Here is a 121,896-nt window from a genome sequence, read left to right on the forward strand (position 1 = left end):
AAGAATATGAACTTCAGAATCAGGCAAATTCAAACCTAGGTTTGAATTCCGGTTCTACCACTTCCTAGCTGTGTGCGCTTAACCAAGTTAATTCTCTAACTGAATATTAACTAGCTACATCTATAATGGGGGTGATGATATATGTCTTGAAAGGTGTGAGGACTTGAGAATCAAATGATATCCTACATGTATCAACTAACATCTTTAGATACAAACAACATAGACATACTCTGGCTAATTTAGGCAGAAGAGGAATTTATTCAAGGCTATTGTGTTGCTTACAAATTTTCTGAGAAGGTTGAAGAAGCAGACTTGGGAAAAGGAGGGACTGAGGATGGCTGGGCAGCAGCCAGGACCCCAGAAATTCATGGCACCAGAGAGCATGTGAAGACTTCCAGCAGGAACTGTTGACATCACACATCTATTGCTCCAAAGGCTTGGCCCACCTCTTTGGAGCAATAGATTCAGTTGTGAAGACTGAATGGGTTTATTGATTGGCTGAGCCTGGATCATATGCTCCCAACATATGTGCAAAAGAGGCTGGGAAAATGAGTTATTATTGGGATTTTTAAGTTTTAAAGTCAAAGCAAGCTCTCTCCCAGCAAGATGCATTAAGATGGAGAATTTACCAAAGGAAGGAACTTCAGATTCTGGGTCACCTAGAAAGTGCGTAAGTCCTTTACAAAAATGATCAAGGCTCCTGACATATTACAGGCATTCAGTAAATGGTGACTATGAATATTTCCCCAAACCAGTGGGAGAAAGGAACATTAGCTATTTGGGAGGGGGAAAAATCTGCAGTTTGCCAAAATAAATTCCAATTTTATCAAAGATTTTAAAAGAAATCAATCTGTGGAAAAGTATATGTCCCACTGTGCCCATCCCACCTGAAAGGGGGTGAATCTAAGGGCTGTAGGCTTTACAATGGCATTTCCTCCAGTTCTGGAAATACCAGAGAGGCTTACCTCCCTACCCCTTAGAACCATACCCATATGCCCCACACTTAATTTTTCATTTGACCCCCAACTGGAAACCCTTCTCTTTTATTTAATGAACATTAAATGTTAAATTAGCTTTTCATGTGCTTAACTTCCACAAGTCTTTCTTAGGGTCATTCAGCCAGCATCGCAGATGATATTACCAAGAGTGATCTGGTGGCTTAGATTCTATTTCCACTACATTATAGGGTCCCAGGCAAGGGCCCTATTTTATGTATCTTTCTGTCCTGCTAGGCCTGGCTGAATGATCTGGACATAGGAGGCTATCAATTTATGATTGAAGAAGAAACCTGAATTGCTGGTTAACTGTTTTTGAAATGTCTAGAAATGGTTTCAGCTTTGAGCACAAATCTCTCTGTTCTCAGTTTCCTTTTTTCTTAGAAGGGCAAGTGCACTTAGATTGCGTACTCCCTCGTAACTTCACATAGCAGCAAATATTGATCACTAGGGGCTTGATGACACAATTCATAGGTGACAGATCTTTTTTAAAATATATTTTTATTGATTTCAGAGAGGAAGGAAGAGGGAGAGAGAGATGGAAACATCCATGATGAAAGAGAATCATGGATCGGCTGCCTCCTGCAAGTCCCCCACTGAGGATCGAGCCCACAACCCGGGCATGTGCCCTTGACCCAGAATCGACCCTGGAACCTTTCAGTTCGCAGGCCGACGCTCTATCCACTCAGCCAAATTGGCTAGGGCAGGTGACAGCTCTTAAGTTTGCAGGTCAACAGCTTTCCAGAATGTGGACTACTCTTGCTCTCTTCTCTACCATCCTCCTGTTCTCAGTTTCCATCTGCCACTCTTCTATCCAGTGCTGAAAGGCTAATCAAAGATGAGTGGGGCTGCTCAGAATTTGTTCTTTTCTGGCTGTATTTCTTGTTGGTTACAATTGTCTCCTTCATTTAATACTTCTCACCATTGTTAGAATAGATATGTGATCTGAAATACTAATCTCCTCACGATTGAAGTGATTCTTGCTTTTGCTTTGGCTTTCTAAAAGATTCTGATGTTATTTATTTGAGGGAGCACTTTGAGACCCTTGGATGCAAATAACTGTAAATATTTATATTACTAATGTTGCATAAAAGGAGGGAAACTCCATTTCTTATATGTACAATATTTTCATCTTGAAATGTTAAGTGCAACAACACTATTAGCCATGGTGCATCCCTAAATAGCACATGAGTAAGGATTTGCTGTCTGAACAATTCTATTTGGCTCCAGCCCTGAGAAAGGCCATTTGCTACCCTGTTAGAGTCATCTCTGAGAACGAAAGGAACCAAAACAAGGTTCCCTTTAATACTGCAAAACTCTTTTTCATATTTTATTGGCTAATGTATCACTAATTTCTAAATTAAGACCATGCTTACAAGAAAAGTTATTCACTCCAATCCATTAGTATGTCTGGTTTTGATTGAAATTTTAAATAACTTCTGATAATTCCTTCGGCTTGGCTTTGGATTTCAAATAAGATGAAAGAATCTGCTTTCTTTTTTATTTTGAATTACCGTGGATTGGCCCAATCAGAAGATTTCAGGTGAAACACTTGGGAAATTCCTTAATTCTCAGAAGGAAAATATGTGCTGACTATAGGCACCTGTCACCAAATTTCAAATGATCAAAGTATTGAGCTGTATTTGTGATTAGGCCAGAGGTCAGCACACTTTTTCTGTAAAGCTCCAGATACTATATATTTTAAACGTTGTGACGATTGAAGGTGAGGCGGGAACAGCTGGCTGGATGCTGGAAGCCCGCAGGTCTGGCTCTGCACTGCTGTCTCCCCCCTCCTTAGACCAAGGGCGGGGGTAAGGAGGGAGGGGAGCTCACCAGGACATGCTCTTGTCATGGCAGGGACAGAGGCCAAAGGAGAGTGGGAAAGTGCGGTGGGCGCCTAGGGGCCTCGGCTTGGAACTAGCACATTGTCACGGACGTCCCCGCAGGCCACTGGTCGAAGCAAGCTGCGTGCCCCAGCCCAGGTACAGCAGCAGGAAGGATTCTCCTCCCTCAGAGGAGCCGCCTGCTCTGGCAGCCAGGATGTGAATGAGGGAGGGTGGAGAGCTGGGGTCAATAATGCAAGTGGAAATTCGATTCAGTGCTTACAGAGCAGGAACGTGTCCCAGGCACTCTTCCGGGCGCTGGGGATCTATCATAAAACAAGACTACCATCCCTGCTTCGGGAGCTTGATTCTAGTGGGAGGTGGAAAGGATTTGATATTCAGTGCCACCTCGTTCTTGTCCACGTTGTTTTGTTTCACTGGGGATGAGGCTGTTGGCATGTTTGCTCCTAGAAGGCGGGAATCATCTGGCCAGCTTTATGCCCCCCAGTACCCAGCTCTGGGCTTTGGGCAAGGCAAATGCTCAATAATAAGGGATGGGGGAGGGAGGGAGGGAATGTGGCATTTCCTGTCTCTCTTTTCTGGGAATCACTAAATCTCCATCAATTCATCTACAGACTGGAGGCAGTGAAATGACAGACATTCAGATCTCTGTATCTGCAGACAATGCAAAGCTGGGATGCAGAACAAATGACAAGTGACAGTGAAACTGGATTTAGGAGAATCTGAATCATTTGGGTGAGAGAGCCCGCAGATGGCACTTGCTGCTCGGTATAGAAAATGGGTCATTGCTCCCAGACCAATTACTGCACAGCCTGGGAGGCCTGGGAGAGCAGCAGAGCATCCGGGCCACAGGCGGGTTGGGGAGCCGTTGAGGGGGTCTGTGGAGACTCCAGCGCTGTTCCGGGTCTGTGCCCACGGCAGGATGGCCACAACAACCTGTAGAGGGAGGGCCGTGCTCAGGGAGTTTCTAAACTTCCGTCTGTCCCTGGGTAGACTGAGGATGACCCCATCACACAGGCGTGGGGAGGCTGGCCCTGGGCACCGTGCTGCTGCCACCAGCCTGCCGCTCAGCCCCGGGGCCACGCCTGCTCCAGCGGGGCAGCCAGAGGCCTACATTCCAGCCCAGCTCTGCTTCCTGAGAACGCGCCCGCCTTGGTCTCTTCATCCGTGACACAGGCTTTCCAGAATCGCCCTACTTACATCACAGGATTCGAGTGAGACTGGAAGAAAGAGCAAGTGTAAAAATAAAACCAAAATAAGGCCAGCTCAGGGACGAGGAGTAGGAGTGGGTCTCATCGTGAGCAAGCTGTGACGCTCTGTGTTGGGGAGGGGTGGAATGCAGGGGAGGAAAGAACATTTCAGATCCATGAAAGAGAGTGATTTCAAAGTGAAAAGGAAGACAGGCTTCACTCAGGAAAATGACTGTGAGGGATGGTTTTTTCAAAGCTTAAAACATGCAAGTTTCAGAGGCCCCACTCCTCTCAGGAGGGTAATAAACATGGGAAATAAGTTAGTGTTGAAGGTAATTGAAGCAGAGTGTGAATGAGTCCAACCTATACCTACATCCCTTTCCAATGAAAGGGAACAGGAGGATTAAGAAAAAGGGCGGGGTGGGGGTGGGAAGAGGCCAACGATCAATGCTAAAACGCATGTTCTCTTTCTCAGATGGTTGTGAGCTCAGGCATGGGTTAGCACAGACTGGTGTGTCCCCTCCCCACGTATTCCCTTTCCATTCTAACTCAGCAGTGGTATTTTCCCAGGCACCAGCCATCGGGCACGCTCCGCCAGCTTTCCTCCGATTGTGCCTCGGCTCTCCATGAGCCATCACTGTCACCACTTTTATCTCCGGTCTGCCTCTTCCTCTCCCTGATCCTGTGGGACACTCAGGAGCAGGGACAGGGTACCGTAGTGATGTGGAAACAACTTTATAGACATCCACTGGGCTGAAGGCAACAACACAATTTATGGACTCCATGAAAGCCCAGAATTGGGTAGTAAAACTGGATAAATCATCTCTCTTTTATAAAGCAAGTTCTCACCAACTACCACCCAGATCATAACATATGAGGAACATTGCTCTTCACCCAGATGCACCTGCCCCCCCTAAAAACAAAGTGTCCGGATTCCTCGGAGAATTATGCAAATGTAGGCAGTATTTATACATCTGGGTGCTGCAACAAGGATCAGAAGGTGTCTCCCTGCATGAGTTACAAGGCCTCTAAAAGCAATGACTCTTTTATAGGGTTTTAGATTATGGCGATTTACCGTAAATCCTGGCTGAGCCATACAATAGGCCAAGAGCAATTAACATTAATTAAACAATCTCCATAAAAGGTTGTTGTGCTGACACATTCATGACCTCTAAATGCACTGAGCCTGCTAACATCCTTGAGGGGATTCCTTCAGCTGAAACCACAGGTGCTGAGCTGACTCCTATGGGGCCAGGGTATCTGCACACATAGGGGTAACCCCACTCAGTTCCTCATACTGAACCACCTGGAGCTCTTGTTACAGTGGGATTTTGATTCAGTAGGTTTGGGGTGAGGCCTGAGAGTCTGTGTTTCTAACAGGCCCCCTCATGATGCCAAGGGTGCCCATCCCCAGACCACTGTGAGAAGCAATGCTGAACAGAAGCCCTAGAAATATACCCAAGGTGGGGTGGTCCGTGTGCGGGACAGTGAGAGCCACGCAAACTATCCAGTGCTTTCCTAATAGGCTGGCCTCCTACCTGCTTTTCTAAACCCCAGGGAACCAGAGATGAGAAGACATAAGCAAGTAGTAGATTATGCAGACCCGGAACAAAGTTAACCTCAAAGTCATGGCAGATTCTGGAAGCCTAATCTATTGAAAGGAGTGGAAAGAAAAACCAGCTTCTGAGAAAGATGAGTCCAGGAATATCTCCACGCTCAGGTCCTCTGTATTTTGCACCTGCTGGGAGGGAAAATCCTCTAGTGAAATCCATGGCCCCTCAACATGAGGGACTTCGAGGTGCAGCTTTTTCAGAAAGGGAAGGCTCAGGAACCGAAATGTGAACCTCTCTGTGCAGCTGAGAACCCCTGTCCCCAGGCACAGCCTCACTTCTCTGTCTTCACACCATGGGGCACAAGGGAGGAACTGGACCTGAAGTCTGGCAAGTGGCCAGGAATGAGGGCCAGGGAGTGGACTGACTATAGAGGGCAGGAATTGTGTGTGTGTGTGTGTGTGTGTGCACACCATGAGGAGGAGACCCAAGTGGGATGGCCAATGGGAGGAAAGAGCACACAGTCAGGGCTAGAACAGAAAAGCAGGAGACAACAGTACAGAGAACAGGAGACAGAAATTGGGAAGCTCTCAGGGCCCTTCTCTGGGAGCAAATGTGATGCTTATAGCAGCCCTATAAAAGTGTAGGCCAATCGGTCCTAAAATAATATGATGATATTACAACGATGTGGCTGCAGAAAGCATCAGTAACAATGTGTTGCCTATGAACAGTGTCCATTTTAATTCAGTAACAATATGATTGAAATTAGAGTGTGCCATGAGGCCACAGAAAAGGGCCTGTGTATTTTTCTTAAAGCAACCTCATAGCAATTTCCTGATAAATTCAAATATAAAAAAATAATTGGGGAAAGAAAAGGGAAATGTTCACTTTGGTGGATGGGAGCTTAGGATAGGAGGTCACAAGGGAGTGGGGGAGAGGCCCAGGATGCCTCCTTTACACAGAGAATTCTTGGGCTTCCTCAGAGACTGGAGTCATCTGACTAAGAAATTTGCCCTTGAGTCTGTGGCCTTCCTTTTTCTTCTCTCTGACACCCTTCCTCTGTAACATTTTCAGTGCAACTCTAGCCAAGTCCGCTATTTATAGAGCAGCAGCAATTTTGCCACAGGGTGTGGTGTTTAATTTGAAGGGACGTCAAAGAGCGAGGGGCAGATGGCTAGGCAGGCAGTGCCTCTCGGTGACCTTGATGGGGCTCCCAAGCCCACAGACTCCTCCTGAATGTCGCAGATCCAGAAATGTGATCTGATGAATGAATCCCGAATAGATCCAGCTGTAGGGGGAAAGGGTAAATTGATAAGCCAGGTGCCTGCGTATTCATTTCTAATGGCTCTATGGGTGGCGAGGGAAATGAGACCAGTTCAGATGATTCTTTCTGGAAAGCTGGTGTGTTACAAAGAGTCAGTCATTTCTCACAAAATCTCTTGGATTTGAAATATCCCAAACATTAAAGCTTGGGGGCGCAGCAGGTGAGGGGGAGAAAGAAAGAAAAAAAAGAAAGCAATTCTCAAAACACTCCTTAACCCATCCTGCAATACCAATTCTTGTCTACTCCCCTCCACCCTTCCATAAATGTAATGCAGACCGTTCTCCTAACACCTGTTCTTCAACTGGTTATTGCATGGGTTTCCGAGGTCTGCCATAATAAGGACGCACAAGTGGAGTGACTTAAAAACAGAAATGTGTTATCTCACACGCTGGAGGCCAGAAGTCAGAAACCAAGGTGTCGGCAGAACAGTGCTTCCTCTGAGACCTGCAGGGGCATTCTGCCTTGCCGCCGCCTCGCTTCTTTCTGCGGCTTTGCTGGCGGTCCTCGGCGGTCCCTGGCCTGTAGCTGCATCACTCCCGGCTCTGCCTGTCTTCATGTGGCCTCTTCTCTGTGTGTCTGTCTCTGTGTCCATCTCTCTAAGGACCCCAGTTGGATTGAATTAGGAGCCCACCCTAATCCACTGCACCTCACTTTAACTAATTACATCTGCAAGGACCCTAAAACCAAAGGCGGTCTCCAAGTTGCATTCTCAGGTACAGGAGGTTAAGGCTTCAATATATCTTGTTGTGGGGACAATGGAACAAACGAGAGAATTCCTCCTGCCTGACTGCCTTCATTGGGGTTTGCCTGCTATCTTTAAACTTAAACTGACATATCAGCTCTTTCTGAGTCTCCAGCCCGCTAAACCCACCTTGCAGATCGTGGGCCTTGTCAGGCTCCATAATCGTGTGAGCCAATTCCTTATTGTATGTATGTAAATATATACGTTATCTGGTATATATTTTTGGTTCTGTATCTCTGGGGAGCCCTGCAATACACCAGGTGATTCTAATACGCAACAAGGGTTAAGAACCAGTGACCTATAATTCCCAGACAAGGATACAATTAGTTCTGCCTGGGGAGAAGACTTCATAGGAGCCATCAGTTTTGAGCCAGGCCAGAAAGAATGAGCAGCATTTGCTTTGCGGAGCAGATGGGGGCAGAGGAAAGAATATTATTAGCAAGGGAGGCGAAGGAGAGAGGGGGAGAAGAAGTAAGGAATAATTGGAGATGGAGCTAAAATGGAAGGGCTGGGCCCCCGTTCTGACCTGGTGAAAATGCCATGGCTCACTCAGTATGACAGGGACCTATTGAAAAGTTTTACGGACTCATGCTCCCAAATGCCATCCCCCACCAACCTTTCCTTGTGTGCCCTAAATTCTAAGTAGTAACACCTTTGACTTTAAGCTGAAAAGTCCCTGTTAAAATGCAGATAAATGAGCTAGAATGGCTAACACCTGAAACCATTAGCAGCATTAACAACTTAGCTCAAATGAGCTGGAGTCACCTACCGGAAAGGAAATGAGACCAGAGTATGTGACATTATGCAGGAGCCCAAGTCAGCACAGGTTGGGGAGCAAAGAAATGTCCTGGATGATCAAAGAACAGAAGGGCAGCTCTGGTGGCAAAAAGGACAACATAGGGTGTTTTTGAGGACCCAGAGGTGAGAGGCTTTCCACCTTGTTCAGTGGGGTGCAGACAATGAATTGACTTGTTGGACTGAAACTAGAGTCCCATTCCCTGCCGGCCTCTTAACCACACTGGTTCAGAGCAGAGAACACATGGGCAGCCTCTATTCCCTGCCACCAAAAGAACTCCCAGCAAACAAATTATTCTGGGTGGCCGCACCTCTTCCCTCTTCCTCCCTCAGGTGTGTAGCCCGTATCTGAGGCGGACCCTGACTTCCCCTGGATGCATCCATTAATAAGGTACTGGTTATATCAACGGCAACCCTGAGGAGATTTCCCTGTACTGATAAAGTAAGGCGCTAAATATAATAGCCTCTTAACTGGCACATTGTTATCAGTATTATGGCCTTCTCTTCATGCCTGTCACTGGATTATGGTAATTTGTGTAGTCATGGGTTTTAATCAGAGTGGAAGTCTCTGAGTTCCTGACAGCTCAGGAGGACGGTAAGTGCTCTAAGACTGACTTCACACTGTCACCAAATCATAACACAAGCGGAACGCTGGAGGCTCCCACAAGCCTCCTCCCACCAATTAAAAACAGAGCAACTTTCTAAACAGCAAACTCCTTTTCCAGGCTTCCCACAAATGGGAGGGAAGCAGAGGGCACCTGCCTCTCCCTCCTCCTTCCCCTGAAGTTCAAAGCGAGAAACAGTGATTCTGGCAAAAGAGGTACTAAAAGCAGAGATTGCAATTTAGCTAATGGTATCTACAGGAAGCTAGAAATCACTCCTCTGACACACTGTGGTACTTAGACAGCATCTTCCTCGTTGTGTTCTTCTGACCTTGGGTACCTCCTTCTGGACGTTGTCTGCGATCACTCATTTGAATAACCGGACGGACCTGGGCACGTTAGCCGTCCCCTTTGGAGGCTATAAGAGGAGGCAGGCATACCTCTGGCCTTGCCTTCTTGTCATCACGTGTAAGGGAAGTTTTCTCCTGACCACCTGGACCCCAGCTGCAAGGAAACTAGCATTAGGCTGTGTGTTGCTGGGCAGAAATCCACTAAATCATTTTCTGTTGCCACGGAGAAGCCATAGAGACCATGGTATCAACCTTAGACGAGCCTGAGATTTTTCTCCCTTTTGCCTGCAGGGTTCTTCTAGTCCTCTACCTGCAACCTTGTTCCCCTTTCTGGAGCCAGCATCCTTCGGAACTCCATGGCCAGCATAGGCCACCTGGCACCTAACCTAGGCTTGCCCTTGGCATTCATCCAAACCTTCCTTTGCCTGAGGTATTGTTCTCAAGTAACTATCGAAGAGAGATGACCTGAATATATCAGGCAGGATAGACTAGGTTCTGCTGCAGTAAAAAAAAAAAAAAAAAAAAAAAAAAAAAAAATCCTCAAATTTCAGTGACCAAAATGAAGATTTCTCCCTGGTGTTACGTATCCATCATAAATTGTCAAGGGGCTCTGCTCCTCAGAGTCATTCAGTGACCCAGGCTGACATCTCAGGAGTTGCAATCATCATCCCTAAGGGAAAGAAGGTTCCAGTGTTTTCCTGGCAATTAAATGCATTGCCTCAGAAATTATGACTATTACTTCCACTCTCTAGTCATTGGCCAGAGTTAGTCACACTGTGCTATTTGACCAAAAAGGAGGCCAGGAAGTACAATCCTCTTTTGTGCATCAGAACAATAGAATTATTTAGTGGACTACATAAATGACTAACACACCAATTAATTAATTTACACTAAGAAGAAAAACAAAGATCCACTGAGAAAAGAGTTACTCCTCCCAGGGGTATTCACTAGAGCACTGAAACTTACTGTGGTCAGTTCTGTAGAGTTGAGCAGGGATGTGCAGACAATAAAAACAAAGAAAACCTCTCCCCGGTCCAGACCTTGTAGTTTGCTTTATTTGCTCAAAGTCCTCAAAGTGGTTTGCCAGAGTGAACCCAAAATTATATAACTATGTGCTGAAGATGAAAAGGATGTGGTAAGAATGTTTCCCAAAGAATATATTAGCGATTTAAATTGGGGAGGGGAAATTGGAGGTGAGGGAGAATTGGAAGCCAAGACAGGAATCTGAAAGGAACTGTGGAATGATGGGAATGAAGCTGGACAAGGACCATTTTTGTTGCCAGGGTGAAAATTATTGCATCAGCCTAACACAAAGCAGCTAAGGCTTGGAGCAGAGTCTGAAGGAAAGAGACATCTGAGATTCTGGCAGAGGAATGATTGGCACAAGGAGATGATGGTATGGGGAAGACGGAGATCCTTGTTTGTCTTGGATCCAGGAGAATTGCTGCTAGCAGGAAGTCCTTGCAATGGCAACAAGAAGCTGAGTTTCAGAAATCAGAGGACAGCAGAATAATGTTCTTGTGCACTAGCAAATGCTATATATGTGATCAGGGCAAAAAGCATCGGAGGAAGCAATATGAACGGATGATGTAATGTTGAGAACTCATCATCAGAGCCAAAGCAGGAGGGAGGAGGAATCTCAAAGATCTCTGTGGCACCTTTGCAGCAGTTCCAGTGGAATGGGCCTGTGGGGTGACACCACACCCAATCTGTCAGCAAATTCTGCTGGCTCTAAACTTCAACCTATAACCAGAGGTAGAATACACCTTACCACCTCCACCGGCTGTGTCTCCAAACCACTCCAATCACTTGCCTGGATTTTTGCAGCAGTCTCCTAACTGCTCCTATCTAAACCCTTGCCTCCTGATCATCTATTTTCTATGAAGTACCCAGAATGATCCTCTTGAAACGTAATCATTTCTCTGACCAAAACTCTCCAGTGGTTTCCCATTCTACTCAAAGACTCTCAAGGCCTTCCCTTGATCTAGAAAGCTTTGGAGGATCCAGCCCTCTGAATCTGCTGGGGCCTCATCCCCCATTGCTCCCTTCCTCACCCACTTGGCTGTGGTCACACTAACATCACTCCCTCTGCCATGCCTTCCACCTCAGGGCCTTTGCACTGACTATCCTCCCTGTCTGGAAGGCTCCTCCCCAGACATCAGCATCAGGCCTTGCTCCCATGCCTCCTTCAGCTCTCTGTTCAAATACCATGATATCAGGGAGGTCTTTCTTATCCATTCTGTTTTCAGAGCAATCCTTGTCCCCAGCCCTGAAGCCCTATCCTCCTTCAACTATTTTTCCTTAACTGATTTTGTGTTAAGTGGATTGACACCTGTAACAGGTCTCACATTCTGCTTGTTTAGTTGTAGTATATGTAAACTCCATGAGGGCAGGAGGGTTTCTCACCTGATTTCTTCCCTGCTGTAACCCCAGCATTAGAACAAGACCCACCATATAAATATGTGTTAACTAAATAAACTAAAATTTTCCCCAACCTAACCACCACATGGATTCAGTGTCAAAGAGATATTCCAGGGACAAGGCATTCTTTTTTTTTTTTCCTTGAAATGCCCTGTGACGTTTCAGGGTCTCTTCTTCCTCCTACCTGCTATCAGCTGTTGTGAGGACAGGTTTCTTAAAGGGTCAAGAATGTGATAGATGCTTTACATTAGCTTTTATGTCCTCATAAAATTAGCAACAAGCAAACCTTGAATACAACAGAGCTATAATTCTGTCTTGCAATTCTAATCCAATGGAGTGTAAGAGCTTGCCTCTTGAGGCTAAAAACTGTTTCCAGTAGCAGTACCCTCAATGGAATCATACCTCTGTAATTCAGTTACTTTATTCATTTTGGATATGTTTACAGATAGAGCCCCCAAGTCACCCAGCTAGTAAAACCAAAGCAAAGAAGAAAAGATACCTAGTGGTGTTTCAGTTTTTAAATTACAATCATTATGTAAGATACACTATTTTGCCACACTACAGCACTTCCAGGCTAAATAAGAAATACACTTAACAGCAAGGTAAACATAATAAGATAGCTTTTGTAAAAAATGAATATTACCTTGCTCTGTCTTCAGGGATGTTATTTTCAATAACAATATCAATTCACAAAGAAAAGTCAAGAGAATAATTATGGCTTTTAGCCAATAGGACTGATAATATGTAAACAAGATCAGCAAAGGTATTGGATAACATCTTTGAAAGGCTTCTAAAGTTATTGTCCCACCCCAGCTGTTTCAACTACACAAACCAAATACAATCTAGTAAGCCTTTATTATTTATGTCCAAATTTCTAATGAAACAAACCTCATGAAAAATAAACAAGTATACAGATGGACTTGGAGATCTCTAGCATCAACTTTACCTTTTGTGTTTCTTTATTTTATTTTAAAACCATTTAAGGTAATCAAAAGTGGTTTGTGAGAAAGAAACACGGGGGTGGGGGAATGGCATTTTCCATACACCAGACACAACCTAGATAAAGATATCATATACCCTCTCTGCAGCCAATGAGCTACAACTTCATTTGAAAAGGAACACAGAGGATCTAGCAGGTTCTCTTGGTGCTGATTTCTATTCACAGGACATTTGGCTGCCACTTACAACCTATTTCATATACAGGCTGCAGAACAGCCTTCAGGTGATGGGTGTAAGATGTTACAAATGCTTTTCTTGTTCCATTCAGACATGACCTTTCAAATGTATAAAACTGTACACAAGAAAACTGCCCACAAGACTTCTAGAAAAATTCAGTAAATTCAACTCACAGATATTTTTGAGCACCTACGATGGGTGAAATACCATTCTAGGCACTGAGGATACAGTTGTGAACAAAATAGATTTAAAAATCCTGCTTTCATGAAGCTTCTATTCTTGAGGTGTCTGTGGGGGAGGCATGGGGGTGGAATGACAGTAAGCAAAATTAATCAATTATATTTTAAGGTGATAACTACTGTGCACTATAATGACAAAATCAAGTGGGGGAAGCGCCAGGGAAGATGGGGATACAATTCTACATAGAATTAGGGTAGAGTTCACTGGGAAGGAGACATTTAAGTAAAGACTTGATGGACACCAATATCAAGAAGAGTCTTCCAAGCAGAGAAGACGACAAGTGCAGAGATCCCGAGGTGGAAGCATGTGCCTGGAGCAGTGAATGAGGGGAGCAGGGAATGAGGTCATGGAAGTGGGGGCCATATTCTGCAATGATGCTGGGTTTCCCCCCGTGCAGAGAACTATGGAGATAAGACATATGGAGCAGAGTTGTGATATGATATGATGAATGTTTTCAAAGCATCACTCTGGTTGCTTGGTCGAGGATACCTGTTGGAGGTGGGGGCATAGGTGGTGAGGGCAAAAGTAGAAGCAGAGAGACCTATCAGAAAGCTATAGCATGGGTGCAGTTAGGAGAGGCTGGCTTCCACCCTTGGGCCAAAGTAGTAGCCATGTGGATGATACCATGTGGTCAGATTCCAAACATATTTTGAAGATATATAAACTAGGATGGGGACAACAGATTGGGCCACTCCCATAGATTCATGTGGCCACTTGAAGTATGTACTTGTGATCCTCTCCCAACTAGGTCCATGGCAGTGTTATTCAAATTTGAAGGCTAGCTCAGAAATTAAGAACCATGTTAGAGTTAAAGGGTTTCTGGGCCAATTGAAGGTGTCATGTCTCTGCTGCTTGGTATGTTCATGTTGGGGGGTGGGGATCACTCTGTCTTTCTCATCTAGTCACCACCCCATCCATTCTCTCACCAACCCATCACCATGCTGGGGGCTGTGGACAATCGAGCCATGGGGTACAATTCCCAGTCTAGTTGGGGTGGCATAGGAAGCCACCTCCTCCTGTCTTCTGCTCTTCCTCCTCTCTGTCTTTTCCCTCCCCCTCTGCCTCTGTCAGGTATCTCTGTTGTTTTGTATTGTTATCTGCTGTCTGACGCCTACTTATGTATAGCTTTCCTCTCTGGAGTGATGTGGTCTTGTCTGACTTTCTTCTATTGGCTCCCAGTTAAGACAAAGCCCTAAACCAAACAGGACCCAGCCCTATAAACTCCAGGATCAACCTAAGATTATTAACAGTGTGTGACCTTCTTTGGGGCCTTTAACTTAGATACTCACAGATCTGCTCCCACCAGGGAGAAGGGAGAGCAGCTCATTCCCTTCTCAACAGCTGGGTACCATCTTCCAGGTTACCTGGACCTTTTGGTAAATGTGCTCTCCCAGTGCCAGAGACCTACAGGAGGTCATTATTGTTTTGGTTCCTGATGCCTTTGAAAACATAGCTAAGGTTTTGTAGTAGAGATCATGTGAGTCTAGGAAGCCTGAGTGTTACTGTCTGTTTAATCTGTAAATCATGTTTTTTAAGCATACACTGTGGCAGATGGTAGGTGACACCATGTTGTATTTGGCTAGATGAGTTCCTTGCTAAAGTTCACCTGTTCTGCCAGAACTTCTAGTACTAGTGCTAAGAAATCCATCAAAACCAAGAAGACGTTTTAAAATGGTAAGTAACTGCCCAGACAGTGTTGTTCAGTGGTTGAGCATCAACCTGTGAACCAGGAGGTCACAGTTGGATTCCTGATCAGGGCACATGCTTGGGTTGCGTGCTTGATCCCCAGTAGGGGACATGCAGGAGGCAGCCAATCAATGACTCTCTCTCATCATTGATGTCTCTATCTTTCCCTCTCCCTTCCTCTCTGAAATCAATAACAATATATATATATATATTATAAATATATATATATATATATATTTTAAAAGTAAAATGGTGAGTAACAGTAATGGCTCTGTGCCAATGAAAATGTAGAGCTTCTCCACCCAGAGTGGAAAAAGCCAGGCTGACCCCAGTATCAGCAATTTTCCAGCGAGGCTGTCACTGTGATCTGTGATGTGCTATCAAGATGAAACTGGAACCCAGTGTACTTTATTCAGGACATCTGTGAGATAAAAAAAATATAGCTCTCCTTTTCTATCTTTGTGACATTGTTCACAAAGATGTGATTTGGCTGTTAAAACCACTTGTGATATATCTCAAGGCTAAGGCTGACATTTCAAATAGAAGCCTCTCTCTCTCTTTGGTTAGTTATCTGAACCAGGGTTAGCTGTCATGGCCACTCCTTATTCTGGGGCACATGGAGAGGGCGGAGCCGTGGACTGACCTACTGGGGCTTCCCATCCAACTGTGCTGCCCATCGCCATTTCAGTGCCGGGGATGAGGGGAAGTTTGCTTTTTTCCTTTTAAATGACCTCAAAACCAGATGCAGACATACAATGATGTTTAATTTTTAATAATTCTATTGTATGCACTTTGTAGAAAATTTAGAATATACCTATTAGTATGAAAAAAGATGCTGCCATTTTAGGTTAGCATTATGAACATTTCAATGCATTTTCTTCAGATCTCTCTCTCTCTCTCTCTCTCTCTCTCTCTCTCTCTCTCTCTCTCTCTGTGTGTGTGTGTGTGTGTGTGTGTGTCTTATGTGTGTTGCTGGTTTGCTTTTGTTTTTAAAAAGGGGGGGTGTCGCCCTAACCGGTTTGGCTCAGGGGATAGAGTGTCGGCCTGCGGACTGAAGGGTCCCGGGTTCGATTCTGGTCAAGGGCATGTACCTTGGTTGCGGGCACATCCCCAGTAGGGGGTGTGCAGGAAGCAGCTGATCGATGTTTCTCTCTCATCGATGTTTCTAACTCTCTATGCCTCTCCCTTCCTCCCTGTAAAAAATCAATAAAATATATTTTTTTTAAAAAGGGGGGGTGTCTGAATGAATACTTTTGTGAAATCCTCTTTAATGCTTTATGACAAATATTTTCCAAACAAACTTTAATTCTCAAAAGATCTGGGCACACCATTTTATGCCATCAGCATTAATCTGCAAAGAACACCCTTCCAGATGAATGTCTCTCTGAATTGTCATAAATCACATTCGAGTATTCATCAAAAGATAAATACTCTAATGCACACTGTGAAATCTCTCTACAGAATTGCAACATTGCCAACGCTGACTCTTATCTAAAATACTAAAACTTGCTCTAGCTCAGGCAAGCACTGTGTTCTTGTTTGCTCAGCCTCAAACCCCCTCAGTACCTTGAGTCTGCATGGCAAGGAGGGGCCATCTGACCTGCAAAGGGGTCCCCCCCCAAGATGTCCTATTTACTGCCCTTTCTTCCCCAAGAGTGTCTCTGGCTTTCTGCAGAGTAAGTCATTTTTAAGTGAAATCTGAGGGGACTAGTCTTCCTATAAGAAGACAACTTTGAGACAACACATTTGTCCATTTGCACTGAAAACACTAGGTTATTGGATTAGTATTGAATGTCCTTTAAAGGCTTGTAGTGCCAAGGAGGAGAAAGATGCAGACTTTAAATCTGAGAAAAGGAATACTATGAAGCCCCTCACTGGGATGTAGAGTTGGGTGATGGCTACTCAGTCAGCCCCAGTTTTTGGTATGCATTGATCTGTGGCATTGTCTTGTAACTATGGCGCACTCCCATTAAAGACCCTCAGGGGAAAGTGTAGTGGTTGGGGAAAGAGCAGTGTGGTTTCCTTGAAATGCACTCATTTGTCTTTTGTCCTCTAAGCTGACCTTGCATCAAATTCAGGTCAACCAGAATTTGGCCCAGATTTCCATCTGGAAAGCAGAGTGGTTAGGACTCACCAGGGGCCACCAGGTCAACTACAGGTGCCTGAGACCAATGTTCACATTGGCCTTTATGCCGTGTTACAGACTTATTTTCTTTCTTCTACGGTCAAGGTATATATCTATTCTCAATGGCATACCGGCTGCTGGTAGATAGAAAATTTCTATACTTAGTATAGAAAAACTAAATGTTGAAGAAAGGAAACGTAGCCATAGTATACTATGGGCCAGTATACTTTGAGTTCAAAGTCTAATTTCTTTCCAAAAAAAAAAAAAATAGGAAACTTAGAACCACTGTGATACCAGGCTTCTAAGCAATAAGAGTTAATATTTAAATTAGGACTGTGAGCTGAAGCAACTCATTGATTTTATAGATAAAAATCCATAGGCACTAGTGGCAATCTCCTAGCTAATTGATTGTACTTTGTTATGCTAGTTTCACACTAAAGTAAACTGAAGATCCAAGTGCAACTGTCAATATAAGTCAGAGCGGCGGGAGTGGGGGGGGGGCGCGTTGGAGGAGCTAGAAAACATAGCTTTCAACTAAAAATATTGGTTCCAAGACCTGGCACAAAATGAGAGAAAATAAAACAAAATTTCATTTTTACAGAACAGATCAGGGTCAAGGGCACTCCCACTAAAAATAATATTCTATAAACATGGAAATCAGCTCACTATCTTCAGGAAATGTGAGAGCAAAGAAGAAACTTACAGATGTTGACATTTTCACTAGAAACAGTTTCCTGCTGACCGCCAGGGAACACATCAACCATTGCCCAGCACAGAAAAGGAGAAAAGGGAACCCGGGAAGGAAAGACTCATCTCCACACAGAAACCTGCACAGTCCTTGAAACTGAGGAAGGGGAGGTGATTGGGAAGTTTGAGGTGAGAAGGAAATCTCAGGCTGTCCACACCCACCTTTGGTGTGAGGGTCAAAGGAGCTGAGGAGAACAGGAAACTATGTGAAATGGACAAGCTCTGGAGACAGAAATCCCAAGTACTACATATGACCGAGGGTGCTTAAAGGACAATTCACTGAGACATTAACGCAATGCCTCTGCCATCACCTTGAGCAGAAGGCAGATTTTACACTGTGGATTGGAACCATCATTTCCATTTCATAAAGCCTACATCCCAGGAAAATTGGGTCCGTAAATCGAGATTTTTGTTACATTAAGCTTTACTACTAACTCTCCAGTAGTTTTTAGTGGCGTAATATATTTGAACCATTCGAAGGTATAGAACAAGCTTATAAGATTCAAAGGTTTGAAAATTAATTGAATAAATCAATTAGAGTAGGGCTCCAACAACACTGATTTTTTTTTCAGAAAAAAATAAATTGAATATCGATTAATAAATTTAAAATTAAATGCAGTCAATTTTTAATTTTCAATGCTAATAGAGAGAAGGCAGAAATGAGAAACAAGATCCACAGAGAACTCTGAAATCTCATTTCCATTTCAATCTCCCCCCCCCCATTTCCATTTCAATCTTTTTATTACACTAATTTTAGTTTTTAAAAGCTTCTCTGTTTCCTTTCTAGTCATTAAATAAACATTTATGAAGGGCCTCTATATGCCAGGCCCTCCACAGGGCATCCAGGACAAAGAGACCAGGGCCAAGGGCTGGCCGCAACCCTAATAACACCACAGTACCTTTCAGTCCTTTCCTTTCATCTCCTCAGCAAAGTGCACAGCCTCAGTTAGAATTAATAAAAAGGAAAAAATGCCCTTAGTAAATATGGACATCCTTGTCACAATTCTTCTCTAAAATCAAGTTTTCCACTAGCTCTCATTCTTAATCCTATCTATGTATGAACAAGAAAATAGCAGCTGGCAAAAATGGAGCAAGGACAGACACTAGGCCAAAAGCAAAAGGAAAGTACATAGAAAATGAAGACACAAATAGAAAAGCAGAATATAATTCATTTATGAACAATATTGAAATTAAGCCCAATTTTTCCTAGTAGATTAAAAGATATAGAAATAGACTTACAAATGTGAATGTCACGCTAGACTTATGTGGAGAGGATGTAGAAATAAGACAGAAATGATGTCCATTCCTACAAATATCCAAGGAGAAAAGGTGGCTGGAGAAATCAGTAAGCAGGAGCATTTGACCCACATTCATTACAGAAGTGACCAGTCAGGAAGTCTACAGCACAAGTTACAGGTCGGGGCCATTCACAACGAGATCCTTCTACAAATCATTATCTTAGTTATTCATTCCACAAACATTCAAGGTGGACCTACTCCATAAGCCAGGCACTCACAGAGCCTATCCAACTCAATAGTGTACAGTAAATGTTTTCTAGACGTAAATAAAACAAGAAAATAATGAATGGTCAAGCCAATGCTTCAGCAAGTCCACACGTCCTTTAGCACCACAGCTGGGTGCTTCCTTATCCCTTGGGCTCCTTGGCTTGTGCGGACTTCTTCTCACCTACCCGTTAATAAAGACAGCTAAATCCCAGTTGCCATAACTTCAGACTTTCATGGTGAAGTTGGTTTCAAGCGAAACCAAGTGAATCTGGTCTATTAATTTTGAGGGATCTGAATAAAGGCAGGCTGTAGAATTTCTACAAATAAGATTAATGATCTTATTCTTCATTCTGTTTCTCAAGGACAAAATGGAAATATGAGCATTATGTTGTCAAATACCACAGAGACAGTGGATATCTTCATTGGGTAGCTTTAGTCTCTCATAAAGAGAAGTGCCCCTGACTTGAGTCACTCAGCACCACACCTTTTTGCTGTAATAAGATACGCACTGTGCATTGATGTGATCACTTAGGCATCTGTGACACTGGGTGGGGTGACATTGCAGGTCTTGACACAGCTGTCCCAGCTGTCCAAGGGTATAGCACAGGCTCATGCTAAAGTCAAATATGTGATGTGAAGGGCTGAGAAGAGAGGCTCGGGAGTACCACAGCCTTAAGAATATCACTCACACACAGGCCAGCGCCAACACCTGGAAAAGAAGGAGCATGGACCCAACTTCACTATGGAAATCCAAAAGGCATTCTTCCAGAATGCACTGCCTAATCAGCGCTGTCCTAGAAGCCAGGGCTTAAGTAATAATAATAAACTCTTGTATACTAATATGTATACATTTTTTAAAACTCCCCAGGTGCTTCATGAAAAGCCAAGCAACAAAAGCTTCTAGTTCTTCCTTCTCCCTTCCCTAGACTCCATCATGAAAGTAACAGGTTCTCAATACATTTTTAAAAAGTCATTAGATAAGCATATCTGAGAGTATCACAAGTATCACAATTTTCCTCTGCACTTTCCCCCATTTAGTCTTGCCCAAGACTAAATGCTTAGGAACATGCTTATTGATCTGAAATAAATGGGGGAAAGTGCAGAGGAAAATTAAGTGGTTGGCTAGTTAAGGCAATGGTGAGATGCGTCCCATGTCCTAATAAGGAGAACAATATGATCTCTTTGGGGCTCTTCCCCTAAGTATTTTTCCCCTGTAGGGGAGGAAGAAAATTTTCCCGTCATCCATCTTAAAGTCATTGGCTGAGTCCTGCAAATTAGACTGACAAAAATAACAGATTTTTAACAAGAAGAAACCAAACAGAAGTTTATTAACACATGCATTGCACACACACACAGGAGTTACTCAACAGTAACTAACCCAAAGCAGTGGTTAGAACTTGGGCTTATATAGCATCTCAACAAAGAACAGTAAATTTTATAGAGAAGTGACAAGACAAAAGAAAGGGGCTTTAGACTTTTAGGGGTGGCAGACTGTGGGAAGGTAAACATACGGGGGATACTAATGGAAGATAAGGATTACTCTGACAAGGTGTGTAATGCAGATTCCTCTGGTGCTGTCATCTCCAGGTTGATAAGAGTCTACAGTTATCTCCAGTGTTTAACGCTCATTTTGGCCTTCCTGATTGGGGGGTGGGGGAGGGAAGAGGGTTTTTCTTGTGTCTGTTTATTAAATTGCATTCAGCTCTAAATAATCTTTATGCCAGAGTGGTATATTTTGGGGTGGCATACGCTGAACTCTCACACTGCTTCAAGGCTGTTTGATGAGTTGGAAAGCCCTCTGTGATCTCCCCACCAAGTTCCTCTATCTCATCACCCTGTTGATTTCCTCTTATCACTGAGTAGCTTGTAATTAGTGTATCATAAGTGATCTTTTTTAAATGATTTAATTAGCTTTTCCTGTTTGCTTTTGTGCTAGCAGGCCCAAGGTGGCTGCCTGCCATGGGGAGATTAGTTGTAAAAGTAACAAAGAAAAGGATGAGTGTGGTATTCACTTTGGACATACAAAACAAGATTATGCAGCAAAACAATACTTTTACTAGCTAGACATTTGTATCGAGGATTCTCTAAAGTCCTCTGCATTCACTTTAGTAAGGGGCAAGTCACAGAGCTTTCTCTTCTGTGCTGAGAAGTTATCCCTTTGCCCCTCACACAGGAAGCTGATGAGGCTTGTTGCCCTATGGGAGGGGGGTATAATGCAAGAAAGGTTAAAGAACAAATACAGAAATACAAAAGCCAGGCACTGTTGGTGGAGTGGAGAGAAAGAAGAGCGTTGGTAGACCAGCTTTGAACCAGAGGAAGGCAGTTGCTGTAGACAAATGAAGTCAGTGAGAGTAACATCAGGGGCAAATGTGGGCCCTTGCTTCCCCCTTCTGTTTAGGGTTTTGAAAGAGACCACCCAATTTAGAACTTAGCTCCTGAAAATTAGCCCTGAAATGTCACGGGGCTCTGAGCTCTGGCTTTTCTGAGCCACTCTCAGTTCCTATTTAATAAAATTCTGAGTTGAGAGCAAAGAAACTTGACATTTTGGTTAGCCTGTGTAGCCTTTATGTGGATATATGCACCATTTCTGTTGGGCTTATTGAAATATTGGAACTAGTTTTGCAAAGTAAAACTGTAGTGTTTATACCCACTCCTGTCAATATTCTGAAAGATAATAAATTCTAGACACCCAAGCAGGAATTGGGGATCCTTTTCTATCAGGTAGCAACATTTCCCAAATTCCCAACCCAGTAATTATAAATATACATAAGTTTGCTTATTAATTAATCAGTCATTACTTATTGAGCACTGTGATGGACAGAACTGTCCTCAAGGAGGTCACAATGCAGTAGGAAATGGTGACAACATAAATAAAGATTATGACTGTGATGGATGAAAAAGGGGCCGCACACTAAACCTGACAAACTCAGGAGTGGCCTGCCTGGAGGGCCTTACAAACTGAGACCTAAGGTAACCACATAGGATGCTCTGAAATTAAGTTTCTAGCTAAAAACGAGTCATGGCGGGTAGTCATGTCCTAGGCTAGTATCTTCCTTAACAAAGGTTGATCTTTACCTTGACTGAGCCTGTCTATTGTTCTCGTGCATCTATGAGAGCATGCCTTTGGAATTTTGGTAGACAGTTAGACAGATATGGGCAGAACAAGGACAATGAGGCAGAAAGTGCCAGCAATGGGAAGAATTGGAAAAACAACCCCAATGACACCTTGATTTGGGGACTTCTAGTCTCCAGAACTATTCAAGAATAAATTTCGGTTGTTTTAAACCACCCCATTTGTGGTGATTTTTTACAGCAGCCCAGGGAAACTAGCATAAGTACCATGTGAGGAGTGAGTGCTTCAATAGAGCATTCACAGTACTGAGAAGTACAGTGAAGGAAGCAAAGACCCCCATGCAGAAAGCAGGAGGCTCTGGCTGGCAGAGTGAGGCAGAAGTGGTTGGAGGCAGCAGCTGCATGGAAGATGTTAGCTCATCCAGAATAATGTAGGAGACTGAGAAAAGTCACTCCCCCGTCCTCAGAAACTGTTCAATGGCTCTAAGAGGAAACCAAGTGGATCAATATGGAACCTAATCTTAAAGAGTAGGGCAAGAAGCTTTCCAATTGTATAGATAGAGGAAGTGAGGAATCCATGACAAAGCTTGAAACAGGAGACAGAACGATGATTCTCCAAGTGTGTCTGAGTTGCTTTGGGCCCTAAGTAAAGGGTCCCTAGGAAATGAGGCATCAGGGAGCAATGAAAATTCACAATCTGTAGATGCAGTACTGCTGGTCACTGATGTTGTGGAACAAAAGGGAGTGAAATGTTGCTCAGTCTGTTTCTCAATGAGATATGATCATCTTTATTATTACTTCTTCCAAGTTGACACTTTATCTTCCAAGCTAATATTTCATGAGAAGCTTTCTTAGTTGAAATGGGTTCCTATCTTCTTCTACCAGATTCCATAAATATATGGATACCTCAGAGAATGTGTGTTTGGAATTCCAAGGGGTTTTCTAGGTAAAATCTACTCTGCCATCTTTCAAAACAAATGAGTTTGGTTGCACAAATACGTTCATGCCACACCATTTCTAAAAGAAATGCATTTTAAGCTCCATAGATCATATTTGAGTTTGCATTCCAATATTCTATGTCATTGTAAATCACATAAGCAGGAGAGGTGAAAAAGCTTGAGCTATTGTTTCACATTGCAGGAAATGTTATTTTGTTCTAATTCTGGTTTAATTGAAATTATTTACAAAGGTAAATATATTTACCTTGAAGGAAAATGTTTTAAGATTTAGGTAGGAAGAAACACATATCAGACTAGTATTGAGCAAGATCTTTGGCAAGTCTTGCAGAAAAAAAAAAATGTTAATGTTCTATTTTTCAGAGATTGGTTATCCAAGCCTGTTTTCTTTCTCCTACATTGACTGATCAAAGTCAGGGAGAGAAGCTGAGTGAGTATGGAGCTTCCCATGTCCTAACCAGTCTTCACTTTTAGTATATTTTCATTCCCAGGTCCTATCCAGTCCTCACTTCTGGTATATTTGCATTTTAAGCTTTACCTCTATTTCTTTCAGAAAGAGCTATTTTATGCGACATAATGTAAAATCTCAGCACCCAGTTAGCAACATTCTCCTCTTCAGAGGGGTAAGGCCAGCTCTGCAAATCCAGGAATAAGTGATACAAAAAGAAAGAGGCAAAACAGAAATTTTACATGCAATTAAGGACCCAATGTTCAAATGCCTGGTTTTGATTAACATGTACCCTTTTCCTAATGCTAATTCATTTGTTCATTTATTGGATTTCAAAACTGCACCCTATGCCCTCCAGCCTCGGCAAACAAAGACATAATTTAAAATACGATGACACAAATGTGCTATTTATTACTGTGTAAAAGAGCCATTATTACAGTGACTTATTTTTTTTTCTTCAGGAAACCAGTTCTTTTCAAGTTATTTACCATGCTGTCAATTATTACCATCATTAATAATGATAATGATAATCACTGAGAAGTAGCAATGTGTTGAGGGCTAAATGGAGCACAAGAGCTAGGCATGGACCCAACCTAGTGGAACAATGGCGATTTTGTTTCACCCCAGATTTCACAGAGTGAGGATGGCAGATAGCAGAAAAGTCTTCACACACTGTGCCCTCCTCATATTTCTAGTTTCAAAGCTTCCCTTTTGCAATTCCCTATGGATATAGACAATGTGGATTCACTGTTGCCCTTCTATGCATGACCTGGCACATGTGCACCCCAATTCTTGCAGCTCTTCAGGCTGGCACCAATTGCCAGGTTCCCCCCAGCGGAGAGGGACTGGATGTTACAGTAAAACTGGATGTACTACTAGTGGAATTTGTTATCAAGTCACAAGACAACATGCCAGCCTGGCACTGTTCTGCAAACTGGAAGTGCATCGGGGAAACACAGACACCCTGTCTGACGATGAATAGCTAAGCTGTGAAACCAAATGACTGGGCACCCACTAGAAATTAGCCTGTCAAAAACAACTGCACCATGGGAGATGAAGCATCATGTATTCGTGTGTCTGTCTGTCTATCTTATTCGTATCCATATGCTTCCTTTGCCTTCAAAAATGCATGTGGACGTATATAAGGAGAGTAAATAATAACCCACATTCTTGGTAAGTATCTTGCTTGGTTTAATGTGTTCTGATAACATTATGAATATAAATCTAAGTGAAACATTAAGGGCAAGAGTAGAAATTGGATAATAGCTCTTTTCTACAGAGTAATCTCTTTGGAATAATTTATTCTCGCTATTTTCAGGGATGCCTCAAATGAAATATGTAATTTATTTTTATCATATTATAGAATTTGACTTAATACAAACTTAAAGGTACACCCATCCGCACAAATGTCAGTGCTTTTCATTCTAAGATGCCGCAGCTTAATTTTAACCATGACGGATATAGCTGTGGAAGAAAAATAGCGGCCCTTCTTATTTTCCTTCTGCCCCCTCCTCGGCTCAGCCATCTGCCGAGCAAGGATCAGAAAGGAAACCAGGGGATGCTGGGGAGAGAGGCACTGGCGGAATGTACCCTGGTTGGTGGCATTTCTGTTTTATGGCCCCATTTTCTACTTACCCCGTTTCTTGGCCACCTGGGGGCTAATCACAGAGGGTCAGACAGAAGTGGATCTCCATGAAAACACACACACTCCTACAACCTAAGCTTTTCTGAAAGTGACAAGTGAAGATATTTGAACAAGAGGAAAAGTGAATACTCATCCTCTTGGCACTAATTTCTACCCAGTCATTCAACACCTTTCTTTTCAAGGTAGTGGATAGAGACGCTAAAACTCTGCACATATATACAAACACTGCCTATGCATGTGTACACCCTAAAGGTTAACTTTTGCCCTTGGGAAACACACATTATTCTGAGACCCAAATACAGGCCTGGCTTTTGTAGAATTATCTTGGCAGGAGTTACCTGTGTGTGTCAAAGGGTGAAATTTGGTCTAGGCTAATTGAATTTGTTTTCCTTTTATCATTTAGACAGTAGAGTAGTATTTCCCAATACCTTTATCCTGTTTTTAAGAAAGAATTCTTCTTACATACACTTATAAGTTAAAAGTGCTGTGGGGTAAGGGCTTCATTGTGAATAGCTGCCAATTTCTGCTTCACTGGGAGCGATAGACCAATAGCAGATTATTTCTGACAGAAATGTTTTCCTTCAATCTTTAGAAGAGGGAGAAGGTAGAAGGAATATTTAGCTTTTTTATTTAAGTGACCTGAGATTTGTGCTTTTAAACTTCCAATTACAGAGCACGGATTTGCTGCTGAACCTTCGGTGAGTCTATCAGTCAAAAGCCTGCGTGGTTTCGTGGCATGTCACCTCCAGCCTCTGATTAGCCAATTGCAGGCCACACTAAAACACTTGAGCAAGGCTGCTGCTTGTCTCATTTTGGAGGACTATATCATTACAGTTTAGTAACCTAGATAAATCTTTTCAGTCTATACTTCTTCCCTCTGCACAAATCTGTTGCACAGAGAAGGCACTCAGGGCCAAATCACACTCTACATTTTCCTTGTGGGAAAATGCAAAAGAAATAAATAATTGAACTGATGGAATTTAAGAAGGGTTATTGCATCCACTTTCTGAAATTACCTTGTTCATTCTCATTCATAGATTGTCTCCTCCTCTAAAATGTAAGCTCCATGAGAGATCACAGACCTCCTCTGCCTTGAAAACTGCTGTATCTCCAGATCATTGCTCAAAGCTCAACAAGTATTGGTTGAATGGATAATTCATTCATTCATCCATGCCTCAATTATTACAGGTAAGAAAAATAAGTCCCCTTCCTGGGAGAGGTTCATAGTCTTTTAGAGGAGACACAAACATTAAACCACTACAGGGTAAGACATAAGACTAAGGGAGCATAGAAACACTAGATATTACCATTACAAATATAAGTTACATATTATCTTCATGTATCATAAATACGGGATGATGCACACACAGACATATTTGCTATATTATCCCACACACTAGTTAGTTATTCATTTAACAAATATTCATTGAGCACTTGGGCAATGCTGCCATGCTTATATTTGGGAACCATGCCAGAGTCTGAAGCTGGCAGTCCCAGGGTAGAGGCAACTCAGAGTCAAAGGCAAGCTGGGGTAAAGTCAGGGCTGATGAATGTCTTGGGAGGTCTCTACAGTCAATCTAGTCATTGGTTCAGGTAGGCAACGCGTACTGGAATATTTGAAGTCAGGTGGGTAAAGTTCAATAAGTTCTCAGATCTTGCATTAAATGGAAAGGCCATGATGTTTGAGCTTTTCAGGGATGCTCATGAATCAGGTAGGAGAGAATTCAACCTTCTTCCCTTGTTGTTTCCCAATTTAGGGCTTCTACTTTTCAGGATAGTATCAGGACTTGGCCCAGAGCCCTTACATGAGGATTTCTTCAAATGTTATCACCCCTGGCTTAAGGACATAGGGGACCTGGGACACAAGGCTGGAGGCCCTTTAGATAATTAGCCACCTGGTACCAGGACAAGTTGTCTCTATTTATTTATTATGCGCAAATTTATTAGCACAGAAATTAAATTACATCTGTGACTTCGGACTCTGAATGATGACCCAATGCATGATTGAAACAGTTGCTTTGTTACTTGGTAGTTAATAACAATAATAACAGCAGCTAATATTTATTGAGCAGTGATATGTGCCAGGGCTTCATTGTATACATTTTCTATTGACTAACCTATTTATTATTCATAAACACCCTATATCTAGCATGTCAAACTCCAAGGCTAACATGGACCAAATAAACAAGGTTTAAGTTTATGTGGGCCACAAAAAAACAAAAGCTTCAATTTTCATAGAAACGTAGGTTTATTTCGATAGAGACATACTGAACACAGAGGGCTGAAATAAATGAGTAATCATTAACATAAAATAACAGAATATTTTAATAAAAATTAATATTTTTTTCTTGAACATTAACTTACCAGACACTGAATAACTGCACAAATTAATAAGCGTAATGCAAATAAACCTATTTTTCTTGTTCTCCAAAAGCAAAATATTTCCTGTTGTGCACACCAAACAAGTCAGTCCAAGACTAATGACATGTCAATCGACTGCTAAAATATTCACTGCTAGTATTAGTGGAGAGAAATGGTGCACCTGCACGTAAGGCGCATAAGGGAAATGAATGCAACACTATTATAGTAATCAGTCATTAGTGAATGTTGTAGTTTGTTATTAATAACTAGAGGCCCGGTGCATGAATTCATGCATGGGTGGGGTCCCTCTGGGTGGCCTGCAGGGATCGGGCCGAAACCCTCAGTCCAACTCCGCCTGCAGCTCCTACCTGCCACTCCTGCTCATCCCGGCCCCACTGTGCCTGCTGTGGGCTTGTGCCCAATCAGTCCCAATCAGTAGAGGCTTGCGCTGCCACAGCAGTGCTCACCAGCCATGAGCCCTGCATTTGGCGCCCTCCCAAGGGGAATGGCCTGCGGGATTGGGCTGAAACCAGCTCTCCAACATCCCCTGAGGAGTCCCGGATTGAGAGAGGGTGCAGGCCAGGCTGAGGGACCCCACCAGTGCACGATCAGGGCCAGTGAGGGACCGCAGGAGGTCTTTAGGGGTGTCCAGCCCATCTCGCTCAGTCCCAATCAATTGGCCGGACCCCAGCAGCAAGCTAACCTACTGGTTGGAACATCTGCCCCCTGGTGATCAGTGCACGTCATAGCAAGTGGTTGAGCGGCCTTAGCATATCATTAGCATATTACACTTTGATTGGTTGTCTAATTGTTGTGCCATTAGGTCAATTTGCATATTACCCTTTTATTATATAGGATTATGTATAATGGGATATTGTAAAAATTAAGTTACAAAATTTTTATTAAAACACTAGAGGCCCAGTGCATGATTGAATCATGCACGTGTAGGGTCCCCTACATGCTTTTGCTTTTCGCGGTGGAGCTGGGTGCCTGTCTGCTGGTGCACCAGGCCTTTCAGAAGCCTCCGGCTCAGCGGAGGCTTCTGAAAGGCCTGGTGCCAGAGCAGACAGGCACCCAGCTCCCCCACTTTTGATGGTCCGCGGCCGCTGAGGGGGGCTACCCTGCTGTTGAGAGGCACAGCTGGGTGTCCGCGGCAGGCCCCCTCAGCGGCCGCGGATCTGGCCGTTGAGAGGCACAGGGGGCGGGAGTCCCGCCCCCTGTGCCTCTCAACAGCAGGGTAGCCCCCCTCAGTGGCAGCGGATCCGTGCCTCTCAATGGCCGGATAGGCCACCCCGAGTCCCGCCCCCCAGCCTCCTGCTGCCCAATTGTGGGCGTAGCGGAGGGATGGTAATTTACATGTTACTCTATTATTAGATAGGATTTCTTACATACTGTTATATTGGCTGGGCCGCAAAAATATTCGTTGTGGGCTGCATGCAGCATGCAGGCCGAGAGTTTGACATGCTTGCCCTATATAGTAGCTACTGTTACCATCCCATTACAGATGAGGAAACAGGCCCAGAGAGGTTGAATAATTTGTCCCAAATCACAAAACTCATACTAGTAAATCACAAAACTCGTACTAGTAAATGGTTGAATAATTTGTCCCAAATCACAAAACTCATACTAGTAAATGGTAGATAACCTGGCCCCAGAGGCAGCAAACCCCTAACCACTGTTAATTGCTGTCATTTATTGAATACCAGCTATGTTCCAGGGGCTTTATTTTTATTTCTGTGAGTCTGTGTCTCACAGCAACACTACAAGGTAGGCATTTTCCACATTTTGAATGGCCCAATAAGTTCTGAAATCAGGGTGTGATTATAATTCTGTCTGTCTGTCTCAGAGGCCTCTGCTCCGTCCACTGCCCAGAGCTTTCTCCATGACCTTCCTTTCTGCTCAACTTGAGCAGTATCTTACCTCGTTCTTGCTTTTTCTATTCTTGCTTTATTTCATTTTTCCTTGTCAAAAATAGCAACAAGTTCTAGCTGAGGGTTTATTAGGACATTCTGTGTTCCTTTCTGAGAGTTATAATCTTTCACATTCACATACTACTATATATCTTTCCAATAGTGTTCCTTTACATGCCCTCATTTGATCATCACAACAACCATGAGCTATAAAAGATATTATTATCCTTTATTTCTGGAGTGAAATGAAGGAGAATAATATAGGAGAGAGTGAATAACATGCCCAAGGGGCTTGCACCCGGTCCTGCTCTGCTTTTGTTGACTTACTTTTGTTTCTACTTTGTGTAAACAACATCCTGAAACAAAGGTCGAGAAGTAGGAGAATCAGACCAAAAAAGTGAAATCTGGTTTTCATCTTAGAGAATATTGTTTTTCTTAGGAGCTATGACAGAAATGGCATTACCTACCATTTTCCCCTTTTCTCTTGGTAATAGAATCCCAATTTAGAAGAGCATATGCCTTTTAAGATTAAGAACAAAGAAAAATGTACATTCTCATGACTTCTATTCGAACTTGTCCCAGAAGTTCTAGTTAGTAAATAATGCAAGAAAAAAATGCATTTGGATTTAAAAGTAAAACTGATTTTATTTGCATACAACATAATTATTGATGTAGAAAATCTATTGAAATCTACAAAAAAGCTAATAAGTGATTTTCAGTAAGATTGTTTTCTGAATATAAAGGTGAATGCTAGAGGAAACAGATAAAAGAGTGGAAAATAATAAGCAAAAAATCAGTTGTTTTTCTATATACTAGTGACAATCAGAAATTAAAAATTTAAAATAATACTATTTATAATAGCATCAAAAATCTAATGTACTTAGGCATAAATCTGACAAAATTATGCCATACATGTACACTGAAAACTAACATTGCTGAGAGAAATTAAAGAAGAGCTAAATAAGACTCAATATTGTTAACATATCAGCTTTCCTCAAATTAATCTATAGATTCAATGAAATTTCAATCAAAATACCAGCAATTATTTTTGTAGAAACTGACAAACTGATTCTAAAATTTATATGAAATCAGATAGAACCTCGAATAGCCAAACAACTTTGAAAAAGAAGAACAAAATTGGACAACACTAACCAATTTCGAGATTTATTATAAAGCTATAATAATCAACACAGTGTTGTACTGGAGTAAACACAGACATAGAAATAAACAGAACAAAGTGGAGAGTCCAGTAATAGAAATACATATACATGAACAACTGATTGTTTTTATAATGTTGCAAAGGCAACACAGTAGAGAAATGGTAGTCTTTTCCATCAATGGTGCTGGAATAATTGAATATCCACTTTTAAAAAGAGGAATTTTATCCATAACTTGAACCATTAAAAAAATAACTTAGAATGTATCATAAACCTAAGTGTAAAGCCTAAAACAATAACATGTCCAGAGGAAAATATTTGAGAAAATGTTTGTGACAGGTTTCAGATTCATAATTCTGGAGTTCCTCTGCTATAATCCAAAAACCCTTTTGCACACAGAGGGTGACAGTTGGCTTTCATTACATCATCCTGAAAGGGCAGGGTTGTGAGCAACCCATGCAGTTATAATATCTCTGCCTCTGATCCAGGAACCTCATGTGTGCTCTCAGGAATAAAAGATCAGAGGCCAAGTTCTACCCCAATCTGGTAGCTCCATCACTCTCAGATGTCTGACATCTCAAACTCAATGTGTCCCAAGCTGCACTTAATATCCTGTCCCACACACCAGCTTATTCTTCTATGGAGGCAACATCTCTGCTTAGTCACCAAGGCCAGAAACCTGGCAATCACCAAACATGTGTGACAGTACAGGGGAGGCAAGATTCATGTGTAATTTCAATTGTCGGTAGCCGGAATCACTGAGAGTGGTTTATTATTAACAGAAAAACGTTCAGGAAAGGAACACTGCATTCAGGAAGGAAGATGCTGAGCTTGTGGACATGTTGATTTCAAGGTGTTGGCAGGGCATCCAGGTGGAGATTTCCAACAGTCAGTTGGAAATGACACTGTACATGACAGATTGCTGGTCTCGGTTACAGAAATGAAAGCTCAAGAGCTTTTCTGAAAAGTTGAAGCTGTGGTTTGACAGGAATCATACTGTTTCTAAGAGTGGAAACACTCAGGAGCATTCAGCTGTGGAGAACAGACCATAGGGAGGAAGAGAGAGAGGAGAACATTGAGGAGGCGTGGCATTTGGAGTGTGCTTTCTGGCCAGTTAAAGGACTGGCAGCACAAGTCGAAATTTATGTGCTACAGAGTTCTTGGATATATGACTTATTTCCTCTCCTCTGCCTGGCAAAACCTTTTCCCTCTCTTTCCTGCTCCCTCTCTTACCCTGTTTGTTCTAGTCTGGGAGTGGCTGCATGGGGAAGGCAACATGCAGAACGGGGGCCCGGCTCCCCTGCATTAGGACAGTAAGGAACAGGTTAGCAGGACTAGTTCTAAGGCTCTGGCTGCCCTTGGTGATTTGTGCTGTGGAGTTAGCTGACAGCCTGCCTGAGACAGAAGCTGAAGGGATGTGTGTCCTGCATGTCTGGAATGGATTCCTCTGGCTCTGTAAGATGTGACACTGCATAATGGCCATGAAGAAGTAATTTTGATCCTGTGACTATCTTGGCAAAAGTTCCAGAAAGACATATGGACCTAATCTTCGGGACATTTGTAGAAGACCTTCCCTTAGGGATTGTCTCCGTAGACTTTCTTTCCCTTCTAAGTCATATGGCTCTCACCTTAGCTTTATTCTGTTTTTACTTAGGAGATAAAAAGCTAAATTTTATTCAATTTGAAGAACTAAAAATATTAATGTAAGAGCAAGTCATCATTATGACACATATCAATTTCTCACCTCTGAGGCAGGGCACAGCCCGAGTTAGGGAAAAAGAGGTCTTGGTGGATCTCGGTACACACTGTGAAGATATGAGTTTTCACCATCCTGGGATCTAGCATCTTCATCTATAAACTTACAAAGAGGTGACCTAAACAAAAGAGTCTTCCTAGGAATGATAATTTGCTTAAATATTATTCTGTGACAAACTTTTTTGGTTTTTTTTTTTCATGAATTTGAGGCATTGCTTATTTCTCATTGGGACAGATTCTAATCTATATACATTTTTTATTTAAATATAGTTGAGATAGCACAATAAATCCAGCTAAGTTTCCCCTAAATTTCTGTGTATATTTAGGAAGTAACTACTTATTTAATTTAAACTTCAGTTATGACCTTTATTTAATCCTGATCCTTGTTTCTTCCCTTGAAGAGTCTGACTAATGTGATAATTAAAAACAAAACAAAAAAAAACTCAGAAAATACCAAAGCCCAGGCCCCAGTCCATGGAAATTGACTGTGCTTTGCCCCTAAAGTTATGCTTTAAAACTAGCTCCCAGGAGAATGCCAGTTAAGAGGTCTGCCAGGAGCCAATCTCTATTCATTTACCAGTGTTTTCTGAATCCTCTTTGAGACAATTGTTTGGAGTTGTACTATGGGAAACGGAGAAAGTGACTGAAACTATGGAGATAGATGGAGGTTTCCTGGAGTATGAGGTCTTCTTTGCTTAGACCTAAATTTTCCCCTTAAGGAAGCTCTCAGAATCATCTTGCTAAAAAATTGCTTGGCTGATGGCCACCTTAAAGAAACAGGTTTTTTAAATTTCAGTGGTCACTACACGATCAAGGACTAAGCAAATGACTGTTCTTTACACCTTGACTAATTGAAATAAGTAATTACACACTCTTCTGTGTTCCTACACATTACGGTTATAGATGAAGTCTGTCTTACAGAACCTGATTATATACTCAGAGAATTACAGATCCTGAAAATGCTCACAAGGTCATCTGATCCAGCCTCTAGGCTATTGGAGGGTAACTGGAGGGTAACTTGCAAGGGTGCAGGAACACTAGCAGGCTATCAGGACCTTAGATTATATTGGGGGCATGAGCAAAACTCCTTGCACATGTCTGAGATTCAGTGGAGGGATTGTTGAGCACGTTGATTGCTTTCTTCACATGGCTGGAAACAAGATTGCTGATAGGTCCTAGTTTTACCCAGTTGGAAAAGCTTCTTTTCTTAGTTCTGGTACAAATACATAAACCAAAAAAGCGTTCTAATTGATCTTATGTGGGTCAAATAGTCCCCTCCCCCCCCCCCCCACCAGGACCCAATAAGCCATGGCTCTCTCTGTGTGTGTGTGTGTGTGTGTGTGTGTGTGTGTGTGTGTGTGTGTGTGTGTAGAGCAGGCCCAACTCCATGGGCATACAACCTGTGCTGTCACACAGAGACCAATGCTTCGAAGGATGGCATACTTGGCTTAATGCTCTGCTGTGGCCATCTAGAAGTTCTTAAAACATTTTGAACAAGGGATTCTGCATTTTAATTTTGCACCGGATCCCCTAAACTATGGAGCCAGCTCTGGCATGGAGTCCTAACTCCACTTGGCAGTCACGTGGATGGAGTGGATGGGAAGGGTAAATAATTCCCAGAAGCAGTGGGTAGATGGTGGCCAGTATGGTTAGCCTACTTTTGAGAATGGAAGGGACATGATACATAAAAGATATGGTTCTTATCCTCAAAAATCTCAGTCTAATAGGACAGAATCTCTTTCCAAACGTTTGTCGCAATACCCTCATATCCAAATGAATATATTTATCTTGAATGCAAATGGGGACATCCAAAAACTATAGGGAAATGGAAGTTCCTCAAGAAATTAAAAATAGCATATGATCCAGCCATCTTACTTCTGGGTATATCTGACAAAGAAGAACAACCCCAAGATCATTACCTTGAAAATATCTGTACTCACATGTGCATTGCAGCATTATTCACAATAGCTATGGCATGGAATCAACCAAGTGCCCACTGATGGATTAATGGATAAAGAAAATGTAGTGTATATATATATATAAATGGAATATTATTCAGCCTTTAAAACAAGAAAATTCTGTGATCTATGACAATACAGATGAATCTTGAGGGCATTATGCTAAGTAAAATAAGCCACTCAGAGAAAGACAAGCACTGCATGGTACCACTTAACCCTTTGCACTCGCTTGCTTTTTTCTTGATTCCTTTATTCTACTCGGGATTTAATTTTTTAAATACCCCAGATTTTACAAAGCGCGGCAGTAGAATAAAAAACGAGTTTCTTTTCATACAAACTTATTTATTTGGATTTTTTTATATTTCAAATTATTGATACATTCAAAGAGTAATTTTAATCTCGACATCCGAGTGCAAAAGGTTAAATGTGGAATCTAAATTATTTTTTTTAAAAAAGCAAAACTCATAAAAACAGAGAGTAAAAAAGTGATTGCCAGGGGCTAGGGAGTGGGGGAAGGAGGGAGAGGTTGGTAAAAGTGTACAAACTTTCAGTTATAAAATAAATAAATCTGAGCATCTAATGTAGAAACATAGGTGATAACACCCTATTGTATTATTGAAATTGGCTACGAGAATAGAACTTAAATGTTCTTCCCTGCCCTCCCCAAAAGAGGTAATGGGTGTGTTAATTAAAGTGATGGTGTGATTTTTTACAATGCATACATATATCAAATCGTCATGTTGTACACTTTAAATATCTTACAATCTACTCGTTAATTACACATCGATGAAGCTGAAAATGTTTTTTAAAAAGAAAAGAAAAATATAGTAAGAACATCCACCTTTGCTTCAACATCACAATAACTAGTTTTCATAAAATGATTAGCTAGTCTATGATCACAAATGGACTTAAGAGTCTCCTGTCCATTCTAGCGGCAGTGACTTATTCTTTCCACGAGTACCCATAAAGAACAGGATAAAGTAAGCCCTGGAATGGTGTCTGAAGCCTAGTAAGGACTGGTGAATGGATGGAGAACGAACAGAAGGAAGCTGAGCAAAGGAGAAAGGGAAGGAACAACTGGGCAGGAGGGAGGGGAGTTGGCAATGCTCGGTTTCTCAAGCTAGTCAGGTTCTCCGGGAAGATGGTGGGCGGAAACCATAAAAATAAAGGGTAAGCCATATCTAGAGCAATGAATTTTATGAAATGTTAATTGGGTTTACTCTCAGAACTCTTCTTTTTATTATTATGTTTAACACCAAACACTAAAAAATTAATCAGGAAATTCCATCTGGCCAACCATTTTAATTTATGAAATTCCTTTTGCTTCGGACGATTAAAAGCAGTCCTCTGAGTAAACTGAGCATTCTAAAAGAGCCCCAAACAGCCCTGAACAAAGACTCTAGAGTATCATTTTCTTTTATATTGTAACATCTTTGAGTCACTTGCAATCTATAACTAAACTCACATTTTATAGAAATGATTCTACAAAAAGCAGCATCACACTAGAATTCAATAGAGAAGGCTATTTTTTAAGTGTTTTGATTTTTTAAAATTAATTATAGACCCCAGATAACTCAGGAGTTAGTTATATCTTGGCTTACTGTAAGTTTTATGTTGCTCAATAACTCTTTAAACCAATTCTTCTACATCTGTGCTTTATTTTGAATGTAAGTCAATGTTAATTGAAGATTTTTTTATTATGGTCGCCCTGTTCCGTCGTAGGGAAAATAAAATCACTAATATTCTGAAATCAGCAAAAAATGTTGTTTACCTTTAAAATACACACTTGAGCCTGGCTAGCATGGCTCAGTGGTTGAGTGTCAACCTATGAACCAGGAGGTCACGATTCAATTCCCAGTCAGGGTTGCTCAGGTTGCGGGCTCAATCCCCAGTGTGGGGCATGCAGGAGGCAGCCGATCACAGATTCTCTCTCACCATTGATGTTTCTATCTCTCTCTCCCTCTTCCTCTCTGAAATCAATTTTTTAAAAGCTTTAAAAAATAAAAGTAAATAAAATAAAAATACACATTTGGTCTTTGGATTTTTGTGGTTTCTCTAGGTGTAATGTAAGAAGTTATCTGACACCAAAATGAATCTTTGAAACAAAAGCCCTCCATTTAAAAGCATATAAAAAAGAAAAGCAAGGGAATTTGGGGGCAGATGTTTACCTTGAAAGAAAAGCATGTTCAACTATAAATCTATGAAAAAAAATAAAATTATGAAAATGTCAGGCCTATATATATTTGTTCAATTGAACTTATTAGTTGATTTTATACCAGGGGATAACAGAAAAGAGATCTTGATGTAGATAAGACTTATGTGAGACCACATACCTGGGGAATATTATAGTTTTCATCTTATATCAAAAGGCACAGGTAGTATAATGTAGAAGTACTATCGGGCAATGTGAGGCCTCAGAAAGTAAATGTTAACTGCTCTTTCAAGAGTATGTGGTTTAAAAATATAGGAAGTGAAGTGATCCTTTCTGCCTCTATCTTAATTAACAAAGATTACATTCTATGTCTTACCTGGCTTTTGCTATGGAAAATAATCTTTGGGTGGCTGTCTCCTAAGCATCCCCTTGAAAAGGAGCAGACTTTAGCTACAGACAGAACTGGAGGCAGAGCAGGACCTCAGGCACGTGAGCCTTATAACAGAAATGAATTAATTTCCCATGATTTGGCCTGTCCCGCCACATTCCATTCCAGAGAGAGTAAAAATGACCACTTCCAAGCCTGCTGTTTCTTGACAACTGAAAATAAGTAATAGCGTTTTTTGAAAAAAGAAAGAGTAAACACAATATTTGAGTCATAGAAATCCAACAAAACACACACCTACTCAGTTATATTTTTCAACTCCATGGACAACAACTATTCACTTACACAGTGAGAGCACAGTTCATATGATCCATTGCCCCACAGAACCAATGCAAAGGGATATTATCACTTTGAAGTAAGTAACACCTTAGATCTCTGTTGGGTAAAGAGAACACAAGGGCATAAGGATAAGTCTAGTTGACATTTCCAGAAGGAGATAATAAACAATGTAGACCGATGGCAAAATATTTTTGGTCTTCCTTGGGGAAGTGAGCTACAGTAAACAGAATTTCTATAAGGGAGGTTGTTACACAGCAGCTAATGTCCTCTTGTCATAGATCCCAAGAGAAAGGCCCCAGGCATCTAAATTGGTTGCTGGTCTAGAAAACTAAGCAAGACAAATATTTTCTTTCCTAAACTCAAGATTCTTCATGTTGACATCTACTAAGGACACTAAACTGAGAGATTGTGAAATGTCAAACTGACCCTCATAAATTGTGAGAACATTTCATCAGATGATGTGAATTTTGGTGTGGCAAACAAAACATATTGCATTTACTTAATGAATCTATACAAAATTTTAAGAGTCATGGGTTCTGAATCACTGCAAAATGTTTCCCACTGATACCAATGTACTGTGGCAAAAAATGGTAACAGCTTTACAGAATGAACACAGATAGGATATTAGGCTAGATGGGCTCTGATTTGCTAGGGTGGCATTTTATGTAATTTTGCTTTTGTCTTGAAAAACACGGTATTCAGTCCCACTCTTAACATCATTTCTTTTCATTTTTATTACATGAGAGAAGTGAAAATGCCTTTTAGTAGCAAAGCTGGTCTAAGTGTAAAATCAACATCAACTTGAAATCACTGTTGGGTCAAGTTTCAAATCTTATTGAATTAGAATCTAGAGTCAGACTCCAAGGAGACATGAATAATGTCTGTGCTGGTCTTTCCCTCTAACATGAGTATTCATGAGTCACTGGGAACTTTTTTCTGTCTCTCTCTTTGCATTTATCTTAGGAGTTGTAACGTTTAATTGCTAATGTGTTTGAATTGAGTTGCTTGATTTTTAATGCAACCTGGCACCTCTTTATGGAAAAATTTCCTCTCAATAGCCATACGTTAAATGGTAGTGAGCCCTGAAGGCTCTGCCACCCATGAGATTTCAGCCTTTATTGCTTTGTGCAGCCCATCCATTCTTGGTTCAAGGGCAGATCCCAGTTCAGAAATTCACAGGTAAGGACACGGATTACCTGGCACGATGTGTAAGATACACCTTTCTGTTCTCTCTGGACCACCTGGTAGATTCTGGTATACTGTCCCCTCACTTATCAAGTAGGAGTTCATTTTTCATTCAGAGTGGGAAAGGTGTCATCAAAGCCCATGGTTCTTGGTGGCCTAGTTCTTTAATATCAGACTTTATTCTCCTCAAAATCTTTAAACTTAAAACCAACAGAACCATCTGACATACAAAAACAGCATCTAAAAGCTCTCGATCATTATTTGTGTACTATTCTGAAATAAGATCCTGCTTAGAAGTGTGTGTGTGTGTGTGTGTGTGAGAGAGAAAAGCTCCTTAACTTTCAAAGCCAAATCCCCAATTCCCTAACACAAATGTTAGAGCTTCTTAGTGCATAGCAAGGATCTGACCACATGCTAAACATAGCTTACAGAGACACAAAGCTTAACATGTTCTGGGACTCACTTCTTTTGACTGAGGAGTACCTTCTTTCAAATAAGTGGTGAGTCACAGGGATGTGTAGAAGTAGAACTTATTTCTTACTCATAATTCTGGTTTGCTTCCAGGACTATGCATATTTCTAGAAAAGAAAGGATCCGGGAAAACAGCAAACCATTCCTTGAGACCAGACCGAAGAAGCTAAGACGTGGAGAGATTACAGTTTATGGGCTGGGCAAACCGAATGGCAGCAATGCACTGGCCTATCTCCCCCAGATGGCACTTCATCTCTACAAAGACTTTGGACAGGGCTGTCCTATTCCTTGCCCTGGGAAGGAAGAAAAAGTTATAGATTTCTTTGCCTCAAAGCAATCTTCTAGAGAAAGGAATTGTTCCCTCCACATCAGTATTTTATCAGAATCAAGACTTAATGGTTAAATAAAAGGAAATGAATCCTGTTCTCTCGGCTGCCCGGCATGCACCTATTCCCTGTCTTTCTTCTTCCCATAATGGCACTTAACTTGGTCTTAAAATGTGGCTTTTCTAAGAAGGAACTTTATGTTTTCAGAAAACAGGACTTTTTCAAAAATAGGACTTCCTCTAGTACCACTTCTTCCTATGTGAAAATTTTTGCTGTCACTTTTTCTCGTATGTACATCACCTTAGGTGAGGTTTTTCCCCTCCTTTTTTAAAGAGAATTTATACTGACCCAGCTACCCTCCCTCCCTCCCTACATGTCATAAAATGTCAAGACAGCAGGCTGGGTGCTACAGCTATAAAACAGAAAGAAACTACCAGTCCCACAGAAGGACCAAACTTACAATTGTGTTAAGAAATACTACGATGGCCCTAGCTGGTTTGGCTCAATGGATAGAGTGTCGGCCTGTGGACTGATGGGTCCCGGGTTTGATTCCGGTCAAGGGCACATGCCCGGGTTGTGCTCGATCTCCAGTAGGGGGCGTGCAGGAGGCAGTCGATCAATGACTCCCTCTCATCATTGATGTTTCTGTCTATCCTTCCCTCTCCCTTTCTCTCTGAAGTCAATAAAAATATTTTTTTAAAAAAAGAAGTACTATGACAAGCGTTCACATACAGCTCTGTTAGACTGCAAGGGGCATTCTGTTTATTAGTCTGCTAACCATCTTTAAAGCCTTTGTTGTCACAGGACAAAAATAGTTTATTAAAGAATAGGTTAATTTTGAGATTCAAAGTTGTATATAAATAGATTTTTAGACACACTGCCATGTCATATTATTAAAATAAATAATAGGAATGATCTTTTAATTTTACTTGAAATTTTAATGTTTGTATTAAAATTGTTTACTTCATTAAAAAAAAGGGGGGGTGGACTTAGAACCACTTATATCATTCCTTCACATTGTACTCAGGTTACTGAGGATGTTATAAGCCCTAGAATCCCATGTTTTCTCACCATACCCCCATTCCCAAACCAGTGAAAGGATGAGAAAGAAAGTGACGACAATTAAACACAACGTAGATTTGGGGGCAAATGATTTGTGTTCAGAAATCAATGTGTTCCTTTAGATACCTGGGGATTTTAAGTCAAACACAGAGAGGCAAGCCAATGCGTTCCAACTCTAATATTCAAAGGCTCTCTGAAGAATACTAAATAAAACCAAGCATAGTGTTTTAGATATACTTTCTTACTACTTTAGGTATATTTTATAAGTAACAACTTGAAATTCAGCTCTGGTTTACATCTCTTTTTTAAAAAAAAAACTTGTTCTAAATTTATTTGTACGATGTCGATTACATGAATAAAATAAAAGCTGAGAAACTCTCCCTAAGAAAATGTTTTTTGCTCGAAACCCTGTCCTGCTACCTCTTCGAGCTTCTTGAAAATGAAAATCTCTGTGTCTTCCAGATGACAGCTACCTTTTTGGTGGAACCAAAATAGCTCTCTCAGGTAGAAAGCTGTCTGTCAGTAAGAGTTCTGACAGGTATCTGATTTGGCATGCAGGAGGAAGGCAAGAAATGATCCCATGGTAGGAGGTTCAGTGGCAGCACCTGATGAGCTAAGGAGCAAGGGAGGAGGGATGCTTAGAAAACAGTGCACTCCTAGACACTAGATCAAGCACGAGGAGACCAGTGGGCATTTCGGGAAATGACAGGTAATCTAGAGGGGAGAATAGAGCCATTAGCTCTCCTGGGATTTTGAAAAGGCTGTGCAATATGCAATGAACGGGAAGGTTTCCATTTGTAAAAGGAATCAAATCCACTTTCATGCATAGAATTTTCTCTCCCTCTAGTGGTGGGGTGGTAGTCTTTGAAGTGATATGCTATCACTGCATAAGATGTTTTTCCATTATAGCGCATTTTGCCCATAAAATTAGGACTTTCATCAGGTGTGCTGCTATCTCTTACAGGGTTTTTCAAAAACATCCCCAGCTCTTCTTGTTAGGGAGTGAATTGCCTCCTAAGCATGCTGATCAGTAATGGTAAGGTAGCAAGGTGCTCCCTTTCCTTTTGGCTGAAGGATGCCCGTGCTCACTTCTGAGATACAGGGTTCCCTCTCCTCTGCAGGCCTATCAGAGGTGGAACTCTCCTGACCCCAAGTCAGGGCCAGAAAGACCTGAGGTGCTACATGAGAAAGAGAAATCAAGCTATCCTAGAGTAAAGGTGGGAAATATAGAAACTCAGAGGAGAGAAACTATTGAAGTGTATAAAGAGTGATCTGAACACGATAGAAGAACAATAATTAGAGATAAACTTCGGAACAAATCTCTAACTGTACTCTGCAGTCTCTGTCATTTCTCTCGTTTTCTTTTTTGATCATGTGAAAATACTTCTGGTGTAGCAATTTGGATCAATAATAGATTAAAAGTAAATAATAAAATGGATAGAAAAAGTAAATAATGACAATTTTAAGGAGAGTAACTGAAATTGGCTACATAAATGAATTAAATTGCATATCATATTTGTATCGGAGTATTAATGGGAATAGTTGTAGGTAATAGCTGTCTAATTAATAGATTACTTATTGATCAATAGCTGAAAATCTATCAGTGTGAAGTGAAGTATGCAGACTATGTGGCTTTTCCCCTTTTCCATATTCAGTTAGGCATCAAAGATGCCTACTTCACTTCTCCTCCTGTAAGTCTCTAAGGCAACCAAACTCATATTTTTCTGCAAACCCTCTTCTCTTCTAGTTCCCTTATGTCAGTGACTAGCTCTATCACTCATCCAGTTGTACAAGCCAGAAATCTAGGAGTTAGCCTTCCACCATCATATCCAACCCATCACCAAATCCTTCACTCATACTTTCTAAAGCTGTCTCACATAGGTCAATTTCTCTTTGCCTCCACCACAACACTATTTCATCACCTCCCTCCTAAAAAGAGGACATCCATGCCATCCTTTGTCAAATGCATTATCCACACTGCCCTCCTTCATTCAACAAATATTTGTGAGGGGCCTATTTTGTACTCTGGTAATACTGTGTTGAATAAGACAAATTCTCCATAAACATCAGATCTTCATAAGTACTATGTGGAGAATTAAAATAGGGAGACATAATAGAGAATGGCCGAATGACTAATCTAAGTTGTGTGTACAAATGCAGGAAATCAATGATAGTTTCAACAAGGGGTATGAGTTTCCAAGCAGGAAAAATAAAGGAAGTCTGCTGGAATGATGGCATCTGCTATCAAGGCTTCCTCTCATATAAGAAGACTGTTTTGAATACTGGCCAAGAACATAAAGGGGAATACAGGCATACCCCGGAGACATTGCAGGTTTAGTTCCAGACTACCATAATAAAGCAAGTATAGGCACACCTCAGAAATATTTTGGGTTTGGGTTCCAGACCACCATAATAAAGTACAGTATTTCAGTGAGCCATCATCTTTTTGCTCTTGGAGGGTCTTGAGTTCCATTTTATAAAAAAAAAAAAAAAAAAATGCAACACCTGTGAAGTGCAGTGGAGCAAAGTGCAATAAAACGAGTTATGCCTGTAAGTTAAAATGCTCTAGAAGGCTCAACCTAGGTCTGTTTGTCTCCAAGCAACTCTGCTTAAATATTAACACTTTTCACCTGCATGAAAGTATCCACTTTTTGTTAACTTTTCTGTATGTCTTCCCTCCCAAGTATGTAAGCTCCATGAGCATACTGTCTTGTTCACTGCTGCATCCCTAGTGCCTAAGGAGTGTGCCTGGTATTGAGTAGACTCGCAAATAAGTATTTGTTGCATTAATGCACAAATTGGTGTGTGAAGTGGGACAGTAGACAGAGAAAATAATAGAGCGGGTTTGGGGGTTCAGGAAGTCTTCGAGATAGGTCAAGGTCATTGACTTCAATTCGAAACGTTAACTGTGGTATAAAATCCCAGCCACTTTTCTCAGCCTTGGATCCTCCTCACCACCTGCTCTCACTCAAACTCTTAACACAGGCTTCCAGTCACAAACCTCTCCAACTCCCCGCTAGGAGGAGTCGCCCCTTCTGACCCGGAAACCCTCACTCGCTCTCCTTGATTTCTCTTTCCCTCCCCTCCCCGCCAGGGTGCCGGCAGCCTTCGATTCGCAGTGCTCGCCGGGAATAGAAGTCTTCCCGTTGGAGCCTGTAGAGTTTTACACGTTTCCCAGAACTACACTTCCCAGAGACCCTCGCGGCAGAGGGCGGCTGCGTCAACCGACGGACGGCTGAGGGGCAATGGCGGCGCCCGTGCTGCGCTGGTGCCGTCCTGCAAGGCGTTGGATTTTAGCCAACATTGACCGCGGTCCTCGCCACGGGAGAGGGGCTCCGACTGGGTCCAGGTCCAGCGGGAAAAGGGGACAGAGCTCAGTGGCTCAGCAGCCCCTCGTCACGGCCCAGAAGCCGAGGAAAGGGTATACGATTTCATCCCATACTGCCCAGTCCTGTGTGAGGTGCAACTGCGGGACTGGGAAGATGGTGGCCACTCAGCTCAGCAGTCAGTTTGGACATTCCGTTGAGTGGGTGGGCGTTGGGCTGTAACTTGCAGCCTTGAAAGCACAAAATTTGTCCTCTGTGAGCCCCGCCTCCGCACAGAAACCGCTCTCCTCAAATAGATATACGGTGTATTGGGGGGGAATTCGCAAGTGTAAAGTCGCAGGTGTTTTCAAGTCGAAAGCTACACAGACAGAAGAGTGGATTCAGTCACCTTACTAATCGTCCCAGCAGTGGGGTCTGTGACGCTAGAAGCGGGATCTTACTTAGCTGACATTTAGCATTACTATGGGCCAGCGGAGTTCTCAAGGTGGAAAGGGAGCCTTTACCTATAAGCGCTGGATAGTGGTGGCTTCATGTCCCTAGTCAGGAAGCACCACCTTCTGCGGAGGCCTTTCATGGTGAACATGTTTGTCTAGACACAAGAGGATGCAGCCAATACGAGAAAGCTTCGCTCTGGTTGTGTAGAGAGCTTTGCTTATTTTGCTAGCTATCCCCTGAACAGCTGTTAATTCTTTACTACATAAGACTTAAAACAGTTTCTTTTTAAATACGTAAATATAAGGCACATGTCTAATATTCGGTTAACCCTATGAGATAGTTAGGTTGGCATTACTTGTGCTTCTCAGTTAGAGGAACAGAGGGGGAAAGTGTCTAGAAGATTGATTTCTGTACTTTTCATAAGTTAGATCACCTCACTGCGAATGGAAAGTATTTTTTCTCTCTCTCACATAACGAAACTGAAAAAGTACTTTGAATAATGTTTTAGGGAAATGCAGAATTTCTAACGAAGTCTTCATTTAATTCCTCTCAATTATAGGCGATGCTTCCAAACTGTAAAAAGAAGGAATTAATCTCACGATATTGTAGATATAGAACTTCATATGTTGGAATGATTGAAACAAAATCTAAAACATGTAAACAAAAATCTAGATAATATAGAAAATTGCTTGGGAAAAAAGCAGGATAGGAACAGACAAAGTATGAGAAGAGTATGGTGAATAGACTATCTGCAAATCGGGTTTCAGAGGGACACTTATAAGAACCTGGAGAGACCTGTATATGGGACATTCAAAGATCCAACAGAGGGGTGGTCAGATAAGAGAAATTATAGCTTTTAACAGCTTCTCAGATTTTATAGCCATCAAACATAAGCAACTAAGCAAAAGAACTTGAACCTACATCTGAGTAACTGAAAGTGATTTGGGGACAAAAAAAAAAAAAAAAAAAAAAGCCAAATCTGATGGTTTATTGTTTTCCTGTGCACAAAATTTCCAGGAGTATTATTTAGTTGTGATCGATTACATCCATGTCACTGATAATTTTACTTGTGAGCCATTGTTATAAAAAGGAATTGAAAACATAAACAGAATTTCTCTTTTTAAATAATGAGATGTGCAGCTATTTATTTACCATTATTTCTCTAGTAGAATCCTGACGTTAACTCTAAAAATGTGTACAAGGTCAGCTTTCTTCATTTGCTGAGTGATTAATTCATAAAGGACAGTGAATTTAGAAAAGGCTGCTTTTCACTGAAGTCAGCCAAGCAGACACTACCTGATACCCATTTCTAAATTAAGATGTCAAATTGTTCCTTTCTCTGTGGCCTACTGTTTGTACAGTGAACTCTCTGCCACGTTGTAAATGAATTTTATTTTGCTGGTCTTGTAGGTGTTTATCATGAATTGCTTTTGATTTAATCACTAATACAAGATGACACATTTTTAAATGTAAGGAAATAAAATGTTAATAAGTTAAAAACAAATAGGAAATTAACATTTGTGGCTTAGGCTCATAGAAATTTATGTATGGTGACAGATCTAACTATTGCTTAACCATTGTATCTTTCTCTTTAGTGAACACCAGTGGGCAGCCGTGGTGGGTTTGGAAATTCATGCCCAGATTTCCTCCAACTCGAAACTCTTCTCTGGATCTCAAGTCCACTTTGCAGCACCTCCAAATTCTTTAGTATCTTTTTTTGATGCATCTCTGCCTGGAACTTTGCCGGTAAGATTTTTATTTAATCCTCTTTACATTAGAAAGTGTTTATGTTTTATTGAACATAGATCATGATTTCTTTGTTTTAATATCTTGGCACAGCTCTTAGGAAATATTTGCTTAGGGAACTTTGGATGAAATAGGATGGACTAAATATTTTCTAAAGACCCATCTCTATAAATTTTTTTAAGTCTAAATAGCATGTTTATTCATCCATTTATTCACTCATTTCACATGCATTTTAGAATGTCTACTAAATACCAGACACTGCTATAAACTGGAAAATAAAGATGAGCAATGATCCTTGCTTTTGAGTTCAAAGACTATTTGGGGAAGTGTGTTTTATAAACAAGTAGAGTACTGTGTGATTACTCCTGGGAGGGTAATAGGCAGAGCATGGGACAGGTAATCAGTAAGAGAAGGACTATTATGAGAAATTGGAGTAGGGTATAGTTGGTTAAGAAAGGGTATTGGAAGAGGTGGTATCTGAGAGGCCAGGTAAGAGTTAGGCAGATAAATGAAGGAAGAGGACTTCATGCCAGGGGTCTTGATCCAGCATCTAGAAGGGTTTTAGGAATCTGGAGAAGGTGCTGTGTGTAAATTAATCAAGAGTCCAGAGACGAAACATAATTTTGGAAGGCTGTGGGGGGCCAGAGAAGACTTAGCTAAAGGAACCAAGTTCTTCTGTCTCTCTGGACCCCTTGCTTTTTATTAACACAAATTGTCCTAAAGCAAGGTAGATATATCAAAGGTCAGGGTTTAGTACACAGAATCCATTGTCAGATTTGGGGAACTACCTAAGGCTGTTCAGGTGTTTGGCCAGCAGGAGGCAATAACATGTAGATTGAAATGCCCTCAGCTGTCTGGCAGCAAGCAATCATTTATGCCTCCTTTTCAGGTTTGGGGAAATGCCCTCAGCCATTTCCAGATGATTCAGCCCTGCTGACATGCTGGAATTGGCTTTTGGCAACTCCAGTTAAAGGAAACAACAGCATATATATCACATGATATTATAGTATGAGGTCAGTAATGATTGTGGTTGTTGAAAATTAAGAAGTGGTCAAAATGGGAAAAAAATTCAACCACAATATACATTAAATACTCATTTATCTACTTATTTCACTTAAGCCCAAGGAATGACTGGGTCTAGCGTACTCATCAGCAAAATTTTAGCATATACTTTCATAGAATTGGCTGAATTTCAACCAACTCTAGGATGGAAGGAACAGTGTGACTATTGGTGCTAATAAATGGCTCAAAGTCTGTCTAGAACATATAGTTTTGGAGGTGGCGTTTCCTTTCATCCTTAGAGAATATGTATATATGGTGGTGAAGAGGGGTGGGAGGATTATCGTAGGTGAATTCCATACATTTAAATCCAAATGAAAGCTGGTTGAACTGAGCGCTGGAAGGCGTGTCAGGACAGAGGTTTACTTTTCTTAGGGTCACTGCCCATAGTGGCAGGTTGTGAGCAGTGCCTCCAATGTGCCTGCTCTTCCAGGGATTTGGTTGTATTGGGACAGTTTATCTCAGAACATTCCCTTACTTGTGCTTTTTTTCCCTGCAAACAGTATCTAAGGTCATCTTCATTTGATATTGGGTCACTCTGGGGGAAGACAGTTAATTTAGAAAAGGCTGCTTTTTCATAAAGGACAGTTATAGGGTGTCTGTCTGCTCCTCCCTCCAGCTTAGAGTATTTGTCTATGGAGAGATTGTTTTTGTCTGAAAACATGCAGTTTTTCAGCTACAAATGCATGAGTTCAGAAGGTAGTGGCAATAGATTGGAAAATTGGCGAGTGCTGAAGAAGAGGTGAGAGAATGAAAGAAGAGGTGAGACAACTCTTTAAAGAAGTTTGGCTATGAAGGAAAAGAGAATGCAGTAGGTACAAGAAGACATGGCATCAAGGGAAATTTTTTATTAGTCCTGATTTCCTTAATATGGAAGAGGCTTGAGAATATTTAAATGTTTAAGTGAGTTATAGTCTGCACTACTGTATTATATACTTAAAAATGTGTTTTAAGAGGGAAGATTTTATGTTACATGTTCTTACTGCAGTAAAATAATTTTCTTAAAATGCTGATGAGCCAATGAAGAAAGGGCAGTTAAAAAGGCATTTGATTAATATGGCATATTGAACATATACATTTAATCTGCCTCTCTGTCCACCCCAAAGAAATTCTACTGAAATAATGGTAAAATAATTTAAAGGTTACAAACGTCCAAGAGAATAGTAGAGAAGACCAAAGTGCGTGAGAGATGGTAGATGGAGAAGGATCTGACTAGCAGAGCAGGCTTCACTCTTCCAGAAGAAAGGGACAGAAAGCCTGCAGAAAGAGACACTAGTGAGAAATGAGATGGTGTGTCCTATGCAGCTTCAGAAAGGGTCAGGATGGAAAGTGCAGAGGGAGGTAAAAACAAAGGGGTCAGTTCAGTCTGCAAACAGAGCAGTTAGACCTAAGGTCCTCTCCCTGACCCTCTGCAGCTATACACTTCCACAGAAATGTATAGTTTAGGGAGAAAGTCAGCTGGCGACACACTCCTCCTGAAGACCCCAGGTAGGCAAAAGGCACTGGGGTCAGACACTTACTGAACTCTGGGGGCTACTCAGTCCTTTTACCTACCCTGTTTGAGGACCTCAAGTGACCTGGAACTGCTATCTCTTCTCTCCCAAGCAGGAATCTGCAGAAACTTGTTCAGAAAGGACATGTCCCTAGGGAAGAATTGGAGGTCAGGGGCAGAGGTTTCTCAGTAAAAAAGTATAACACACATACAAGGAATTAGACAATGGTGGGAGGGGGGGGAGAAAATGAGAGGATCAATCTCATTTTGTCCAACATTTGATTAATAAGAGTTCCAGAAGAGAGAAAATAGACAAGAGGAAACTATCAAACAAATAACACGGATTAATTTCCCAGAACTGATGGACATGTCTCCAAACGGAAAGGGCCTGCCAACAACCCAGAGCAAGGAGTAAAAATAGTCTCTCAGGCCAGGTACATCATCCCAGAGTGCAGGAATGCCAGGGGTAAAGATTAGATACTAAAACTTACGAGAAGAAATGAAAGGTTCAACTGTGTCCAGTATGGCCAGGGGTGAACCTGAGGAGGGGCAGTGAAGGATTAAAGAAGACAGATACATTTAATCTAGGTAGGATCACTGTGCCTGGATGAGGAAACAGTGACACAGCCTGTAAGCTGAAGCTTTATTTTATAGTCAGATCACACAAAGCAAAACAAGGGGAGTGGTCAACCTGTTTACAATGTTCTTGCGAGTTTCAAATCTATTTAGTTATTCAAGCCTTGTTTTGGCAGCACTTGTTGCATCTCCCATAGCCCATTAGCTACCTGGGAACAAGGGTGGACTATAAGGTCAAGCTTAATTGTGCTAGGAGGGCTTTGCCCTTCAAGCTGGGACTTGTATGTGGCTCTGCCACAGGTCAATCCAAGGCTTGACCCTATCGCCGCTCCCTACAAAAGGTCACGTGCAAAGGATGAGGAATCAGAAAGGCATCGGACTTTTTAAAAGCAACACTGAAAGTTCGAAGAGAAGGGAACAGTGCCTTAAAAAAAACCTTAGGGGAAAAAAATAAGTCATTCTAACCTAGGTACCCAGCACTATAAATCAAGTGTGACAGTAAAATAATGGTATTTTCAGACAGGCAGATTCTCCAAAAATTTCCATTATCATGGGGAACTGCTGGAGTAATGGAGAGGTTCCAGACTGGCAGCTCTGCAGCAGGCACAGAGGGCCCAATGGAAGGGGAGGATGGAGGACTCCAGAACAGAGAGGTTTTAAGAAAAAAGAGAGGTGGACTGGGAACAGAAGATAGCTAATGTTTGTGTGGAAAAGAGATTTTACATATAAACTAGAGTCTTTTAGAAGAATAGCAATAGGTAATAAAAAGTGAAGCATATGAAAGAGACCTGTTAACTCCAAGAAAAACTAAATGTTTAAGAAAGGAAACATAGCCATAGTATACTCAACAGTTCAGCAGAGAAACATACTTACATAAACTAATAATAATAATAATAATAATAATAATAATAATAAAGGCACCAACTACTGATTTAACAAAAACTGATATAACTGGGATATTGAAAAATAAGAGAACTAAATTCTTTTCTACCATAACTGGAAGTCATGGTCTAAATCAGTGATGGGCAACCTTTGAGCTTGGTGTGTCAAACTTCACCAAAAAACTGAGCATAACTTGGGTAGTGTGTCACTTTGAGGAAAAAACATTATTTCGCAAATGTTTCATCTTCAGGAGCAGCAAATGTTGCATCCTCGGCATGCGGCCGCCTCAGTGGCCGCGTGTCATCAGAAATGGCTACGCGTGTCAGTGCTGACACGCGTGTCATAGGTTCGCCATCACTGGTCTAAATTGATAAAGCAAGAAAAAAGGATTATAAGACTATACTTTGGAACATTTTTGGCCATATGAGGGGAGGCCTCTTCTTTTTAAATCCTAAATTGGTCGGATGGTTTTTGTTTTCTTTTTTTGGCTATTATTTCTTTCTGCGTTTTCCTTTTTTTTTAAACAAAGTAATGCGTGAAAGGTTTAGAACTCTCAAGAGTCAAAGGTGTTTTCAACCAAGTTTTAAAAAACTTTATCCACACTAATAAAAGAGTAAGATGCAAATTGATTGTACCTTCGTGATGCCCACCAGCCAATCAAGAGTGAGTAGGAAAATTAACCCAACAAAGATGGTGGGTTAATTTGCAAACTCAGGCGCCAAACAGCCAGGGGCAGTGCGGTATACTGGTGTCATCACAATGGCGGCGACGCAGGCGTTCCGTACCGCCCCAGCCACTGGGCAGCATGGGAAGGCGGAAAGGCAGCTCTGGGCTGGAGCGAAAAGGCAGCTCCGGCCGGAGTGAAGGCAGTGCTGGCAGCCAGGGGAAGGAAGGCCCATTCTTGCACAAATCTTCGTGCATCGGGCCTCTAGTATGAAGATAATATTAATAATCAAATATTACCTCAACTGGTTCCTCAGCCTTCTGCAGGTGAAACTTTTCTTTTTTCTTCCCAGAGTCCAAACAGTGATAGATGTACCCATCTGCTCACCCTACCCTGTTCTTAGGAGGAATAAGTTCATCCACATTCTAGATCATTCACACCCAAGCTCATGCATGTCTTGCGTTTCCCTTTTCACCTGAGGGTGAAGTTTCCCATTTCCCCTGAGGGTGAAGTGACCCAACTTTTTGGACTTAAAGTGTAATTCAGCTTATCTTGGAGATGCACTGAGGGACAGCGTATTTCTTTCTTAAATAGAAATATTGTAAAGTAGCAAGCATGAGTAAATCCTTATGAGACAGAGTAAGATATAAAAGTATTGTAAAATATTTCACCTTGTAACTTATACAAATGATCTCTTGTGTAAGTTACAAGGGGAAGAGGAGAGGAGGGGAGGGGAGGGAAGGAGAGGGGAAGAGGAAGAGAGGGAGTGTCTCCAGAGCACAGACAGCTCTCCTACTGTAACTTGAGGGAAGGTGTTCCCCTCTGCCCACTGGTAAAGGCAACTTTTTAGGTTAGGTTGTGGAGGGTTGAGGAAGCTCTCATCTGATTTCTTCCTTTTCTAGCAAACACTATTTCTTACATCTCCCTCTCCTTTTTGGCACTCTTTCCTGCCTATATTAGTATCTCTTGCTTCTGGGTCTTTGGGTGATGCCCTTGCTTCGTTTTCTTGTGCCCCCAAACGTTTCTGTTTCTCCCTAGCTCTTGAGTGATGGTGTAGAATTCTAAATTGACAGTATTTCCCCTCAGCACTTCGAAGACATGATTCCATTGTCCTCAGGCATCTATTACTGCTGATGAGAAGTCTGCATCCTTTGTAGATAATCTGTTTTTTTTTTCCTCTGATAGTTTTACCCAGGATATGTCCAGGTGTGGATTTGTTTTTATTTATTTGGCTCAGAGCTCAGTGTGATTTTTCCACTTGAAGACTCTCCCCTGGACTGTGGAGGTGTCTCTGTGGCATGAATACATGGTGGCCGCTGCCAGGGCCCACTAGGCTTTCTTGAACAAAAGGTTCTATGTTAATTTCTTCATCCCCGGCTGTCACACAGATTGGATAGTGCCAACATCCAAGCCCCACACCCAAGCCAAGTGCAGGGCCAGGGACTCTGATTTTTCAAGTCTCCTTTCACCCATGCTTGAGGTGGGCGGCCTTCTCCATGTTGGCTCCTGCAGCTGGTGGGAGCTATTCTGACTGTCCCGGGAGTTTGTGGTTCCCACCTGCCTACCCCAATGGGCTCACAGCCTTGACTTCTTTTCCTAAGGTGCTTTAAATTAACATCATCTGGTGTCCCTTCAGCCTGATTAACAATAATGATAGCAGCAAAATCAACTAATATTTACTGAGAGCTTGTTATGTGCCAGGCACTGTTCAGGTGCTTTCCTTTTATGTATTCACTTATTTTAACCTCATAACAACTCTGTGAGGCACAGTTCCTGTCATCCCAATTAGAAAGTAAGTGGTGAGGCTGGACAAACCCAGTACAGGCATACCTCGTTTTATTGTGCTTCACTTTATTAAGCTTCACAGATGTTGCAGGGTTGTTGTTGTTTTTTACAAATTGAAGGCAAGATCCTCCACCAGCAAAAATATTACTCGCTTTGTTGCGGTGATGTGGAACCGAACCTACAGTGTCTCTGAGGTGTGTGTGGTCTGGCTTCCAAGTTCACAGTCTTAACCTTTTTGCAGGTCCTCCCTCCTGCAGCCGACTGCTGTGAGCTTCAGAGATTTCCTCTTTTGCTTTTGAGCTTGGCTATGTGTGTTTATTTGTAAATTTATATGTATAAAACCCTAATATGCAAATAGACCGAATGGTGGAACAACTGGTCGCTATGACATACGCTGACCACCAGGGGGCCCGTGCAGAACATGGCGGGCATTGGCAGTAGGTGGCAGAGTATGGAACATGGCGGCCAGCGGCCGCAGTGGGATGGTGGAGCAGGTAAGCAGGGGTGCCAGACCAAGGCAGGGCTCTGGTCACGGTCATCGGGGCGAGCCTCTGGTGGTTACTGAAAATTCTTTGTTCCCACGCGCTGCCATTCTGCCCGGCGCTTGCACCTGCTGCCAGCACCGGCCCCACTTGCACTCACTGCTGGCACCGGAGCCACTGCTCGTACCTGCTGCCGGTGCCTGGCGCCAGCCCCAATTGGTTGGTGCCGTCAGCGGGTGCGAGTGGCAGCTGCCGGTCCCAGTCACCCCTCAGGGCTTCTCCACCTCCCCCTGCTCCTAAGGGGCAATTGGGGCTGGCAGCTGCCTCTCGCACCAGCTGATGGTGCTGGCCCCTCTCGCACCCGCTGCTGGTGCCAGTCCCAGTCACTCCACGCCAGCAGCAGGTGTGAGCGGGGCCGGCACCATCAGCGGCGGCGGGAGCGGGGCTGCTGGCAGATAGGGGACCGGGGGCTGTGGCGGGAGGGGCTGTGTGGGGTCACAGAGGATGGACCTAAACCCGCCTCTGTGCCCACCGCAGCCCACCTTTCCTTTCAAGGTGCACAAATTCGTGCACTGGGCCCCTAGTGCATATATAAATGTCTGTGTTTCTAGATATAATACTCATTTTTATCCCCCATCTCCACCCCCCATTCTGATTTGTGGCACTTCTTCTGAATATTTCTTAGGACCACAGGCATTTTATCTTCTTATTTTACCTTTGGTTTTAGAATTATATGGAATCCCATCATAAATCTTCAGACTGAAAAGGTCATTCAGCCCATTTCCCTGCTTATAGGCAGGATTACAGCTAAACTAAGGACAGCATTCTTTGTTTTTATGGCAGGGATTCAGCCTCACTCATTATTTTGCCCTAGTTTAAAACAAAACAAAAACCTCTTACTCTGATACACAGTTTTCTTTAATTTATTAAACAATTAGTTGTCTATACAGCTATAGACAAGATCCTCGGCTATATGCTTAGACTTAGTTATTTCCTATTTGTCATGTCATTTTAATTTCTCTACTTACAATACTTGGTATATGGATGTGAAATAGGGAGAAAATATATCTGTTTGATAAAATGTCATGGGATTTACAAGTCTATTTGTTTCATAATTTGCCAATGTTTCCAGTAATGGTGCAGTTTTAGTAAGGCATCCAGTTTGTTTGAAATTTATGCATTGCACACACACACATGCTTTGTTATTTGAAATCCTTGCCCCTTGTTGGTGCCAATCCCTGTGCAGGAGAATGCAAAGAGAACATTGTTGCCGATGCCCACTGATAGGTGGTTCACCTGTGGTCAGTAGGTAACTTCTGATCATGTCAGGCTGTGCCACAATGCGATTAATTAGAAACTAGTGACTCTGCCCTTGTTTTGCTTGTCTGGTAGCTCTTATCTACATGTAACACAGAACCCCCTACTAATTATGAATGCTGCTTATTTCCTGGGAAAAGAGCTCTAAAAGCTGTTTTCCACATACATAAACTAGAGTATTCTCTTGTCTTAGGATCAGCCTGTCTTAAAAAGTATTCCGGGCTTTCCATATCAAAGGTGTTTGGAATTGGCCCTGGCAGCTGTGGAATGGAAACTGAAACATTGTTTACCGCATTGTAGAAAACTTTCTTTTATTCACAAGAGTATATAGCACTATTAGCAAGAAGAAGGGGAATAAACAGGGAAACATGCGATGTGAATAAATCTGATGTGATGCCTGCCCTCTGGGAACTAACAAACAACGTGCTTCATGCGGGAGATGTGTTCTGCGGATTGTACCATCAGGGATCTTGTCCCTTAAAGAAATGATAATGTGAATGCTTTTGTAAAGTACTTTGCGATTAATTTATTTTTAAAATTTCTTTTGACAGATTTATTTAAAGCTAGGTAAATCTGCAATATTCTAGCTCTGAACAGAGAAGATATTGTTAATAACTTTTGTTTTGAAGGACCTAATAGATTTAGAAATACTTGACTTGGTTCTAGAGAACATCAGGCTGAAATGCTTTCCTGACCCTTAATTCTAAATTTATTATAAAAGTTATTTTTAACTCAAAGTTTCTACGCAGAATAGAAATTCAAGAAAACAGCAATAGGAAAAAGTATTTAATGCATACATTATGATAAAATCTATATTTACCTCTCTGTCTGTTCACATTTAGATGATGTTTCGTTATTTAAGAAGACAAATATGACAGTTTTCTATTAATTTTTTTTCCATTTCAATGATTTGCTTTAATGTAATCTGTAGAACTTATAATTACATTGTGTTCTCAGACTTTAGTCTTGCCAGTTACTCTCCAAGGTGCTTTTATGTTGTTGTTCTTCTTTATTCATTTGTAGAATGTCCAGGGGTGATGGGTTTTGCCTCTTTAAAAGAGCTGAGTCTGTGAGCTCATACACACAAATGTGGGAAGGTTCCCTCTCAGCTCTTAAACTCTCTGATGATCCAGACTTGCCTTATGATGTCATTAACTGGATGTTTCCCATGAACTCAATGACTCATGACAGTGATGGACTTTCACATTCAGTAGGCAGCATGGCTTCCCCTCCCCTCATGTGGGAAGTGTCTGACTCCTTCCCTGTCACAATCTTTTTCCAGCTTTCAGTGAATTCTTGAAGGCCTCCCTTTTCACAGCCATCTTCACTTCCCCCACCTCTCTGCCAGACTTACATACAAAATTTCCCACATGAAAACTAGCTATATATTTTTTAAATTTTATTTATTGATTAAAGTATTACATATGTGTCCTTATCTCCCCAAAACTAACTATATTAATTATAACACTTCAGGGTATCCCAAAAAAATGTATACACACTTTAATAGCTTATAGCTCAATTTTGAAAATGAACTGTATTTTAATAAACACTGCCTTTGTAATAATTCAAAGTGTGTGTATACATTTTGGGGGCACCCTATATGTTTGTTTTATATAGTTGATGGACCATCCTTCATGTATGATGTTTATAGCAATTTCACAATTTCTGTGTTTGATTATAAGGTTCTAAAAAGCAATTCGTGGATCTTTTCTGGGCCACTTGACAGTACTTAGCATAAAACAATGTATGTAACACCCTTAATAAATATCTATATATATAAAAGGCTAAGCGACCATTGCATCCAAAACAACTGAACCGGTGACCGAACAGGCTGCATGGGGCAACCAGGCCAACGGGGGGGTTAGTGAGGGGTGACCAAACGACCAAGCAGCAGGCAGTGTGGGGCGACCAGGCCTACAGGGGGGTTAGTGAGGGGTGACCAAATGACTGAGCAGCAGGTTGCATGGGGCTACCAGGCCCGCAGGGTGAGTAGTTGGGGGCGACCAGACTAGCAGGGGGGGTGGGGGCAGTGAGGGGCTACCAGGCCAGCAGAGGGGGGCAGTGAGGGGCAACCAGGTTGGTGGGGGGAGCAGTTGGGGGTGACCACGCCAGCAGGGGGTGCAGTAAGGGGCGACCAGGCTGGCAGGGGGCACTAAGGGGTGACCAGGCTGGTGGGTGGGGGGAAGTTGGGGGCGATCAGGCCAAGGGGGCAGTTGGGGGCAACTACACCTGCAAGGGGGACAGTTGGGGGCCACCAGGCCAGCAGGGGGGGCAGTTAGGTGTGATCAGGCAGGCAAGCAGGTAAGCAGTTGGGGGCCAGTAGTCCCGGATTGTGCAGGGTCCTGGATTGGAGAGGGTGCAGGCTGGGCTGAAGGGACCCCCCCCCCATGCACAAATTTTGTGCACCAGGACTCTAGTTTCTCTATATAATTGCACATACTTACATATGCATACATGGGGAGTCCATCTGAAAGAATTTTCCAGGAGTCTAAAACACTTTTGATATTTTTAATCTCTTTACAGGAATCTTTCTAAAATGCATTTTATACTTGCCTGCTTTTTAAATAGAGCATATTGAACATAAGCTAATCTTTTCTTAATTACTCAAGATTATCAGCAACATCAGTGTGGCTTAGTGTTGTAATATAATGGTGTCTTCAAGGGTGATTGAGGTGTGGAAAGCTATCTGATCCTACAGTAAATGGCTAATGAGGGCCATTCTTTTAAGGTTTCCTCATCTACCTCTCTCCTCCTTTTTAAAGATATTGTCAGTATATTTGATTCTAGGAATCCCTTGCTCATTTTTCACTACTCAATTATTATTTCTATCTGCTCTAGCCCAGAAAGTCAGATTATCACATTTGTTAATGTAAATAAGAACAAGGCTCTTAGTAGAGACCTGTCCTACAAAATAAAGTACATGGACGGTATGAAAGCTGGTTAGCTTCTTGATACAGTAGGAAGAGATCCTGGAAATAATTTAGTTTAGTCCTTATAAATTATAGATGAGAGGATAGTTGTTGTAATTTGCCAACGGTCACACAACTACTTATTGTCCCAGTTAGATTGAGAATTTGGGTTCCTCACTCTCAGTTTAATGCTCAGACTCCAGTCTATGTTTTCACCATAGTTGCATGTATATGTGTCTGTATATATTTCAGAACATTAACACCTAAATGTATATATAATACAGGGGTGGGCAAAATTAAGTTTACAGTTGTAATACAAATAAATAATACAGTAATTAATAGTAATAAAAGAATGAACTCTGTGTTTCATGTGCTCACAACTGTAATTCTACTTTTGCCCACCCCTGTTTGTTTATAGGTGTACATTCACATGCTTATATATACACAGAGGCATTGGCTATTCAGTATTGACACTGATTGTATGTGCCGTTTATTACAATACTAGAGGCCTGGTGCACGAAATTCCTGCATGAGGGCGGGGATGTCCCTCAGCCCAGCCTGCACCCTCTCCAATCTGGGACCCCTTGGGGGATGTCCGACTGCACCCTCCCCAATCTGGGACCCCTTGGGGGATGTCCGACTGCCTACAGGATTTGCCTTTAACCGGCAGTCAGACATCCCTCTTACAATCCAGGACTGTTGGCTCCTAATTGCTCGCCTGCCTGCCTGCCTGATTGCCCCTAACTGCTTCTTCCTACCAGCCTGATTGCCCCCTAACTGCTCCTCTGCTGGCCTGATTGATGCCTAACTGCTCCCTTGCTGGCCCGATCGCTCCCAACTGCCCTCCCCTGCCGGCCCAATCACCCCCAACTGCTCTCCCCTGCCGGCCTGATCACCCCCAACTGCTCTCCCCTGCCGGCCTGATCACCCCCAACTGCCCTCCCCTGCTGGCTGATCTCACCCCCAACTGCCCTCCCCTGCTGGCCTGATCTCATCCCCAACTGCCCTCCCCAGCCAGCCTGATGGCCCCCAACTACCCTCCCCTGCCAGCCTGGTCGCCCCTAACTGCCCTCCCCTGCCGGCCTGGTCACACCCAATTGCCCTCCCCTGCTGGCTTGTTCACCCCCAACTGCCCTCCCTTGCCGGCCTAATCATCCACAACTGCCCTCCCCTGCCAGCCATCTTGCGGTGGTCATCTTGTGTTGGCCATTTGTGGTGGCCATCTTGTGACTACATGAGGGTGGCCATCTTGTGGCGAAGTAGCGCGAGGGTGTGATGCCACATAGGCTTTAATTATATAGGATCTACTAGGTGAGAGAACTAAACTTGGGGAGAGGGGAAAGTGCTAATTCAGAAAAAGAGATGGACAAAAGGAGATCTAACCTAATTAGCCTCCAGTTCAGAGCACCAGGCACTGGATTTCCCCAGACCCACTATTAAGAGAGTAGCTCTGCCTATGGGCATTTCTTAGTTAATGGAAAATTCTTTTAAGATTTTTTTTTTCTCTATGCTTCATTCTGAAAAGTCTTCTCTGTACTTTCTTCCAGTTCACTAATTTTCTCTTCATTAAGTCTACTCTGCTCTTTACCCACTGATTTTTTTTTTATTTCACTGAGAGTACCTTTCATTTATAGAAATTCTATTTTTCTCTTTTAAATCTTTTCTGTATTTTTAAAAATATCTTCTTCCTTTTTTATGTATTTAGTTCTTTATTTCCTTAACAATTTTGAATCTACTTATTTTATAGTCTGTGTTTAATAATTCTATTGCCTGAAGTTCTTGGGCTCTCTGTTCTGCTTTTTTGTGTGTCTGCTGATTCTGGCTAATGATATGCGATCTTCTTTTTATTTTGTAATTTGGATTATGAAGCCATGTTTGACAGGGATTCATTAGTGGGAATCTTGTGGCTGGGTTGAAAGGAAGTCTCTCCAAAGAGCTTTTACATTGGCTTTTGGTAGATGCCCTAGGTCCGTGGTCGGCAAACTGTGGTGCGCGAGCCACATGCGGCTCTTTGGCCCCTTGAGTGTGGCTCTTCCACAAAATACCACGGCCTGGGCGAGTCTATTTTGAAGAAGTGGCATTAGAAGAAGTTTAAGTTTAAAAAATTTGGCTCTCAAAAGAAATTCAATTGTTGTACTGTTGATATTTGGCTCTGTTGACTAATGAGTTTGCTGACCACTGCCCTAGGTCAAAGCCAGGGCCATTTTTTCATGTTTATCTCTTAGCTTTGGGGTTCTTGGACCAAAGAGTTAATACAATTGAACCCCAGTCCCTCCTGAGAGTAAACTTAAGACAGTCAATTCTAGACAGTCAACCTAAAGTCTGGGCTGAGACTTTATTAAGATTGAAATGTTATAAAAAGGAACAGAGAATGTGACAACATAGTTGGGACTGTGGCCAAGGTTATGAATGGTCATGACCCAGAGATTCAGAGTGGGCCAGGAGAGGCATGTTTACATCTCTATGACTTCCTTTCCTTTGCCACCAGGATATCCCTCTCTTCTGATTGCAGTTCTTCTATGGTGATTTTTTGTGTATTGCACTTCTGCACACTGATTGAGGCTGAGATCTGTACGGTTCATCTTACCTCTCGTGATTGAGCTCTTTCCAAGTTCCCCTAACTTGTGCAGAGTTGCACACTCTCACCCATGGCCTTGAAAGGTTATCATTTCCCCCCAAATTTCATCCTTCATGAATCATTCCCTTTACCTTTGTGTGGAAATGATGATACCATCTCGGTCCTGTCAAGGAACAACAAAAAACAATAGTGTTGAACTGAGAGGAGCACCTGTGGTGGAAGAACCTATGGAGAACTGAGGGACCTCGTCTGCCTTCTTCCCAGTGACTCCCATAGGCCTGCAGAGCATCTCTCTCACCTGGCCCTGTGCTCCTTCCTGGTGAGGGAACATCTCAAGGCAGCATTTCCTCTCCCTAGAGATTCATTTTTGAGCAAGAAACCTTCAGTGTTGTGTTTGGAAAGGGCTTTTCTCACATTTCCACATCCCCTCATGCAGGTTTGTTTTCCCCTCAGAATATGTGCTTGGATGCGATTGAGCACAACAACGAGCCATTGTTAGAGGAGACAGTGCTATACTTAGAACTCGCAACTCTTTAAAATAGATGTGGTACACTACTGCTCCCAAAAGTCTGAAATGCTAGAAAGTGAGGTGGGAATGTGTAGAAAATAAAATGTAAACACATGGCCAAAGATACCTAGGAGGACGAAAGCTTAGGGATCTTTTGTTGATATAAATATGTAGTAGTTAAAAAAATTGCCTAACAGTGTTCTGTGACACTGTGTTTGTCACTGACATTCAGGCAGCTCATACAGGCTTTGTTCTGGTGATTTATACTAGAAGCCTATAATAAAAATGCAGCCTCAAATCATGCAGCTGGGCACCATTCATTTTTCTTCCACAGACAGTTTCAGAACATACAAAACTGCAGCAGACCTGTAAAAGCTGTACCCTCACAGGAAATGCATGCCCGGCCATGGCAGCTGACCCTCTTGGGTTTCTTCTTTTTTGTGAAGTCATTGGTGATGCTGTGGGGTTTCTAGATTTGGTTTATGAGTGCTAGAAAGGAAGTATAAAAATAATACTTCCTTCCCCTTTTGAGTCGGAACTAATTGAGAAATTAGACAGATGGAGATGAACCTATCAATTTTATTATCAGTAATGGCTTGATTTAAAACTGCAACTTGATATATAGCAAATAGCTTCTAGTGCTTTCTACCTGAGTTGAACTCAGCTACCCCAAACTGTAAGCCTTCCACTTGGAAAAAGCTTATCATATGGCCAGAGTAGACCAGCATATACCATCTCTGTGGGCATGCTGATCAGAAGGCGCTCATGCAGACTTTGTTCTGATGATTTGTACTAGAGGCTATAATAAAAATGCTCAGCCAGAAGATACTGGCCCACATGTTCCTTTTCTCAAAGTCACTAGTCAGAAAAGCCACTTCTCATTGGGAGACAAAGCAATATGGAGTCGAGAGCAAAATCCAGCCACATGGAAACATGGGGGCAGGAGGATGGAGAATGCCCAGTTGTGCCCTTGAATACCAGTTTTATTGTGTCTGTGAGTAGAGGTGAGACACTTTTTTTATTAATGGATTCTGGGGGATTCTTTCTCCACACCACAAGTATATACTTGTCCTCTGAGGCAATTGGTATAGGCCTTTCTTACTTGGTCACTTTGATATGTATTTTCAGCTTCACATTTAGTAGGGGGGGAGGAATTGGCTGTTCTCTCCATTGCAGCATCTTGGAGAAGTTTTTTTCCTTAGCTCTTTAAAATCTTGGCAAAGTTAAGAAGTCATTTTGCCATTGGCATCCCAGAAATGACAAGCGTAGGCTTGGTGATATTGGCATAGTTAGTGTAATCAGGCTGGGCCCCTCTGCAGAGCATTCTGTTACTTGCAGCACTTCTTGCTACTGAGCTTTCATGTTTCCCAGCTTTCCACCACCGGTTGCATCCTTATTATAGGCCTGGAGTTGGGGCAAGGAGCATAAGTGAGAATCAAAAGACATTAGTTTTCCCCTGGAGCCTTTAAAGTATTGTATTCCAGATTTTGATGCATGAATATCCTTTCACAAGTATAAAAGCAAGAAGCATAATCAATCAATCAATCAGTCAATCAATCAATTTGTCATGCTCTGCAGCTTTCTTAGGAGATGCAGACAGGCAGTAATATGTGATTATCAATAGTGTCTTGAATTTTCAGTGATGTTTGCCAACTCATCGGCCACCCCAGTGAGCAAGGTCAGGGGCTCCAACCCCAATTGATAGAAGAAACTGTTGGCCTACTGATTTGCCCAAGAACACAGGGAGCTCAGGGCCTAGTTAAAAAAAGAAGTAAGACTTGTCTGGTTCCAGTTGTTAGCTTAAAGCACCAGACTACATTTCCTTCTGCAATATGTGCTAATTGTTCATTTCCAACAAAACACAACAGGGAATTTTTTCTTTATAGCTGGTTGTAAATGTTCAAGATGCCTGTAGTCACTCATAACCTTTGTTTCCTTAATCACGCTAGTAAGCTCTCTTATCTGTCTTCTTGCTTGTTCTCTTCCATTGCTCCATCTATGCAAAGAAGTGAAATATATATTCAAGCACTTCATAAACTCTCAAATGGTGCATAAATGGTATTTATTAGTATGATGAAAGTCATATTCTTGACTTTGCATCATTAAAAGATAAATCAAGCTATTTTCATTTCATAGTGACCAGTAGGGTTGGGCAGGGAGTGTTACTTGTGTAACACTCACCTGAAATAACTTAAAATGACACATATCACAACAGCATGAGTATCAATAATATGAAGTTCTCAGTCATAGAAGTCTTTCAAAGAAGCACATATTGAGAAATTACATGTACAAGGTAAGACAACAGAATGAAAGCATTAACAGAAAACAAAATAGACAACTTTAGGGGGAAATAAAAGTATTTTTAATAGAAAAGATATCATTGGGGAAAATTATTTTTCTACCAGGTAAAAGAACAAATCTTCCTTTCATGTTCTTGATTTTATGTATATATTGTCTATATGCAGGATATATATGACAGTACAGAATTCGCTAATGGATTTTTCACATGTTACTAAGAGGGTTGCACCATAGTTCAGCCCCTACACAAGGGCCTTAATATGTCTCATCACTTAATGATGGCATAGGAAAGTTTAGATGGATTAGTATATACAATGTTTTCTTTTCTACAGCTGATTTTCAGCAACAGTGAACGAAAACTTCTGATTCACATGTGGTTTGTGAGCTGCATTAGTTTAAATAGCTCCAGTCTCCTCTTACCACCTTAAGGCTTGTAACATCTCACCATCCATTCATGTGGAGAATTATCTTCTCCTTTCTCCCTTCCCCATACTTTCCATTAAAAAAAAAAATCAAACTTATAGAAAAGTTGAAAGACTAGTACAGTGAACATCCACCCTGCACCAAGAATCTTTTTCCCCTGGATGTGTCATTTGAGAGTAAGTTGCACACTCATGGCACTTCATTCCTAAATATAACATGAATATAGTACTGTTATCCAAGACCCAGTTCACATTCAAATTTGCACAGTTGTCTCAGCATTAACGTTTATTTTCTTCTCCCCAATCCAGGATCCAGTCAAAGATCATACACAGTATACACTGTTTATTGTCATGACTCTTTAGTCTCGTTTTTCCTTTTTCTTTCCTTTCCCTTCTCTCCCCGACCCCCCTTTTCTGTTTCCCTCTCTTCTTTTCTTTCAGGACATTGACATTTTTTTAAAAAGTCCAGACCAGTTTTTAAAATTTTACCTACTTTTCAAGAAAACATAATTAAGGGACCAGGGGCTTTTGCCCTGTGACCGTTTGGCTTGGCTTTTTTATTTTTCCTTTTAACTTCCATGATTTCGTGGCTTGCTGTGAAGCTTCTTACTAGATATACTAGAGCAGTGGTTCTCAACCTTTCTAGTGCCACGACCCTTTAATACAGTTCCTCATGTTGTGGTGACCCCCAACCTTAAAATTATTTTCGTTGCTACTTCATAACTGTAATTTTGCTACAGTTAATGAATCATAATCTAAATATCTGTTTTCCGATGGTCTTAGGCTCTACAGCAACGGTTCTCAACCTGTGGGTTGCGACCCACAGGTTGAAAACCACTAGCAGGGTCGCCTAAGACCATCGGAAAACACAGATATTTAGATTATGATTCATTAACAGTAGCAAAATTACAGTTATGAAGTAGCAACGAAAATAATTTTAAGGTTGGGGGTCAACACAACATGAGGAACTGTATTAAAGGGTCGCAGCAGCCGAAACCGGTTTGGCTCAGTGGATAGAGCGTCGGCCTGTGGACTGAAAGGTCCCAGGTTCGATTCCGGTCAAGGGCATGTACCTTGGTTGCGGGCACATCCCCAGTAGTGGGTGTGCAAGAGGCAGCTGATCGATGTTTCTCTCTCATCGATGTTTCTAACTCTCTATCCCTCTCTCTTCCTCTCTGTAAAAAATCAATAAAATATATTTTTAAATAAAGGGTCGCGGCATTAGAAAGGTTGAGAACCACTGTACTAGAGGCCCAGTGCACGAAATTCGTGCACAGGTAGGGTCTCTAGCAGCTGCCAGCTGCTGTCCAGGGCCTCCCTTTCCCCGGCTGCCTGTCACTGCTGCCAGCCAGGGAGAGGCTATGGGTGTTTGGCCGGCCAGCCCTGCCCTCTGGTCGAACTCCTGGTCAGACTCCTGGTCGACAGGACAATTTGCATAATAGGCTGTTACTATATAGGATTCCTATATGTAAAATTCAAGATAGGTTTTTCTGAAGAAATTCTGCCTCAAAATCTCAAGAGCAGCTTCTGTCCTAGTTTCCAGCTTGCCACATAGACTTCAGACTTGCCAGACTCCACAATCATGTAAGCTGATTCCTTGAAATAAATTATATGTGTTTGTGGGGGAAAAAAAAGGTAGGTTTTTCTTCCTAAATATCTGTGTCCTGATAGACTCTTTTAAAGGCTGTCCTCGGGACATTCCTGGGACTGATGAACATAGTAGGAGTCCTTTAGACAGAATGGCATGTGTCTCTAGGAATTTGCTTTTGACATTCGCAGGCCTTGTCCCACCAAATTCGCTATCTATATCAATAGTGAGTACCTAGCTAGCATTTCTTAGAGGTCCTCTGGTTCAAGTCAATTGCTTCTGATCTTTTATATAAAGATGAAAGCTCTTATTTGGATCATTAGAGCTTTTCACTCATGAAATCAATGTTTCTTACCTCTTTCATTGATTATTCTTGAGGTTTCAGTAACATGAAATAGTTTGTCATTTCCTTAAATCTCTCCAAGTATAGAACCCTATTAGTGAATTTTAGGATTGGTTAGGAAAGACTTGGCAATCTAAAATGAATTTTAGATTTGTATGGCTTAGCTTTTTTAATATTAATATACTTTTCTTAAAAACTGTAAACAAGAGAAAAACAAATGTTCCAAGTTAACAATCCTGATCCCATCCCAAAGTTTTATTCAAAAAGTATTCAAAAGAACTGATTTTTCTAAAAACTTGATCCCTATGTCTATTTCATGCTTTCATACATCTCTTCTCCACAGACGCTAGTTGAATTTCAAAAGTAACTGCTGTCTTAGAAAGCAAGGAAGTCATAGATATGTGGGGGCAACAGTGAGATGGGGGTGAACATTGCCTCAAGTTAACTATTTTATAACTGTCAACTTGTTAGAAGGTCATTTCTTTCACTTGAGAATGGGGGCTTTTGTCAGCCACAGGCAAGCATACAATGTTATCCAGGAAAATTTTGCTTCACTATAAAATGGAAAATGCAATAATATAAACTTCCGGAGACATTAAGAAATATGATCCCTATTCCACTGGAGATATCACAAAAGGTGTTAGTTATTATTTAATGGGGAAATATTATGTTGACATAGTGCATAATTTTAGCATCTGTTGTGCCTTACTTTGGATTGTAAATCCAGACTGATGGACCTTTCCACATTAGATTCCCTTGTCTACTAGAAAAGCTTACTTATGTAAGATTCAATTGAGATGGGCATCTTGCATTTAATAACACTTCCATTCTGCAACTAGTATTTACTAAATACTAGTCTGTTGAGTAATTTTATTTAATTCACAGAACAATCCTGAAAAATAAGTTGGGTTTTTTTTTACCTAACAGATAAAGAAAGTGAGGCCAAGAGAGGTTAGATAAATTGTGCAAGGTCATGCAGCTAACAAGTAATAGAGATGAGATTTCAACTCAGGTCTTTCTGATTCAATTTTGACCCAATTTGTCAATCAGTAGAGGTCTTCTTGGAGATCAGGTTAATTGCCAATGAGTAATGCCAAATTAGTAACTGTTGGGAATGTTGTGAGAAAAAGGAATAGAGACCAGTTAACCTGCACACCCAATCTTGTTTTTTACTGGCTGCCAGCAACTCAAACTTTCTTATCTAACATGGCTAACTGGCTGAGTGTGAGGCTCCTCAAATGAACACTATAGTAGTTGGGCCATTGGCCTCCAACCCCAAAGTGAAGTCTAAGCAAATCAGGCAGTGTCATGTGAGAACTCTTTTCACCTAGCACAGAGGCAGGCCTAGCGCTGCCAAGGTCAAGGGCTTTTCCTTTTTCCTTCAAGCCCAGAGATGAATGCTAGATCTCAGTATTCCAGTGGTCCCTGGAAAAACAAGAGAGATTGTTCCAGTGCCATAGGCCAAACTGGTCTAGGCTGCCCTCCCCAGGAGGAGACGCAGGAGGAGAATGGGATCCCAAATGAGAAGAATGAGTCTCTGATACTTAGGAGCAAGAAAATATCCTTGCCCTTGATCCTGATTAGCCTGGGTAGTGGAAATGGTGCAAGAGGACTGGGAATGGAGAGGAGCATTGGAGCTCAAGGACAACAGGAATGACACTCCTCTTCTTCTGAACACAAATTGTTTCCTATGAAATGTATATTTATGTTTTTCTCCATTGTGAAAAAGGGATTTAAACAAGAGAACATAAAACATTCTCTTTCTCCTTTTCCCTAGGCAATGCCCATGTTTAGGCATAAAGAGCATACATATTTATGTGGGTATATTTATGTAAATATTTAATATTTCCATAAAACTAGTAACTTTTGATGGTAAAATTCCACTTTAGAAAAATTAACTGACCAGTTTTAGCAAGCTTAATTATCATAGCTCAAGAGTATTTGTATTTGTTTTGGCTGATGAATAAAGAGCTCAGTGGTGAAAAGGGATGTGTGGGGTGAGGAAATGGGGGAACACTTTTCTCTACCATAATGAAAATTTATCTGTGTGGCAACTTTTGCTTTGAATATGAATCAGAGGGAGTGCATGCTTTGAGACATATTTATGGTTAACAGTAAGATAAAGGCCCATTTTACTGCCTTATTTTCACTTAGTAAATCTTAATTACCTCCTCTTCATAAATTAAGGCATTTATCATGTTATATCTCAGTCATCAGATTTGTCATATGTAGCATTAGTTTCACAGAATAATTCCTTTTGGGCTTTTTGTAAAACATCAACTTATAGTCTTTGTTTTAATGCTCCAGAGGAATTGCTGACTGGATTTTCAGTGAGCACAGTAGTCTTGTCATATTGTCAGTTTTTAAAGGAGGTACTGATACCAGTTAGACTAACTCTGGTGTCATAGCATCATAAGCTCACCAGTAGAGGGTAAAATAGGAAGAGGAGAGAAATGGTGTGAATTACAGACTATTTTGAGAGACATGTAGTTTTATTCCTTTGAAGCACATCACAAACTATTTCCTGTTATAGGTCCCAGAGACTGGCTTTAGTGAATAGATTTATTTGTAATTAGAATTTGACATATTGTATTTTTCTGTGTATAAGATGCCCCCCACTTTTCCACCCCAAAATTAAGAAATCAATATTTTAAACATAAAACAGAACATATTTTTATTTAGTAATTACTGCAGGTAATGTTTATATACCAGTACTATGATTTATGCAGCATATCACTTTATTAAGCCTCTGTTGCATCCCTGCTCTCTTCTTCATCACTATTAGTTCCAGACATATCGATTTCTTCAACTTCTATTGTATCACTGCTGTTTTCTGAGTCACTGTCTTTATATGTGAGATCATCCTCATAAACTGGCATTTTCTGAGCTAACTTTGTTCATGTTTTTATGGCCAACCCTTTTCTCCTCATGAAATTGAAGCACCATTTTGCCTTTCCTATAAAATCAACAGTGTTCATTTCGTTGCATACATTCTTGCCTGGCATTGAGTAAGCTTGGTTGACACACATAAGCCACTCTGGCGCTGCTCCATAATCCAAGTCTTAAGCCTCTGCTCCAAGTTTGCCCATTTTGCTGGTTTTCCTCTTAAGGCCTTCTTCTTTGGCACCTTAAGAAGTTGTTCTTTCTTTTTTCTCCACTGTCTGACCATACACTCAGTGGGAGGAGGCCCAAATTGTCTCTCTGCAGCTCTATTTCCATGCTCTTTTGCATAGCTGATTACATTCAGTTTGAATTTTACAGAGTAAGACAATCGCTTACTGGTATTTATCTTTTTATTTTTTGACATCTTTATGGGCTCAGAATGCTCTGGTCCCTGTTGCATCTGTGCATTCTCCACCTCCACCTCCAGTTTCTAGTTCCCAGGTTACCTGGCTTCTGACTGGTGAGGTGGTGAGGCCAAGAGCAGGATCTGATGAAAGACTGGAGCGGGGAGGAAAGCAGCTACAGGGTCTTACTCCTTCCCTTTTCTCTGACAACATCTCTGGTAGTGGGTGGGCCTCTACCAGGGCTCCAGCTAGTAGGAGTCAAATCTACCATGTGTCCAGTGTTCTCCGAGTGCCTCGTCCTCAGCCCTGAGGTAGGACTGGCTTCCTGCTGTTGAGAATCTCCTAAGTGGCCCCCCTGTGCCCTCTGATGTCTCAGCTCTTCTATCACCAGTGTAAAGTCTCTGCATTAAATATGTCCTATTTTACATACTAAGTGATTTCTTTTTCCTGACACATATATTTTATAGAACAATTTTGCTTTCATTTCATAGCTTATGAATGTTGATAAAGGGAATGTTAAATTATCCATTACCTCAGTTAATCAGATGTAGATAATGGGGCAAAGAATAATAAGATAAAATGACTGCCCTCAGGGAGCTCAGTCTGGCTGGGGAGACAGTGCTTAGCAGAGTAAGTGGGAGTGGAGGAGGACTAGACTAGGGTAGTGATGGGACATCCACCCTCATATCCTTTTCCTGACCATGATCTGCACAGTCTGTCTCTGTAGTCATGAAATTTATTGACTGTCTCATCTCCTGCCTCTACCTATCATACCTTCCTTATCTTTTGATTAAATAAAAGAACTGGCCTCTTTCTGTATCCTTGAAGCCATTTACTTACTTGATAAGGCATTTCATGAGTGTTTGTGTCTAGGGATTTTAGAGTCTAGCAATAAAACATTCCCCTGCTAATGGAGAAAGCCTGTAGGTCCACTCATTATCAAACCTCCACATGCCAGAGACTGTATGTTGAGTGTTCTGCAAAGTTAAAAGAACATAGTGTTTGCCCTCTAGGTGCTCACCATCTGAAAACAAACCTATAGAGATAGAAACTGGCAAGAAAAAAATGTTAGAAACAATATCTACCTTAACTTTTCTCCAATAGGGTTTGGTTTGTGTTGCTGCTCCTGAGTTATGGCCAGGTGTTAGTAGACTTGAAAGCTTACACTAGCACTCTTTATTCTTTGAAGATTTAAGATGGAATGTACTAGCCTGGGTTCTGGGGCTCTTACTTCCAAGCTCTGCCTCTTATTGTAAGTGTCACCTTGGCCAAATGACTTAATCTCTCTAATTCCCGTCACTATCTATAAAATGAGGATCATAATAGTGTCTGCCCTAGGATTGCTCCGAGGATTAAATGGCAAAAGGTATGTGATGTGCATAGCACACCTGCTGACACAGTGCAGTGCATGAGCATGATAAATACGTGTTCCTACAGCCAGAACAAAGTCTCCTTAGGCTCAGTTGAGAAAGGTGTGTTGTGTGAGTTACAAGGTTCATTGCTTTCCTTCCACATGAAGGCTGTTGTGGCTAATCCCGAGATCCTTTGTAGTCACCTTATTTCAATTGCAAAGACAATTCTGGACCATGCTTTCTTCAGGACGAGTTAGTCTTTTGAGTTTTCAAGTCACCTCTTTAATCACATCATACATGATTGGTTGTTGCTTCAGGGCACTTCCAGAAACAAGTTTGAGGCAGTTAAGACCTTTGTGGCAGGTAATACCTTAGAGGAGATTCAGGTATCGCTGCCTCTCCAAAAACTTCCGTCAATATCCATCACCTCCCTCCTCATTTGAGTTTCACACCTATTAATTGAGCACCACTATTTTTTAGTTCTGTATTGGGCTTCAGGGATACAGGATGAACAGACAATTGCCATTCTCATGAAACTTAGTGTAATGGAAATATATGTAAACAAATTCAATGGACCGTGATGCAAACACAAATGGAAGGGTGTGGAAGGTCAGAGCAGTACCTGGGAAGAATATAAGGAAAGTTTCAGATATTTGGTGACATCTCAGTAGATCTTAAATGGATTAAGAATAGGGAGGGTCACCAGGTCAGCATGGTTTGTATAAAGGAACTGGACCATATGTGTGGGTGTGTAGGGGTGTGATTGGAGATGAAAGTGAAGATGCAGGCAGGATCATGTAAGAGCTTGGCCTTTATCATGTAGACATTGGGGGCTGTTGAGTGATTTTAGGCAACAGAATGCTATAAGATTTGCATTTTAGCAGAATCATCCTTGTTTGGATGGTGAACTTGAGAAGGATGTTAGAGATGCTGGCAGGTTCCTGTTCCCACTGCAGATTTATTAAGGCCAGTGACAGAGCCCTCTTTACTTCTGTATCCTTGAAGCCTAATACTTTTTAGACTCTTAAGAAATGTTGTAGAATAAAAACAGCCCAAGTTGAATTTCCCAATTCTGCATCTATCCTCAGAACATGCTGACCTAGACCTCCATCTGTCATAAGCAGCTTGACTAAGATCATAATAAATTATTTTTGGTTGGCATTCTTTTAACTGGCACTCTCTATTTACTAGTCCCTCTGTGCAACTGTAGTGTGGTGATGATTGATGCTTATAATTCTGACCCTGAAGTACTTCAAGCCTTCTAAATCATCAAAAGCAGATTAAAGTATATTCAATATCACTGCCGTGTTTGTGTGTTTTACTGCATTCTTATTCTTTGGAAATTAATGGTTTATCATGTGTCTGTGTACTCAGTTGCACGTAGGCACAAGAGTCCATGATCACCCTCAACTCTGCTCTCTTCCTAGTGCCTGCCAGGCACAGAGTGTTTATTGGCAATGTATGCCTAGAAATAGGCAAGCAAAATAAACCCAGTTTTCTTCTTTCCTGGGAGGAAGCAGGTTGGCCCCAAAGGGGCAGATTGGACAGAGATGAGAGAGGAGGCAGTAGTTGGAAATAGAGTGGCAGTGCTAAGGCAAGAACTGGTACAGACTAGCGAGACAGGCAGTTTACAAGCGAGCCCATGCTAGGGCCTGAGGCAGGGACACCAGCTTCGCAGTCTTGTGTGCCTTGACCAGAATCATCAGGCCTGAACTTGGCAGCAGTGTCTACCAGTTATATTTGTATTACAGTAACAACTGTTCAGTAAAATGCCAAACAGCAAGTGAAAACATCAATAATTAGAGCACCCTGTTCCCCACACTCACACATCTTCTCGTGAAAGCCATTATCAGTGAGAGCTGGCAATATGATTTGGCCCAGAGTGCAGAACTCCAAATAGAGGCTATGAGATGGCTGACTCCATTCTGTTACCTGGCTTCCGGGAGAAAAGGCAGGTGGTGGTGTTCCCAGGAGGGAGATTGGCTGTTGGGATTATCTTTTGGGGATTGTGTGTTGCAGTAAGTAGAGATGTCTCTTAGTTTTATTGTACAGATTTGTTTTTCAAATCTGTGTTTGGTCAACAAGTTATGCCTGTGTCGGGGAGCCTCACTCATTGTCCAAGCCTGGAGAGGCAGTCCCCAAAACACAGGGATTGTTTGTCACCCTCTAGGCAAGGGCACAGGTGGATTTTAGAGCTAGCTTTACCATTTGCCAACTCTGTGATTTTGGGTGAGTCTCTTAGTTTTTCTGGGTCTTAGTTTTTCTTTTTCTGAAATATTGGAATAATATAAGTTCGTTCTTTACAAGGATTGCTGTGAGGCTGGAATACAATGCTGGATGTGAAAATGCTGAACTGGGAAGCCCTATATGCATAAGAGTACACTACAGATACTAAAGCACATGATAAATATTCTAATAAAAATAGAAATGTTTCATCAGCAAGCACAGTGTCCTCAAAATTTTCCCCAAAGTACAGTGGGGAAAACGAACTAAAATTGAATTTCTGCTGTAGAGTAGATGTTCTGGCTGTTACTCTAGCCCAGTGGTCGGCAAACTCATTAGTCAACAGAGCCAAATATCAACAGTACAACGATTGAAATTTCTTTTGAGAGCCAAATTTTTTAAACTTAAACTTCTTCTAACGCCACTTCTTCAAAATTGACTCGCCCAGGCCATGGTATTTTATGGAAAAGCCACACTCAAGGGGCCAAAGAGCCACATGTGGCTTGCGAGCCGCAGTTTGCCGACCACTGCTCTAGCCACTCCACAAGCTCACATGAAATCTCTGTTTCAGAGATGAGGAAATAGCTTCTGGTCTCGGCAGTATATCCACATAGCACAGGTGGGTTGTGGGCCTGGCTCCAGAACTTAGTGCTCCTTCTCCTCTCTAGTTGTCTGTCTTATTCCATCCCTCCCTCCTCCAAAGTTCTTAAAAGCTGTTCATGTCCTTTGGGGCTAGGGAATTGCCATTTCTTGGCCATCCACACCTGTAGGTGGGGCAGGGCGGATCCAGAGGCCCTGAGCTTTAAGAGACCCTGGGGGACCAGCAGTTCGGGGAGAGTCAGGGTATCGGGCACACTCAGAGTTGGCCAGACCTGGACTGAAAGCAGGTATGCCCCTTTCCCAGCCCTTGAGGAAATAGCTGTAGCCCTGTAATTTCCAGAGTTCATCTGTCAAAGTGTGTTTCAACCTCATGCAGGTTGTTTGGTGGGCTGCTTCTTGGGTCCTTTTCCCAGGAATCAGTGCTTCTCATGCATTCTGACTGGCTCCTTGCTCTGCTTGCAGAGGGAGTGAGGTTAAATTTATTCCATGTAGTAACCACTCTGCTGAGCTTTTCTGGGACCCTCCTGTTAACTTTGATGCCAGGGATAGAGGAAAGGATCCCTAAGGTGCCAGTTCATTACCTGCCCAGTGGAACCCACTGCCGCATGCATTATCTTTTATATATATTAAGTTTTCACTGTTCCAGAATAACAGAGCCAGCTTATGAACTGGAGCTGCCCACACAGAGAACCAGAGAGAATGCCTGTTGAAGGGCCAAATTGAATATTCAGGGAGGATGTCAGTGTGTGGGAGAAGCATTTGTTCAGACTGGAGCTGTGTGTCGTGTTTCCATAGGTTCTCAACAGGAGGTGCGTCGAGGCGGCAGTGATGACAGGCCTGGCACTGAACTGCCACATAAACAAGAAGTCCTTGTTTGACAGGAAGCACTACTTCTATGCAGACCTCCCTGTAAGTATGCTTTGTAATCGCCCTCTGTAAGTTCTCAGAGCTGGGGGGGTTGGAGCTGGGGAGGAGGGCTGTGCCTCACATGTTTCCCATCAGAGGTCTGTCCATCGCAGCAGGAAGTTCTGCCGACCTGATGAAGGCAGGTGCCCCCCGATGTTTACTAGATTGGATGCAATTGTCCTGATTGCTGACTCCTTGCTTACCCTCATGCTTCTGGTGGCTCGCTCATAATTGAATGGGGAGTAGAAGAAGCCAGTGTTCCCAGGCTCAGCCCAGCCGTGGTGTTTGGCGCTAATTGCCTGTTAGGACAAAAGCTAACTCTGGGGCTGATGTAACGGTAAATGCGGTAAATGCGTACTGTAGCTCTGTAGACACAGCGAGAGCTTCCCTCTTTCAAGTTGAAGTTCCCAATAATAGGACCGTCACCTTTGGAGACATTTCTGTCATCTCACAAGGAGCAAGTAAGTGGACGGCAGTAAGCAGAACCATGCGCCTGAAGCCTAGACTCACAACAGGAATCGGCTGAGCAGTAAAGCCAATGTTAACCTGCTTTTTCCTTAAAATTAGGAAGTGTTTTTCTTTTAGAGAAGCCAGTGTGAACTGGAGCCAGTTTTTTTTTTTTTTTATAACATTGAACAGAACCAAAACTGCAGTGTTGAATGAGTTTCCCCAAATCATGTTTCATTTGATCGGAGCCTCTGATACTAAGTATGGCCCTTCTTCAGATTAAAAAAAAAAAAAAATGGGGGTGAGGATATTGCTTCCCATTCTCCTTGAACTGGAGACTGGGGTGAGCTGGTTTTTAGTGGGTGAGAGCGGGGGGGAGAATTAAATAAAAAATACAACTAGAACCTGAATTGTCCAGCTGCTGCTTGGACCCTCTGGTTGCAGCCTTTTAGCAGATCCTCCTTTTTCAGAGGATGGAGAGCACGAACTGGCATTTTTACATCTTTTAAGAGTGATAACCAGTTTGGTAAAGGTGGGGGACTTAGTACTATGGGACTAAAATGGGAAGTTTTGATTACGTGTGTCTTTCTATTCTTTCTGGCCCAGGCAGCTCAGATGATCCAGAGTTAGTGTTGTCAAATATTACATGGGACATACACTAAAAAAATTCATTATTTATCCGAATAAGCAGTTTATTTAAATTATTCTAATTTGAATTTAAGCATCCTGTATTTTATTTGGCAGCCCTACTCAGAGTTAAACTTTTATAAATTGAGACTTCCTTTTTGCACAGAGAATGAGTTGGCCTAAAGCAGTGATTCTGAAAGTGTGGTTCCCCAGACCACTAGCATCAGCATTTCCTAGGAACTTGTTAGAAATATAAATTCTCAGGTACCATCCCAAACCTGCAGTCAGAAACTCTTCAGCTGGAGCTAGTCTGTGTTTTGACCAGCCTGCCAGGTGATTCCGAAGCAGCTAAAGTTTGGAAAACGCTGGCTGGGTGGCTAGGAGCACAGACTGTGGAGCCAGACCATCCAAGTTCAAATCCTGACGTTGATGCTTACTAGCTCAATGACTTGGGGCAAGGCCCTTAATCCCTTCCGTGCCCTGTACCTCTTGCTAGGATAGTTGTGAGGATCAAGAGGTGTACCGAACTGAGAACACAGTATCAGGGACCCCAGAAGCTGAAGCAGATGCTTCATCTGTTACTCTCCGTTCTTCTCCAGTTCTCCCTATTGACCTGCTGTCTCTTTAGCGTGTGTCAATGCATGTGTGTATTTGAAAGCAGTTCTTCCTCTCCACTTGGAGGGAGGTGAGGGAGTCCTTGTGATATCCATCAGCATTTTAGTACCGAGTGCTTTCCATTAACTGCATATGAGCATTTTCTGGCTAGAAGAATAAGGAAAGTTGGGTCAAAGGGGGCAGCTGGCACAATTGGTTAGCTTAAAGAACAGGAACAAAACAAGCTTATGCGTACTAGCAACTGCTGTCAGCCGTGCTGAAAGTAGATAGCAAAAAACTTACGCTGCACTTCCCAGTAAGGAGGGTCTGTCAGGAGCAGTAATCAGATGTAGGGTTAGGCTAATGAATTAAGTGGATACAATACATTCCCTTAGAGCAGTGGTCGGCAAACTCATTAGTCAACAGAGCCAAATATCAACAAAACAACGATTGAAATTTCTTTTGAGAGCCGAATTTTTTAAACTTAAACTATATAGGTAGATACATTGTTATTAACTTAATTAGGGTACGTAGTATTTTGTGGAAGAGCCACACTCAAGGGGCCAAAGAGCCGCATGTGGCTCGAGAGCCGCAGTTTGCCGACCACTGCCTTAGAGGCCTCTGACAACGAGATTATTGTTATTCCCCCAAATGGTACTTCAGTAGGGAAGATAGGATTCGGGTTGTTTATTGCACCATTATTTGGGGCAGGAGATATCCAGGGAGGGTAAAGGGGGATAGGAAAAGCCAGAAGAGGCCAGGCTAAATTATGGCTGAAAGGCATAAAATAATTTTTCTTCTCCTTTTTATTTTGCTTTTTTTTTGTTTTGTTTTTTTATGTTGTATTTTTAGTTAAGTCTTTAGTTTTGTGACCTTAAAAGGAATAGGGAACTGGACCCAGCTTTTATTTGTGGACTGGTGACTATGTAATTCCTGTTTGTGTGCAGGCAGGCTACCAAATTACCCAGCAGAGGCTCCCGATCGCTGTGAAGGGCAGCTTGGCGTACAGTGTCTGTGTGGGGAAGACTCGGAGTCAGGTGATCAACAAGACAGTGAGGATCAAGCAGATCCAGCTGGAGCAAGACAGTGGCAAGAGCCTTCACGATGACCTGCGGTCCCAGACGCTCATTGACTTGAACAGGGCGGGTAGGCTTAGAGATTCTCCATTAGTTTTCCTCTCAGCCTTCCCTCTCCCCTCCAGTTTCCGCAAACAAATTGAGGACACAGGCCCAGAAGCCTGACAGTGGAGATCAGAATATCTGCATTGGTACTGGCACAGCTGATCAGAGAACTGTGATTATTATTGGGCTTGCTAACAACCCACCCCTAACACGAGACAAATGTAGCCGCCTCGTGAGACCCAACAGCTTGATATCTTAAGCCGAAGAAATGACCCAAAGTTAAAGATTAAAAAGTGAGGGAAAAGAGAGAAGCAATTCCGAGGCTAGGACCTACTTTGAGAGTCCTTCAGTGATGCATGGTTTTCCAAAGATTTCAGCCTAATTTATCTGCTGGTCAGATTGGATAGCTCAGTCAGGCTGACTCTGCCTCTCGTTTGGTAGGAGTTGGCCTTCTGGAAGTGGTCCTGGAGCCTGATATGTCCTGTGGAGAAGAGGCAGCAACAGCTGTCAGGGAGCTGCAGCTGATACTTCAAGCCCTGGGGACCAGCCAGGCAAACATGGCAGGTACAAGCTCACAAGCAGTGTCCCTCCTTCTATACCTCCTCCCTTTCTGCTTCTCGGGTCTCTTTGCACTTAAGTTTTATTCTCTGCATCAGCTGCTTTGAGGTAGTTTACATCCTTTTTTCAGCTTTTTACATTCCTTATTGTTTTGTGTTGGGTTTTTTTTAGAATTTTCCTTGCATTCTTTTCTGAGCCCTTAACCAAAATAATCACACTAACAACAAGGGTACAGAGGCCCTGGGCCCAGGCTTGTGAGATTAGGAGTTGCAAGAGTAGATGCTCTGTCTGGCTTCATGCATCAGAATGTTGTAAGGGTTGATGAAATAATGTGTTTGAATGGTTTCACCTTTCTCAGTGAGAAGACACTGTTTATCCAGAATAACTCAGTTTGTGAGAGCTGTGTGGGTGGCACTTCGTTGTTAGTTGATGCCTTTCCTTTTGGTCTTTCTTTTTCTTCTTTTGGAGAATTTTCATCCATGTGCAGCTGAAGCCAAATTATATAAACTATAAGCCAAGGTTATGATTTCACTAAACTTTAACTTTGAGATAAAATCTTAAATTCAATAGAAATATAGTAGGAAATTAAGGTAAATAAGAAAACCCACTTGTATCCTTGGGACCAAACAAACTATGCATTTTAAGTATTTGTACATTTGACATAAGATTACAAGTACCTGTCAAGTTCAGTTTCTTCATGGCTCGCTCCCTTGGCCCCTTTCTAGTGGTGCTTTGCTGGCCCGGAAGTCCCTGAAAGCTAGTCTCTCCCATGGTTTTCTCCCTATTTTCTGTTCCCAGTGGTTTTTTAAAAATTTTTTGCCGCCCACAGAGCACTCCCTGACAGAGTGGAGAGAGGATACAGATTCTGCACGTACAGTTGTTCATCTGAGATCACTGTAGTGGTGTAGTACGGTTCTCCAGAGAAACAGGACCAGTGGAATGTGTGTATGTTATGCATGTATGTTTGCATCTAATGACATTTATTGTAAGGAACTGGCTCATATGATCATGGAGGCTGAAAAGTTCCAAGATCTAGTCAGGAAGTGGCAGGAGAGCTCTTGCAAGAGCACAAGCTCCAGGGGAGCGGATAGTGCAATCCAGTTCAGGTCCACAGGCCTGAGGACCGGAGAGCTGATGGTGTAAGTTCCAGTCTGAGCCCAGGTCCAAAGGCAGGAGACCAATATCCCAGCTCAAAGGCAGTCAGGTAGAGAGACTGAATCCCCCCACTCTGCCTTTTGTTCTGTTTAGACCTCCCATGAATGGAATGGCGCCCATTCACAGTGGGGAAGCAGTCTACTTTACTCAGTCTGTGGATTCAAATGGTAATCTCATCCAGAAGCACCCTCGCAGACACACCCAGAATAATGTTTAACCAAATATCTGGGCACCCCATGACCCAGTCAAGTTGACATGTAACATCAGCCAACACGAGTGGTCACAGTGGGTGCCCGTAAATACCTCTGATAGTGATGATTCGTCTCCCTGCCAGTTTGTGATGCTGTTTACCAATCTTTTCATGTCGTGTAATATAGTTGTATTCTACAAAAAGACTTCTTAATTTGTAATGCCACATTTGTCACATAGGACATCTTACAAGCAAAAAATTGTTACATCAGAGCCCTGGTACAAGTTGAACCTGAAGACAGAACTTGCCTATTTGCTATCTTCCTTAGGCTAATGATTGGAAAAACACTAGCCACATGAGTGAGTGGCTTAAAGGTTAGCTGCCTGCAAGTTTGCTTTAGAGAAACAAGGCTTTGTTTTAGAATAATAAAATTCTCCGTTTTAGATTTATGGCTCATGCTGCTTTTACCCACAGAACATAAGTGAAATACGGGCAGGTTGGATGGTTATTCATTCATGCACTAAGTGTTGATTCTCTGTTGCTTTAAAAAAAGATTTTATTATTCCATTCTTCTTCAAATAACTGATTTCTACCAAACTTATGGAATAATAAACAGGCCACCTGTTGGCTGAGAAGTAACCCCATCTGGGTCCTTGCCAAGAGATAAACCATATCGCAAGAACACATCAATTTAGTGACAGTGACAGCTGAGAGGATTCATTAAATGGCATTTGGTGTGATATTTTTTGTTGCTTTTAAAAACAAACCCAAAGTTTTGCCCGTAGCACAGCAGCAGAGTGGCTGTGATGGTCCCAAAGTGCTGTGGGGAGGGTCTCAAAATCTGTAGTGTCTGCAGGGGTCAGCCCCGACCCTTTTACTCCCACCCCCATGGGACCACTGTGTTGGCACTGGAGACTGCAGCCTAGGAACTGAGGGCCACTCTGGGGAGGACCAGTGGATCCCCAGGGTGCTTTGGGAATGACTCTTAAATTCCTCTGGGTTGTGATCCAATGAGCTCCTGATAGTTTTGCTGATGAGCATAGACCAGCTCAGCCTGGGTTCCAAAAGTCATTTCCTTCTCAGGGATGTCTGCCACTGTGAGATCTTCAAAACAGTCTGTTGAGTTGATGTGTACCTATGTAGACATACAAAATGTTTCAGTGGTAATAATAATGTTCAGTTTGAACATGTGGTATGTGCTCATTGGTTCACTAAGCATTTTTAAAATTCATTTATCATTTAAACTTTATGACAATTCTTGAGAGATGTTTTTATGCCTGTTGTACAGGTGAGGAAAGTGAGGCTTAAGGAGGTTGGGTTATTTGCCCAAAGCTCACAAGAAGTGACTGAGCTAGGATTTGAGCCCAGGTGTGTCTGACTCCAGGAGCCTTTTCTTTAAGCACTGATCACACTGCCTCCTAGTGGCAACCACGATAGATAGCGATTCTATATAATAAAAGCCTAATATGCTAAGTGTCCGGTCGTCCAGTCAACCAATCAAAGCATAATATGCTAATGATATACAGTACACGTCCTAGCTGCTCAACCGCTTGCTAGGACGTGCACTGACCACCATGGGGCAGATGCTCCTACCAGTAGGTTAGCTTGCTGCTGGGGTCCAGCCAGTCGGGACTGAGCAAGACAGGCCGGACACCCTGGAGCCCTCCCGTGGTCCCTCCCCAGCTGGCCAACCTCCTGCATCCCTCCCCGGCCCCGATCGTGCACCAGTGGGGTCCCTCAGCCTGGCCTGTACCCTCTTGCAATCAAGGACCCCTCAGGGGATGTCAGAGAGGTAGTTTCGGCCCAATCCCGCAGGCCAGGCCGAGGGACTCCACTGGTGTACAAATTCATGCACCGGGCCTTTTGTCTATCATAATCGCCATAGATAACTTTGAAAGATAGTATACCAGAGCATGGGTACCATGGGTGCTGATGGCACTAAGGTCCCAGATCTGGGATGGAATCCTGTCCTACCACTTCTAGCTCTAGGAACCTGAGCACAGTATTTGATTTCTCTGAACCTCACTTTCCACACTTAGAAAATGAGTCCCCAAATAATTGTGTACGGAAAGGGAAAGGAAGAAATCAAAGAGCAAAGAAACCATCCAAGTCTTCAGATAGTTGGGGCAGCTGGATGGTGTCCCTCAGACAGGGAGATGATTTACTGAGACAGGGATGATTGGTAGAGGAGTACTTTTGTGGGAGAAAATCATTTTGATGTTAAGTTTGAAATGCCTAAAGGGTGTCTAAGTGGCTTTGTCATTGAACTAGATTGTAGGGAATGAATGTGATAATGTGTATAAAACTTATCACAGGCCCCGACAAATAGCCTGTGCTCACTTTCTTAGGTATTTTTAACAATAGTAAGTAGTGTTACTTTTATAGAATCACTGCTCATTTTAGATGAATACACTTTGTGAAATATGGTCACTTTTTCTCATTGTCAAATCTTGTTATTTAAGTTCTGGAGAGTATTCAGTGATCAGAATGAGATAGTTTAATAGACTTCTCACTAAATCCTCAGGCCCCTGCCGCTTACAGAAACAGCTTTCTATCCTGATGTTATATTTCTGATGTGTGAATGTGTTTCAGGAAAAAATAATGTAACTGTACCATATCACTGTGCTCAGTGGTGTAGTTCTTTGGCTTTGCTGTTACAAATCTCTACTTCTAGGGGGTAGAAATTGAGCTTGATAGCATTCTCATGATATGTGAATAAAGGCCCTCCCTTGGTGTTGCAGAACCTGACTGGTAAGGCTTTTGTGCACTTGAGGCGATTTAACTTAATTTGTTTAAAAGGTATTTTGTCTTCATTGGATAGACTGTCTTTTGTTAATGTTTGATGCCATATTTGAATCCAGGCTAGGGAATGCTCTTTCAACACTGCAGGATACTAAATGATTCCTCTCAGACTTTTCTATAGCATGGTCATCTCTGGGAGAGACTGAAATTCATGCTTTTATTCCATTTCCAAATAAGAGTTCTAAATTGTGAAAGATGGTTTCATTCTTAAAAGCAAGTGAGGTCCAATTCAGGGTTCCCTGAGTTTAAACAAAGTTGTCTCTCAAGTATTGAAATTTGGTTGAGTATAGCTCAGCATACTTTGGAAGTTTTCCTTTGAGCTACTTGGGCCTTTCAGATTATTCCAGCTGCAGTTTAGTCTTACTTAGATGGAACTTTAGAATTTATCAGGAACCTGCTGTGAGACAGTAACCAGTCCACTTACTCATTGCTCAGGAAAACACCAGAGTCTTGGCTTGTTCAATAAGGTATTAATTTATTGAACAATTACTATGTTCCAGACCCAGCTCTGGGTTCTGAATATAGCCATGCAAAGGATATTCACAAGCTTATGTTCATGAGGGAGGAAAATTCATTAACAAATAAAGCAAAAACAGTTATAGTGATAAGTGCATTAAGGAAATAAATAGGGTGCCAAGGAAATTGAAGGCCTCAGGGGAGGCAGCATTTATTTGAGTCCTGAAGAATGACCCCAGGCCCAGGCAGCATAGAAGGAGGGAATGAGCATTCTAGGAAAAAGCTAAGGCAAAGTCCCTGCATGAGAAAAATCTCAGGATATGCTCAGAGTTAGCATAGTTAACAGCCACTGCAGGGAAAGCATAATGAGCAGGCAAATGCGGCATCAAGTGCGGCTTGGGCTAGATTACTGATAGTGGCAGGAAGTTATTTGGGTTTCATTCCAAGTGCAGTGGGATGCCCTCGAAGGACTTTGAAGCAAGGGAATGACTTAGTCTGTGTTACATTTTAGAAAAACCACTCTGTCTGCTTTGGAAAGTAGACTCAGAAGGGTAAGAGGAAGCAAGACCCGGTAAAAAGCTTTTGTCATTGTTCAGATGGAAGATGATACTTTGGTGGACAGGGCTGGTATCCGTGAAGATGAAAAGATCAAGACAGATAGATTCAAGATGGTTTTTAGAAATAAGAGGATTTGTTAACAGGCTGGTATGGAAGTCAAGGGAAAAGAAGAAATCAAAGATGCCTTTTAGGAAGGCTGAGGAGCTAGGTGGTGGTGCTATTTATTGAAATTGCAAAGATGAGGACAAGAATGGCTTTGTGGGGTTGGGGGGCGGGGTTGCAAGTCAGGATTTAGTTTTAGAAATTGAAATACCTATGAGAACTCCCAAGTGGAGGTGTCAAGTAGACGTTGGATATCAATGAGGAGCTCCGAGTAGAGGTCCGGGCCGAGGAGATCAATTTAGGAGTCATCAGCAATAGATGGTCTATAAAACATATACCCTTACAGCAAGAGTATAAGGAAAGAAGACAGTCCTAAGTTTGAATGGGAAAGAAAGCACCAGCTAATAAGTGGAAATGGAGTCTCCTAGGGAGACCGGAGGGAAACCAAGAGAGCTTAAGGCCGCAGGAGCTGAGAGAGGACGGTATTTCAGGAAGGAAGGATTAATCAGTATGTCATGTGTGGCTGAGGTATCCCATAAGGGGAAGAGAGAACATGTCCTTTGTCCACTGGATTTGGCAGTAAGAGGTTGTTGGTGACTTTGTGTAGGCATTTTCCTAGAGGAAGGGATAGAAGCCAAGATGAACTGGGTTTAGAAGTAAATGGGAGGTGAGATCATGGAGACAATATGTGCAAAAAACAAAACTGTTTGCGACGATTTGTTGAATAGGAAAGTAGAGAAACGGTAGCTGAATGATGGAGAGAGAATTGGGTTCAGGAGAGTAGGGCTTGGTTTTGGGTTTTGTTTTTTTAATGAGAAATATTACATATGTATATATCAGAAGTAGTGCTGAGAAAGGGAGGTTAATGACTGATGTGAGGAGGAGGTGACTGAAAGAGGGATGCCCTTGGGAAGGCAAGAGTGGTGGGGATATATAAAAGCTGGGCCCATTTTTCAAAGGCCTGCCATTTTGGTCTTAAAGATAAGATTAATTCAAAATAGGCTGTAGACATGTGCTAGATCCTGTAGTATTGGTTGTGTGCGTTCTAATAATGCAGGGGAGCCAGCAGTGGAGGCCAGCTTATTGATTAGGGGTTTTAAGGAGGAAAAGGTGTTAACACTCAAGTGGGACCTTGAAGGATGAGCAGAGTTTAAGAAGGGACAGTCAGTCACATTGATGAAGAGAGTGCATGGGAGCCAGAGGTGCAGACAGGGACTTGTATGAAGAGAGCTCCCCTGATTGGAGGAGAGCTTTCTCATGAAATGCCTAGTAGGAAAATGTGGGTAGTTTCAACCAAGACCAGATGAGGGCTCTTAAATACCAAGCAGAGGAGACAGTCAATCCAATAGGAGTTGGCTGTGCACTTGAAAAAACAAAGGGAATGCTGAACATGACCTTGTGGAAAGATGAAAGTCAGAGCCGCATCCAGGTGGCTGGACAAGGAGGGGTTGAGGGGTTGGTTGCTGTATTAAAAGTTAAGATCCGATTGTGTCATCTGGGCTTGAAGTTCCGAGGCCTCAGGCGAGGGTGGCAACAGTGGAAATGGAGAGGTAGTGACAGGTATGAGGAATATTTGGAGGGAAGAACTGATAGGATCTAGTTATCAGTTTGGATATAAAGGACAAAGGAAACAAAAGCAGAAGATGACTTCAGGGTCCCCAGACTGAAGTCTGATGATGTCAGGAATAGTTGGAACTTTTTGAGATTTGGGTAAGCACAAATTGTCCAAAAGGAGCTTTAGGATTTTGTAAAAGTCTTGAGATGTCCAGACTGGAGACATAGAGTAATTTCCAAGCTGAAAGGCACCTTTCCCCTGACTGTCAGCATGGGGCGGGGGGGGGGGGGGGGGGGGGGGGCGCCGAGGGGGAGGGGGGAGGCTGAGAGTTGCATTAGCAAGGAAGGTGAGCTCTTCCCTTTCCTGTGGGAATGAGTGGAGAGCAGGGCAAGCAGCAGCCTGCCCTTGGTCTCCAGCTTGGACAGTGAGCCCCACAGCCCAGCACTGGGGCAGTGGCAGAGACCAGTGCCTAGGGTCTCCTTTCTTGGCCTGGAATTTGTTTACACCATTTTATTATTTTAATATGCATTTGCTATGGAATCTGGGAAAATTAATTTCTTTATTCAGCCTATCAGAACACTTAGGTTTGACAGATTTATTTTCGTAGGAAGGTTTTTAAATTGAAAAATAAACTTCAGCATTTTGTCTTTTTATTCTGTCCCATTTTAAATATTGTAAGTGAAATTGGGAAACAGAATTTGAGCTTTACTTTGTAGGATATAAGACCTAAGTGTTTCTTAACTTCACTTTCCTATTTGTCTTGGAACTTTGCCTCCCTCTCCTCCTCAAGAGCCTCTTAGTCCTCTCCACAAAGCACCTGCTTCCTTATGGGTGATTGCTCCTAATCTAACGGGGCTTTCGGGGTCAGAGAAGATCCTCCCAGGTTGGGGACACCTCCTTCTGAGTCTCACGACAGACGTGCCACGTCTGAACAGCTCTGTCCGCTGCAGTAGATCCTTACAGCAGCCAGAGAGGATGCAGAGTCCTGTCTGTGGAAGGAGGGGATTGTTACAGTGCTGGAGGAGGGAAAATGCCTAAATTCTGCTCTTGCCCTTGAGCAATAATTCTCAAGGACTCTTCTTATTAATCTCCCAGAATCACTGTTGGAAATTCCCATTCCTTTGGAGAGCGTGTAGGGTTATCAGATAGTCATTTCTGAGGCCTTTCTGACAACCCAGCTCTGACACTTTGAAAAAAGCTTGAGAATAAAACTGCTGAGTAAATATCCATTTTAACAGTGTTTTTCTTACTGGGCGCAAAAGAAATGAGATGTCCCCAGCTGGGGTATCCAGAATTTCTCCTCTCTCTGTGTGTGCACAAGTGCACACAAATACATACACATACATGCACACACTTGAGATGTTTTGGGGCCAGGATTCTCTTAAGCAGACAGAAATGCCAGTCGTGTACTTCAGAACCAACGTTCCTTCTCTAAGGTTAGGTTGCTATCACTAAAGAGCAAGTAGAGTTAGATATTGCTTGCCTGGACACTCTTGCCTTTAAAAGACCATGTTGCCTCAGATAATTTCTAAAGAATTGTCTTTTTTTTTCTCTTTTCAGAGGGCCAGTTGAGGGTGGATGCCAATATATCTGTGCATCACCCTGGGGAGCCTTTGGGTGTTCGAACTGAAGTGAAGAATCTCAACAGTGCCAGGTTCTTGGCCAAAGCAATAGGTGAATGTCAGCTGTTACTCCTAATTGTACCTCTCTGTGTCCATTATCTATTGCTGTGTAACAGGCTACCCCAAACCTTAGTGGCTTATACAGTAACTTTCAGTTTCCACGGTTTTTTGCACTTATACACTGGGTGGTTTTGCTGCTGTCCTGCCTCAGCTCCTTGATGTGACTGTGGAAGCTGGCAGCCCAGCTGAAACAGAGTCTGAGATGACCTCACTCACACCGTGGGGCCTTGGCGCTGGTGTATGCTAGGCTTCTCTATCCACTTGGTCTTTCTTCATTTGCTTGCCTAGCCTGGGCCTTCTTGTGTGGCATCGGGATTCCAGGGAAGAACTCTTGATAGGCACCAGTTCTAGATCTGCGGTCACTGGGCCTAGATAGTGGCCCCAGCCCTTCTACCAAGTTGTGTAACCTGCACTGGGTCACTTAATCTCTCTGAACCCAAGTTTTCTCAAAAAGGGAGAGAGTAGAGTTTAATAAAAGACCCTTTTAAGCACCATAATTCTATGATGGCAACAAGAAGAAAATATAGTGTACAGTAGTCCCCCCTTTATCCACAGGGGATATATTCCAAGACTCCCATGGATGCCTGTAGCTGTGAATAGTACCAAACCCTATAGATATGTTTTTTTCTATATGTAACTATGATCAAGTTTAATTTATAGATTAGGCACAGTAAGAGATTAACAATATAATAAGTAATACTAAAATAGAATAATTATAACACTATACTATGATAAGTTATGTGGATGTGGTGTCAGTCTGTCTGTCTTTCTTAAAATATCTTATACAGTATTGTACGCACCCTTGACTCGTGATAATATGAGATGATACAATGCCTAGTGCAGTGAAGGAGGTGAATGGCGTAGGCACTGTGATGTAGTCTTAGGCTCCTGTTGACCTTCTGAGTATATATCAGAAGGAGAATCCTCTGCTTTGAGTCATCCTGGGTCATGATGTTGATGGTTGGATGTCAGGAGCACACATTATCTGAGACTGGGTAAATTTAACCTTAGACTGTGGTTGAATTCAGGTATCTGAAACCAGAGAGTGAAACCATGGATAAGGAGGGAGTTGCACAAAGGAAGAATTATTATATACTAGAGGCCCGGTGCACAAAATTCATGCACGGGGGGTGTGTCCCTCAGCCCAGCCTGCACCCTCTCCAATCTGGGACCCCTCGAGGGATGTCCGACTGCCCGTTTAGGCCCGATCCCAGTAGGATCGGGCCTAAACGGGCAGTCGGACATCCCTCTTACATTCCAGGACTGCTGGCTCCCAACCGCTCGCCTGCCTGCCTTACTGATCGCCCCTAACTGCTTCTGCCTGCCAGCCTGATCACTCCCTAACTACTCTCCTGCCAGCCTGATTGATGCCTAACTGCTCCCCTGCCAGCCTATTTGCCCCTAACTTCCCTCCCCTGCAGGCCTGGTCACCTCTAACTGCCCTCCCCTGCAGGCCCAGTCGCCCCCAACTTCCCTCCTCTGCCGGCCTTGTCACCCCTAACTGCCCTCCCTTGCAGGCCTGGTCCCTCCTAACTGCCCTCCCCTGCTGGCCATCTTGTGGTGGCCATCTTGTGTCCACATGGGGGCAGCCATCTTTGACCACATGGGGGCAGCCATCTTGTGTGTTGGAGTTATGGTCAATTTGCACATTACTCTTTTATTAGATAGGATAGAGGCCTGCTGCATGGGTGGGGGCCGGCAGGTTTGCCTTGAAGGGTGTTCCAGATCAGGGTGGGGGTTCCCTTGGGGCATGGGGCAGCCTGGGCGAGGAGCCTGTGGTGGTTTTCAGGCCGACCACGCCCCCCGGCGACCCAAACGGAGGCCCTGGTGTCTGGAATTTATTTATTTTCTATAATTAAAACTTTGTAGCCTTGAGTGGAGGCCTGGGCCTGCCAGGGTGTGCGGAAAGCTTGGCTTCCTCCATTGCCAGGGAAACCCAAGCCTCCTGCTCACTCCGTGGCTGTAGCCATCTTGGTTTGGTAATTTGCATACTCACTCGCTCCTGATTGGCTGGTGGGCGTGGTTTGTGGGTGTGGCAGAGTGATGGTTAATTTGCATATTACTCTTTTATTAGATAGGATGATTCTGTTGACTGTTTATTGTTAAAGATTTTATAAGTTTTTTAAATATTGCTTGGCTGGATGAAAGGAATAAAAGATATGTTACTAAATTACTCTGTTTTTCTTAGACTATGAAATTCAGAGGCAAATCGAAGAACTTGAGAATGGAGGAGAAATTCTGAATGAAACTCGCTCCTTTGATTACAAGCTGGGGTGAGTCTGCTTGAAAGCATCTTGAGTGCAGCTGGGTGGACTCCAGTCTGGGCTCACCACAGATCAGCCATGAGAGTGTGAAGAAGGTGCTTAGGTTCTCTGCAGTTCCATTTCCTCATTAGTAAAGTTAGGAAAATACTGTGTCCTACGAGGTTATAATACACCCTGCAGGCTGCATGGCTGGTAAAAGGTTTAAACTGAAGCAGTTACGTAGTGCTTAGTTCTAGGTCCTGGCCCTTCCCTTGCTTCCAGGTTACCTGCTTTGTGGCAAGCATTTTTATTTCCTCAAATTCTATCAGACAAAAGCTCTACCAACTTAAGCTAGAGGTAGAAGAAAGTTTAGAGCTGGTCGTAGAGCTTCCTTTTTTTGTTTAGATAACATTGACTTTAATTTACTAAATCTGAAATTTTTCAGTCTTATACTTTTAGCAGAAGATCAAACAAAGCGCAAAAGCCAGGACTTAGAGCTGGTTAAAAGCTGGAAGCATTGAAGCAATTTCTTTTTTTTAATTAGCATTCTAAACATTTTCTTTTTTAATATTATTTTTTAATGTATTCATAATATGTCTCCCAAGGAAAGCTGAAGAGCTTGAATCTGCCTGTGCCCATTATTGGCAGGGAATCCCCTCTCTGTGTGTGTGCCAGCCAGTGCCGCATGCAATATTCATTTAACGTTTTCTTACTTAACTATCGTAGGTGCACCGTGCCGATGAGAGACAAAGAAGGAAAGCAAGACTACAGGTGATTACTCCCCTTATCAAAACAGCTTTATGTATTTGGGGTTAGGGGCATATTTCAAATCCACTAATAATTTTTAGGAACCACTTTTTGTTATTGTTGCCTGATGGAAAATCCAGACTTCCTATTTTAGTGTATACTGAGAGAAAGAATAGATTCTTAATTGAGTTGCCTTGGAGTGCCTTATTAGATAGGATTCAATTGTTGGAAGACGCTTGTTCACTCACTTCTGTGTGAGAGTTGCTATAATTCAGGGTGGGGAACCTTTTTTCTGCCAAGGGCCATTTGGATATTTATAACATCATTCACAGGCCATACACAATTACCAACTTAAAAATTAGCTTGCTATATTTGGTCAAACATTTAATTAACTCACCCCTTGTGCCTTGGCAGGGCCAGGCCAAATGATTTCCCGGCCCTTGTATGGCCCTTGAGGGCTGGACATTCCGCCCCCTGCTCATTGAACCAAGAGGAAGGCAGTTGAAGATGGGGCCTAGCCTCTTCTTATTCCTACATTCAGTAACAAGTTCAGTAAGGCACTGAAGTTCCTTGAGAAGAAATGAAAAAAGAGATGTATATGCTCCTGGCATTTCCCTTCAATCTTCAGGTGATGCTGTTTAATTGGTAAGTTGGACTTAATATGAGATTCAGAAATAAAGCAAGAAATAAAGATACGCTTAAGCTAACTCAAGCCTTTCATTTATTTCCCCATTGAGTTTAGCTGATTGCAAAGGTTGAAGTTTTACACATCAAAGTTGTTGAGGGTAGCTCACCGCTCCTTCATTATGTGCGGAAAGATGTAAGAGCAGCTACTGCTGTCAGTGAGGGACAAGTGTGGCGTCATGTGGGAAAGAAGCAGCTCATAAACCCTTAGAATGAACTTCACCTCAAGGACGCCTCTCATGGTGTCTGTCACAGTGGGGATGGCTTTAATTACTGTGACCTTCTGGGTTCAGTCAGTTCTTCTCAAGAATGTTTGTCTTCCAGTGTTGCCCCCACTCTGTTTCTGCTGCTTTCTGACCGAGCATGGCATAGACTTAGAGTTTAGTTAGTGGCTTCAGCTCAGTCCCCAGGTTAATAGACGGGAGTCCCTCTTACCTTCAGAAGTCGGATTGATTCATAGCACAGATCTGGCATCAAGGTGACGGGTTGCTTGCACTTCAATCTGTTACCTCGGAGTCACCATTCGTTCTGCGTTTCTGCATCTGCATAAGCCCTTTGACAGGTATAAGCAGAGAGAAAATGATCGATGCTGGAATAAGACAGAGGGATTATATGCAGTGGTGCAGCTTCCACATTTTAAAAAAATTAACAATTTTTAGAGCAGTCTTATGTTTATTGCAGAATTGAATGGAATTACAGAGTTACTGTATGTTCCATGGTATGTACCACATACCATGTACTTGTCCTTTCCCCTATAGTTTTCTCCTGCATATATGTGGAATGTGGTACATTTGTTACAATCAATGAACTGAAATTGATACCTTATTATTAACTAAAATTCATAGTTTACATTAGAGTTCACTCTTTATGTTGGACATTCTGTGGGTTTGGACAAATGTATAATGACATGTATCCACCCTTACAGTGTCATACATAGTTTCACTGTCCTAAAAACCTGTCTGTACTTAACTCATCCCTCCTCACCTCTCTCCCCTCTAGCTTCTACATTTTATTTAGGCAAAATCCATTCATTGCTTCTGCTTCTCAAGAAAATATTTTCTTATTCTTTGACTTTTCATTAATTACACAAATACTACTAAAAGTAGTGGAAATTTTAAAAGGGGGGGAAATCATCTTTCTCCCTAATAAGTTGTTCTCATTTGCTCTTATGTCTTCATGAATATACTGAAACCCAGTGCACGAAATTCATGCATGGGTAGGGTCCCTAGTAGCTGCCAACTGCCAGCCGGGGCCTCCCCTCCCCGCTGCCAGCCAGGGCCTTCCTTCATTCCACGCCACCCCCTGGTGGTCATCGCACATCATAGGGAGTGATGGAACTCCCAGTCGGTCGAACACCCAAGGGGACACTTTACATATTAGGCTTTTATATATATAGATACTTTATCCACAAGTATACATCACAGCATGGCATGAACGGTGCTGTGCCTCTTTCACTCGTCACTAGTTCCTAAGCATGGGAGTCAGCAGGGTTGGTGTTTCTAGCTGTGGTTTACTCTTGTGCACAGACTGGTTCCCAGGAAACAAGGGGCCAATGTTAATATTGTAAGATATTAGAAAATGTTTGCAGGTGACATGGCTCTCTATAGAGAAACTTTCCTATGAATAATTGTGTTTTTCTTATCAAACTAAATACATCAGCATCAGGCCCTGTATCCTTTCTGCCTAGGTTTATTCCCGAGCCAAACCTGCCTCCCCTGCTGCTCTATGATTCAGCGTCTCTGCCTGCTGGTGCAGACCCACAGCAAGTGATCAATATCGACCAGCTTCGAGAGCAGCTCCCCGAGCTCCCCAGTGTGACCCGGGAGAAGCTCGTCCAGCAGTATGGGATGCTGCCGGAACACAGCTTCACCTTACTGGTAGGTGTTGATCAGAGGCTTAAATAAGCCCAGCTCAGCAGTTGGGGTAAGGCTATACAGTGGGCTCTGATGGAGCAGGCCGATTGCCTCTGTTGTGCGAAAGATACTCCTGGGCAGAACAAGGCATGATAACCTTCGTTCACTCCCCTTAATGATAAATGCACCTCATAAAACCGGAAGCATAATCTCGTATCTCATGTCTCCTGTGTAGAAAGGAGCGGCTGCTCAGAGCAGCAGTGGAGGCTTCTTGAAGAGCATCCAAATGTTATGGACGACCGTTTTCCCCTGTGTCTGTAGGACAAAAGAAAATCTATGTATAGAGTTTCCAGCAGTATTGAACCATGACAGGGCCTGGCAGGAAGTTAGTTCTCAAAACCCAGCCAGTTGTTTACCAAGTGTAGAAGAAAACATTTATTCTACACGACATGCTGAAAACTCTGACTAAAAATATCGGTCCTTTGAGGCTTGAGGATGCGTCTGAAAGAGGCATGAGAGAATCTGACACCATTGAGGTCTGTGTAGGGATTTTCCCATCCTTTTCACGGCTGCTTGGGGCTTTGCAGTCTTCTTCGTCATGGCAACATGAAAGTGATCCGGCACCAGTGAGTATAGCGTTCTGTCACAGTTGTCTTCTTGTCTGTTGGGGAGGAAGCAGAACATTCTGTTGCTGCTGCTTTTAGGGACCAGGTGTATGCCACACACTTACCTTTTGGGGCAGCAGAATCTGTTGAAATTCTGGATTTTTGCAATTTAATTGACCAATAATAAATATCTGGGGACATTAGGGTATACACATTTCTATGTAAATTTATACAGTTCAGTAATAGCAGCCAGCCATTTCTGGTGCAAGGTAGGCAATTGAATGTTTGTTGAATGAATGATTTTTTCTTTGTTTTCTATAAATCAGTTAATTTGACAAGTATCTACAGTGTCATGTGAAAGCTCCCTTTTTACTACCACAATGATTAGGCATGATCTTTTTTTTTTTTCATTCCCTAGGCAGAGTTGAGCATTGTCACCTATAGGCTGCCTGTATATTTTACTCCTACCTCTGTGGCATCTATGTCACTGTATTTTGATTATTTATTGGTGTGTCTTGTTCAGCACCTTGAAGGCAAGGACAGTTGCATCCTTACCCTCCCTGTTCCTCAGCACAGATGAGCACATCAATAGTGCCTAAAGCCACATCTGTGTGTGAATCTGTTAGTCAGCATCTCATACAGAACAATTTTCACTTGCATTTTTCCTGAGTTGATTTAACAGAACTGAGATTCAGTCTTTCACATCTTCCCCACCATCTTGATCACTTGACTTTCCGGAAAAAAAAAAACTAAATTCCAGAATAAAAACTAAATGCTAAATTTCCATCCTGCATTTTCTGACATATTGCCAAATTCTGTAGGGGATTGGAGGACCAGGGCCAAGGCTACTCAACCTGCAGACATCAGTTACCTCTCACCACTTGGCGTCCTGCCAGGTGGACAGAGGCCACCACTGGAGGTAGTGAATGATGAACCTGGGTTACTTGTCCATGTTTTTTCCAAGACTGATTTCGGAGAAGAATCCACTAAGTAGAAGTTATTAGTGGATATCAGCTTCTTCATGAGAGAAGTGAAAGGGCCTTTCTGCATCTCCTCTCGAGAATATGGCTCATTCTATGAGGCACCGTCTGAAAACAGATGCTCCTTCCAGAAAGCCCCTCCATAGGATTGTCACCCTGCGCCTCTGAGAAGCATGCTGTGTTTTCCGAGGGCAGGGACATGTTCACACTCCTGTTTGTGTCCCTGCCTCCCCTCATGTGTCCTTCCTGGTACCAGAACCCAGGAGTCCTTGAGTAAATGTTTGCTGAGGGGTGGCAAGTCTGTTTTCATAGTGTAAGTCCCCTTTAGGGGAACTTACCTTTGATCTATTCAGTTCAACACTTTATTAGATCTCCTGTGTAGCAGGTACTGAGCCAGGGACAAAGTTTCAAAAAAAAAAAGATGTTTTCTTTGCTTTCCAAGAGCTTATTTATAAGCACACACTAGAGGTACCCACCCCCGGGGGCAGATTACAGAATATAATATATAATGTGGAAAGGAGTCTGGAGGAGGTGGTGATTGCCTTGATTAGGACAAAAGGGGAAAACCTCAAGAAGAAGATTTTTGAGCCATTTTTGAAGGGACTCATTTTTTGATATCTTAAAAATATGCATATTTTTATAGCTTGAAAATAGCATGAGGTGATTAGGGTTTTTTAAGGGCTAGTACTTGAAATCTTCAAGATGGGGAAGAAGAGAACTTGATAGGAATGGGAAGAGAATGATTCGGACAAATTAGGCATCCTGAGCTCTTTATGACTTTGTAATCATTGGAAGCTGAGTTACTCATAACATATCCGTCAATGATATGTTCGTGTTTTTCTCTGCCTTCATCAGAAACACAACAGATTGCTGAGAAGGGCAGATGCACAAATCTAATGAACCATCTTTCAATTTAAAGAGAGCCCAGGAGTATTCATTAAGTAAATAGCACTGGTGGAGGTGTGCTTTGCAGAGCTTCAGCTGCATGCTCCGTGCTTTCGCATTGCTTATTAAATTAAGCATTGAGCACATACCCGCCCCCCCCCACACACACACACATGCCTTACCCACAAATAATAACTTCAGAATTTAACTCTAGTCTTTAATTTATCTTGTTATTTTATTGTGAAATAAGCACTGAATTATTTATGGTTAACTTATCCTTGATATTTATAGAACTCCAGTATTATATCTCAGCATCCAGCCAATGGCTGCATATAGTAGGCACTCAGTGGATATTTGTTCATTGAGGGGAGGATGGATGAGCAAATGCATGGGATATTAGGACAGAGCTCATGAAAGTTTCGGGAGAAGTAGTGTTTCTGGTAAAAGCACCCGTTTCCAAAGGTCAGATATATAAGCCACCCTTTTGACAACCAACAAATCGTGGCATGATACCTGTGTCACTGAACTCTGGTGAGGAGACCTGGATTGCCACTTCATGCCACCTGAGACAGGTACAAGTCACTTGGTCTCTCTAACTCATTTTTTGAACTGGTTTCATTGGGACATGAAATCAAGACTACATTCTGATTTTCTCCTTTAAAGCCTCTCGATATTCCCCTCCCAGCAGAAACCTGTCTTACGTTTTAGGTGGCTGGAGGAAAAACTAGTATCTTGCTCCACCAGAAACTTGACTCTAGTTAGCTAACCTTGCTTGCCTAACTTAGGTCAAACTGCCTTGATTTCTGACCTCATGTGTAGGACTTGGGAACAGAAATGTGGAAGCTGAGATTCAGGTATTAGAAAAGGAAAGTTCTAATAGCATAGCAAGCCTTTCTCTGAGTCAGTATATCCAAGTGTAATTAATAGAATGATTGCGATTATATGCATGTGCATTTTTCTTGGCAAATAATCCCAGGGTGATCTCTATGGGGTCATCTCTTCCTAAACTCTGCCTTACCTGACTCAGCAAATGCAAGCAAATTGCAGTCATCTGCCTAAGCTGCACATAAAGTAGGCTGTTCACTTACAGCCCAGTCTGCAATTTATAGCGGCCCACTTTTAATCTATCCTACAACATCCCTCTTAGGTGCATAGAGTTGTTCCACCCATTCTACAGGTGAGGAGACATAACCTCTGTGGCTCTGTATAAAGCATTAAATAACTTTCCCAAGCCTGTGGGGGAGCCAGGGTCAGACCGGGCTGACTTCAGGGCCAAGGCTCTTCATTTGTAAGCTCTACTGCCTGCCTATACATGTAATGTGCCACATGCAAATAGAGATAATGTTTCAAGTGGTTTGCTGGTTTGGATCGCTTAATAGAGAAAGTAGAAATTTTACTCTTGTCAACATTAATACTGTGTCATTCCCACTAAAGCTTCATGAAGTACTGTCATAAAACATCAGTTCATTTCAAACTTTGGCCACCCCTCTTGTTTTTCAAGATAATAAATAGAAAGTGCTGTCTACTAAATTTAGTGAAAATCAGTCAACCCAAAGAAAAGCAGAAATTATGTCCACTTTTCAAGTAGAAAACTTAAGTCAGAATAGAAATGCAAGCTTTCCTCTGCAGCTCTATTTGTTTTCTAAACTTTCTACATTAGGTACTTGGCTCCTTCTGACTGAAGCATCAAGGAGGGCCCACGTAGGGCCAAGTGCATGGGCTTGTGGATTTTGTGGGATGATCTTGCCTAGAGCCTCATGTTACACAGCTCGGCACATGTGAGGAATGATATAAGCTCACGGGGTGACTGGCTGTGAGTGAAATTGATAGGCAGAAAAATTTCAGTCTTCTCTGTTATGGGAGGAATGGTATAACATCCCCAACTTAGTGTTTTTTGAGAGCCTGCTATACTCGTCACATTCCCTTGCTGTTGTCAACCGAGAGCTTTTATATTTTCCATGTTGCTTTTAACTCCTGGGTAGCCCTACAGGGCAGTATATTAAAACACCAACTAAGAGACAGACAATCTTGATTCCAGGTCTCCTGTCTGATACTGGGAGCTGGGAGGGTTTTGCAGAGGTAACTGGAGCTGAAAGAGGAAGGGAATGACTTGCTTACCCCAAAAATTATAGACAAAGCAGAACCTCGTTGAATCTAAAAAAAAAAAAAAAAAAAAAAGTCTAATTACAGCCAAGCAGACTCCCAAGGATATGCTGCCAGAGCAAAGAATGCTGCTAACACACTGAGAACCATGCAGGGCAGATGCTAAGAAAAGCCCAGCATGGCCCAGGGAGGCTGTAGGAAAATGTGATGGGGCCGTTCACATCAGGGGCCTGTGTTGCCATACATGTCTGCCAGTCCTCGTATGAAGCCTCAAGATATGTAGGAGTCTTTGAACAACTTCATTTTCCCCAGCTGGTTATTCCCTGTTTAAAGCCATAATCCTTTGTTTCTGACATCATAGAAAAGGTTAAGGTGTCTCCACGGGACAAAGAAACAGCAGTGATAGCATGACTATGGTTGATTGTTAAATGGATTGTTTTCCAAGAGTTTTGTTTTGAGTCTCTAGTAAGCTTGAAATGTCCTGGTTTTCTTTCTGGATAAATTGCCTATAAAATAATTTCCCTTGGTAAATATCTATATATCCCATAGGCACTACTACTTTAAAGCTAATAGTTTGAAAAAGCATCTGAAACCACATTGACTGGTTTTAGACTGCCCAAACTTACGGAGGAGCAAATACTCACCCTCTTAACTCCTGGTGAAGGAAACTCCATTTGCTCAACATTGTCACCCACCATATTTTACCTCCGTGCAATTTTCTAATTGATTTAATTCTTCATCTTATAACATCGCATCCAGTGCTTGCCAGCTTTGGGTGCTTTCACAGTCTACGCATTGTGAAAAATAACCAATATTTTTTTCTGGTAAAGTTGAATAAAAAGATGTATCTTCCACACAGCCAGCATGGCTCAGTGGTTGAGCATCGACCTATGAACCATGAGGTCACAGTTCAATTCCCAGTCAGGGCATATGCCCAGGTTGTGGGCTCAATGCTCAGTATGAGCATGCAGGAGGCAGCCGATCAATGGTTCTCTCTCATAATTGATGTTTCTATCTCTCTCTTCCTCTCCCTCTATGAAATCAATAAAATATATATATTTTTTTATAAAAGATGCATTTTCTAACTTCACTCCTGCAAAACCAGCAGTTCATTTCAGAGATAAGGACCTTAGCTCAGAGACACTTGACCCTCAAGGACTGCTCACTGGGTCAAAGTGCAGGGAGGAGTGAAGGTCCTGAGTGCCCAACCTCAGGAACTCAGGTGCTCTGTCCTTAATCCATCCTGAAGCCTGATTTCCTGTTGGTGCAATAATTTCCTTGGGGGGCAATTAACAGAAGGCTGCTGTTAAGTAGCACAGACTCCCTCCATGTGGGCCCATTGGGCAACAGTGACTTTAAGGACATTGAAATGTGATTATAGTCAGAATTGATTGCTTGACAACATGGTTTTGTGTCCCATTCTTGCAGATAAAGACATCTAATTATGCCTGTTTGCTGTCAATTTTTATTTCCTGAATTACATAGATTTTGATTATACAAGGGCAAGTCTTATTTCCAAGTTGGTTTCCCTCAACATCTCTCTTAGAGTTGATGCATCTTAGAGAATATAAACTTATTTTCACATTAGGCTGAGCCAGCTGTAGGTGAGAACACTCTGAATAGAACCCAGGCTCCGAGTTGAACTCAGATATGTATATTCTAGCTTCTCTGGGAACAGAGCACAAGTGAAATGTTGGGATCAGAGTTTTGCTCAGATTTTAGGGGTCCTCAAGCCCTTCTGGGAACATGATTCAGGGGTGGAAATTGTGGGGACCAAAAGAGGACTATAGAACTCCCTAGCTGTGTATTCCTTAAGACAGACTAGAGGGCATACCCTGTTCCTGGGTCAGTTTCAGAACTAGAGATCCCTATATTCTTGAAAGTGGCAGTGATAATTCAGGATTCTGGCTTCCTCCTTACATACTCAAGTGGAAAATGGTATCTCCTAAGCCAGCCTCACACCACTAATTGACTACCTTTTGTTTTTCCCCACTGAAGACTCCTGGATGAGTTTTTTCTTTCTTTCTTTTTTTTCTTTTTTGTTCATTCGCTGAAAGATGTCTGCAGTCACTTCTTATTTCCATGAAAAGCAGAGGGCGGATTCGTTCACAGCATAGATTCAAGTTGCCACCTCACTGTACATTGCAGTCCTTAATCTAGCCATGACTTCTGCTTCCTGCCCTGGAACCACCACTCTGTCCGACCCCTTACTTAATTTCCATTTCCATCCCAACACTAACGTGTTATTTCCTGGGCCATTCTTCACAGAGTTGGTGGGTCTGTGTTCTGTTTTTCTCACGTTGTAAGAATGGCCAGATTCACAGGGAAATGAGGGAACCACAGAGCCCCCATTGATGTGTACATGCTGGGTATCACCAGAAATGCTCAGTGGCTGCTCATCCCAACACCCCGCTAAATAAATGGCCTATGCACTTCGTGTTTGCACCTCCACAAAATGATAACATCCTGCCATGTGAGAGCCTCGACCAGTTGAAGCCACTGTTGCTCAGTCCATAGAAGTGGGGCATCCTGTACAATCAGCCGCTCCCACCACAGGCACAATCTGTCCAGTTAGGTATAAACCCACATATGAGTTACCCATAGTAAAGGAGTTAGAATGCAATTATGTACAATACACTTAATATCAAAACTATAGGAGCGATAAAGGAATTTATTTTGTAATGTGGGGAGGCATTTCAGAATAGGGCATTGTCTTTGTTTGGATGTACTCTCTGTAACTTCTCTCAGGAGGCTGTGGAGGGGATGCAGAAGAGAGGCTGGGAAGCTCTGGCTGCCTTGGGGTGGGGGACATTGTCTTCCTTTGTGATCTGGGAACAGGTGTGCTTCATGCCACAGCAGAGAGTGCCACGTGGTCACAGATTGGCAAAGGCAGAGCGTGAACTTCCCATTTTCTAAGCTAATTGCTAAGGGCCTTTGTAACATTCTTAATGTGTTAAGAACCTTTAAACAGCTGTCAGGTATCAAATAAAATAATCAAATAAAATAAAGTTCATTCTTTTGATGAGCAAGTTGCTTCACATTGTGCCTAGCACTGGCGCTCAGTCTCATTCCCCAGGAAGGCAAGGACATGCCTTTTCCTTCATCAGAAACAGTAGAGCATAGATGTTGAAACCCCAGCTCTACCGCTTTCATGCTGTGCGACCTCTGGCAAGTTAGTGCCTCAGTGTCCCCATTTATAAAAGAGAATTCTGCTACTTGCCTCATAGGGTCGTTGTTGGAATTAAATGAGTTAATATAAGCAGTGCCTGACACGTATTATTGCTGTTAAAATGTATTATTATTAATAATTATTATTAATATCACTAGCAGCAGTTATGTGCATCTCCCCACTGGTCTGGCTGCTGATCTCCATGTCTCCCAAGTCTTCTAGAAATACTTCTGAGAGCCTTTTAACTGGTTGGAACTGCTAATCTGGGGTCGCTGTGCTGCCAGGTCATCCAAGCCACATAACCAGCTGTTCCTCAACTTTTACTTTGTGGGCTTTCTTCTCTGAATCTGTTGCTGGGCAGCTGTCTTTATCTGGTTTCATCCAACTTCTAAATATAGTCCTGTCATCAGGTTCACTGGGTGTGGCAGTTGAGAAATCAGCCTTCATCTTATTCCATCTGGATGGTCTTCTGATATCTTATCATTTCTGAAGGCAGAATGTAAAAGACAGCGTTGGGACACATTGCTTCCAAGGCCTGCTGCAAGGGTAAATCGGGGTTCCTTCCTAGAGCTGGCAGTGAGGGCGGGGTAATTGATCCCCTGCCTTGCCTCACACCAGCATTGACCAGCTGATAGGTCCATTAACAGTGGAGGGTTCCCGCTAGTGTCTAAGAGCTGACCTGGCATTGGCTCTGGTGTAATTGAATGCTTTGGAAATTTGATTAAAATGTGAAAAGGATGCTTCCCAGCACAGAGCTGTAAAGACAGTCTGGTATTATCCAAAAGACAGGACCAGTTGTTCCTGCTGCTTTAGCTATCTCTGAAGGGACAGTTGGCTAGGAGACCTGACGCACTGTGTCATGAAGTTTAGCTCTGCCTGATGGAGGAGCGAGTAGTGCTGAGTTGAAGGCTTGCTTGTTGCCTTTGAAAAGGAGCTTATGAGTCCCCTAATGCAGTGGCCTTTCTGCCTTGCTCTTAATACAGTTCTTATGCAAGGGAATTACTGGCCCACTGTTTTTCTGAGAAAACCAGATGGCCACACTGCCACATTCACCAGGGACTTCTGAGATTTGTGCCAGGCTTAGCATTTGCCTGTCTCACAGAAAAACTAAGAAGACGTTACCTAAAATATTGGTGTGATTTTTTTGTTTGTGTTTTGTTTTTTGTTTTTGTTTTTTTCCTTAAAAACCGGCTTCTGATCTAAAGAACCAGAGCAGGCACCCATATGTCACTTTTTATTGATCCATTGTTCTTCAGGCCTCTGTCGGTAGCTCACCCGGTCATGATCGCAGATTTTCATGTGCATTTCTGATTACGTGCTGAAACCATGGACTCCCCAGCGGAGTACAGTTTCAGCTTGGAGAGGCTTCATCATAGCACCGATACAAAAAGACAAACAGAAATCTGACTTGCCATGTTATCCATCCAATAAAAAACCACCCAAGGGGAGAGGAAGGGATATTCATCACGTCCCAGCAACTCAGCCAAGCCTGCAAGTTTAAGGACAATATTTCTAGGTGAATTTAGAAAACCTTTCTTTGGCAAAGCAGAGAGTTCTCCTGACAGCTCTTTTCCCCAGCAGCCAGCCCGTCTGGGAGAGAACAAAGAGAGTTCTACCCAACTGATTTGGGCTGGATAGCGCTTTTCTACTTCCCCAGCGATTTGTGTAGCATTGTGGAGGTTTGAATACTTTTCCATAAGTTAAGCAGAACTTCCTCTTCATGCTGCCTGCTTTTGCCTTTATCTGTAGTCAAGCGTTGGCTGTTGAGGTGGCCTCTGCCCTGTTTTAGCATGAGCAGAATAACAGCATTGGCTTGAAAAGAGATTCAAGAGATGATTATGGGATTATTCAGTTGGCTTATCACCAGAGAATTTATCTGTTACAAAGGTCACATAGATTTTTTTTTTTGTTATGGAATTTCTACCTTAGCAGCTGTCCCTGTGTATATATTACAGCATCTGCAATAACTGAATTTCTAAAGCACTTTTGTTACTATGTCTTACTTCTTCCTAGTATCTAATTTTTTCCAGAAAGTTCTTTTGTTTAATGAAGGTTCTGTGAAAGAGGTGAGGGTGAGAGCCTTACCTGTAGTATGAAGTTGAAAAGATATATTTCAAGTGAAGAGTGGTTTGATTTGAATTTCAGCAGGTTGGGGAAATCTAGTACTTAAAATGTGTCTCCTCTGCATTTGGAAACTTCAGCCTCCCCTGTGCGAGTGGGATATGTTTTTATTTTTCTTACTAAAAACAAGGGGTGGACTTAGCCTGGTTTCTTGGTCCTGCCAAATTGATCTGAGCTGGAAGTTAGCCATGGTGTATAACTTGATATGTGCCTTGGATTATTCTATGCATAGTGGTGGCAATTCTAATATTTTAAGGTAAACATGGTATGCTAAAGAATGAATGTTCACATCTGATTTTGAAAAAATACACATGGTGATGGGAGACATTGATTCCATCCACCAATACTTACCAAGCAGCTGCCATGGCCCAGCACTCACTTAGCTCTAGTTACAGAGTGAACAGGACAGCATGGCCCCTCACTCATGGAGTTGATGGTCCAGAAGGGGGGGTCGGGGGACAGTAGAGTCTTCTTCAAACAAGACTCCTTGATGAGTCAACCCAGGTGATTGCTTTCACGGAGCAGGATGACAGGCAGGGTCAGCTGGGCCTAGCTTGGTTCAGAAGATGTAGAAGCTGCAGCTCCCTCCAATGGTTATGTGGTCTAAGTGGGTCACATGTACCTGTGTTCTTCCTCATTTTGAAAACCACTTCTGTCACCTCTTGGGGTGATGTAAAGATGGATACAGTTACAGTCCACTTTTGGTTTCTCAGAGGTAGAATATTCTGTTTGTTTCTTCTTGATTTGCTTTTCATACCTTGTTATTCTAGCAATCACTAGGACTTCCAGCAGAGAAAAGGACTGGAAAAATACACGACAGTAAACTCAGGCTGAACATTGTGGGCCCAAGGATCAAGGATACAGAGTACACAAGGCTGACACTGAAAGGGCAAGCAAGTTTGGGGGATGGGGGATTTCACTTTCCTCTGGTCCATAAAGTGAGGGCTGTGAAATATGTTCATTCCTTCAAGAAAATGCTATATAAATGCATGGTGACAGTAGCAGAATACTTGCTATTTACTGAAAGTGATCAGGATTTTCTGGTGACATCTCCATATTTAGGAAATTGCCTCAGAGGATGCAGAAGGTGGCAGTTTGATTTGTCTTCAGAATGCTGATCTTTCACTTTTTGGGAGGTTTTATACATTTTTTTTTTTTCTTTACAGAATGAAGTTGGCCTACTGGAGTTCTTCCAAAATGTGATGAAAGAAACTAGGGCAGAGCCCAAAAAAGTGACTAGTTGGGTCCTCAACATTTTCCTGGGTTTTTTAAAGCAACAGAACCTTGCTGTCAGTGAGAGGTGAGTGGGGTCTAGGGATTTCTTCTTGTTTTGAGATGAACTCTTGTCCAGGAGCAGTTGAAATAGAGCAGGACCAGTGTTTTACTCTTCCTGTTCTCCTCAGTATGTCCTGACAAGACACAAACATCCCCCTGGGAATTCTAAATTCTAAAGCTTTTCTTATGAAAACTCTGACTGTCCACAGTGTCCTCTGTACTGTGGATGAATAGGACAAGGAGTTTGCAAGTTTGAGGGGCTACAGAACTGTAAGAAGGCAGACAGTGGGAGATCAAGATGGTAGCAGAGTAGGTGGATGTTACACTCACCTCCTCCCAGGACCAAACTGAATTACAACTAAAATATAGAATAGCCAGAATAACCAACTGAAGACTAGCTGAAGAGAAGTCTTATAGCCAAGGATTTACAGAAGAAGCCACATTGAGACTGGTAGGAAGAGCAGAGGTGTGAAAAGAGCTGGCCCTGCTCCAACAGGCAGTGGCTGAGATTCTGGAGGGATATCTCAGCTTCAAAAATTCCCACTGAGAAGCATGGGGTCTCAACCCCAGTCCAGGCTCCAAAGCCAGGAAGAGGCACCCACATAATATCTGGCTGTGAAAATCAGCAGGGATTTTGTCTGCTGGGGAGAAATAGCAGTCTTCTAGAGACACAAGTGCTCTCTTAAAGGGCCAATGCACAAAATCTCATTTGCAGCCACTCACCTTGGGCTCCAGAAGAGGGAGGGCAGAGCGGACTAAAGTTATGTGAGGAGAGACTGGTGTTTGTGGCTCTGGGGAGAGAGCTGAAGAAATAGCCTCTAGGATTCCTTTGTTGAGTTATTCTCCCACACCATCTTTCTTGGGTGGAACACTCCCCTCCTTACAGCATCAGCTTAGGGGAATGAATAGCCTCACCCTCAACCTGTCGCCCCACCCTGTGGAGCTTGCACTCTGCTGAGGAGTCAGCTGCCTGGGCCTGGGTGTAGAGATCTGGGCAGTCTCAGGGGGTGTCGGTAACTTAATGATGTGGCTTTGAGAGGGTGCCATTCCTCCCTCTTTTCCATGAAACTGACTAGCACCTCCCCCTCAAAGGAAATCCCCCAGCCCCACTCTCCAGGCTCCCAGCAGCCTTATCTGCCTGACTCCTGATGGCTCCGCCCTGCCAAGATCTAGGCAGAATCTGGGACAGACCGAGTTGTGTGGCTCTCTTCCCCCAAGCCTGATCGGCACCTTCCCCTCATGAGAGATACACTAGCCCCATCCTTCCAACTCCCAGCAGCCGCACCCTGCCTCTGGACAGACAGAGCTGTGTAGTTCTAGGACAGGGACTCTTCCCTCAACCAATGGGGAGCCCCCCGTTCACATGGCCAAATCATGGGACTGATAAACTCTGCTGGCCTTACCCTGGTGATTCCGAGACCCCACCCCACTACAAAGATGTGCGAGCACCCAGGAGGTGGCACACTTAACTTGGTACATCTAGGGACCTTTCCTGAGTGGCCTCAAACCCATTACTGGCACTGAGTTTGAACCTCAGTCTGGTGAATACCACTTACCCCTACTTGATGACTCGCTGAGAACCTATCTCATGCAACTTGAGTACCACCAGAGGCTATTTCAGTAACTGAGCCTGATAGGCAGCCAGCAGGTGGAGGCAGATTGAGGTGGGTCTTAGGGTACAGTGGGACTTCTGCTGACGGGCCCTTGGGCCTGGTGCTGGTAAAAGCTGGCCTTTGCGCAGCTTGATCCTTCCCACACATACCCAGGCCCAGCAGAGGCAGCCACAAATTGTGGATCACTTTCTAGTTCAGTCTGGTTGCCCATGGTCAGTCACAGCAGCATCTGACATTGGCCTGCACCAAAGTCCCTCCCAAGAGGCCCCAGAACAATATACCCAGTGGCTAGCTTAAGACAGCATCAGAACAGGATCCAATAAGCTTCACAAGTGGCATATCCAAGGGAGATCTCGGCAGGCACCAGACACTGCTAAGGTGAATTCTGCTTCCTGTGGTCAGCACCTGCACAACAGCTCATACACTATGGTACAGGTCAGTCCTCACAGTCAGCCAGCCTGAGGGTTGGCCCAACGCATGGGCCATTAGCAATCAAAGACTCAATTACAACAGCATGGGCCGTTAGCAATGGAGGGCCCACATAAAACATATTACAACAGGAGGGCCCACATAAAACACAAGGGACATTCCTGGAGCACCCAGTTGAAGTGATCAAAGAGATTGTGCCACAGGGTCCCACAGGACACCTACTACTTACGTCCATCCTACCAAGAGTGGGAGTCATAGCAGATCTACCTAATATATAGAAACAACCACAAAGAGTCAGCCAAAATGAGGAGAAAAGAAACATGCCCCAAATGAAAGAATAGGATAAATCTCCAGCAAAATGAGCTAAATGAAATGGAGGCAAACAATTTTTCAAGTATAGAATTTAAAAAAAAAAAAAGATTATAAGGATGCTCAAGGAACTTAGTGAGAAATACAACATGAAAAAGGACATAGAAATCTTTATAAAAAGCAAGTCAGAAATGAAGAATACAATATCTGAAATGAAGAATACAATAGAAGGAATAAACAGGTTGAATGAAGCAGAGGTCTGAATCAGCTATTTGGAAGACACAGTAAAGGAAAACATCCTATCAAGTCAGCAAAAGGATAAAATAACTTTAAAAAATGAGGAGAGCTTAAGGGACCTTTGGGACAACATGGAGTGTAACTACATCTGCATTATAGGGGTACCAGAAGGAGAAGAGAGAGAGAGAGAGAGAGAGAGCGAGCGAGAGCGCGCGAGCGAGAGAGAGAGAGAGAAAGGGGTCAAGAATTTATTTAAAGAAATAATAACTGAAAACTTCCCTAACCTGGTGAAGAACAAACATTTGCCTCATGGGGATAACCAACAGGCAGTCAGACATATGGATCTGCTGCTGACAGATATATGGGAGGTATAAATCTGAGCAGTCTCATGCATTCACTGTTCAACACATGTTAACTTAGACTCTGTTAAGCCTGGGAAGACTAGTCAGCACGACAGACGCAGTCCCTGCTTTCAGAGCTGATGGGCCAGAAGCTGGTGATTACAAAGCAGTGAGTTAGATGATCTGAGAAGGGAAACTAACAGCTAAGCCAAGACCTGAGCAAGGATGAGTAGGGTTAGTCAGGCAAAGTCCAGGGGTAAAAGTGTTCAGGCACAGGGAGCAATATGTGGAAAAGTCTTGAGTAAGTCTGAGCATGGCACTTTTAGAAATGCAAATACATAGGTGTAAGTGGAACATGGACTGAGCAGCATAGAGAAGGTACATGAAGTTGTGGGGGCAGATGAGAACTGTCAGGGTGGTGGCCTTTGAGAAGTCTGAGATTCTCTGGACTTGAACTGAGAAGCGTGGGCAGCAAAGAAGGGGAAAAGCCAGGGGAGAGCTAGTGTCACAGATGCCCCCAAAAAGGAAAGTTTCAAGAAGGAAAGAATGAGCAGCAGGTTTAAATGTGGAGAGTCGGGGAGAGTTCATTAGGGACTCAGAGACAGACGGCAGGACCCTGGCAAGGTCCCAGTCCCAGTGGAGCCCGATCTTGGTGGGTGTGTCATTGTCTCAGTATCCATTGCTGTGGAGAAGTGCAGTGGAAAGATGGGCATATATTGGTATACAGTTCCAAAAGGTGTTTGCTCAAAGACGTGAACTCTCTGCAATGCCAACTTGAGGTCCAGCCTCTTGCTCACATGTGTATATGCATGTATTAATGTGGGGTCAGTGCACTTCCCTCCTGAGCTACTTGTCAGCAGTGACCCTGAAGGAGCTTCCCTCCATGCCCCTGTTTTCTCACTGTAAAAGGAAAAGACCATACCTGCCACCAAGGGTTTTGAGAAGAAAGTGCACAGTTCCTGGCACAGAGTGGACCCTCCAAATTAGCTCCCTTCTATTTGCCATCTAGGTGTATTAGGTGCCAAAGCAATGGCCACCCTCATTCTCCTCCCCACGTATCCCTCTGTTGCCTTTTTGTCTTAAAGCAGGGGTGAGGAACCTTTTCTTCTGCCAAGGGCCATTGGGCTATTTATAACACCATTCTCTTAATATAATCTACTTAATATAAATTTATGCTGCTATGAAAAAAGCTCCTAGATTTATTGAACTTTGAGTCCCGCCTGCTGCTGCCTGGACAGGGCCAGACCAGATGATATCACAGGGCCTTAGACGGCCCGTGAGCTGGACGTTCCCCACCCCTGCCTTAAAGCATGGACAAGATTTGGTGAGGAAGAGGGGCTGCATGACACCAGTGGGGAGCCAAGGTGTGGGAATAGAAACAAACTGGCATGTTTTTGGACCAGGGAGGAGCATAGCTGGTAGGAGCAGAGGGTGGGCAATGTCAGAAAAGTACAGTTAACTGTATCATTGGAGCAGAACCAGAATATGTAGGGTGTGGGAACTCACAGGCAAAGTCCACATGGATCTCTGCAGTGTGTGGAGAGAGAAACAGGACCCATCTGGGCCCTCAGGAAGCTTTCCGTCTCCTGGGGAATATTTTAGTTCAAAGCCGAATGGGGTGCTTCCAGTTTTAGACCTCTGCACAGTGCAGTGGGAGCAGAGAGGAGGGAGATGGTGTCAGCCAGGGGACACCAGAAAGGCTGCAAGAAGATGTGGTGTGAGCTTTTGGAGAAAATGCAAATCTTAGCTGTGCATTTATGGTCTCTGTATTGTTGGCTATGCTCCCTGAATTTTAGTCCTGATGGAGACCTTAGTTATCCTCTGGTCTGGCTCCTTCATTTAGCACATGGGGAAATGGAGGCCCTAATCCGTAAGGTTACATTGCAACCTGCTAAAACTGGAAGCCACATCCCCTGACTTTCAGGTCAGTTTCTTTTTATGTTGGTCTGTGAAATTACGGGTTTGCTTAATGTGTTGGTAGCTTCAAAAGGAACTGAGGTTGATAAATGAGCCTGTTTAGTGAAGTTGGAGCTCCTGGTATTTATCCAAACAATTCATAAGCGCTAGAGTTTTAAGAACTGAAAGGGTACCCAATTAGAAATAAAAGTATACAGTTGACCCTTGAACAACCCAGGTTTGAACTGTGCTGGTCCAGTTATACACATATTTCTTTCAATAAATACTGTAAATGTATTTTCTTTTCCTTATGATTTTCTTAATAACATCCTATTTAGCTTACTTTATTATAAGAATATGTATAACGTACAAAATATGTGCTGACCGACTGTTCATGTTATTGATAGGGATTCCACTCAACAATAGGCTATTAAGTTTTGGGGAAGTTGGGTTATTAGTTAAGTGGATTTTAGATGCACTTGCAACTGGCGCCCTAAACCAGGCATTGTTCAAGGGTCCACTATATTTGGTTGTTCTAAAATCAGGTAAAGAGGAAGCTAAACAACAGTTCTGTTTTATTTTGTATGAAAACAAACATTGAGGAGCCCAGACCCAGCTGGAACAGCTCTCTTCCTGTACCTTTCAAAGACCTGCTAGCTGGTCTGGTTTGCCAGTCTGCCCTTGGGACAAACACTAATGAACAACCTTAGCCACTAGGGTGAATGTTCCCAACACTTAGAACAGCAGTGTTGCTGAGCTCACAATAGTCTCATATGACACCTGCAAGGAAGACTCTAGAGAGAAGGTGGCAGGGACAGATTTTGTAAATTAGCATCCATCTTTGAAGACCTCTCAGTGTTCTTAGAGGATATCTAAGGCCCCTAGTATTTAAAGGATCCAACCAGAAAAGCTCTTTTTAAACATGGCTTTTTAATTACTTCGAGTATATTACTTTTAAAGTTTTTTTTTGTTGTTGTTGTTGTTAATATCGCACTCTAAATTACTGTTAATAACAGGTTGGATTTCGTTAAGAAAGCGGAAATGACATATTCCCTGAGCAAGCATTTCTTGGTAAAGCGCAGTTGTCCAGCCCAGTAGAGTACCTGAACTCCCAGGCCAGCTATGGCAGTACTTCCTTACGCTCTAAGGAACCAGGGAATGTTTCAGGACGAGAAGGGACTGATAGTGACAGGAAGATTAGTCCAGCGGTGTGATATGTGGATGGCATTAATAATGGGGGTTGTGGGGGTTGGGAGCCCAGTTTATAGCCTGTGAGCTAGGACTGGTTATTAATTTAAAATATATTTTTTATTGATTTCAGAGAGGAAGGGATAGGGAGAGAGATAGAAACATCAGTAATGAGAATCATTGATTGGCTGCCTGCTGCATGCCCCCTACCTGGAGGTCTGAGGCCACAACCTGGGTATGTGCCCTGACCAGGAAATGAACCGTGACTTCCTGGTTCATAGGTCAACGCTCAACCACTGAGCCTCACTGGCTGGGCTAAAGGCATTATCATGATAGGGAATATCTCAGCATTAAAGCCACAAGAGAAAGGGAGTAATTATCTGAGTGAGTCTGAATCTTAGGAACGGAGGGTGATGGGATTAAGCGTATGGGCCGAGGGCGTTTTTTTGATGAAATAGGAGGAGGGCACCCTTGAAAATGATGAATCTTGCATCAGCTGATGTCCTTATGAAGTGGGAGGAGAGGGTCTTTGCCAAGAGGGTCGTGGGAAGGAGACTATGGGAACAGTCCGGTTGCTATGAACTTAGAGAGATAAAAGGACTATTGAGCAGCAAGAGCCCCTGGATGTCCAAGTCCCATGTCTTCCTCCAGGAGCTTTTGCATTTGCAGAAGGTGGACTTTGGACCTAAAATGAGCTTTGGGATTGAGATGGTCAGCACATTTCTCAAGTACAGTTTGGCCAGATCATGGTTGAGAGGTGTCAGGTATCTGTTGCCACAATCCAAGCTGGTGATGGAGTAGTGATCCTAAAAGAGCTCAAAGTTCTGGATGAAGTTTCGAGAGGTGACATACCCCATCTCCTCGGCTCTGTAGATACCCTGGCCTTGGGGGATTGGAAGCAAGCACAGAAAGCTTAAGCCTTCAGTGTCAGCTAATTCTTGCCCGAGATGCATTTACTGTCCAGAAACTGGTATTTTCTGACAGCAGCAAGTTAGTAGTTGTGCTTCTGTTGCCATTATGTTCCATATTGATGGTTTATTTATTTATCTGGTGAGTGGGGTCCTTAAGGGTGAGACAGGAACTGATCTTTGTCATCCTCTTACTCGAGGTTAGCCCTGGTATATCTGGAATTGGTATACGCAGTATAACAGATACCCCCCGTTGTGGGGAAGAATTCTATGACACATATTATTGACCTACTATGTGTCAAGCATTGCGGGTGTAAAAAGGCGATTGAGAAATCCAAGGTGCTGTTAGGTCAGTGGAGGTGTTTTATAGTATAAATTTATCACCTTCCTAATGAATTAAGGTCATTAGATGAAAGGCAAAGTATTTTTAGTTATGTTCTGTTTCTGTCCTTTGTCCCTGCATCCCTTATATCCTGGACTCATAGGGGAGTAGGGACCCTTTTTTTTTTTTTTTTTTGCATGCTCTAGAATAGCAGTCCCCAACCGGTTGTCTGCAGACCACTGGTGGTCTGTGAGGTCCGGAAGGTTGGCGACCACTGCTCTAGAAATCCAGTTCCACCTCAGTGCTATTGTGGTTCTACACAGTCTAATTGGCTGTTGTATTTTCTAGGATTCCAGAGCATCCCAGAAACCTGATTCTGTATGACCAGTCAGTAAGGGTGGGAGGTTGGCAAAAGCTTATTTCCCAGTCCTCTGCCCCTCTTCCTGTTGAGACTTAATCAGGGGGCTTCACAGATGTTCCAGATGCCAACTAATAACATCAGACACTCTCCAAACCTAATTTCCACTTGGGGTCACCTTTATCCATATGTACTTTGGGATAAACAAACACTTTAAGGCTGATGTCTGCCTCCATGTGTTAGCTGTCTTCAGTGAACAATCCTAATGAGGTTTCACTGTACTTGCATCAGACTGCACAGTAAGGCACATCAGGTTAACTTGCATTCACTTGGTCTGAAATTCATGGAAATTGGCAGAGGCTAAACGGCAGTTTCCTTTTTATTATCTAAGAGCTTGCAAAGAAATTAATAGCAAATGATGACAACCGAGACTCAAACAGAAGGTATTTTCAAGTGGTGTTAAGCATTTCAGAAGCTTTCATTTACCCGACAGGCTACCTTGCTGTTTATAAGCTGTCCCACCTATTTAAAACTAGCCCCTAATGACCTCAGATAGACGGGTTTAATTATCCTAGTTACTGTATGTGTTTGGAAGTAGCAAAACCATATATTTTAAAAGAAATCTGTAATTCAGTTTTGTCTTTTCCGTAATCTCGGCACTCACCCCCTCACCCCAACTCCTACCCCTGAGTGTGAATTAATGCCACTTTATGCGTTTGTTTGCTCCTTGGCCTTTTGTATCACAGCATCTTGGTAAATAAGTCATGTTCTAGAAGTATAGATAATGAGTTCTAAGCCCTGTGTGCCCAGAAAGCTCTTGTGACTTAAGGAGAGAACAGTTTAAGAAGATGCCCGTGAGGATAGCTAAAGAAGTGGTGGGTAGTCATTGCATTCCCTTAAAGAAAAGCTCTCATAATCAAAAATAATTTATATTTCCACAGAAACTCTCAAAATGTGGCTTTGTTAGCTGTTTTGTTTGAAGTAATTTTTAGGCTGATCTTCTGTTGAAAATACTTAATTACTGGGGTGGTTTTGTGTGATTTTTTTTTTCTTTCCTCATCATGGTTCATGAATTTTGCAGCCACCTCCTTTCTTTGACAAATTAAACTGAGCAATTGTCTGTTGCTACAACTTCTGCCAAACAGCTGTTATTGTTGGGTGGTAAAACAAAGAAAAACAACGCTAGTCACAAAAATTTGTTATATCTTAAAATACAAAGTAAATAAAATAAAGCCCAAATGGCTTGTTGTTTTCCTTCCTGGGTAAGAGGTTAATTATGTAAACCTATAAAATCAAGTCTTGCAGTTATGAGGAACTGTAAATGGATATGCTAACATGAAATGTGCATTTCTTTTCTCTCCTTTTGGGGGCTGCTAGTCCTGTCACACCTTCTGCACTGGCCGAGCTTCTCAACCTACTGGACCAGAGAGCAATTTCTTCAGCAGCAGCTAAAAAGGTATGTTCCCACTTCCTAAAGCTTCTCTCTGCTCTGCTGTCCAAGCAGAAGTTTTCTGCCGTCACTCAGTGAATTTCCTAGTTGAAGTAGTAAATGCTTGTAAGTGCTATTTGCATGCTGAAAGGTAGAAATATTTTATTTAGCAAATAAAATAAAGCCAGTCTGAGCTAGGCAGGTGATTTGCTTCTCATCTTTGCTAACCAGGGGGAATACTTATTGTTTGACTTGCTTGGAATGTTTCCTAAACATTGGCTTATATAAAAGACTGGGGCCCTGAAGTTCCTGGGGGCTTCTGACTGTGGAACTTGCCCTGGGCTGTGGGAGGGTCTGGCAGCCTCTGGTGCTCCCTCTCACAGCCTCCACAGCCTCCCAGCCCAATTCCAGGGACTCATTTTTGTCTTGTGGTTGCCCTTGAAAGCCAGTCATTCAGCAAGGAGGGTGAGGTCAGACAGACTGCCTAACGCTCAGAGAAAATTTTACACACGTGCCCAGAGTGTGTGAAAACACACAATAGCAGCATCATCATAGGTGGCCTGGTGCCTCATCTCCACCTCCATCTAACAATCTCAGGTGAGTGAAAGATTCCTGGAATTCTGAAAACTCAAACAAATAAGTACCCAGAATGGTCAAGAACACCAAGACAGCCACCTGATCTCCACTTCAGATATCTGAAGCTGTCAGTGAGGCAGCCAGAAACTAATGTTATTTTAATGGTGCCTTTTGCATTTAATAGTTATACACATCAACAGTAGTGGCAGATTACAGAGTGAGGCTTTGGAAAGTGTCTGCTTTTGACTAATTAGGAGGCACCATGAAGCATACATCTGCCCATTCGGGGTGAACCTGGAGACAGGAACTGATAAAGGCTGTTTCCCCACCAAGTGAGGCTGACGCTGCAGGGCCCTGGCCACCTTCAGGAAAGGATTGTGGTTGCTGGGATGTCAGAGGAATACAAATGTTTATGGGAATGCTCAGCTAGAGCAGAAAGATTAGATGGCTGGAGGGCAGAAAATATATGTATGTGCATTAAAGAGCAGATGAATTGTAGCATTTGAAATGACGGACGAAATCTTCCCCTTTCCACTCATCTTGCCCCACACACAAAAGAAAAGGAAACAAAACAAACAAACCCAGTGCAGTGAATATGATAGGCTCAGTGGGATGATGAGGAACATGCTGGAAGGTGCTAACAGCTGGGTTCAGATATAGAGACACTTTTGGATTCTAAATAAACTTGGAGCATGTAAAAAAGGAGGTGGGGTGAATCCTGGCTTCTGGGAGGCAAAGTGAAATGAAAGTCTGATTAGAAAGGTGTGAATTGTGTGCTGCATAAGGAAATCTCCCTTATTTATCACTAGGGGCCCAGTGCATGAATTTGTGCACCTTGAAAGGAATTGTGGGCTGCGAGGTTGTGGTAGGCACAAGGGCAGGTCTCTGCCCATTCTCTGTGACCCCGCCCGGCCCCTCCCCCCAGGGGCCCTGGTCCCCTGTCTACTGGCAGCCCCACTCCTGCTGCCTCGCTCCCACGCACTGAAGGTGCTGGCCCTGCACACACCCGCTGACAGCACGGAGCGGTTGAGGCTGGTGCCAGCAGCAGGTGCTAGCGGGGCCGGCGCCATCAGCAGGTGTGAACGATGGCTACTGCCCCGATCACCCCTCAGGAGCAGGGGCAGGTGGAGAAGCCCTCAGGGGGATCAGGCCAGCAGCCGTTGCTCACACCTGCTGATGGCGCTGAGTGATTGGGATTGGTGCTGGGCACCAGCAGCAGGTGTAAGTGGCAGCTCCATTGCCAGCTGTGGGTGCGAGCGGGGCTGGTGCTGGCAGCAGGTGTGAGCACCAGGCGGGACCACGGTGTGTAGGAGCAAAGAATTTTCAGTAACTACCAGAGGCTTGCCCCGATGACAGCGACTGGTGCCCTGCCTTGGTCTGGCTCCCCTGTTCATCTGCTCCATCATCCCGCCACGGCCAACACCCACCATGTTCAGCACACACCCCTAGTGGTCAGCACACATCATAGTGACCACTTGTTTGGTTGTTTTGGTTGTTTCGGTTGGTCCATCGTTCGGTCTGTTTGCATAATAGCCTTTTATTATATAGGATTGCCTTGGTGGTTTTGCTTTATTTTACCTGTTTTCTGAATTTCTGGTGAAATGAATGATATTTGTTTTTTATGAAGAATCCATCCTTCTGGTATAGATGCATGGGAATGTTATTCATCCAGTATTAATGGTAGTTATTTCAAGGTGCTAGAAGTTGAAAATCTCTATATTTTCCTGTATTACCTAAACTTTTTTTTTTTTCTATAGCTTTATAGTATAGTTTAAAATTGGGGAATGTGATGTATCCGGTTTTGTTCTTTTTTTCTTAGGATTGCTTTGGCTATTAGAGTCTTTTGTGGTGCCATACAAATTTCAGGATTTTTTGTTCTATTTCTGTGAAAAATGCCATTGGGATTTTGATAAGGATTGCATTGACTCTGTAGATTCCTTTAGGTAACATGGACATTTTAACAATGTTAATTTTTTCTAACCCATGAACACGGAATATCTTTCCATTTCCTTGTGTTTTCTTCCATTTCTTTCACAATTGTATTGCAGTTTTCAGTGTATAGGTCTTCCACATCCTTGGTTAAGCTTATTCCTAGGTATCTTATTCTTTTTGTAGTGATGGAAAATGGGATGTTTTCCTCATTTCTCTTTCTGATAGTTCGTTGTTAGTAGAGAGAAATGCAGAGTTTTGCATATTGATTTTGTAGCCTGCAACTTTACTGAGTTTATTACTTCTAATAGTTTTTTTATGGTCTTTAGGGTTATCCACATATAAAATCATATCATCCACAAATAATGAGTTTCACTTCCTTCCCAATTTGGATCACTTGTTTTTTCTTGCCTAATTGCTCTGGCGAGGACTTCCAGTACTATGTGAATAGAAGTGGCTAGAGTGGGCATCCTTGTCTTGTTCCTGATCCTAGAGGGAAAGTGTTGAGTTGTTAGCTGTTGTTTGTCATGTGGCCTATATTGTGTTGTGTTGTGGTACTTTCCTTCTAAACCCATTTTGAGAGTTTTGTCATAAATGCATGTTGTATCTTGTCGAGTGCTTTTCATATATCTATTGAGATTATCAAGATTGTTATCCTTCATTTTGTCATTTCCTTGTGTCTAAACAAAAACCTTTGTAGCCAGTGTTACATGTCATGCATACAAATATTTTATGTCTTTTACCTCCTTTTAGTATTTTAGTTCTTTCCATGTTTTTCTTTGCCCTGTTTCTCTTAAGGGTTTGTGCTGATGTTTGTTCCTTTTAGAAGGAAGATCTTTCACAATACTTGCCTCTGACCAGAGGGGATGCCCCTCACTGTACCTGTCGCAGGCCCTCCCCTGAATAGGTCTTTCCTCCACTTTCTGACCCTGGAAGCTCCCAGGATAGGTGAAGGGCCTGCCTGCTTTCCTTCTAGATACCTTAAAACAAGCTTTAGCTAGAGAAACACTTGGGTAGTAGGTAAGAGGATGTGTAAATTCAGTCCCCAGGGAACTGAAGGCTGAGTTTCTGTCCCCATTTTAGAGTTGGCTCAGTGGTCGGGTGTGATTGGGGTTCCCAGTTTGTATTACCCCATATTTTGGTGGACCTTTATTAGTACAGAGGACCAGCATGGCACTGGGAATTCCTTATTCTGTATGTGTGCCTTGAGTGGGCAGCAGCTGAGCCTAAAGCTGCATGCCTGGCCAAAAACATTGCACTTTGATAGCACTTCCCAGGGTGGTAATTAAACCCAGACAAAAGCTGAGGATTTATGCTTCACCATGACGCTGGCAACAACAGAGGCCATTACACTTGCGGCAAGAGGGCCAGGGGAGGAAGCCCATGGCCCCTTCAGTGGCTCCCACCCTACTAGGTTCCAGCCAGGAGTGCAGTCTGTCTTAAATAGGATTGAGCAGAGGTTTGGACCAGTGGAGTCTACAAGTGTCAGTCCAAGGGGCTGGAGCTGGGCTACAATGCCACTTGACTAATGAGGGAAGTTAGTAAGCTGATGTGTTCTAACTCCATGAATAGTGACACTCCAGCCACCAGGCTCCCCTTTGTTCCTGGAGGCCCCTGAAATGTGTTTCTCTCATGTCTCTCCTTTTTACCCCACCTCACCCTTCTTTCTCAGGGAGCAGCCAGTCTCTGTATTTAAAAGCATCGGTCCTCGTGTTGTCCCGCTTTTCCTCTGAATGGTGTGGTTTGGTAATGATCCCTGAGCTGCTTCACATTGCCTGTATTCTGGTGATTTTGGCTCAAGCAAATCCCACCAGTGTTTGAGCCTGTCGGTCCTAGTTGTGTGAGGTGCCAGACCTAGGCTGACAACCTGGTCGACCTGCTCAGATCTGCATGGCCCCTGAGACTGGCAGGTGTGCCCGCCTCAAAGCCATGAGCTTCCCGCCTCCTTTCCTAGAAGGGTTGCGGCATAGATTCTTTATCAGAGAGTCCTCACAGGTTATTTTTGCTTTGAGCCAGAGATCTGGGGTCTCTTGAGATCTTCACTCTTTTTTTCCTGAAGGTTGGACAATTTCAACTGGGAAGTTCTTTTAGGAGACTATTGTGATGGACAAAATAAACACTGGTCAAAGTCTAAATACCTACCAGTAGGGGATAATTATGATAAATATATTTGATGGATAATAGCTTTTCACTAATATAAGGAAGCACTTCTGCAATAAATGAAACAAAAATGGGTCACAAATTGTATATACATTATGGTCACAATTATGTTACAAAACAGAAAGACAAAGATGGGAAGGGAAAACTCCAAAATACTAACCTTGGTTATCCTGAGGGAATGGGAATACAGGTGATTTATTTTTATCTTTTCTATTTTCCCTTATTTTCTACAGTGATTGTGTATTAACTTTTATAATTAGAAACAATGGTTTTCATTGGATTTATTGGGGTGACATCTATAATAAAATGATAATATGCTAATTAGACCGGACAGCTGAACGACCTTCCAGATGTCATTCTGGATGAAGCTGCGGCAGCAGGGGCTGAGGCAGAGGCAGTTAGGGGCAATCAGGCCGGCAGGGAGGCAAGTGGTTAGGAACCAGCGGTCCCAGATTGCGAGAGGGATGTCTGACTGCCGGTTTGGACATCCCCTGAGGGGTCTTGGATTGCAAGAGGGTGCAGGCTGGGCTGAGGGCCCCCCTCCCATGCACAAATTTCATGCACTGGGCCTCTAGTATATATATATATATATCTCCTATCTAATAAAAGAGTAATATGCAGATTGACCATCACTCCAACACACAAGATGGCTGCCCCCATGTGGACACAAGATGGCCACCACAAGATGGCCAGCAGGGGAGGGCAGTTGTGAGGGACCAGGCCTGCAAGGGAGGGCAGTTAGGGGTGACCATGCCTGCAGAGGAGGGAAGTTGGGGGCAAACAGGCTGGCAGGGGAGCAGTTAGACATCAATCAGGCTGGCAGGGAAGTGGTTAGGGGGTGATCAGGCTGGCAAGCAGAAGCGGTTAGGGGCAATCAGGAAGGCAGGCAGGTGAGCAGTTGGAGAGGGTGCAGGCTGGGCTGAGGGACAACCCTCCCACCCCCCACCCCACCCCCCGTGCACGAATTTTTGTGCACCGGGTTTCTAGTATATATATAAAAGGCTAATATGCAAAGTGTCCCCTCAGGAGTTCAACTGGGAGACCAATCACTCGCTATGATGTGCACTGACCACCAGGGGGTGGCATGGAACAAAAGGAGGCCCTGGCTGGCAGCTGGAAGGCCCTGATCGCCAGCCATGCCTAGGGACCACACCCGTGCACAAATTTCATGCACTAGGCCTCTAGTTGGTTAATAAAATTATACAGATTTCAGGTGTACAGTTCTATAATACACCATCTGTATATTGTATGTTCATCACCCCAAAGTCAAGTCTCCTTCCATCACCATTTATTCCCCCTTCCCTCTGGTAATCACTATACTGTTGTCTGTGTATATGAGTTGGCAAATGTCTTTTATTATTCAGTAGCTTGTCCTCTCGTTCTGTTGATGGCTTCCTCTACACAAAAACTTTTTAGTTTATGTAGTCCCAGTTTATATAGTCCCATTTATTTCTCTTTCCTTTTGTTTCCCTTGCCTGAGAAGACATACCTAAAAAAAAAAAATATTGCTATGAGTAATGTCAAAGGATTTACTGCCTGTGGTTTTCTACAGGAGCTCCATGGTCTCAGGTCTTACACCCAAGTCCCAGTCCATTCTGAGTTCATTCCTGTATACAGAGTAAGAATGTGGTCCAGCCTCACTTTCCTGCAAGTATCTGTCCAGCTTTCTCAACACAGCATCCACCTAAGAGACTGTCTTTACCCCTCTGTACACCCCTGCCTCCTGTTAGAGGTCAGTTGACGATACAGATATGGGCTTACCTCTGGGCTCTCCACTCTGCCCCATCAGTCCACACATCTGTCCCCATACCAGTACCACACTGCCTTGACCACTATACCTAAAGTCAGGTAATGTGATACCTCCAACTTTGTTCTTTCTCAAGATTGCTTTGGCTATTTGGAGGCTATTGTGTGGACGTTGACCCATGGAGTAGAAGTTGCTTTAGCAGGGTTCTGGTACCAGCCAGGCCTGCCTTTCAAGTGTGTCATTTGTGGAGCCGGTTGGGTAGTGCTCTCATGTGGTCTGAAGTCAACCACTGGGTGTGTTGGTTCTGGAGCCTCTTGGGAGGGGCTCTGGTGCAGGCCAAGGTCAGCCAATGCTTCTGCCAGGCTTGGGGCTACAAAGTGATCTGTGGTTGGCCACTTGTGCTGGGCTTGGATGCTCTGCTGCAACCCAGCCTGGCTGCCACTGTGCTGGGCTTGAGCCCTTTGGTGGGCACCACCGTGTGTGCTGAGGCCAGCCACCACTTGTGTTGGGCATGTGTCTGCTTAGTTGAGGCTATGTTCCAAGCCAAGACTGGCCATGGCCTATACCAGGCTTGGGGCCACCTGACGGGAGTTACAATGCAAGTTGAGACTGGTCGTCACTTGTGCCAGGCTTGGAGCCACTTAGCAAGAGGTACAGAGTATGCCAGGCTGGCTTCTGCTTGTTTGGGGTTTGTGGACCTTTGAGATATTTTAGGTAAGTCCATAGCATGAGCTAAGGCAGGCCACTTGTGTGGAGGAACCACTAGAAGTGGCTCAGGTCGGGCAAGCAAGTTGGGTGGGGAGGACATAACACCAGGGCAGGGTGAAATGGTGTTAGCCAGTTTGATGGAGAGCTCAGATTTGTACCAGGCTGGCAGGATGGGAGAAGAGCTCAACAAAGGAGCAGCAGCTTCTGCCAGCACTTCTGTCTCCATAAAGAGCTGCCGCCAGCCCTGAAGTCAACCAGTTTAACTCCTCACCCTATGTCCCTGGTGCTTTTCAAGCTGCTGCCGCTGTGCTGAAGCCCAGAGCAAGTGAGTTGGGAAGCAAGCAAGTCTGTGCGTGGATCCTCGAAAGAGGAATGCTGGGTCTCCAGCAGCCCTCCATCTCTCCCCCATGCAATCCCTGCTGGTTTTTCACAGCCAGATGTTGTGGGGACTTCTCTTCCCAGTACTGGTGCCCTGGGCTGAGACCCCTTGCTCCTCAGGGGGGCCTCTATAGCAGAGATAATCTTCCTGATTTTTAATCTCCACACCATGGATATGGGGACCTGCCCATTCCACCTCTCCACCCCTCCTACCATTCTCAACGCAGCCTCTTTACAGGACTTCTGTGTAGCTTGTCCTCAGGTGGTTTTCAGTGATAACTGTTCTAGAATTTAGTTGTAATTTTGATGTGAGCGTGGAAGAAGGCAAGCATAGCTGTTACCTACTCTGCCTCTTGACCCAAGTCCTATGGGCTAATTACTGACCAGCTATTTTTCCGGGAGGATGGTTCGTCCTTGGCCCAAGTGGTCTTAGGGGTGGTCAATGCTAACTGCAGGCCAAGATTAAGGAGGTGCCACTGGAGACACACGGGACACCACCCCTTCCAGCTCTCACTAGAAAAATGAGAGGAATGAGGAAACCTGCCCCTGGAAATGCCTTTTTAAAAAATATTTTCCTTTTTCCAACTTGGATAAGTAGAAAAATACAAACATTAACTATTGATCATCCTAGCCAGATTTGGGGCCAGGTCCCTGTGGATTATGATTTCTGTTTTTAGTTATTTTTTATTTTGTATCTTCATTATGGGGCCACTTTCTTGCTCCCCTAAAATTATGTTTCTGAGCAGGCTGGGTTTTCTGAACCTCATCTAAGAGCAGTCGTTAACTCCTGCCTCCTGTGAAGCCCCATCCTTCACCACACTGATTTCAGTTAATTCAATGGCCTGGCCCTCCTGCTCCTGTCAGCAGGAGCCTGAGTGTAACCATCTCACACCTCCTCTAACCCCTCCCTGCTGGTGGCTGAGTCAGCTGGTGGGGAGTACCTGTCTCTGCAGTGTGGCCTCCTGCTCTGCTCTGAGGGAGCAGCTCAGCATGGGGAGACTCCAGGTGTGCCTGCATCCGCCACAGAGCAGCTTCCTCCCAGATGTGTCAGAAGAGGCAGGTCACCATGTGGGCCACGCCCGCAGCTGGGAATTCATTGCATCTGCTTGCTGACTTCTCGCCCCGCTTCTGGCCTGCAGGTGTTTGAGGAACTATGGAGGAGTGGAGGGAAGACTCCAGCACAGATTGTTTCAGAAAAGAGGCTTGAACTGATGCAGGATCAAGAGACCTTGGAACAGCTCTGCCAGGCCACGATGGAGAAACATCCTCAAGTGGTAATTACCACCCACAGGGTGAGGAGGATCTTTACCTGCAGCTGGAGGGAGGGGCCAGCCTGAGGACACGGCCAAGAGCCTGTCCACAGCTCCCTGTAACAGCAGCTTCCTAATAATGGCTGATCCAGTTCATCAGTAATTCCCTAAGTATTTATGTCAGTTTTTAGCTCAAGGGATGAGCTAAAGGGATGAGTAAGGTCAAGGGATGAAAGTAGGTGAATATTAGAAAAATACAGCTTTTCCCAGGGAAAAGGAAGATCCACCCTGCAGTTTAATTTCATGGTGTTTCAGTTGGAAGGGTAGATCTCAGACTCACTACCCAAGTTTTGAGCTCCTGGGCACACAGCCTTCCCAGGCATGTAGCTTCTGAACATGCTGTGTCTGCCCTGCTTCATGAGGAGGTCCTCGGTAATACACCAGCAGGGGTGGCTGCAGAGGGGGAAGACGCTAGGAAAACACGTTAGCTTCATGCCATTAACAGGTGGGAAGAAAAGCAGAAAAAATTATTTGTAAATTATGGAGGAAATCCTTAACAGGAGCATAGCTGAAAACCAAGTCATTTTGTGTTCTGAGCATGGAATAAAATAGAAAAGCTACAATGAGTAGCATCTCTCCCCAAGTCTAATCATCTTGTCTAGAGATATTTTTCAGCGGGGGAAAAATGATAGTACCTCTTTCAGAATAACAGCCACCTACCCATCAGCTTGCCAGGGACACTCAGCTCTGGAAAGTGCTCTTGACAAGGAAATGAGCCTGCACTGGGTCTTGGAAACCTCTGTCCTCCTGCCTCAGCCGTAGTGACCTATAAAGTTACACTTTTAGTTCAGACTCATTCCACAGCACTGAGTGCAGATACTCACAGGCGTTATTGCCCATCCAGGCCTGCAGAGCAGGAGGGTGGAGCCGGTGGCCCTGGCACGATGGTGCAGTACCCCCTCCCCCCTATCCACATGCTCGGGGAGAGTCGCCATTCTGTGGCTTTGTTTTCTAGTAAACAGGAGTTTAAACCTTCCAGGGAGAAGGAGACCTGCATGTCAGTGCCTGCTGACCTCCACTGGAGGCCCAGAGAGGCGCCTCGCCCTGGTCAGTATGATGTAGCACAGTCCTCTGTCCCTTCCAGTTGGGAGACAGAGTGGCAGGATCTCCGACAGGAGCCTAGAAAACGCCTCAGATCTTCACATACCCCTCTCATACAAAAAGAAACAATTTAAATTTCAGTAAATATAAACCTTAATTTAAGATGTTTAGGGGTATGAGTCTATATTTTCTCCTCTAAAACAATTTCTGTCTTGAAAGGTAATGGATCTGAAGAAGGGAAACCCCAGAGCTATAAATAAACTAATTGGCTTGGTCCGAAAAGCGACTCTCAATCGAGCAGACCCGACTGTGATAAAGGAGATGCTGGAGAAGCAGCTGTCGTCATGAGATAGTTCAGTCCCTCTGCCTGAGGGAGATAGTGGAGCCACGACACAGAACCAGAGTCTTGGAACCCAACGTCCGCGAGTGAGCTCGACGCGCTGGCATCCCCCAATCCCTGGGCCTCGGGTGCCACCTCCACAGGCCAGCAGCCTCACCTGTTTGCATCATTGACATCAAGACGGCTCCATCATAGCTGCAAAGGTGGTTAAGAGCTAGCACATTCTAGTGCTTAATAATTCTGAGCTAAATGAAACATGCTGTTTCTGATACTGTTACATTTCTAAGAAAAAGTTCATTACACAGTTCTTTCAGCAAATATTTCTGAGCACATCCTAAGGGCCAGCAGTGAATGAAAGAGACCAGAATCCGGGTGCAGTATTTTAGACCTAAAAAGAGGTTGATGAAGAGGAAAGAGGAAGACAGCAAGATAAATCCATTGACAGTGTGTTTAGATTGGTCTCGTGAGGGCAGGGAAGGAGGATGTTAGTCACCCATCCACTGAGTAGAAGTGGTGCCCGTTCAACGCCCTCGGAGGCCATGCTCTGAGAATAAATGGATTTTTTCTTTTTGGTAAAATAGACAACAGAAGTTTTCAAATAAATTTAATGAATAAAATATGTACTGAAATATCACAATAAAAATTAACATACACTTTAAAGATTGCGCATTTGACAATTCCCCTGCCCCCTCAGGCCAAAAGAGATAAAAAGAGAAATAAGTTGTAACATTAAATTGATCTGTTTTGCCAGGAAAGAATAAGATTATAAACTGGCAAATCAAAATTTTGACCTTTAATGGTAATTGTGGTGCCGTTAACAGCATCTCCGTGAAGTCGGTGCCTTTGCCGCTGTTCTCATGACAGTAATACTCTTTCTGTCCATCGCACTGGGCACCCCTTTGTCCATTTTATG

The 121,896-nt window shown here is 43.0% G+C and overlaps 1 protein-coding gene across 2 annotated transcripts; it reads left to right on the forward strand.

Annotated features, from left to right (window-relative positions):
- The first annotated feature begins 43,715 nt into the window (after positions 1-43,715).
- On the forward strand, positions 43,716-121,643 carry GATB (glutamyl-tRNA amidotransferase subunit B). Of its 2 annotated transcripts, XM_008144046.3 has the most exons (13): positions 43,716-43,895; positions 45,831-45,981; positions 73,142-73,255; positions 75,868-76,066; positions 76,483-76,605; positions 84,978-85,091; positions 87,288-87,372; positions 88,069-88,113; positions 90,461-90,650; positions 101,656-101,789; positions 110,743-110,821; positions 119,432-119,566; positions 120,863-121,643. In XM_008144046.3, exons 1-13 carry the CDS (start codon positions 43,720-43,722, stop codon positions 120,989-120,991), a joined length of 1,674 nt encoding a protein of 557 aa, XP_008142268.2. In that variant the 5' UTR covers positions 43,716-43,719; the 3' UTR covers positions 120,992-121,643. The 2 variants fall into 2 exon arrangements, with proteins under 2 accessions (XP_008142268.2, XP_054573663.1); XM_054717688.1 differs by lacking the exon at positions 84,978-85,091 and having other exon boundaries at positions 119,432-119,584.
- The last annotated feature ends 253 nt before the right edge of the window (positions 121,644-121,896 follow it).

The sequence above is a fragment of the Eptesicus fuscus genome, chromosome 6, assembly GCF_027574615.1.
Source record: "Eptesicus fuscus isolate TK198812 chromosome 6, DD_ASM_mEF_20220401, whole genome shotgun sequence".
NCBI lineage: Eukaryota > Metazoa > Chordata > Mammalia > Chiroptera > Vespertilionidae > Eptesicus > Eptesicus fuscus.

Coding starts and splice junctions, on each gene's coding strand:
- GATB (XM_008144046.3), top strand. CDS start 43,720: ATGGCGGCGCCCGTGCTGCGCTGGTGCCGTCCTGCAAGGCGTTGGATT. Junction 43,896..45,830: donor GCCCAGAAGCCGAGGAAAGG/GTATACGATTTC, acceptor CTTTCTCTTTAG/TGAACACCAGTGGGCAGCCG. Junction 73,256..75,867: donor ACTTCTATGCAGACCTCCCT/GTAAGTATGCTT, acceptor GTTTGTGTGCAG/GCAGGCTACCAAATTACCCA.